The following is a 144179-nucleotide window of genomic DNA, read 5'->3' on the forward strand; positions in this document are numbered from 1 at the left end:
GCCTTCGTAGCGAGAGGATTCGAGTACAGGAACAAGGATGTCTTGCTGCAGTTGTACAGGGCCTTGGTGAGACCACACCTTTGAGTATTGTGTGCAGTTTTGGTCGCCTTATCTGAGGAAGGATGTTCTTGCCATGGAGGGAGTGCAGTGAAGGTTCACCAGACTGATACCTGGGATGGCAGGAATGACCTATGAAGAGAGATTGGGTCGATTGGGCTTGTATTTGCTAGAGTTTAGAAGAATGAGAGGGGAATCTCATTGAAACTTATAAAATTCTAACAGGACTAGACAGACTAGATGCAGGAAGGATGTTCCCAATGGCAGGGGACTCCAGAACCAGGGGTTACAGTCTAAAGATAAGGGGTAAGCCATTTAGGACTGAGATGAGGAGGAATTCCTTCACCCAGAGAGTAGTGAATCTGTGGAATTCTCTACCACAAAAAGCAGTTGAGGCCAATTCATTAAATATATTCAAGGAGTTAGATATATTTCTTAAGGCTAAAGGGCTATGGGGAGAAAGCAGGGACAGGCTACTGAATTTGGATGATCAGCCATGATCTCATTAAATGGTGGAGCAGGCTCGAGGGGCCGAATGGCCTACTCCTGCTCCTATCTTCTATGTTTCTATCTATGTTTCTATGAGATGATGGTTTTTTTTTTGGAAAATGATGAGAGTAGCATAAATGAGGCAAGGCTTGCTCAAGATTTGACCCCCGCCCCCGACAGTGTGGTAATCAAACATGGAAGAAATGGGCAGGTCTACTGATCGAGGGTGTCTAGTACTGGACATTTACTTGTAAAATGATGCAAATTATTTGTTCCCCGTTCTATTTATTGATTGATCTTGTTCCAGAGTCTAACCTAACCTGTAGACCAGGGTTTAAATTATACTCAAATAAGGTCCTCTTCACCTCATCCATTGATCCTCCATCCAAATGGGACACAAAGGAAGAATTTATACCATATCTCTGACATCCCAAAGGCCTTCACAGCCAATCAATTGCCATTATCTCAATCCTGTTTTTTATGAAGCCAATAAAAGTATCTCACTTTGCCACTCTCACTGGGGGACTGGTGAAAGAGGAAGTGAATACAGCATAAAGACAGGATATGTCAGCACTCCTTACCGTGTCTTTTACTGTCCCTCTCTTTATCTGTTTTTCCGTTCCTCTAGTACTCTTGTGTATTTCGCTCTCCTTTCTGTTACTGTTCTGATATTCTGTCTTTCATGGTTCTTCATTTCTTTGGTGAGCTCGAGGCTCTCCTAACTTTGTCCCTCTGCCCCCATGTTGTCTTCCAACACTACTTCTTTCAGTGCACACATTATATTAGCTACTCCCATCCTTCCACTCCCCAGACCCCTGGAAACACCTGTACGATAGCAAAATACTGCAGATGCTGGAAATCCAAAATTTTCTGTTCGATGCCACCTTCCACACCAGTGCTTCCGACATGTCTTCCTTTTTCCTCAACCGAGGATTCCCCTCTACCGTGGTTGACACGGCCCTCGACAGTGTCCGTTCTATCTCCCGCACTTCTGCCCTCACCCCTGGCCCTCCCTCCCCGGAACCACGATAGGGTTCCCCTTGTCCTCACCTTTCACCCCACCAGCCTCCACATTCAACGGATCATCCTCCACCATTTCCGCCACCTCAAGTGATCCCACCACCAAATGCATCTTCCCCTCCCCTCCCAGCATTCCGTAGGGACCGCTCCCTCCGAGACACCCTAGTCCACTCTATCACCCCCAACACCCCTTCCCCTTCGCCTGGCACCTTCCCGTGCAAGCGCAGGAGATGTAACCCCTGTCCTTACACCTTCCCCCCCCCCCCCCCCCTTTCCCACTGTCCAGGGCCCCAAACACCCCTTCCAGGTGAAACAGCGAGTTATTTGTACTTCTTGCAATCTAGTATACTGTATTCGCTGCTCACGATGCGGTCTCCTCTACATTGGGGAGACCAAACGCAGATTGGGTGACAGCTTTGCAGAACACCTCCGTTCAGTCTGTAAGGGTGACCCCGAGCTTCCGGTCGCCTGTCACTTTAATTCACCGCCCCATTCCCACTCGGACCTCACCGTCCTTGGCCTCTTGCATTGTTCCACGGAAGCTCAACGTAAACTTGAGGAACAGCACCTCATCTTCCGATTAGGCACTTTACAGCCTTCCGGACTCAATATCGAGTTCAACAATTTCAGATCATAACCTCGGCCCCTATTACATTTTTATTTATATATTTTATCCACACCTTTGTTTTGGCCTTCCCCCCCCCCCCCCCCTTTTTTTCTCTCTTCCCACATGGCAGCTGTCTCCCATTCTGCCAGCGCATTTCACACCTAATCTAGAGCTGTCTTTTGTCTCCACTAGTCCCATCACCATCTCGTCTTGTTTCGAATACCTCTTAATGTCTCTTCTCTTTTGTTCTCTCCCAGCCCTGCCTCTTAATCTATTTCATTCCCTGTGCCTCTTTAGTCTTGATAAAGGGTTTTGATCCAAAATGTTGACTCTAATTTCTCTCCACGGATGTTGCCTGGCCTGCTGAGTTTTTCCAGCATTTTCTGTTGTTATCCCTGGAAACACCTGCTCAATGCACTGTATAAAGTGCTCTTCCACTCCCTTGACCCTCAAATTTGCTTAGAAACTTGGTAAGGTTGAGAAAATAAATAAGACCTGTTGTAAGACTAACTAAATTAAGCATAATCCCCCCCCCCCCCGCCTTGACTGAGATTCATGTGTGCTTTGAACATAGGTTAGGTAGAGAAGCTTAAAAAGGGTTGAGAATTGGAGACTGAAGTGAGCAGAACTGATGTGTATATAAAATTATTTTGAGTTAAGATTGTGCTTATTTTAGTTTGAAGTTTAAAATAACAGTAGTAAAGCTATTCCTGAGAGTTAAGTTAACTTAATTGCTGTTTTAGCACAAGTACAGGAACTGAAAACTTGAAAAACCAGTTGGCCCATGGAAACAGGAATTTTCCTTGTCCAGCTGTCACTAACGACATATTTAGTTCTCGTCACAGTCATAAAAGAGCAATGTGCTCCCCAACATATACTGGAATTTGCTTTAACTCTTCCTGTCAATTGTCTTTTTTAAACCAAGAGGAAGGGTGCTGGACATCACCAAGAATTTATTTTTAACAAAAGCAGATGATTGGAGAAGGTTTTTGGAGCCCTTAAGATTGTATGAGAAGTAGGAGATTAAGGAGTTTAACAGTTGGGAGTTCCTGAGCAAGTACGAGTTAGACAGTGAAGTGAGCACTTGGCATAAGAAATAGGAGCAGGAATAGGCCACTTGGCCCCTCGTGATCTAAATGATGAATGTAGAGTGCCATTATTCAACAGTAAGGTGAGATTATCGGTGCTAGAATGGAAAGGCGTGGACAGGGCCACTGATGTGGAGAAGGAACAGAGTGAGGGGTCAGGACAGAGGCCTGTGTTAATGGGGAGGGGGATGAGACATCAGCTGCAGCATAGATAGAAACTAGATAGCCATGAACCTAGCTGGGGGTGTAGAGGTACATGTATGCCAGACTGTTGGAGGTCAATTCAGAGAATGGAGAAGTGTGAGTATACCAACCTCATTTTGTAGACTGAATTTAAAAAAAAAAAGGTTTAATGTGAGCGATTAGTGGCGAAAGATTAACTTGATTCCATCTATTAAAAAATTCCCCAAGAGGCTGCAGGGAAACATTCTTTCAGTTGCTGTTAGATTATGATTCTGGGAGCAGGTAACTTCAAAGTACTACTTCGCAGACCAATCACTTTGACTTCAAGGTAAGTCTAGGTGTTGATGCGGAGCCTGTTCCGTGCGTCCACGTCATGATGTGAAATCCTATCGTGACCCAAGCGCAAAGATGTGCAGATTTGACTCTACCTGTTCAGCGGGCAAGGCACAGCGGTATTAAATTCAATGGTGGAGATTGCAAGCCCCTTTTATATTGGTGCTGGTTTCCCCAGTGTAGGTTCTCGGGCACAGCCAGTAGCAACCCCGGTGTAAACTGCCGGATTCACTGAATCCAACCACCAGAAAGACCCATAATCCTCTTGGTAAGTGGATGGAGCAAATGAAGCAGATTTACACTGGGATTGTTGCTAGTTATCCTAGGGCTGGGCTTCAGGAACTGGCAGGATGAACACCTCACTTGACTTCCATACAGGATTTGTTCTGTGTCTTTCCTTATTCACATAATTTTCAATCTTAATCAGATTTTTATTGCTTTTAACCCATCCCAGTACTTGATCATTTGAAATTTCAACAAATGGTTAAATTTCTCTGCACCCTTTTCTGCTCTACCTAATGGACAGCCATTCACTGCATGTCCATGATTAAATGTGCAGGACCAAAATAATACTTTTATCCGCATTATGACTGACTGGTCTGTGGAAGACATTACGTTGTTTAGCTTCATCTGCCATTCTTTCGCCTATCCACTTATTGCTCCGGTAACCTTTAAATACAATTGGTCATCTGTCTATGGGCTCTCTCCTCACTCTTGGTGAATTGTAAATTGATGTGCCCTCTTCTCAGTAAATCACTCTGCTATTCTTGTTCGCTAGAGTGGGCACTGTACTTCTCCTGATCTAAAGTTGATTTATGCTTGGTTTGTGTTTTGTCCTAGCCTGACCCAGTACTTATAAATATTCATTCTTCTTCTTAGGCAGTCCCTCGGAACCGAGGATGACCTGCCCCCACGTCAAAAATGAGTTCGCAGGTGACTGAGTCCAATGCGGGACCTACAGTCTCTGTCACCGGTGGGGCAGACGGTGGTTGAAGGGGCGGGTGGGTGGGGTGCATGGGTTGATGTGCGCTGCCTGCGCTTGGCTTCTGCTTGCTCCCGGCAAAGAGACTCGGTGTTCGGCGCCTTCCCGGATGCTTCTCCTCCACTTTGTGCGGTCTTGGGCCAGGGATTCCCAGGTGTCGGTGGGGATGTTGCACTTTTTCAAGGAGGCCTTGAGGGTGTCCTTGAAGTGTTTCCTCTGCCCGCCTGGGGCTCTCCTGCCGTGCCGGAGCTCCGAGTAGAGCGCTTGCCTTGGGAGTCTTGTATCGGGCATGTGGATAATGTGACCCATCCATCGGAGCTGATTGAGCGTGGTCAGAGCTTTGATGCTGGGGATGTTGGCCTGAGCAAGAACACTGATGTTGGTGCGCCTATCCTGCCAATGGATTTGCAGGATCTTGCGGAGGCAGTGTTGGTGGTACCTCTCCAGTGCTTTGAGGTGCCTGCTGTACATGGTCCATGTCTCTGAGGCATGCAGCAGGGCAGGTATCACTGCTGCCCTGTAGACCATGAGCTTAGTGCCGGGTTTGAGGTCCTGGTCTTCAAACACTCTCTTCCTCAGGTGACCGAAGGCTGCACTGGCACACTGAAGGCGGTGTTGGACTTCGTCGTCGACGTCTGCCCTTGTTGACAGTAGGCTCCCGAGGTATGGAAAGTGGTCCACGTTGTCCAAGGCCTTGTCGTGGATTTTGATAATCGGAGGGCAGCACTGTGTGGTGGGGGCAGGTTGGTAGAGGACCTTTGTTTTACGGATGTTTAGTGTAAGGCCCATGCTCTCGTATGCTTCGGTGAAGGTGTTTACGATGGTTTGGAGTTCAACCTCCGAGTGAGCGCAGACGCAAGCATCATCTGCATACAGTAATTCGATGACAGAGGATGGGACGACCATGGATCTGGACTGGAGGCGACGGAGGTTGAACAGTTTCCTGTTTGTTCTGTAAATTAGCTCCACTCCAGTGGGGAGCTTACTGAGGGTGAGATGGAGCATTGCAGCAAGGAAGATTGAGAAGAGCATTGGTGCGATGACACAGCCTTGCTTGACCCCGGTTCGTACATGAATTGGGTCTGTGGTGGAACCGTTGGTCAGGATCACGGCTTGCATGTTGTCATGAAGCAGGCGGAGGATAGTGACAAACTTTTGAGGGCAGCCGAATTTGAGGACAACACTCCATAATCCCTCACGGTTGACCGTGTCGAAGGCCTTTGTGAGATCAAAGGCCATGTACAGCGGTTGGTGCTGTTCCCTGCATTTCTCTTGTAATTGACGTGCGGTGAAGATAATGTCCATTGTGCCCCTTAATGGGTGGAATCCGCATTGCGACTCTGGAAGGAGCTCTTCGGCCACTGGGAGGAGGATTCTTGCGATGACTTTCCCTGTGGCAGATAGCAGGGAAACTTCTCTAATTACCGCAATCGGACTTGTCACCTTTCTTGAACTAATGAGGCGCAAGGCATTTCTGATCTGGAAACAGCAACAGAACTCGAGAGCAAGAAAGCAGCTCTACAGAAGCCTGAAGGCCGAGGTCCAACAAAAAACTCGCGACCTAAAGAACAGATGGTGGGTGGAGAAAGCGCAGGAGATCCAGCAGCTAGCCGACAACCACGACGTGCGTGGATTCTTTAGCGCAGTCAAGACCATCTACGGCCCAAGCACCAAAGGCCCTTCCCCACTGCGGGCCAAGAACGGAGAGGTACTCATCAAGGACAGGGAAGCAGTCAGTGCCCGCTGGAAGGAGCACTTCGAAGATCTCCTTAACCACGACTCTGTCTCTGACACGAGTGTCCTCAACTCCATCCCACAGCATGCTACCCGCCACCATCTCAGCACAACCCCAGCCCGGCATGAGGTTGAAAAGGCCATCCGACAACTGAAGAACAAGAAGGCCTCGGGAGCAGATGGAATCCCCACCAAGGCACTAAAGCATAGCGGAGAAGCACTACTGGCGCAAATTCATGAACTCATTTATCTGGAAGGAGGAGAGCATGCCAGGGGATCTCAGACGCCGTAAATGTTCATTACTACCCCAGTCTCTGTAGAAAGAACGAATATTATGCTGCTCTCTTAAAGTGCCTTTCAACAGCATATGTCTAGATACATTTGCTGTGTGGGTTTTAAAGGTTAGCATGTTCTAACTTGGGAAGGGATGCAAGGGAGAGAAAAACCTCCTGATACCATAAAATAAACTTTCAGTATGTTTCATGTTCATTTGGTATGGTGACACACAGCAGTGTCGAGCATTTCTGGATCACCATCTGTATTGCACTAAGTTCTCTTACAAGCATTGACTTCAACTTTTGGTTAAACAATGGCAGCTTGTCTTAGTCACCAAACTATTAAGTGATGCTTGGTTATCATCCTCAGTATATCTGTGTAAATCGAAAGCGGTATCCAGCCAGTTCGATTGTGGAATGTGAGATCCAGGTCATCTTGCTCCAAAGTAAAAGGCGCTCTATTATTTATTGAACTATGGGTGTGAATTGGTTTCAATTCTACAGAGCAAGCATTGAAATTTAATGAGGTGAATGGGTGTGTTGAGTGGATCAGGCGGAAGTCTCAGTAAATAGGTAACCAAAGTTGGTTGAGATGTGATGAGCTCTAAGATGATCAGAGTATACTTTTAATCTGATCTGTTAATTAGAAACATAGAAAAATAGGAGCAGGAGTAGGCCCTTCGAGCATAGCTGATCCTCTATCTCAATACCATATACCTGCTCTCTCCCCATACCCCTTGATGATGGCATTTGTGTCTAGAAATCTATCTATCATCTCCTTAAATATATTCAGTACTTACTTCTACTCCATCTGTGCCACACTAGTTTATACAGTATATTGATTTAAATATTAGTTTCAAATCCTCCCTCAGAAGTTTTATGACGTAAAGACAAGATTTGCATAGACGGCACCTGTGACAGTGCAGTACTGAGGGAGTGCTGGCACTGAAGTGTCGACCTGGATTATGTGCTCAAATCTCTGGAGTGGCATTTGAACCCACAATCTTCTACCACTGAGCCAAGGCTGACACCATGGACTGAGTTAATTTGATAGATTGTCAGCTGATTGACCCCACGCTGAAGGTTGTATAAGGTCAAGCAGTGCAAGCTGACTCACAGCTTAAGACAATAGGTATGTTCAGGTACCAGGAAGGACTATTGATTCAACAATGAAGTTTGACATAAGCCATTGCTAAGCAACCAGCAGAGTTCCTTCAGGTATGTTATAAGTAGCCTATGGCCAGGGGTGTAGCACTCCTATGATTGTCGATTATCCCCATCTGTCGGTGGCTACACTTCAAATCGCGATGGGCCATGTAGTTCAGAGTGAGGCTTGAGGGCCAGGGAATCAAACCTTCCGGCTGGGAAATTTGCATTCCCTAGCATAGTTGCCCCCCCAGGGTTAGTTGGCATTGGAGAGGTCCTCTGGTTGGTCTGAAGTGGTGGCCCATTCCTGTTTGCAGTGATAATGCTCTGGGATGCTGCCCGTAGAGAGGCCTAGGTAGGCAGGAGGCTCCACTCGGGGGTCTCCACGGTGTGTGAAAACTGAGTGTTTTCTTGCAATTTGATTCCGCAAGAAAACCAAAAAGTACTCCATCTACACTTTCTCTTTTAAGACTTGGCATTGCCACCTGCCTCTAGTTGTATTTTCAAATTTGGGAGAAGGTTTTGGTTCAATTTTAATTTCAGATAAACCATAGCCCAATACTCATTTATGTAAACGGTAAGACTAAATGCCAAAGCTTCTCCACCACCAGGGGCGTGGAGACATACTCGGCACAAGGCCACAAGTCGTCTTTGTCGCCTCATTAATCTTTTTTAAATGCAAGCTTTTGTTGTAATTATATTAAATTTGGATTGTATTTCATTGCGGCTCTTGGAATGGGAGGTGATGAATGGAGTTCACCTATGAAATGTATCATGGATGTAGTGATGGACAGTTGTCACTCCTCTTGCATTTAATGGAATAACTGTTAATACTGTGATGGTTGGTTAAGTATATCCACAGGCTGAGTGCTGAGAGGCACTGACTGGTCAGATGTGTAATGTATGTAATGTGTATATATACCTTAAGGGAGAGAACTACTTTTTACAGCTCCTGTATACTGTAGTACCGGCAGTGACCACACCTGTATATAAACCCTGAGTAGTGATCTGTAAATTTAGTTCTAGAGTAACCCTCATTCAGTAAACACCTGTTGAATCGTTCCCTGCAGTCTGTTGTCTGATTATTGAAGGACACAACATTAAGATACACAGACATAACAAGATGCTGTAGGGTTTTCTAATGTTTATGGTAGTGCGCCTGTTACGTGGCTGTCGGGATGTCTGCTCTCTCTTTCTGTAAGGAGCCATTAATGGTTTTATTGGATGTGTGCCTTTTGAGGCGGTGATCCTTTGGAGTTGCGGCTACCTTTACATTGCACTCCCACCCATAAAGGTGCAGTGTTAAGTTTCCAAATTTCCAGAATGCTTGTATGAGACAAAGAGTAGGGATACGGGAACATTCCCTGATTGGCAGGATGTGACAAGTGTTCCCAGGGATCTGTACTGGGGCCGCAGCTTTTAACCAAATGTAATTAATGACTTGGATAAAGGAATAGAGAGTTGTATATCCAACTTTGCAGATGACATTAAGTTAGGAGGCACACTAAGTTGTGTAGATGGGAGCAGGAAGTTACAGAGACATTGATAGATTAAGTGAATTGGCAAATCTATGACAGATGGAATTCAATGTGGGGAAATGTAAAGTCACCCACTTTGGATCTGAGAAAGACAAATCTGAATATTTTCTTAATGGTGAGAGACTAGGCGGGAAAAATTTGGTTGCTTTGCGTAGGGCGCTAACGGGGCGCAAAGCAACGAGCACCCAGGCGCTGTGCCACCAACACCTTCAGCGGGAGTTTAGCGGTGGTGGAAATCGTTACCGCCCCTTGGCGCTGCGCCACCGGTGATGATGTCATCGCTGTGCGCAGCACCCCGGCCTCGCTCTTCGGTAGCGCCCCCTGACTTACCACCGGACGCTATGTCCGACGGGGTAAGGGGGGCCTACCTGCAGCCGGGGTGGCGCTATTTAAAGGAGAGGTGCCGGGTGGCCATTTTTGTTGCTGGCCGCCTGTCAGCACCTGCCTTCGCTGCCGTCCCTGGCTTCCTGAGCAACCCCACCCCGCAGAGTGCCGGCTGTGCTCCATGAGCCCGGCACTTCTTTTGAGGGCCGGGCTCTTTCGCCGGCACTCTGATCCGGTGGCCCAGCTGGGCCCCAGGTCGCGCTGTGAAAGGTCCCTCCTCTTTAAGAAGGGGAGGAAGGCCTGCGATACCACGGCACATAGCGCCGCGATATTCCCTCGCAGCGCCCCAAGAGGGAGGCGGGGCGCTTCCAGTAGCACCCCGTTTCTCTCTCGGTGTGCTACCACTCAGTTTCGGCCGCGGGGGCACTAATTTTTTCGGGGCGCTAAATGTAGTTGTAGTAGATCTAATTGATGTGCTTGAGATGATAAAGGGATTCAGTGGGGTAGATACAGAGAAACTATTTCCTCTGATGGGGGAAGTTCAGAACAAGGAGGCATCATTTTAAAATTAAAGCTGGACCATTTAGGAGTGGAACCAGGAAGCACCTTTTCACACAAAGTAAATATTTTGAAAAATATGTGTCACAAAGGAAGCTGCACAGCCCTGTGAACCTACCCCAAAATGTGTAGAGTCACAATATTTTGATGAGTTTTTTGACATGTTTAAAGAGAAGTTTTATGACCTAAAGACAAGATTTGCATTTAATAGCCAATGTAGTACATTCTGAATTACAGTTACTGTTGTAGGCAAACAAGACAGCTAATTTGTGCACAGCAAGATTCCACAAACAGCAAATGAGATAATTGACCTGATCATTTGTTTTATAGTGATGTTGGTTGAGGGACAAATATTGGCCAGGACATCTCTGCTCTTCTACCTCATCTCCCTGCTCCTCTCTGACGAGTGCTGTGAGATCTTTCACATCTACCCGAACAGGCAGACTCTGTCAACTCATCCAAAAGATAGCACCTCCGGCAATACAGCACTGTCGTACTGCATTGAAGTGTTGGCAGATATTGGGGGCTGAATTTTAATATGGAGGTGTACGTGGGATTGGGGGGGTTAAAGCTGATGAAATTGACAGTGCTCTATTGACACAGATTTTTCAGTTTAATGTGATCCACGGGCTTCGGGGCTTCCTGAAATGAGCGGAGAACACGCTAGCAATTGGGGGGTGTCAATCAATCTCGGAAATATAGCACTACATCCTCGCTACTCTCAGAACATAAATAGGAGCAGCAGTAGGCCTCTGAGCCTGCTCTACCATTCAATATAATGGCTGATCTTCTACCTTATCTCTACTTTCCTGCACTATCCTTATATCCCTTGATTCCCTTAATATTCAAAAATCTATCAATCTCTGGCTTGAATATACTGACGACTGAGCCTCCACAGCCCGCGGGGGTAGAGAATTCCAAAGATTTATCGCCCTGAGTGAAGAAATTTCTGCTCATCTCAGTTCTAAATGACTGACCCCTTATGCTGAGACTGTGACCCCTGGTTCTAGACCCCCCAGCCAGGGGAAACATCCTCCCTGCATCTACCCGGTCGAGCCCTGTAAGAATTTTGTATGTTTCAATGAGATCACCTCTCATTCTTCTAAACTCCAGAGATTATAGGCCTATACTGTCTACTCCATGGGAACAGTAGCATAGTGATAATGTTACTGGGCTAATAATCCAGAGGCCTAGACTAATGATCCAGAGATGTGAGTTCAAATCCCAGCAGGGCAGCTGGGAAATTTAAATTTGGAATAAAAAGCTAGTATCAGTAATGGTAACCATGAAACTATCGGATTGTTGTTAAAAACCCATCTGGTTCACTAATGTCCTTTAGGGAAGGAAATCTGCTGTCCTTACCTGGTCTGGCCTATATGTGACTCCACCCCCACAGCAATGTGGTTGACTGCCCTCTGAAATGGCCTAGCAAGCCACTCAGTTGTAACAAACTGCTACGAAACACAGTAAGAATAAAACTGGATATCGACCTTGGCACCGGCTATGGACTCAACACCGGCACACAAAGTCCTCCTCACCAACATCTGGGGACTTGTGCCAAAATTGGGAGAGATATCCCACAGAGCAAAAGCCTGACATAGTTATACTCACAGAATCAGACCGTTCACCCAATGTCTCAAACTCCTCCATCACGGGCAGAATAGACCCACCAAGGATTGCAGCACAGTGGCATGACTCCGGACCCCATGAAGTCTCATGGCTTCAGGTCAAGCATAGGCAAGGAAACCTCCTGCTGATTACCACCGAGCGCCCTCACTCAGCTGATGAATCAGTACTCCTCCATGTTGAACACCACTTGGAAGAAGCACTGAGCGAGTACTCTGGGTGGGGGACTTCAGTTTCCATCACCAAGATGGCACCACTACTCACTGAGTTGGCTGAGTCCTGAAGGACATAGCTGACTGCGATAGGTGGTGAGAGAACGAACACTAGCAAAAAACCTACTTGACCTCGTCCTCACCCAGTCATTGTAGAGACGAAGTCCCATCTTCACACTGAGAACACCCTCCATCGTGTGTGGCACTACCACCGTGCTAAATGGGATAAATTCAGAACAGATCTAGCAGCTCAAAACTGGGCATCCATGAGGCACTGTAGGTCATCAGCAGCAGCAGAATTGTATTCCACCACAATCTGTAACCTCATGGCCCAGCATATCCCTCACTCTACCATTACCATCAAGCCAGGTGACCAACCCTGGTTAAATAAGGAGTGTAGAAGAGCATGCCAGGAGCAGCACCAGGCGTACCTAAAACTGAGATGCCAACCTGGGGAAGCTGCAACACAGGACTACATGCATGCTAAAAAGCGGAAGCAGCATGCTATAGACAGGGGTAAGCGATCCCACAATCAATGGATCAGATCAAAGCTCTGCAGTCCTACCACATCCAGTCTTGAATGGTGGTGGATCATTAAACAACTAACTGGAGGAGGAGGCTCCAAGAATATCCCCATCCTCAATGATGGTGGAGCCCAGCACGTGAGTGCAAAAGACAAGGCTGAAGCCATCTTCAGCCAGAAGTGCTGAGTGGATGATCCTTATCGGCCTCCTCCTGAGGTCCCCACCATCACAGAAGCCAGTCTTCAGCCAATTCGATTCACTCCACGTGATATCAAGAAACGGTTCAGCGCACTGGATACAGCAAAGGCTATGGGCCCTGACAACAACCCGGCTATCGTGCTGAAGACTTTTGCTACAGAACTAGCCGCGCCTCTAGCCAAGCTGTTCCAGTACAGCTACGACACTGGCATCTACCAGACAATGTGGAAAACTGCCCAAATATGTCCTGCCCACAAAAAGCAGGACAAATTCAACCTGGCCAATTCCTGCCCCATCAGTCTACTGTCAATCATCAGCAAACTAATGGAAAGTGTCTTCAACAGTGCTATCAAGCTGCACTTACTCACTAATAACCTGCTCACTAATGCCCAGTTTGGGTTCTGCCAGGGCCACTCATCTCCAGACCTCATTACAGCCTTGGTCTAAACTTGGACAAAGGAGCTAAATTCCAGAGGTGAGGTGAGAGTGACTGCCCTTGACATCAAGGCAGCATTTGACCGAGTGTGGCATCAAGGAGCCCGAGTAAAACTGAAGTCAGTGGGAATCGGGGGGGAAACTCTCCACTGGCTGGAGTCATACCTAGCACAAAGGAAGATGGTTGTGGTGGTTGGTGGTCAATCATCACAGCCCCAGGACATCGCTGCAGGAGTTCCTCAGGGCAGTGTCCTAGGTCCAACCATCTTCAGCTGCTTCATCAATGACATTCCCTCCAACATAAGGTCAGAAGTGGGGATGTTCGCTGATGATTACACAGTGTTCAATGCCAATCACAACTCCTCAGATAATGAAGCAGTCCATGCCCACATGCAACAAGACCTGGATGATGTTCAGGCTTGGGCTGATAAGTGGCAGGTAACATTCGCACCACACAAGTGCCAGGCAACGACTATCTCCAACAAGCGAGTGTCTAACCACCTCCCCTTGACTTTCAATGGCACTGCCATTGCCGAATCCCCCACCATCAACATCCTGGGGGTCACCATTGTCCAGAAACTTAATTGGACCAGCCACATAAATACTGTTGCTACAAGAGCAGGTCAAAGGCTGGGTATTCTGCGGCGAGTGTCTCACCTCCTGACTCCCCAAAGCCTTTCCACCATCTACAAGGCACTAGTAAGGAGTGTGATGGAATACTCTCCACTTGCCTGGATGAGTGCAACTCCAACAACACTCGAGGAGCTCGACACCATCCAGGACAAAGCAGCCTGCTTGATTGGCACCCCATCCACCACCTTAAACATTCACTCCCTCCACCACCGGTGTACCGTGGCTACAATGTGTACCATCTACAAGATGCACTGCAACAACTCACCAAGGCTCCTTCGGCAGCACCTCCCAAACCCACGACCTCTACCACTTAGAAGGACAAGGGCAGCAGGTGCATGGGAACACCACCACCTCCAAGTTCCCCTCCAAGTCACACATCATCCTTACTTGGAAGTATATTGTCGTTCCTTCATCATCGCTGGGTCAAAATCCTGGAACTCACTCCCTAACAGCACTGTGGGAGTACCTTCAATGTACGGACTGCAGTGGTTCAAGAAGGCGGCTCACCACCACTTTCTCAAGGGCAATTAGGGATGGGCAATAAATGCAGGCCTTGCCAGCGATGCCCACATCCCAGGAATGAATTTTTTTTTTAAATCTCTCCTCATCGGACAATACCCCATCCCAGGAACCAGTCTGGTGAACCTTCTTTGCATTCCCTCTATGGCAAGTACATCCTTCCTTAGGTAAGGAGACCAAAACTGTACACAGTTGTGGTCTCACCAGGGCCCTATATAATTGCAGTAAGGGCTCTTACCTTAATCAGCTGCTTTCTTACCTGCTAGTGGGAAAGGGTGTTCACATTACGTTTGCTGAGAGCTGCCTTTCTACACTTTGGAGGTTTGATCTATCAGAGCAGAATGGGTGCCGCTTATGCTGCCTTAGATTGGACCTCAGATGAGGACTAAGATGACCAGCAGCAGCAGCCTGCTGGTCACAGACCTGCAGCTGCACAGGACAAAGGGGATCAGCAGGGCAGGGAGCTGCAGCTCGCCGGAGGCCATACCCGCTGCACAGGGTGTACAAGCAGAGGATCAGCTTCATCGCCATTTCTGAACACCGGTGTCTCCGGAGGCTCAGGGTATCATGTCAGTTGTTGGCAGACAATGTTCCTGTTAATTTTTTTTGGGTGCACAGCCCCATTATGATGCCGTTGAGCAGCCTGCGCTGGACCTGCATATCGCTGCGTGGTCACACAGCTTAACAGGAACACTGGTGGCAGAAATCTGCAGCCTGCTGGAAGAAGAACCTGCTGCCTGGTGGCCATGCTGTACCAGTGGCTGTCAAAGTCCCCACTGCCCTCAACTTTTTTGCCTCTGGATCCTTCGAGGGCTCTGCTGGAGACATTTGCAGGATCTCCCAGTCAGCGGCCTAGAAACGCATAAGACAGGTGACTGGTGGCTTGTTCACCAGAGCCGGCAATTATGTCAACTTTGTCTGCGATGGCCCCAGTCAGAATGAGCGGACACTCTGCTTTGCAGCTCTAGCTGGTTTCCCACAGGGGCAGGGCGTCATCGACTGCACAGACATGGCAATCCAGGCACCTCCAGACTAACCAGGTGTATTCGTCAACCGCAAGGGCTTCCACTCCATCAATGTGCAGCTGGTGTGCAACCACAAAAAGATCTTTATGCAGATGTGCACAAGATTCCCGGGCGGCTGCCATGATGTTTTTGTCCTGCCGCAGTCCAACCTCTGACGTCTTCACACCTGGAATTAGAGTTACCAGCTGGCTGCTCAGAGACGAGGGATACCCACTTGAAATGTGGCTGATGACACCTCTCAGAAACCCGAGGAATGAGGCCCAGGAGCGTTATAATCCGTGCCATTATCACCACCAAATGTGTCATCGAGCAAGCCATTGGCATGCTGAAGATGCGCTTCAGGTGCCTTGGCAGATATGGAGACGCCCTTCAGTACGCACCAGCCAGGGTCTCCAGCATGGTCGTGCTGTGCTGCGCTCTGCACAACATTGCACCGTAGCGAGGTTTGATCCTGCAGGAGGAACAAGCCGCAGAGCTCAGAGTTTCTTCAGAGGAAGACAAGGGGGTGGAAGGTGATGAGAGCAATGCACCACCAGCTGCGCACATTGCTGCCTGGGATGCCCTGATTACTGAGGCTCACTTAGGTTCCACCAGTGTACCCATCTCACAACCACATGCAACAGCCACTTTTCCGCCCCCCCTCCCCGCACCCCGCTCCACCAATGCCACTAACACAAAGCAGTCCTGCAAACAACCAAGCATCCCTTTCACTTCCACCGCCCCCCACCATTGGTCGCCATCAATTCATGTCTTCCCATTCATCATCAAACAACTTAAAAGGCCACTTGCCAGCCAGCAACCAAGAGTCGGCAACACAGGAAAGTAGAGCAAAATAATATTTATGTGCTTCAGGTACAGAACGGGAACTTAACAATAAAACAACATCTAAGACACCCATGTGTATACCCTTGTGCAACTACAAATCTTTAATCTTCCTTTTCCTAGCGCTTCTACGTGGTGCAATCCCTGTGGCTTGAGCAGAGGTAGAGGCAGGCTGCTCGGATCCCTGCTCTGACTGTTGAGATGCTCTTGGCCGACGTCCTCTGGGTTTTGGAGCCCCTGAGGGCCCCGGCAAAACTGCTCCACCTGCACCTGTGCAGGGGCAGACTCGGCCATCGGGACTCGAGGTAACATGTCTGGTGCTGACTGGGGGGTGGGGCAATGGGTCAGAAGTGGAAGCGCTTTGAGTGGAATCCCCACTTCCATGTCCCCTTTCTCCATCATCCCTCTCATTGCCCAGCTGCACTTCACTGCTACCACTGTGCTGGAGACCACTTTGCTGCAGATCAGTGGGGCACTGCAAGACCAAGGCTAGGGAATCTGCCATCCTATTTAAGGTGGCATCCAGAGTCTGCATGCCTTTGCTCAAGGCCTGCATAGGCTTGTGCGATTACTGCATCTGATGTTCTATGCACTTCTCTATCCATGGAAGAAGACAGCATCGCGATGCTCTGCAACATCAACCCACTCATGCTTGAGGCAGACTCCTCCAATCTCTCTGCAATTATTGACAGTGTGCTTGGAAGGCCTGTCAGTACATCACACATTCTCTGCTGCTGCACAATGATTATCCTCTTCATCGACGGCCCCCAGAATACAGCATCTGAGTCCAGCTGAGCAGAGCTTGGAGAGGGCTGTGCCTTCTGATGCGGATTCTCCACTGCTGTCCCTGTCTTCACCATCTGCCCCTTGCACATAGAAATCATAGAAATGCACAGCACAGAAGGAGGCCATTTGGCTCATCATGTCTGTGCCAGCCAGAAAAGAGTTATCTAGCTAATCCCACTTTCCAGCTCTTGGTCCGTAGCCTTGCAGGTTACAGCACTTCAAGTGCATATCCAAGTACTTTTTAAATGTGATGAGGGTTTCTGCCTCTACCACCCTTTCAGGTAATGAGTTCCAGACCCCCCACCACCCTCTGGGTGAAAAAAGTTCTCCTCAACTCCCCTCTAATCCTTCTACCAATTACTTTAAACCTATGCCCCTGGTTATTGACCTCTCTGTTATCCACTCTATCTAGGCCCCTCATAATTTTATACACCTCAATCAAGTCTCCACTCCGTCTCTGCGGTTCCAAAGAAAGAAAACCCAGCCTATCCAATCTTTCCTCATAGCTAAAATTTTCCAGTCCTGGCAACATCCTCATAAATCTCCTCTCTACCCCCTCCAGTGCAATCACATCTTTCCTGTAATATGGTGACCAGAACAGTACACAGTATTCTAGCTGTGGTCTAACTAGTGTTTTATACAGTTCAAGCATAACCTCCTTGCTCTTATATTCTAAGCCTCTGCTAATAAAGGAAAGTATCCCGTATGCCTTCTGAACCAACTTATCTACCTGTCCTGCTACCTTTTAAGGATCTGTGGACATTCACTCCAAGGTCCCTCTGATCCTCTACACTTCTCAGTATCCAACCATTTATTGTGTATTCCCTTGTCTTGTTAGCCCTCCCCAAATGCATTAACTCGCACTTCTCCAGATTGAATGCCATTTGCCATTTTTCTGCCCACCTGACTAGTCCATTGATATCTTCCTGCAGTCTACAGCTTTCTTCCTCACTAACAAGCACACGGCCAATTTTTGTATCATCTTCAAACTTCTTAATCATGCCCCCTACATTGAAGTCTAAATCATTGATGTATACCACAAAAAGCAAGAGACCTAGTACTGAGCCTGTGGAACCCCACTGGAAACAGCCTTCCAGTGACAAAAACATCTGTCGACCATTACCCTTTGCTTCCTGCCACTGAGCCAATTTTGGATCCAACTTGCCACTTTTCCTTGGATCCCAAGGGCTTTTACTTTTCTGACCAGTCTACCATGTGGGACCTTGTCAAAAGCCTTGCTAAAATCCACGTAGACTACATCAAACGCACTACCCTCATCAACCCTCCTTGTTACCTCCACAAAAAATTCAATCAAGTTAGTCAGACACGAACTGCCATTAACAAATCCATGCTGACTGTCCTTGATTAATCCGTGCCTTTCTAAATGATGAGTAATACTTGTGAAGTGTGAAGCACCAGTTGAAAACCCAACTATCTCTCTTACTGGTCCCACCAGAGTGCGACTATCTGAGCTGGCGCATGGCCTGCATGAGTCCTGTGATGGCGCACCCTCAGAAGGACTCAGCTCCTCTGAGGAATCGTCATCCGTGACCTCCACCGACTGCTGCTGCACACAATGAAGGCCCTGTGGGAGGTAAAAGACATGAATGAGTACTGGCAAGGTAAGAATGTTGGAAGTTATCATTATGAACATGATCATATTTCACTCGCTGTTGACATTAAGTCAACATGACAAATTGCCGTCTGACATATGGCTGGTTAATATTTAATTGTGTTGCCAGGTACTGAGAGGTCCCCATCTCCGACGTCCAGGCATGCCAAGACTCCGCTGATCTCCAGAGCCTCTTCCTCTGCAGCTGTCAGTATCAAGATGGCTGGAGGGCCACCTCCGGTTCTCTGCCTCTCCCTGCTGTTCTGTGCTCTTTCTCCTGCAAGGAGGGAAAGAACAGACCTATGAGTGAGTGTAATGGCATGTGTTCATCCGATGGAGGGAGAGCATTTGTTGAGGGTGAGTATCAGGGAGAGGCATGACCTTGCATAAGGGTCAGGGTGAGTGCCAGTGGTGGATGGATAGATAGGGATGTGAGCAAGTACATAGACAAAGGGGTATGGGTGCACCTGCAAGGTAAGTGGGTATGAGGACTGATGTGCTGGAGTAGCTTGAGAAGGCAGAGTGAGGGGGTGGGGTGATGCGCACAGCAGGGTGTAGGTAAATGTGCCACTGTACTCAACCTTTCTAGACCTGGTTAGATCATTAAACCACTTCCTGCACTGCATCCAGAAGCGTGGCACTACGCTGCTGCTGACCTCAGCAACCTACAACCATGCCTCCTTGTTCTCTGCCGCAGGTTTCTTCCTCCCATTGCTGTGGAATAGTATCTCCCGCTGGATCCTCACTGCCCCCAACAGCACATCCAGGGAGGCATCATTGAAACTGGGTGCAGCCTTTGAACATCTCTCTTCCATTCCTCCTCTCTTCTTCCCAACTCCAACCCCTTCAACTTGCATCTTTGGATTGTCCCTTTAAATACTGGAGTTGAGATCGCATCATGCGGGTCCACATCACGCCCTCTGCCACTGAGAATGAGGTGGCTGTGTTAAAAAGACACCGACAGACGCCTTTAACGTACTTCCAGGTTTTCCAAACGATATTGGACCCCAGCCTCATCCCAGCGCCCCCCACCCTCCAACCCTGGTTCCCAAGCGCTTCTCCCAGATAAGATCGGGGCCCTTGCATTTACTTAATGGTTTTTTTTCTGTAGATTTGTCCTGGAAAAAATGCAACTAGAAAAATTACACTTTTTAAAAAATTCATTCTCGGGATGTGGGCAATGCTGTTAGGGCCGCATTTACTGCCCATCCCTAGTTGCCCTGAGATAGTGCTGGTGGGCTTTCTCCTTGAACTGCTCCAATTCTTGTGCCAAAGCCATCCCAGTTCTCAATACACCAACTTCTAATACTCAGTGCAGACATACAAAGGTAGGTTAAACAGATCCAGTGTAAGTTGCTTTGAAGCATGCTCATGTATATAAACCCTTATTCAGTGCACATGGTTAGAAAGTTACTTTAATGGTTAAAATAATGCTTGTCTCTTGGTTTATTCTGGTTAGTAATCAAGTACTGCACCAGTAGACTCTACTGCACCAGAAGGCGCTGGATTGTACTAGATCTGGACTTGGAAGGAGTCGGCAGCAGAGGCGGCAGAGAATAGAGAGCGGTACCCAAGGACAGCGGGGAGCTGGAAGGAGTCAGCAGCCCCGGAGGCGGTACAAATCTGGCGAATTTCAAAAGAACAGCAAAAAACAAGGAGTGACATCACAGGACAGCAGGTAGGTGATTGCTGGGTGAATATTAGTGTTTTTCTTTTCTCTCTAGCTTAACCAGATAAACTAATTAATATAACAATAAATAATCGTTTGAATTAAGACATTAAATAAGAAAGCAAGAGAAGGGGCTGGAGATAAAGGTAGGCCCAACTTTTAAGACTTATTAGGGGAGAAATTCGGTGACGCCCCGTTTGGGGTGCTAACTTTTAAAAGTTGAAAAAATTAGCACCAGGCGCAAATGTCTTTCAACTTTTAAAAATGTAGATTTGTGCTCCAGGAAGGAAGTGGAGCGCTAAATCAAGCACTCCACTTCCTTCCTGGAGTGCAGCAGGAGGGGTGGTAGGTGTGCATCCTCTGTTGTCGAATTACAGTATGCGGACGACGCTTGCGTCTACGCACACTCGGAGGTCGAACTCCAAACCACCGTCGACACCTTCAGCGAAGCGTACGAGAACATGGGCCTTACACTAAACATCCGTAAGACAAAAGTCCTCTACCAACCTGCCCCCGCCTCACAGTACTGCCCCCCCGATTATCAAAATCCACGAGGAGGCCTTGGACAACGTGGACCACTTTCCATACCTCGGGAGCCTACTGTCAACAGGGGTAGACATCGATGACAAAGCCCAACACTGCCTTCAGTGTGCCAGTGCAGCCTTCGGTCGCCTGAGGAAGAGAGAGTTTGAAGACCAGGACCTCAAACCCGGCACCAAGCTCATGGTCTACAGAGCAGTAGTGATACCCGCCCTCCTGTATGCCTCAGAGACATGGATCATGTACAGCAGGCAACTCAAAGCACTGGAGAGGTACCACCAACGCTGCCTCCGCAAGATCCTGCAAATCCATTGGCAGGATAGACGCACCAATGTCTGTTCTCGCTCAGGCCAACATCCCCAGCATCGAAGCTTTGACCACGCTCGATCAGCTCCGATGGACGGGTCACATCGTCCGCATGCCCGATACGAGACTCCCAAAACAAGCGCTCTACTCGGAACTCCGACACGGCAAGGGAGCCCCAGGTGGGCAGAGGAAACACTTCAAGGACACTGTCAAAGCCTCCTTGAAAAAGTGCAACATCCCCACCGACACCTTGGAATCCCTGGCCCAAGACCGCACAAAGTGGAGGAGAAGCATCCAGGAAGGCGCCGAACACCTCGCGTCTCTTCACCGCGAGCAAGCGGAAGCCAAGCGCAAGCAGCGCACGTCAACCCAAGCACCCCACCCACCCGCCCCTTCAACCACCGTCTGCCCCACCTGTGACAGAGACTGTAAGTCCCACATTGGACTCATCAGTCACCTGAGAACTCATTTTTAATGTGGAAGCAAGTCATCCTCCGTTCCAAGGGACTGCCTAAGAAGAAGAAGAAGCTGTGCAGTACTGCACGATGGGCAGTGCAGCATTGCCGTGTTGGAAGGTTACTTCCCTCCCTTAATGGGAAGGGCCATCACTGCTGACCATTTGAGATTTTTTTCCACTTACCTCAGTCACTTCGCCTTTAAGTATCACCCCTGAAGTGCCCGGCCTCCCGATGAATGCCTCCTGCAGCTGCCGGTGTTTTCACCTGGCGATGCTGCAGGGGGCGGAACCGAAGTTCGAGTCCGGGGCACTACCGGGGCGATGCGCATGGCAATGACGTCACGATCTCCGGGCAAAAGAGAATGGGGCGCAACGCTATAACACCGCCACAAGCCTCCCGCCGAATATAGCGGAAAATGATCTTCTCACCACGCCCGGTCAGTAAATGATAGCGCCCTGTTATCGCCCCCACCGGAGGCGATAACTGGAGGTGCTAAGGTACTCAATTTCTCCCCCTTAGTCTTAAGTTTATTTCTGTAAGTTAGTTAATAGTCGAATAAATAGAGGCATGGCAGGGCACCTCGGTCCCGTGGAATGCACATCTTGTGCCATGTGGGAACTCTATGACGCTTTCAGTGTCCTGAATAGTCACACGTGCAGGAAGTGTGTTTGGCTGGAGGAGCTCCGGGTTTAATGCTGGAGAGAGAGGATGTCCAGGAGGGGTCAAGGACAGAATCTATTTGGTTAGAGTTAAGAAACAATAGAGGTGTCATTACACTACTAGGTGTATTCAATAGGCCACCCACTAGTGGGAAGGAAGCAGGGAAGTCTTGCTTCAGTTATAAAGGGTACTGGTGAGGCCACACCTGGAATACTGCGTGCAGTTTTGGTTTCCATATTTAAGAAAAGATATACTTGCTCTCGAGGCAGTTCAGAGAAGGTTCACTCGGTTGATTCCGGAGATGAGGGGGTTGACTTATGAGGAAAGGTTGAGCCTCTACTCATTGGAATTCAGAAGAATGAGAGGCGATCTTATCAAAACATATAAGATTGTGAGGGGGCTTGATCGGGTGGATGCGGTGAGGATGTTTCCACTGATGGGTGAGACGAGAACTAGGGGGCATAATCTTAGAATAAGGTGCTGCCCTGCTGAGATGAGGAGAAACTTCTTCACTCAGAGGGTAGTAAATCGATGAAATTTGCTACCTCAGAGAGCTGTGGAAGCTGCGACATTAAATAAATTTAAAATGGAGATAGACAGTTTCCTAGCTAATAAGGGAATTGGGGGTTACGGGAAGCGGGCAGGGAAGTAGACGTGAGTCTAGGTTCGGATCAGCCATGATCCTATTGAATGGCGGAGCAGGCCCGAGGGGCCGTATGGCCTACTCCTGCTCCTACTTCTTATGTTCTTATATAGAGGAGCAAATTTGCAGCGAAATTACAGAAAGGTGCAAGAACTATAGAGTCGTGATAATGGGGGACTTCAACTATCCTAATATAGACTGGGATCGTAATAGTGTAAAGGGCAGGGGGGAAGAATTTCTGAAGTGTGTTCAGGAGAACTTGCTTGATCGGTACATTTCCAGGCCAACGAGGAAGGAGGCATTGCTGGATCTGGTTCTAGGGAATGAGGTGGGGCAAGTGGAGCAAGTGTCAGTAGGGGAACTTTTAGGGAACAGTGATCATAGTATCATAAGGTTTAGATTAGCTACAGAAAAAGACAGGGAGCAATCTAGAGTAAAAATACTTAATTGGAGGAAGGCCAATTTCAGTGGGTTGAAAATGGATCTGGCCCAGGTAAATTGGAATCAAAAATTGGCAGGCAAAACTGTAATTGAACAATGGGCTGCCTTTAAAGAGGAGATGGTTCGGGTACGGTCGAGGTACATTCCCACGTGCGGGAATGGTAGGGCAACCAAAGTCAGAGCTCCCTGGATGACGAAAGAGATAGAGAGTAAGATGAAGCAGAAAAAGGGGGCGTATGACAGATGTCACATTGAGAATACAAGTGTAAACCAGGCTGAATATAGAAAGTTCAGAGGGGAAGTTAAAAAGGAAATAAGAGGGGCAAAGAGAAAGTATGAGAATAGATTGGCAGTTAACATAAAAGGGAATCCAAAAGTCTTCTATAGGCATATAAATAGTAAATGGGTAATAAGAGGAGGGGTGGGGCCGATTAGGGACCAAAATGGAGATCTACGCATGGAGGCAGAGGGCATGGCTAAGGTATTAAATGAGTACTTTGCATCTGACTTTACCAAGAAAGAAAATGCTGCCAAAGTCGTTGAGATAATGGAGGGGATAAAAATTGATAAAGAGGAGGTACTAGAAAGGCTGGCTGTAAGTAAAGTGGATAAGTTACCAGGACCAGAAGGGCTGCATCCTAGGATGCTGAGGGAAGTAAAGGTGGAAATTGCGTAGGTACTGGCCATAATCTTCCAATCCTCCTTAGATATGGGGGTGGTGCCAGAGGACTGGAGAATTGCAAGTGTAAGGATAAACCCAGCAGCTACAGGCCAGTCAGTTTAACCTCGGTAGTGGGGAAGCTTTTAGAAACAATAATCCGGGACAAAATTAACAGTCACTTGGACAAGTGTGGGTTAATTAAGGAAAGCCAGCACGGATCTGTTAAAAGCAAATCATGTTTAACTAACTTGATTGAGTTTTTTTATGAGGTAACAGAGAGGGTTTGTGAGGGCAATGCGGTTGATGTAGTGTACATGAACGTCCAAAAGGGTCTTTTATGATCACCCAAGAGGTCAAATGGAGCCTCGGCTTAATGTCAAATCTCCAGTATGGGACTTGAACCCACGACCTTCTGACTCAGAGGCAAGACTGCTACCACTGCAGCCCTTTGTGGCATCTTTATCAGAAGAACATGCTATCATGCACTAATTCATTCTACAGTGTTTCATTAATAGAAAAGATTAAGAACAAACAGCCTCTCTATGGTAACAACTAGGGTTGCAAAGGGGTGGAAAGTTTCCGGTAAATTTCCGGAAATTTTCCACTGGAAGTTTAGCTTGGGAATTTTGGGAATTTTGCCCAAAAAAGCACATGCTAGCATAATATTGTTTTTTTTGTATTTATTTCTTTTTTCCCCACAGGTCCTCTCTTAAAATTACTAACAGAGATGGAATCTTAATTATTAAGGAATTTCTTAATCAATATATGTTTATCTTCTTACTTGGCTTGTTTTAATAATTACAAGTTTTGTGTGTGACTGTGAACAAATGTGTCCTGATTGGTTGGATGAGCGATTAGCTCCCTCTATTTGTAATATTTGCATATCGAATTGTGATTGGCCTGCAGGCATCTGTAAGACTGCTATAGTTTTTTTAAGATCCAGGTTAGGGGTCCTGAGGGAAGTCATTTTGTTTTCTGCTGATGTTGTGATGATGCAGTAAGTAAATCAGACTTTATACCAAATAAACCAGTTACTTGTTGAACTCTGTTGTCCTTCAATTTAAAATATACAAAATAATACACTATTGGTGATGTAGCGTCGTGTGTGTACAGGTCATGCTTCCATCACATGAAGCATCAGCAAAAATGTACTCACCCTGTTGCAATCGTGCTGATCGACCGCAGTTCGACACAGATGAATGCCCTTTATTTCTCTGCATAGAACAATGCCACGTTTACCGTCGGATGTGTGGAAGCATTTTACCCCAGGCATTAAAGATGGAAAGACTGTGTACTTGTGCAAACACTGTACAAAGCCATATGTAAAGAATGCCACAAAGATGCAGCAGCATTTATCCAAATGCAACAACTTCACTCAAAGCTCACAGCAGTCAGCCCAGAGTTCCTCTGCTTCCATTCAAGAAGATGATGGTTCTCATTCAGCATCAGGCTCCTTATCATCAGCAACTCCTGGCCCACTTTGAAGGTTCTTTGATACAATGGATAACCATAGCCAGAAGAATGCAGATGAGTGCCTTGCTCGAGCTGTATATGCAACAGGCTCACCCCTCATGCTCACAGCCAATGTGTACTGGAAGAGATTTTTCAATGTTATTTGCCCTGCATACTGTCCTCCCACCAGACATGCTTTGTCTACTTATTTGCTGGAGGCTGAGTATAACATAGTCCAAGGAAAGCTCAAAGAAACAATAGCGAGCACAGACACGAAGGACAACAGACACACAGGCACATACATTGCTGATGAGCAAAAGGTCTTTGCAGTAGTTACTGACAATGCTGCGAATATGAAGGCTGCTTGGGCTCAAGTGGAGGAGGCCTACCCTCATATTACCTGCTCCTCAAGGACATCATGGGTTTGAGAACCATGGAAGCACTGTACAAGAGAGCCAAGCAAGTTGTTAAGTATGTCAGGGGAAAACAGGTAGTTGCAGCAACCTACAACTCCAAGCAAATGACAAAGAACAAGAACACCACACTGAAGCTGCCCAACAACACTAGATGGGGTGGTGGTGTCATAATGTACAACAGCCTTCTGGAGGGTAAGGAGTTGCTGCAAGAAATGGCAATATCCCAGTCTGGGGATATGGAAACCACCAGCAAGAAAATACTGCTGGATGATGTGTTTTGGGAGAGAGTGGTTAGCAGCCTTAAACTACTCTCACCAGTAGCATCTGCAATTGCTCAGATTGAAGGAGATGACGCTGTCTTGTCAGATGTTCTCAGGCTTTTTACTGATTTCACACACAGAATTAAAAGAACAAATCAGCATTGCCCTACCCACATCCCTGCTGCTCAAAGCAGAGGAGAAGGCAATTGTTCAATTCATACAGACGCGTCAAGAATTTTGTGTCAAGCCGATTCATGCTGCAGCATACATGCTGGACCCAAAGCATGTTGGGAGACCAATACTTTCTGGAGAACAGATCAACAGCGCTTACAGTGTGATTTCTACCCTCTCACACCATCTCAATCTGGATGTGGGCAAAGTTCTCTACCAAGCAAGGCCTTTGGAATGGGGATGGGATATGGGAATCATGCAAGCATATCAGTGCACATACCTGGTGGAAGGGACTTTGTGCATCTGAGGCCCTGTCACCTATTGCATCAGTGATACTCCAAATCCCACCTTCATCAGCGGCCTCTGAACGAAACTGGTCACTTTTTGGGAATACGCATACAAAGGTGCGCAACAGGCTGACTAACAAGAGAGTGGAGAAACTGGTGGCTATCCGGGCGAACCTACAACTTATTGAGCCAGATACAGAAAACATAGAAACATAGAGATAGGAACAGGAGTAGGCCATTCGGCCCTTCGAGCCTGCTCCGCCATTCAATGAGATCATGGCTGATCTTCGTCTGAGATCATAGCTGATCTTACCAGTTCAGTACCCCGTCCCCGCCTTTTCTCCGTAACCCTTAATCCCCTTAGCCTTCAGAAATATATCCAATTCTCTCTTGAAAATATTTATTGAATTAGCCTTCACAGCCCTCTGTGGCAGGGAATTCCACAGGCTCACCACTCTTTGAGTGAAGAAATTCTTCCTCATCTCTGTTTTAAATGATTTGCCCGCTATTTTTAGACTGTGGCCCCTGGTTCTGTGCTCCCCGGCCATTGGAAACATTCTCTCTGAATTCAGCCTGTCCAGGCCTGCCATAATTTTATATGTTTCGATGAGATCCCCTCTCAATCTTCTAAACTCCAGTGAGTACAAGCCCAAACTATTTAATCTCTCTTCGTAGGTCATTCCCGCCATTCCAGGTATCAGCCTGGTGAATCGCCGTTGCACTCTTTCCATGGCAAGAACATCCTTCCGCAGATGGGGCGACCAAAACTGTACACAATACTCCAGATGCGGTCTCACCAGCACCTTGTACAGCTGTAGTAAGGTATCCCTATTCCTATACTCGAACCCCCTTGATATGAAGGCCAACATACCATTTGCCTTCTTGATCGCCTGTTGCACCTGCATGCTCTCCTTCAGTGACTGGTGCACAAGAACACCCAGGTCCCTCTGCACTTCCCCATCTCCCAATCTATTGCCATTTAGATAATAATCTACCCTCCTGTTTTTACCCCCAAAGTGGATAACCTCGCATTTATCCACATTATAGTGCATCTGCCACGTATCCGCCCATTCCCCCAACCTGTCCAAATCGCACTGTAGCCTCCTGACATCCTCATCAGAGCCCACCCCTCCTCCTAGTTTAGTGTCGTCAGCGAATTTGGAAATATTGCATCCAATTCCCTGATCCAGATCATTTATATATATTGTGAACAGCTGGGGTCCCAGGACAGATCCTTGCGGCACCCCGCTGGTCACTGCCTGCCACTCCGAAAACGAGCCGTTTATTCCAACTCTCTGTTTTCTATCCGCCAGCCAGTTCTCTATCCACGTTAATACTTTGCCCCCAATCCCATGAGCCTTAATTTTGCATGATAATCTTTTGTGTGGAACCTTATCGAAGGCTTTCTGGAAGTCAAGGTACACCACATCCACTGGCTCTCCCCCATCTATTTTACCAGTTACTTCCTCAAAAAATTCCAGCAGATTAGTCAAACACGATTTACCCTTTGTAAATCCATGTTGACTCTGTCCGATCCTTTCCCCATTTGTCAAGTGCTCCGCTATTTTATCCTTAATAATGGACTCTAGCATTTTGCCCACAACCGATGTAAGGCTTACTGGTCTATAATTCCCTGCTTTCTCTCTACCCCCCTTTTTAAATATTGGGGTAACATTAGCTACCCTCCAATCCACGGGTACTGTTCCCGAGTCAATGGAGTTCCGGAAGATGATCCTTAGAGCATCTGCTATCTCCAGGGCCACCTCCTTAAGTACCCTAGGATGTAGTTTATCAGGCCCCGGGGATTTGTCGGCCTTCAGTCCCCTCAACTTACCCAACACCATATCCCTAGAGATACTAATTTCTGTCAGCTCCTCCCTCTCATTAGTCCCTATGTTTGCCGATATTCCTGGGAGGTTATTTGTGTCCTCCTTTGTGAATACAGAACCAAAGTATGAGTTTAATTGGTCTGCCATTTCCTTATTCTCCATTATATATTCTCCCGAATCGGACTGCAAGGGACCGACTTGGGATTTTACCAGTCTTTTCCTCCTGATATACCGATAAAAGCTTTTGCAGTCTGTCTTTATGTTTGCTGCAAGTTTACTTTCGTATTCTATTTTCCCCTTCCTGATTAATCCCTTTGTCCTCTTTTGCTGTATCCTGTACTGCCCCCAATCTTCCGGTCTGGTGCTTTTTTTTGCCAGTTGATATGCCCTTTTTTTTGATTTTATGCTGTCCCTAATTTCCCTCGTTATCCACGGTTGAGTCACCTTTTTAGGTTTATTTTTATGCCAAACCGGTATAAACATGTTCTGGAATTCTTCCATTCTATCTTTGAATGCTTGCCATTGTCTCTCCACTGTCAATCCCCCCAGAAACACCACCCAATCAATCTTACCCAATTCCCGTCTCATACCCTCGTAATTCCCTTTATTTAAGTTCTGGACCTTAGTCTCTGATTCAATTTCCTCACTCTCCATCTCGACTGAGAGCTCGATCATATTATGATCGCTCTGACCCAAGGGGCCTCGTACAAGAAGATTGCTGATAAGTCCCTTCTCATTGCACAATACCCAGTCTAAAATGGCCTGATCTCGAGTCGGCTCCTCGACATATTGGTCCAGATAACCGTCCCGAAAACATTCCAGGAATTCCTCCTCCTCAGAATTTTTACTAATTTGGGTAGTCCAATCAATATGTAAATTAAAGTCACCCATGATGACAGCTGTGCTCTTATCGCACGCTTCTCTAATTTCCCTTTTTATGCCTTCCCTCACCTCCATATTACTATTTGGAGGCCTATATATCACACCCACTAACGTTTTCCTCCCCTTGCTATTTCTCATTTCTACCCATACAGATTCCGTTTCATCCGAGTTAATATCCTTCCTTTCCATTGCATTAATCCCCTCCTTTACCAGCAATGCTACCCCACCTCCCCTACCTTTTTGCCGATCCTTCCTAAATATTGTATATCCCTGGATGTTAAGTTCCCAGCCTTGCCCACCCTGCAGCCACGTTTCTGTAATCCCAATCAAATCATACTTGTTTACCTCTATTTCCACAACTAATTCATCCACCTTGTTCCTAATGCTTCTAGCATTAAGATACAAAGCCTTCAGGCTTGCTTTTTTCACACTCTCATTATGAATTAGTTTGGCCCTTTGTGTTTCTCTCCTTTGCTTATTGCTTCTCACCTTTCTACCATCTATTTCTGACTTCATATGACTTCCCTCTTTTCCACTACCTAGGTTCCCATCCCCCTGCCAAATTAGTTTAAATCCTCCCGAACCGCCCTAGAAAATATTACCCCGAGGACATCGGCTCCCTCACAGTTCAGGTGTAGACCGTCCCCTTGGTACAGGTCACTCCTCCCCAAGAACTGGTTCCAATGCCTCAAGAATTTAAATCCCTCTCCCTTGCACCACTGCTCAAGCCACGTATTTAGCTTATCTATCTTACTCTCTCTAAACTTATTAGCTCGTGGCACTGGTAGCAATCCAGAGATTACTACCTTTGAGGTCCTACTTTTCAATTTAGCTCCTAACTCCCTAAATTCAGCTTGTAGGACCTCCTCCCTCTTTTTACCTACATCGTTGGTACCTACATGTACCACGACAACTGGCTGATCCCCCTCCCCCTTCAGAATGCTCTGCACCCGCTCCGAGACATCCTTGACCCGTGCACCAGGGAGGCAACATACCATCTTGGAGTCTCGGTCTCGGCCACAGAAACTCCTATCTATCCCCCTTACAATTGAATCCCCTATCACTATAGCCCTATCCCTCTTTTTCCCGCCCTTCTGTGCAGCAGAGCCAGTCATGGTGCCCTGAACCTGGCTGCTGGTGCCTTCCCCTGATAAGTCATCTCCCCCAACAGTACCCAAAACGGTAAACCTGTTTTGGAGGGAGATGACCGCAGGTGACTCCTGCACTACCTTCCTGCCTTTACCCTGCCTTTTGGTCACCCATTTACTGTCTGAGCTAGCCTTTACCTGCGGTGTGACCAACTCACTGAATGTGCTATCCACAACATCCTCAGCATCGCGTATGCTCCAGAGTGAGTCCATTCGCAGCTCCAGCGCCGCCATGCGGTCCGCTAGGAGCTGCAGCTGGACACACTTCCTGCACACATAGTTGTCAGGGACAGTGTCCCTGATTTCCCACATGGCACAGGAGGAGCATGACACGGGTCCGAGCTGCCCTTCCATGACTTAACCCTTACAATACCTTTTTATTTACTACGAATTAGCTTAATTATTGAATTCTACTTCGAATAAGTTTGTGAAAGTACTCACCAACCAGTCACCTACCTGTTTTCTGGTGTTGTATTTTCACTGCCGCCTCCTGTCCTGGAACCTTTTCCACCTAGGTTAGGCTCCTGAAATAAAATAAATTGAACCTACCTTTTCAACTTCCCCTAACCCCTAAAAGGTTAGAGGAGGTGGAAGGGTGGGAGACACTACACTGTAGTGTTTCGGGTTTAGCAACAGCTCCACCTATATAAGAGTTACTGGCCTCCTGCTCTCCCGACTGCACCAGCTGCTCCCTGGTGACGTCACACACTGATTACTATTTACCCCTCTCCTCTGCTGTTGATTTGGTACGCCTCGCAGCTGCCGCCGGTTTTTAAGCCGGCCTCCTCCTCGCTGCTCTCTGCTGCTCCGAGTGGTCGGGCCTCGCAACTGCCGCCGGTTTTTTAAGCCGGCCTCCTCCTCGCTGCTCTCTGCAGGCCTCGGTGCTCGCGCCGGTTTTTATACCGGGCTCCTCCTCGCCTCACTGCTCCCTGGAACTGGTCGGGCCTCGGTGCTCGCGCCGGTTTTTATACCGGGCTCCTCCTCGCCTCACTGCTCCCTGGAACTGGTCGGGCCTCGGTGCTCGCGCCGGTTTTTATACCGGGCTCCTCCTCGCCTCACTGCTCCCTGGAACTGGTCGGGCCTCGGTGCTCGCGCCGGTTTTTATACCGGGCTCCTCCTCGCCTCACTGCTCCCTGGAACTGGTCGGGCCTCGGTGCTCGCGCCGGTTTTTATACCGGGCTCCTCCTCGCCTCACTGCTCCCTGGAACTGGTCGGGCCTCGGTGCTCGCGCCGGTTTTTATACCGGGCTCCTCCTCGCCTCACTGCTCCCTGGAACTGGTCGGGCCTCGGTGCTCGCGCCGGTTTTTATACCGGGCTCCTCCTCGCCTCACTGCTCCCTGGAACTGGTCGGGCCTCGGTGCTCGCGCCGGTTTTTATACCGGGCTCCTCCTCGCCTCACTGCTCCCTGGAACTGGTCGGGCCTCGGTGCTCGCGCCGGTTTTTATACCGGGCTCCTCCTCGCCTCACTGCTCCCTGGAACTGGAAGTGTCCACCACACAGCTAGACACTGACACAGAGGAGGAAATGGACACGTCAGAGCAAGAGTCAGAGAATCAGGAGGAGCAATGATGAGTAGAAGACTCAAAGGGACAAAATAAGGACAAATTACAGGCTAAATAAGCTGACGCTCTTTTTATTTTATTTTAGATGGGTCTTTTTTGTGGGGGTTCAATAAAGTTCAAAATTATAACCTAAATAAAGTTTTGAAAGCCTATTTTTATTTGTATGGAACAGTATGTCTATTTTGACGACAAAGATAATATAAGGGTCAGAGACAAAAACCATCTGTGCAAAAAAACTCTAAATTCCCGAAAATTCCCATGGAAAGTTTCCTCTTTTTAAAAATTCCCAGAATTTTGCAACCCTAGTAACAACAGAAGATGCTGGAAAAACTCAGCAGGCCAGGCAACATCCATGGAGAGAGAAATAGAGTCAGCATTTCAGGTCGAAACCCTTCTTCAAAGTCTCTCTATGGTGCCTGATCTGTGCAATGCTTGTGACTCTAAGAACTTGTAACAGGGTAGGTGGCTGCAAACACTTTGCAGTAAAGCCTATGATGAACTGCTAGCCTCCAGTGCTGTTTATATATAGAAGAGATGCTCTCTACTGTAGTTTTCTCGTACCAGCTGGTTATACAAATCACTGGTTAGACGACAGTTAGAAAGTTAGAATAGACTGTCACTGACCTCACCTCTTCTGGAGACCTTCCCTCCACGGCCGCCAACCTCATAGTCCCCCAACCACGCACAGCCCGCTTCTACCTCCTTTCCAAGATCCACAAACAGGATTGCCCTGGTAGGCCCATTGTTTCAGCCTGTTCTTGCCGCATGGAACTGATTTCTTCCTATCTCAATTCTATTTTTTCACCCCTTGTCCAGTCTCTTCCCACCTAAATCCACAACTTTTCCAACGCCCTCTGCCACTTTAACAGTTTACAGTTTCCTGGCCTTAACCATCTCCTTTTCACTATGGACGTCCAATCCCTCTACACCTCCACCCCCCACCAGGATGGTCTGAGGGCGCTCTGCTTCTTCCTTGAACAGAGACCCAACCAGTCACCATCCACCACCACCCTCCTCCACCTGGCTGAACTTGTTCTCATATTAAACAACAACTCCTTTGACTCCACTCACTTCCTCCAAACTAAAGGTGTTGCTATGGGAACCCGCATGGGTCCTAGCTATGCCTGCCTTTTCGTGGGATATCTGGAACACACTTTGTTCCAGTCCTACTCAGGTCCTCTCCCTCACCTCTATTTCCGGTACATTGATGACTGTATTGGTGCCATTTCCTGCTCTCGCCCTGAACTAGAAAATTCCATTCACTTTGCTTCCAATTTCCACCCTTCCCTCACCTTCACATGGTCTATCTCCGACTCTTCCCTTCCCTTCCTCGACTTCTCTATCTCCATTTCTGGCGATAGGCTATCTACAAACATCCACTATAAGCCCACTGACTCCCACTCCCACAGCTACCGGGACTACACTTCCTCCCACCTTGCTTCCTGTAAGGACTCTATTCCATTCTCCCAGTTTCTCCGTCTCCGTCGCATCTGTTCTGACGATGCCACCTTCCATAATAGTGTCTTCCTTTTTTCTCAACCAAGGATTCCCCTCTACCATGGTTGACATGGCACTCGACCGTGTCTGTTCCATTTCCCACACTTTTGCTCTCATCCCTACCCCGTCCCCTCCCTCCCAGAACCACAATAGGATTCCTCTTGCCCTCACCTTTCACCCTACCAGCCTCTAGTCAACGGATCATCCTCCGCCATTTCCGCCACCTCCAGCGTGATCCCACCACTAAACACATCTTCCCTTCCCCTCCCCTTTCAGCATTCCAAAGGGACTGCTCCCTCTGCAACATCCTGGTCCACTCCTCAATCACCCCCAACAACCCTTCCCCTTCCCACAGCACCTTCCCGTGCAAGCGCAGGAGATGCAACACCTGCCCTTTTACCTCCTCCCTTCCCACTGTCCAGGGCCCCAAACATTCCTTCCAGGTGAAACAGTGACTTACTTGTACTTCTTCCAATTTAGTGTATTGTATTCGCTGCTCATGATGCGGTCTCCTCTACATTGAGGAGACCAAACGCAGATTGGGTGACTGCTTTGCAGAATACCTCCGTTCAGTCCGTAGGCATGACACCAAGCTTCCGGTCACCTGTCACTTTAATTCTCCACTCCACTCTGACCTCTCTGTCCTCGGCCTCTTGCACTGTTCCAACGAAGTTCAATGTAAGCGCGAGGAACAGCACCTCATCTTTTGATTAGGCACTTGACAGCCTTCTGGACTCAACATCGAGTTCAATAATTTCAGATCATAACCTCTGCCCCTAATTATTCGGATGGCAACTGTTGATGGTTCTGCCATTCTCATTTACTCCTCTTCCAGGCTCATCTTTTGTTTCTTTACTTGTCCCATTACCATCTCCTTTTGCTTTGTACAATCATACCTGTTGTCATTGTAATCTCTCCTGCCTTCCACCCTATCACAGACCCTCCCTTTGTTCTTTCCTCCCCTCACCCTTTCCCTGCCCCTGCACTTGCTTAAAATCTGTTACATCTCTAACTTTTTCCAGTTCTGACGAAAGGTCATTGACCTGAAATGTTAACTGTTTCTCTCTCCACAGATGCTGCCTGACCGGCTGAGTATTTCCAGCATTTTTTGTTTTTATTTTAGTTAGAATATGTCCTGTTTTGGGTGCCTTATACTAAGAAGGATGCCAAGGCCATGGATGATTGCAGAAGAGATTTACTGAGATGATACTAGGGATGAGAGGCCTTAGTTATGAGGCAAGATTAGAGAAAATGGGGATTCTTTGATTAGAACAAAGAAAATTAACAGGAGATTGGATAGAGGCGTTCAACAATTGAGGGGTTTTGAGGAGATAAATGAGAAAAAAATATTTCTACTGGTCAGTGAGAAAACATAAATTTAAGATCATCAAAAGAACAAATTGCGAGGGTAAAGGATTTTTTTTTCACTCAGAGGGTTGTTAAGACATGGAATGCCTTACCAGAAACAGTGGTGGAAACAGAATCTATAATTGCTTTTTAAAAGGGAAGTGGATAAATATTTGAAAAAGAAGAAATTAAAAGGACAGGGGAATGGTACAAAGTGGAGAGCTTTCAGTTAATGGCCCAGCATGATAGGCTGAATGGCCTCTTTCTGTGCTGTGAAATTCTGGGGCTGATAATCCACGGTCCTTGCCGCACACTCCTACCGAAGGGAGTGGAACAAAAGGATCGCAAATAATTAGGTCCTGATCTGCGCAATGTGGGGGCAGATCCTCTGCTCATCCCAACCTGGCTACTGAGGCAGGAGGCTGTGGGATGTGGGGGAAGGACTCACGAGGTCAAGTGTTCCCGTGAACCCAGTCTCTCAAAGTTCTGGTGGGGTAGCGGAAGGAAGGCCTATTTTATGGCATTGTCATTTTTAGCTGGCCTACTTGCCAAGGAGGCCTGGGGGAAGCTGTAATATTTCTGGGGAGGGGAGTTGGTAATGGACACTCCTTCCCTGACTCACCAGTCTTGTTCTGGACTTTCCAGCATTGAGGGCACTCTAAAAATTTTCCTTAGTGACGTGGGTGCCCACTACGGGCATGATAACGAGGAAAACTTCCCCTGAACCCAGAAGGTCCGCTAGTGTCACTGATGGAGGTCCTAGTGTAAGTGCTGCGAACACTGCCTCGCAGATTGTTGGCCCCTCTATCCCTGCTCCAAGACCTCCTTTCAAAGCCATGCTGCTTGGAAAAGATAGTGGACCAGAATTTGCTGTCATGGGACATCTAATGGCGTCTGCTGTTAATTAGCTCAAAAAAGTTTTGCTCACAATGTTGCTGAAAGTGCGAGCTGATAACGGCGCAGCAAGGGAAACAGGGCATCTGAGGCCTGAGTGAACAGGGCAACCAAGGATTTGGAAATAAACAGCAGAGGGACTGAGAAGGGGGGTAAATTGAAGTGGGTGAATTCAATGTCAAATCAGCTACAGAAAGAGAAATAAAGAGAGGGAAAGAAAGATTGGAGTAAGAGAGAAAAAAGAAACAAAGGAAAAGTAAGAAACAAATGTTTTCATTTAAATTTGACATTTTTAAAATCTCTGAAAAATTCAAAACCTGAAGGAATGAGACTCCACACTTGTAATAGTTAATTTTCAGTGCCAGAGAGGTTGATTGGCAGCAATTAACAACTATCACGTCAGCAAAAGGGTATTTATACTCAATGTTCCCTTTATGCTGTGCAGCTGCGCAGCTCTCTGGACTTCCCGCGCAGCCGGCTCACCATCTTTTCAATGCGAAAAACCGCACACACACGGTATTTTGAATGGGCAGCGCAGCTGCACCCGAAAAATTAACGAGAACATTGCTTACGCCACTAATTACTAGCCCTAAATATCTACAGCAAGTTTAATTCATATCAACCGTGCAAACAGAGCAACCTCATGACATTCAATGCAGGTCAATGGTGAGGCAGATAGCGAAATGCCTTTTCTGCAAAGCAACTTTTGGATATCTGCATTTAACCATGCATCTGCTCCTCGCCTGAAGTTGCTGTACCAATAACGTATGAATAACAGCAAGTGCCATTAGCCTCACCGCAGATTCTGGCCCAGTGCCTCTATGCTACAGGACCACCAGACGTCTCAAAGCGCTTTACAGCCAATGAAGCACTTTTGGAGTCACTGTTGTAATGTGGCAGCCAATTTGCACACAGCAAGCTCCCACAAACAGCAATGTGATAATGACCAGATAATCTGTTTTTGTTATGTTGATTGAGGGATAAATATTGGCCAGGACACCGGGGATAACTCCCCTGCTCTTCTTCGAAATAGTGACACGGGATCTTTTACGTCCACCTGCGAGAGCAGACGGGGCCTCAGTTTAATGTCTCATCCAAAAGATGGCACCAGCACTCCGTCAGCACTGTACTGGAGTGTCAGCCTAGATGTGCTCAAGTCCCTGGAGTGGGACTTGAACCCATAACCTTCTGACTCAAGAGGCAAGTGTGCAATTGAGCCACAGCTGCCATCTACGTGAAATTTACCACAGTCCACCAATAGTGGGGCGTGCCAGTGTATTTCCTCTGATTCTATTTATGTTGGTTGTTTAGTAGGCGGAGAGGGAGGTAGAGAGACAGAGAGGTTTAGGGAAGGAATTCCAGAGCTTGGGGCGTAGACGGCTGAAGGCACGACCGCCAATGGTGGGGAGTGGGGATGCACAAAAGGCTAGAGGAACAGAGTTCTTGGAGGGTTGTAGGACTGGAGGAGGTTAGAGATAGGAAGTGTTTCCACCAATTTTTATTCTTGAGTCAAAACGTTTTGTCGCTGTGTCGTTTGCACCTAGGTTGGCCGAGAAGATGACACTGAATAAAATCCCATACGATGTAGTGTTCATTCGATTTTTATTTAATGCTATTATCACATTGTAACAATGCAAATCATAGATGTAAGAATAGATATACTAGGTAGAATAGCCACACACACACACATATATATATATATAAAAATGAACTAACTATGTTGTATTGTAAGAGTTAATGAGAAGGATACAGTCTGAGTGCTGAGACAAGCAGGATCAATACCAGACTGGGCAGGGGGGGGAGGTGCAAGAAAGAAATATTAACGAGCAGGAATGTTGCCAGATAGTCTGGGTTAAGAAGGGGAGTGTCAGGGATGAATAGATTTCTCTGTTATAAAAAAGGAAAGGAGATAAGTAAATGAAGGGGATGCCTGATAGCCGTGGTCACTCGTGTAGTGAATAATGAACAGAGAATAGTAGCTATACGTATGCGCGCTTGGGGGGAACGTGGAAACATCACTTGGTGAGATGACGTATGAGGCAAACACACCACGCATTAACTGCAAGTAGAAGGAACGTGCTTACATAGTAACATCACGCTAGTGAGACGTAGTTAACCCTATAAAGTACAGCACACCGGAGCCCCTTAGATACATTTACCTAGTCTGCTTAGATGAACGTAAGCAGTCAAGATGACACATTTACTGAATCCGAAGAGTCCGTTGCTCAGGAGTATTTATCGGTACCAATCTCATGGGCACTGCATGTAATGGGTTGTATCAACGTAATGATCAATAAAAGGTATTAATCAGACATCTTAATGTTTCCTGGTCCTTGAACTGGTATTAGGGAAATGATGAATGACTGTCCTTTAAACCCAACAATAGAAATGACAACACAGAAGGCCATTCGTCCCATCACAGCACTCTTCAACTGCAGCAATCAACCCCTGTCCCATTTCACTGCCATTTCCTCAGAAACATAGAAGATAGGAGCAGGAGTAGGCCATTCGACCCCTCGAGCCTGCTCCGCTATTTATTAAGATCATGGCTGATCATCCAAATTCAGTACCCGGTCCCTGCTTTCTCCCCATATCCCTTGATCCCCTTAGCCTTAAGAAATATATCTAACTCCTTTATGAATTGGCCTCCACTGCCTTCTGTGGTAGAGAATTCCACAGATTCACCACTCTCTGGGTGAAGAAATTCCTCCTCTTCTCAGTCCTAAATGGCTTACCCCTTATCTTTAGACTGTGACCCCTGGTTCTGGACTCCCCGCCATCGGAAATATCCTTCCTGCATCTAGTCTGTCTAGTCCTGTTAGAATTTTATAAGTTTCAAAGAGATCCCCTCTCATTCTTCTAAACTCTAGCTAATACAAGCCTAATCGACCCAATCTCTCTTCATACGTCATTCCTGCCATCCCAGGTATCACTCTGGTGAATCTTCACTGCACTCCCTCCATGGCAAGAACATCCTTCCTCAGATAAGGCGACCAAAACTGCACACAATACTCAAGGTGTGGTCTCACCAAGGCCCTGTACAACTGCAGCAAGACATCCTTGCTCCTGTACTCGAATCCTCTCGCTATGAAGGCCAACATACCATTTGCCTTCTTAACCGCCTGCTGCACCTGCATGCTTACCTTCAGCGACTGGTGCACAAGGACACCCAGGTCTTGTTGCACTTCCCCTTTTCCCAATCTATTGCCATTCAGATAATAATCTGCCTTCCTGTTTTTGCCACCAAAGTGGATAACCTCGTAGCTATCCACATTATACTGCATCTGCTATGCATCTGCCCAATCACCCAACCTGTCCAAATCATACTGGAGTTTCTCGGCATCCTCCTCACAGCACACACGCCCACCCAGCTTTGTGTCGTCTGCAAACTTGGAGATATTACGTCTAGTTCCCTCGTCTAGATCATTAATATATATTATGAATAGCTGGGGTCCTAGCACCAATCGCTGCGGTATCCCACTTGTCATTGCCTGCCACTCGGAAAAAGACCCGTTTATTCCAACTCTTTGCTTCCTGTCTGCCAACCAGTTCTCTATCCAAGTCAGTACCTTCCCCCAATCCCATGTGCTTTAACTTTGCACGCTAATCTCTTATGCGGGACCTTATCGAAAGCCTTCTGAAAGTCCAAATACACCACATCCACTGGTTCTCCCTTATCTATTCTACCAGTTACATCCTCAAAAAATTCCAGTAGATTAGTCAAGCACGATTTACCTTTTGTAAATCCATGTTGACTTTGTCCGATCCTGTCACTGTTTTCCAAGTGCCTTCAATAGCTCTCCTTTTCAAATAATTATCCAGTTCCATTATAAATGATAGTGTAGTGGTACCACCGAGTGTCCCTTACTTACCGTACATAATTCCCTTTAACGTAACGATGTAGCCGGTGTGGGGCTTTCCTCCTTTGGGAGTGCGGGCAAACGCGGTGTCACGTCGCACATCACGTGACCGTCCCAAGCGCGGGCAAACGCGATGACATCATCACACAAGTCACGTGACTACCCAAGCACGGGAAGACGCGATGACATCATCACGCAATCCATGGGACTGCCTACTCGGTCCTCGTGGCGTCTCCGTCTGGTGAAGACCTATTTTATGGCTCTCCTGTACCTAGCTCTACAACCTGTTAGAATTCCTCTGTTCCTGCATTAAAAACCTTTTTGATTGTTCTCCTGGAGTCGGACTCGATTAAGTAGGAATTCGTCCAATACCTAAATCGGTGAACCCGAATACCTACAATAGTCTCTTCTTCAAAAGTTGCTTGTGGTAAGGCAATCCATGTTCTAATAACCCTCCGAGTGAATACTTTTCTTCTAAATTTCCCTTGTTCCTCTAGTGATAATCCTGAGTCTCTGCTCCCTTGTTATCGATTTCCCAACTGGAGACAATGTTTTTCACTATTTATCTTCTCAAAATCTCCCATAATCTTGAATATCGTGTTTGATCCCACTTAAACTTTTCTGTTCCAGTGAATAAATTGCTGAATTTTCAAGCCTTTCTCCAAAATTAAAACCTGTCTGCTAATGTCTTCCCAACGGAACTATATTGGAGTTTAGAGATTGCAATCTTTGAAGAATTAGTACAGAATTATCAATACATGTGCCCACTCCAGAGATTTGAGGACATAATTTAGGCTGACAATTCATTGCAGTACTGAGGGAGTACTGCACTGTCGGAGGTGCTGTCTTTCAGTTGAGACGTTAAACCAATACCCCATCTGTTCTCTCAGGTGGACATAAAAGACCCCATGGCACTATTTGAAAAAGAGCAAGGGAGTTTGCCCAGTATTCTGGTCAATATTTATCCGTCAACCAACGCCTAAAAACAGATTATATGGTCACTATCTCATTGCTGTTTGTGGGAGCATTCCCTGCGCAAATTGGCTGTAGCATTTCCGACAAGTGACTATACTTCCAAAGTACTTCATTGACTGTAAAGTGTTTTGGGACGTCCGGAGGTCATGAAAGGGGCTGTATAAATACAAGCTTTTCTTTCTTGTTTTTAAAAAAAAGTGGGTTGTACATAATCATTACCCCATAAAGCACATACATGATCCAAACCCTAATCTTCCATTTTGGACAGAACAGATTGATAATTTTTGTAATTTCTGATTTTAATAACCCACAAAATGAAAGGTATTGGTGTATGAAAACTCCAGTACAGATATAGTTAAGATTTGGCAGATCAGCTTGAAGTCACATCGCTGTGATTTAATCTCTTGGAAAAGTGCAAAATGCGAATTTATCTAAAAATCCGTATCTCTGATTTTGTAAAGGAGTATGTATAATGATGCGAGTGTTATGTCAGCACGGTATCACCTGTAATCCTTCAGTCTTGTGAATTCATGTGGTGTGTCTCTGATATGATTTCATACATGCATTCCTTTTGCTCCTCTGCCTGAGTTGGATCCAATTAGTTGGCTATTGTAGGGTGCTACTGGAATAGTAGTTAGCGAAACTATAGTTAAATGGACAATGTCACTTGAGGGTGGGGATGGGCTGGTGTTGTAGGCTGTCTACAGACTCTGCCCGGTTTCTGCCCCTTCCTCTCCAGACTCTGCCACTACCCACATACTCTGCTGATCTCTGCCCCTTCCACTCCAGACTCTGCCACTACCCATATACTCTGCTGATCTCTGCCCCTTCCTCTCCAGACTCTGCCACTACCCATATACTCTGCTGATCTCTGCCCCTTCCACTCCAGACTCTGCCACTACCCATATACTCTGCTGATCTCTGCCCCTTCCTCTCCAGACTCTGCCACTACCCATATACTCTGCTGATCTCTGCCCCTTCCTCTCCAGACTCTGCCACTACCCACATACTCTGCTGATCTCTGCCCCTTCCACTCCAGACTCTGCCACTACCCACATACTCTGCTGATCTCTGCCCCTTCCTCTCCAGACTCTGCCACTACCCATATACTCTGCTGATCTCTGCCCCTTCCACTCCAGACTCTGCCACTACCCATATACTCTGCTGATCTCTGCCCCTTCCACTCCAGACTCTGCCACTACCCATATACTCTGCTGATCTCTGCCCCTTCCTCTCCAGACTCTGCCACTACCCATATACTCTGCTGATCTCTGCCCCTTCCACTCCAGACTCTGCCACTACCCATATACTCTGCTGATCTCTGCCCCTTCCACTCCAGACTCTGCCACTACCCATATACTCTGCTGATCTCTGCCCCTTCCACTCCAGACTCTGCCACTACCCATATACTCTGCTGATCTCTGCCCCTTCCACTCCAGACTCTGCCACTACCCATATACTCTGCTGATCTCTGCCCCTTCCACTCCAGACTCTGCCACTACCCATATACTCTGCTGATCTCTGCCCCTTCCTCTCCAGACTCTGCCACTACCCATATACTCTGCTGATCTCTGCCCCTTCCTCTCCAGACTCTGCCACTACCCATATACTCTGCTGATCTCTGCCCCTTCCTCTCCAGACTCTGCCACTACCCATATACTCTGCTGATCTCTGCCCCTTCCTCTCCAGAATCTGCTCGATTTCTGCCCCTCCCTTAGACTCTCCTAAACTTTCATTTCCCCCCCTCCAGACTCTGCCCTGTCTCTTCCCCTCCCTCTCCTGCTCCAGACTATTATGTCTCTGCCCCTCCTCCTTCAGGTTCCGAATCTGACCCTTCTCCTTCAGAACCTCCCAAACAAATATAACTCCATTATTTAAGAAAGGTGAGAGAGAAACAAGGAAATTATAGATGTTAGTCTAACATCTGCTGTGGCAAAGTTATTGGAATCTATAATTAAGGACAAACTCACTGAGCACTTGGGAGATATTTGAGATTAGAGAGCGCGAACATGAATTCTCTGCCTATGCCTCCCCCTCTAGACTCTGACCCTCCCCACCCAGACTGCCAATATTTTCCACTGCACTGTCTGCCCCTCCCCATCCAGGCTGTGGCATCTCTGCCTCTCCTTTTCCAGATTCTCTCAATCTGTATAGATTCTGCCTCCAGTATCTCCCACATGTTGTTGTACCTTCCCATCTCCTCTTGTCCCCTGTAGAATCTGCCCCTCTCCCTTAGTTGCACCCAATCTCCACCCCTTCTCCAAACACCTCCTCTCCCAATCTGCCCCTCCCTCTCCAGACACTCTCAATCTCTCCAGCCTGTCACTCTCTGCCCCTCCCTCTCTCCAGCCTCTCACTTTCTGCCCTGCTTTCTCCACTCTCATTCTCTACCTCCCTCTCCAGACTCTCTCAATCTCCCCCCTCTCCAGATTCTCTCGATATCTCCCCCTCTCGCAATCTCTCTCCAGATTCTCGCAATCTCTCTCCAGATTCTCGCAATCTCTCCACTCTCTCGCAATCTCTCCACTCTCTCGCAATCTCTCCAGACTTTCTCGCAATCTCTCTCCAGACTCTCTCAATCTCTCCCTCAATCTCTCCCTCTCTCTCAATCTCTCCCTCTCTCCAGACTCTCTCGCAATCTCTCCACTCTCTCGCAATCTCTCCACTCTCTCGCAATCTCTCTCCAGACTCTCGCAATCTCTCCCTCTCTCTCAATCTCTCCTCCTCTCCCTCTCTCTCTCAATCTCTCCCTCTCTCTCAATCTCTCCAGACTCTCTCAATCTCTCCCTCTCTCTCAATCTCTCCCTCTCTCTCAATCTCTCCCTCTCTCTCCCTCTCTCTCAATCTCTCCCTCTCGCTCAATCTCTCCCTCTCGCTCAATCTCTCCCTCTCGCTCAATCTCTCCCTCTCTCCAGATTCTCTCAATCTCTCCCTCTCTCTCAATCTCTCCCTCTCTCAATCTCCCCCTCTCTCCAGACTCTCTCAATCTCTCCAGACTCTCTCAATCTCTCCAGACTCTCTCCCTCTCTCCCCAGACTCTCCCAATCTCTCCCTCTCTCCAGACTCTCTCAATCTCTCCAGACTCTCTCCAGACTCTCTCAATCTCTCCAGACTCTCTCAATCTCTCCAGACTCTCTCCCTCTCCCCAGACTCTCCCTCTCTCCCCAGACTCTCTCAATCTCTCCCTCTCCCCAGACTCTCTCTCCCTCTCCCCAGAATCTCTCCCTCTCCCCAGACTCTTTCCCCCTCTCTCCAGATTCTCTCAATCTCTCCCCCTCTCTCGACACTCCATTACCGGTCTGTCTTCCGATTGTTGCCCCGGCTCTGAAAGTTCTCAGTGCGCAGACTCCGCTGTGCTCGCCTCCTGTCCTCGAGGCGCAGACCGGAAGTGAGGTCAGAGAATCTTTCCCGCGGATTTGCGTTTGTTGTTGTGGGGAAGCGGAAATGACGAGGTTCGTTGAGCGGAGATGGAGGAGGAACAGAAGGAGAATGTCCCGCGCCTCGCTCACAGTGGCCTGGGGCCCGGCTCGGGTCCGGCGCAGGGCCAGGATCAGGTGAGACAGTGGCGTCACTCCATCGGCCTGGAGCGGGCCGAGCGGCAGAGCGTGGGCCCGGGCGGGGAAAGGGGAGGGAATAGTGGAGACATCCCCCCCATCAAATGTGGAGACATCCCCCCCATCAAATGTGGAGACATCCCCCCCATCAAATGCGGAGACATCCCCCCCATCAAATGTGGAGACATCCCCCCCCATCAAATGTGGAGACATCCCCCCATCAAATGTGGAGACATCCCCCCCCATCAAATGTGGAGACATCCCCCCCATCAAATGTGGAGACATCCCCCCCCCATCAAATGTGGAGACATCCCCCCCCCATCAAATGTGGAGACATCCCCCCATCAAATGCGGAGACATCCCCCCATCAAATGCGGAGACATCCCCCCATCAAATGCGGAGACATCCCCCCCCCATCAAATGCGGAGACATCCCCCCATCAAATGCGGAGACATCCCCCCATCAAATGCGGAGACATCCCCCCATCAAATGCGGAGACATCCCCCCCCCATCAAATGCGGAGACATCCCCCCATCAAATGTGGAGACATCCCCCCCATCAAATGTGGAGACATCCCCCCCATCAAATGCGGAGACATCCCCCCATCAAATGCGGAGACATCCCCCCCCCATCAAATGCGGAGACATCCCCCCATCAAATGTGGAGACATCCCCCCCATCAAATGTGGAGACATCCCCCCCATCAAATGTGGAGACATCCCCCCCCATCAAATGTGGAGACATCCCCCCCCATCAAATGTGGAGACATCCCCCCATCAAATGTGGAGACATCCCCCCCCATCAAATGTGGAGACATCCCCCCCCATCAAATGTGGAGACATCCCCCCCCATCAAATGCGGAGACATCCCCCCCCATCAAATGCGGAGACATCCCCCCCATCATGCGGAGACATCCCCCCCATCAAATGCGGAGACATCCCCCCCATCAAATGCGGAGACATCCCCCCCATCAAATGCGGAGACATCCCCCCCCATCAAATGCGGAGACATCCCCCCCCATCAAATGCGGAGACATCCCCCCCATCAAATGCGGAAACATCCCCCCCATCAAATGCGGAGACATCCCCCCCATCAAATGCGGAGACATCCCCCCCATCAAATGCGGAGACATCCCCCCCATCAAATGCGGAGACATCCCCCCCATCAAATGCGGAGACATCCCCCCCCCATCAAATGCGGAGACATCCCCCCCCCATCAAATGCGGAGACATCCCCCCCATCAAATGCGGAGACATCCCCCCCATCATGCGGAGACATCCCCCCCATCAAATGCGGAGACATCCCCCCCATCAAATGCGGAGACATCCCCCCATCAAATGCGGAGACATCCCCCCCCCATCAAATGCGGAGACATCCCCCCATCAAATGTGGAGACATCCCCCCCCATCAAATGTGGAGACATCCCCCCCCATCAAATGTGGAGACATCCCCCCCCATCAAATGTGGAGACATCCCCCCATCAAATGTGGAGACATCCCCCCCCATCAAATGTGGAGACATCCCCCCCCATCAAATGTGGAGACATCCCCCCCCATCAAATGCGGAGACATCCCCCCCCATCAAATGTGGAGACATCCCCCCCATCATGCGGAGACATCCCCCCCATCAAATGCGGAGACATCCCCCCCATCAAATGCGGAGACATCCCCCCCATCAAATGCGGAGACATCCCCCCCATCAAATGCGGAGACATCCCCCCCATCAAATGCGGAGACATCCCCCCCATCAAATGCGGAGACATCCCCCCCATCAAATGCGGAGACATCCCCCCATCAAATGTGGAGACATCCCCCCCCATCAAATGCGGAGACATCCCCCCCATCAAATGCGGAGACATCCCCCCCATCATGCGGAGACATCCCCCCCATCAAATGCGGAGACATCCCCCCCATCAAATGCGGAGACATCCCCCCCATCAAATGCGGAGACATCCCCCCCATCAAATGCGGAGACATCCCCCCATCAAATGCGGAGACATCCCCCCCATCAAATGCGGAGACATCCCCCCCATCAAATGAGGAGACATCCCCCCCATCAAATGTGGAGACATCCCCCCCCATCAAATGTGGAGACATCCCCCCCCATCAAATGCGGAGACATCCCCCCCCATCAAATGCGGAGACATCCCCCCCCCATCAAATGCGGAGACATCCCCCCCCCATCAAATGCGGAGACATCCCCCCCATCAAATGCGGAGACATCCCCCCCATCAAATGCGGAGACATCCCCCCCATCAAATGCGGAGACATCCCCCCCCATCAAATGCGGAGACATCCCCCCCATCAAATGCGGAGACATCCCCCCCCATCAAATGCGGAGACATCCCCCCCCATCAAATGTGGAGACATCCCCCCCCATCAAATGCGGAGACATCCCCCCCCATCAAATGCGGAGACATCCCCCCCATCAAATGCGGAGACATCCCCCCATCAAATGCGGAGACATCCCCCCCATCAAATGCGGAGACATCCCCCCATCAAATGCGGAGACATCCCCCCCCATCAAATGCGGAGACATCCCCCCCCATCAAATGCGGAGACATCCCCCCCCATCAAATGCGGAAACATCCCCCCCATCAAATGCGGAGACATCCCCCCATCAAATGCGGAGACATCCCCCCCCATCAAATGCGGAAACATCCCCCCCATCAAATGCGGAGACATCCCCCCATCAAATGCGGAGACATCCCCCCCATCAAATGCGGAGACATCCCCCCCATCAAATGCGGAGACATCCCCCCCATCAAATGCGGAGACATCCCCCCCATCAAATGCGGAGACACCCCCCCATCAAATGCGGAGACATCCCCCCCATCAAATGCGGAGACATCCCCCCATCAAATGCGGAGACATCCCCCCCATCAAATGCGGAGACATCCCCCCCCCATCAAATGTGGAGACATCCCCCCCCCATCAAATGCGGAGACATCCCCCCCCCATCAAATGCGGAGACATCCCGCCCATCAAATGCGGAGACATCCCCCCCCCATCAAATGCGGAGACATCCCCCCCATCAAATGCGGAGACATCCCCCCCCATCAAATGCGGAGACATCCCCCCCCCATCAAATGCGGAGACATCCCGCCCATCAAATGCGGAGACATCCCCCCCATCAAATGCGGAGACATCCCCCCCATCATGCGGAGACATCCCCCCCAATCAAATGCGGAGACATCCCCCCCATCAAATGCGGAGACATCCCCCCCATCAAATGCGGAGACATCCCCCCCATCAAATGCGGAGACATCCCCCCCATCAAATGCGGAGACATCCCCCCCATCAAATGCGGATACATCCCCCCATCAAATGCGGAGACATCCCCCCCATTAAATGCGGAGACATCCCCCCCATCAAATGCGGAGACATCCCCCCCATCAAATGCGGAGACATCCCCCCCATCAAATGTAGAGACAGCCCCCCCCCCTCCTTTAAATGTGGAGACCTCCACCCCACCCCCCCCCCCCCCCATTAAATTATAATTCCAGTCCCACTCTAGAGACTCCAGTGCATAATCCAGGCAGCACTCCCTCAGTACTGCACTGTCTGAGCTGCCGACTTTCGGATGAAACATTAAACAGAGACCCCTGTCTGCCCTCTCTGGCAGACACAAAAGACCTCACGTCACCAGTTGAAGAAGAGCAGCGGAGTTCTCCCCAGTGTCCTGGCCAATGTTTATCCCTCAACCAACACCTAAAACAGATTATCTAGTAATTTATCTCATTGCTGTTTTGTGGGACATTGCTGTGCGTAAATTGGCTGCCGTGTTTCCTACATTACAACAATGGCACTTCAAAAGTACTTCATTAGTTGTAAAGTGCTTTGTGACGTCCTGATGTTGTGAAATATGCTATATAAATGCGAGTTCTTTCTTTTTAATTAGCACCTAATTTCTTACATCATAATGGGGAGTTTGTTATTAAAGAAGAAAGAACTTGCAGTACTGCACTGGTGTGTCAGCCTGGATTATGTGCTCAAGTCCCTGAAGTGGGACTTTAACCCACAATCTTCTGATGTAGAGGCAAGAGTGCTATCGTTAAGCCACAACTGATACTGTCCATTTATGATGCGTCCACAGTTTTTAAAGTGGGGGGAGGGGAACTCTGGTAGCCAGGTTAGTACATTTCAAAGATATTTCAACCCTTTTACTTTCCCTGTCAGTGTAAACAACTTTTCAGGTGTGGAGCACTGTAACTTTAAATGTGTAATACATAACTTGGCCCACTGAGCAGGTGTTAAATTAAAAACAGATAATGCTGGAAATACTCAGCAGGTCAGGCAGCATCTGTGGCGAGAGAAACAGAGTTAGCATTTCAGGTCGATGACCTTTCATCAGAACTGGAAAACGTTAGAGATGTACCAAGTTTTAAACAAGTACAGAGGCAGGGGATGGGGTGGGTGGGTGGGTGGAAGAGAGGAAAGAACAAAAGCGAAGGTGCTGAATTAAGTTTATTTCACAATTGCAAGTTACCTGCTAATTGGATCTATGACTTGTTTGAAGGCAAGTGGCCAGGGTTCAGAGTTGCTGAAACTTGCCCATTGAGTGTATGTACTTGAAGCCACGTCACTTAACTTTCTTGAACCAGTGACTATGTTAGAACGTTTTGCAATGTCGTGGCATAGAACACGATCAGTCTATTACCTGGATTGACCTCTCTAAACACAGATGTTACATAAAAACAGATGACAGCTGTAAAATAAGACGATTTTGTACAGTACATAATTTCCTGAAAGTGTGTTTCACAGCATGAAGACAATGGTGCACGTATTTACAAATCATCTTCTTGGAAGGATTCATTTTCACTGATATTAAATGATTCAATCTGTTTTTTACACTCATTATAAAACCCCTTACACTGAAGAAGATGCAAAATGTATGGTTATTTGTGTTTTCAGTTATTGGTGGCCTGGAGTCATGTGTAATTGGTTTGTGGCTTAATGACGCACTCGGATGGCTAGATCCCCAAATATGTTGGATGTCTGTCTAAATTCTGAAGCTGGCTTCTATTTTGAGGGAAATAACAACAGAAAATGCTGGAAAAACTCCGCAGGCCAGGCAACATCCGTGGAGAGAGAAACAGAGTTAACGTTTCGGGTCAAACCCTTCGTCAGGGCTGAAAAAACACAGGAAATGAAACCGATTAAAAGGCCAGTTTGGGGGCTGGGAAATGGGGGTGAAAGAACAAAAGAGAAGTGAAGAGACATTAAGAGGTATTCAAAACGAGACGAGATGGTGATAGGACTAGTGGAGACAAAAGACGGCTCTAGATTAGGTGTGAAATGCGCTGGCAGAATGAGAGACAGCTGCCATGTGGGAGAGAAAAGAAAGGGGGAAGGGTGTGGATAAAAAATATATGTAAAAATGTAATGGGGGCAGAGGTGGCACGGTGGCATAGTGGTTAGCACTGTTGCCTCACAGCGCCAGGGACCCGGGTTCAAATCCGGCCTCGGGTGACTGTGTGGAGTTTGCACATTCTCCCCGTGTTTGCGTGGGTTTCCTCCGGGTGCTCCGGTTTCCTCCCACAGTCCAAAGATGTGCGGGTTAGGTTGATTGGCCATGATAAAAATTGGCCCTTAGTGTTAGGGGGGATTAAATACGTGGGGTTACGGGGATAGGGCTTGGGTGGGATGGCTGTCGGTGTAGGGACCGGGTGCTAGGGTTTGGATGATCAGCCATGATCTCGTTGAATGGCGGAGCAGGCTCGAAGGGCCGAATGGCCTACTCCTGCTCCTATCTTCTATGTTACGATCTGAAATTGTTGAACTCGATATCGAGTCCGGAAGGCTGTAAAGTGCCTAATTGGAAGATGAGGTGCTGTTCCTCGAGCTTACGCTGGGTTTCCGTGGAACAATGCAAGAGCCCGAGTACAGTGAGGTCCGAGTGGGAATGGGGCGGTGAATTAAAATGACAGGCGACCGGAAGCTCAGGGTCACCCTTACGGACTGAACGGAGGTGTTCCCCAAAGCAGTCACCCAATCAGCGTTTGGTCTCCCCAAATTAGAGAAGCGTGCAATAAGAGCACAGCTGTCATCATAGGTGACTTTAACTTACATATAGATTGGACTAGCCTAATCAGTAAAAATAATGAGGAGGAGGAATTCCTTGAGTGTTTGAGGGATGGTTATCTGGATCAATATGTCGAGGAACCAACTCGGGAACAGGCTATATTGGACTGGGTACTGTGCAATGAGAAGGGACTAATCAGTAATCTTGTTGTACGGGGACCCTTGGGTCAGAGCGATCATAACATGATCGATTTCTCACTCGAAATGGAGAGCGAAGAAATTGACTCAGAGACTAAGGTCCTGAATTTAAACAAGGGGAATTATGATGCCATGAGACGGGAACTGAGTAGGTCTGAGTGGACAACGTTCCTGGGAGGACTGGAGGTAGATAAACAATGGCAAACATTTAAAGATAGAATGACAAAATTGCAAAAATTGTTTATACCAATCTGGCATAAAAGGAAATCTAAAAAGGTGACTCAACCGTGGATAACAGGGGAAATTAGAGACAGCATAAAATCCAAAGATAGGGCGTATAAAATAGCCAAAAAAAGCGCCAGAGCGGAAGATTGGGAACAGTTTAAGATAGAGCAAAGGAGGGCAAAGGGCATAATCAAGAGGGGCAAAATAGCTTACGAAAACAAGCTGGCGGAAAATATAAAAACTAACTCCAAAAGCTTTTATAAGTATATCAAAAGGAAAAGACTGGTGAAAACCAAAGTTGGTCCATTGCAGTCAGATACGGGGGAATATATAATGGGAAATAAGGAAATGGCAGATCAACTAAATGCATACTTTGGGTCAGTCTTTACGAAGGAAGACACAAAAAACCTCCCTGGGATATCGGGAAAAATAGGGACATTGGCAAAGGAGGAACTGACGCAAATCAATATCTCTAAGGATATGGTGTTAAGGAAGCTAAAGGGATTGAAGGTGGACAAATCCCCAGGGCCTGATAACATGCATCCTAGGGTACTGAAGGAGGTGGCCCTAGAGATAGCGGATGCACTAAGGATGATTTTTCAGAATTCATTAGACTCGGGAACAGTACCGATGGATTGGAGGGTAGCTAACGTTACCCCACTATTCAAAAAGGGGGGTAGGGAAAAAGCAGGTAATTACAGACCTGTAAGCCTTACATCAGTTGTGGGCAAAATGCTGGAGTCCATCATTAAGGATGAAATAGCGGAGCACTTAGCAAATGGGGACAGGATAGGACAGAGTCAACATGGATTTACAAAGGGTAAATCGTGCTTGACTAATCTATTGGAATTTTTTGAGGGAGTAACTGGTAGAATAGATGGGGGAGAGCCAGTAGATGTGGTGTACCTGGACTTCCAAAAGGCCTTCGATAAGGTCCCACATAAAAGATTAGCATGGAAAATTGAGGCTCATGGGATAAAGGGGAAAGTTTTGGCGTGGATAGGGAACTGGCTGTCAGATAGAAAACAGAGAGTTGGAATAAACGGCTCATTTTCTGAATGGCAGGCAGTAACAAGTGGGGTACCACAGGGATCTGTCCTGGGCCCCCAGCTGTTCACAATTTACATTAATGACCTGGATCAGGGAGTCGGATGCAGCATTTCCAAATTTGCAGACGACACTAAACTAGGAGGGGGGGTGGGCTCAGAGGAAGAGACCAGGAAGCTCCAGAGCGATTTGGACAGACTGGGCGATTGGGCGGATAAATGGCAGATGCACTATAATGTGGACAAGTGCGAAGTTATCCACCTTGGGTGCAGGAACGGGAGGGCAAATTATTATTTAAATGGCAATAGATTGGGAGAGGGGGAAGTACAGAGAGACCTGGGTGTTCTTGTACACCAGTCACTGAAGGCGAGCATGCAGGTGCAACAGGCGGTCAAGAAGGCAAACGGTATGCTGGCCTTCATAGCAAAAGGGTTAGAATACAGGAACAGGGATACCTTGCTGCAGCTGTACAGGGCACTGGTGAGACCACACCTCGAGTACTGTGTACAGTTTTGGTCGCCTCATCTGAGGAAGGATGTTCTTGCCATGGAGGGGGTGCAGCGGCGATTCACCAGGCTCATACCAGGAATGGCGGGAATGACCTATGAGGAGAGACTATGTAGTTTAGGGATGTACACACTGGAGTTTAGAAGATTGAGAGGGGACCTCATAGAAGTGTATAAAATTCTGACAGGTCTAGACAGACTGGATGCAGAAGGAATGTTTCCCTTGGCGGGTGAGAACAGAAATAGAGGACATAATTTAAGGATAAGGGCTAAACCATTTAGGACAGAGATGAGGGGGAATTTCTTCACTCAGAGAGTGGTGAACCTGTGGAACTCATTGCCACAGAGGGCAGTGTACGCCAGCTCATTAAATATATTTAAGAGGGAATTAGATATATTTCTACGGGCAAAAGGGGTTAAGGGTTACGGAGAGAAGGCGGGGACGGGATACTGAATTAAAGGATCAGCCATGATCTCATCGAATGGCGGAGCAGGCACGAAGGGCCGAATGGCCTACTCCTGCTCCTATCTTCTATGTATCTATGTATCTATGTAGAGGAGACCGCATCGTGAGCAGCGAATACAGTACACTAGATTGCAAGAAGTACAAGTAAATCGCTGTTTCACCTGGAAGGGGTGTTTGGGGTCCTGGACAGTGGGAAGGGGGGAGGTATAAGGGCATGTGTTACATCTCCTGCGCTTGCACGGGAAGGTGCCAGGGGAAGGGATGCTGGGGGTGATAGAGCAGTGGACTAGGGTGTCTCGGAGGGAGCGGTCCCTACGGAATGCTGAAAGGGGAGGGGAAGATGGGTTTGGTGGTGGGATCACATTGGAAATGGCGGAGGATGATCCGTTGAATGTGGAGGCTGGTGGGGTGAAAGGTGAGGACAAGGGGAACCCTATCGTGGTTCCGGGAGGGAGGGGCAGGGGTGAGGGCAGAAGTGCGGGAGATAGAATGGACACGGTTGAGGGCCGTGTCAGCCACGGTAGAGGGGAATCCTCGGTTGAGGAAAAAGGAAGACATGTCGGAAGCACTGGTGTGGAAGGTGGCATCGTTGGCGCAGATGCGGCGGAGACGGAGAAACTGGGAGAATGGAATAGAGTCCTTACAGGAGGCGGGGTGGGAGGAAGTGTAGTCCAGGTAGCTGTGGGAGTCAGTGGGCTTGTCGTGAATGTTGGTCAATAACATATCCCCAGAGATGGAGACGGAGAAGTCGAGGAAGGGAAGGGAAGAGTCGGAGATGGACCATGTGAAGGTGAGGGAAGGGTGGAAATTGGAGGCAAAGTGAATGAAATTGTCTAGTTCAGGGTGAGAGCAGGAAACGGCACCGATACAGTCATCAATGTACCAGAAAAAGAGGTGAGGGAGGGGACCCGAGTAGGACTGGAACAAAGAGTGTTCCACATATCCCACGAAAAGACAGGCATAGCTAGGGCCCATGCGGGTACCCATAGCAACACCTTTGATTTGGAGGAAATAAGTGGAGTCAAAGGAGAAGTTGTTCAATGTGAGAACAAGTTCAGCCAGGCGGAGGAGGGTGGTGGTGGATGGGGACTGGTCGGGCCTCTGTTCAAGGAAGAAGCGGAGCGCCCTCAGGCCGTCCTGGTGGGGGATGGAGGTGTAGAGGGATTGGACGTCCTTAGTGAAAAGGATGCGGTTGGGGCCAAGAAACTGGAAACTGTTAAAGTGGCAGAGGGCGTCAGAAGAGTCGCGGATGGGAAGAGACTGGACAAGGGGAGAATAGTGGCTTGGTTGAGGCATTAAATTGGGTGACAGATGTTGGTCGAGTCCCTTGTGTATCTCACTGAGTCTGGTTCAAGTGGAAGCTGGTGCTGTAGCAATTCATTATTCTACCACTAGCCTTTCTGAGCTGTCGGTGCCCTGTAACCTCAGCAGGTAGGTCAGGGGGGAAATCTTATGTATCTTTAGAATCTCTACAGGTGAAATATAATACAGCATCTTATTTTTGATCATTGGTAATACAGGTTGAGCGTCCCAAATCCGGAGTTCTGGAATCCGGATTCCAGGACGATTGGTGGCAGGGGTCCGGAATCCGTAAAATGTTCCGGAATCCGGACACCCTGAGGGAGGCTTACCAAAAACCGGAACCTGGGCCCAGGCATTTCCGGACTCGGCAGGTGTTTCTGATGTCCGAAGTCCGGAAATATCGCAACCTGGGCTCGGGCGTTTCCGGACATCGGACATCAGAAACACGTTCCGAAGTCCGGAAAAACCCAAAAACCGGCTCAACCTCGGTCCCGATGCTGCCGGATTCAGTACGTTCTACCTGTACTGTTTATATTTTGATTTGGCACTGAAGTCGGAGCCTCATCATTAATGCCCTTTTATAAATGTAAGTTTCAGTGAACCTTAATTTAATTTGTATTGCTGCAGCTTTAAACGGAAATATTTAACGTTAAAATATTACCAAAGGCTAATTATTATTATTCCTAACTGCAAGAAGTGACCTGACCCAACGGTGTGAGGGGCAGAACTTCTCTCTCATTCACTCGCACTCTACCTCTTCTCCCTCTCTCCTCTCTCTCTGTCTCTTTTTCTATCTTCTCTTTCTCTTTTTTCTTTCTTCTCTCTTTCTCCTTTTTCCTCTCCCCTCTCTCTCCTCTTTCTCTCTCTCTCTCGCGCCTCTCTTTCTCTTTCCCTCTTGCTTTCAACCCCCCCGCCCCCCCTTCGGCCCTCTCCCGCCCTTCAGCCCTTGGCCCCCGGCTCCCCTCTCCTCTCTCTTCCCCCCCTCCCCCCTCGCTGCCGCCCCCTCTCCCTCGCCCCTCCGCCCCTTTCTCGCCCTTCCGCCCCTCTCCCTCGCCCCTCTCCCCCCCTCCCTCGCCCCTCCGCCCCTCTCCCCCCCTCTCCCTCCGCCCCTCTTCCCCCCCCCCCCTTGCCGCCGCCTCTCTCCTCCCCCCCTCGCCCCCTCTCCTCTTTCTTTCCCCCCCCCCCCTCCTCGCCCCCTCTCCCCCCCCCCTGGTATTATCTGTCCTTTAGCACCTTCTGTTAAAGCAGCTGTTGTCCATGCTGCCTTTTATTCTGGTTGTTCAGGGTCTTTGTTAATTCTTGTTCTGGCGCCAAGCTAACATCTTACAAGATATTATGATGTAGCAAGTCGGAGTTAGTTGTTGATAAGTAAAATGGCAAGCACATTCTCGTTAATGGTGCAGTAAAGATTGGAGGGAAAGAGATTCATGCACAAATCAAACTTTAAAATGGAATACTCTGCATCAACAATTGAGCAATGCTGGTACTTCAAACTTCAAGACTGACTAAAAGGAATCATAAAGACCTCTGTTGGTCTTTATGATTCCTTTTAGCCAGTCTTGAGCTTGTTTTGGCACTGAGAATCCTTCCTGTGACCTTGTGGCGAGTGAGAAAGTAGACCTCAGCCAGAATGGATGCAGGGAGCAGGGTGAATCCTGACCTGGTGAATATGTAAAGCTGAAAAATGTAAAGTATTCTTTCTGCTATTTGACCTTAACCATTGCCGAATTTAGCAGAATATCGTGCTCTGATGCCATGCCTATCAGCAACCAAGATGGGACTCATTTCATATACAACCCTTCATAGCCAGTGGAGAGAAGAGGCTTTCATCTGGCAGCCTGGGCCCCGATTTGAACCTGGTTCAAACATTACCCAGTACCCTCTGTCTGAAGACCTGTGCTTTCACTAGAGTTCCTAGCCTCTACAGTACAGTCACAGGGAGGAATAGAGGCAAAGTGTGGTTCTACAGAGCAGGAACATTTAGAGCACTACAACCTGTCATTTTGTGCATGTACCAGCTGGGAGAATGATAGTATTGAAGGAGGAGCAAAATTAACCCAATATTTTTTTGGGGGGCTTGCGGGGTGGGAGAGAATGAAGTGCCTGACAATTAAGATTTAATTGTGAGGCTGTTTTATCGTATTGAAAAATGACCAAACAGGTAACTTGTGCGAAAGCAGTGGAAATGTGGAAGTGTTAATTTTCTTGCTCGACTGCTGCCTGGCGGGGAGAAAAAGGTCACTTTGCAACCATCTCCTACCAGCCTTTTTGTTCCTATTTCTGAGTAATGCTTGTGTAATTGGTATCACAGTTTGCATGTACTGTGCAGTTTGGGCTATTCTTTGCTGTATAAGCTGTCTGTGTATTGTGTGAATGAAGCTGGCCTGAAGTCTGTTAAGGAAGCAGTACTGCACCTGTCACGTAGCGTAAGCTGTTGGCACATGTCACTGATTTGTTCTGACGTCCGTTTGCCTTTATTTCAGGTGAAGCAGCGCAGCAGACTTGATGGTCAAGAGCAGCCGATGAAAGCTACCCCTGCTGCCTACGTTAAAGACTTCAGTGACCCAGTCTACAAAGAAATTGCTGTCACAAATGGCCATATCAACAGGATGACTCGCGATGAGCTCCGCACAAAGCTAGCGGAGCTCCATCTGGAAACCAGGTGGGCGTCATTCTGGCCAGCGATGAATGAAGGAAGAAATAAAACACAAGCGAGTAAAGCCCTGAAGAGAACTATTACAGCCTGGCCCCATTCGAATCGTGCTCCTGTGAAATTATTAAAATTCTACTATGTTAAAGGAAGTTTTACTATGTTGAAGGTGCTATATAAATGCAAGCTGTTATTGTTGCAAGTTAACCTGCTAGCGGGGGGGCAGGTCTGAAATCCAAAATTGGTGCTTTTGAAAATAAGCAAGTGAACATTTGCTGTTGTGCCCAGACTAAATCCATGCACGGATTTTCCTTGCTTGTTTCTATAGCAGCAAATTACTAACAATAGTAAACTGTGGCTCCTATAAGTCTCCTTCGCCTCTCCTTTTTCAGTCCAGTCCAATGTATCTAGGATTGGCTAAGATTTTTAGCTAGTATATTTTACTTGTAGAAAATTACAGTCCATAATCTAAGGGTGGCCATGCATTTTGTTCTTGTGTCACAGATCCTCAGGGCTCATGTATTGTTTAATCTTGTTCCCATTCATTTAATATTTCTCCTACTTGCCTATATCATACTGATTTTGGTTGAATTATGCATATTAAATACTTGTGCAAATACATTATATTAACTGTTTGGGAGAAAATGATGTACAAAGAAAAATATTTAAATTGATATTGATGCAATGTATAGGTGTGAATAGATGATGCACATTATTAATTAAATGTAATTGTTTTGTCTTCCTCTTTGTCTTTCTCTAATTCTGTGTGTCACTCTCTCCTTGTGCTTGACAATCTTTCACTTCTTCCGTCTGTCTCATACTCACACCCCATCTGTCGCTCTCTCACTGCCTCTGTCTCACTCACTTTCTGTGTTTGTCTCTCGCTTTCTCTGTGTTTCTTACTCACTTTTGCTCTGTCTCTCGCCCACATTCTCTCTTTGCCTCGCTCTCTTGTTGATATACTTTAGGGGAGTGAAGGATGTGCTGAGAAAGCGATTAAAAAATTACTACAAGAAGCAGAAATTGACTCAGACATCGCTAATCAAGCCAGAGTGTTCAGACACGTACTACGACTACATCTGTGTCATTGACTTTGAAGCGACGTGTGAAGAAAACAATCCACCGGAATACTTGCACGAAATTATTGAATTCCCCATTGCCCTCGTGAATACTCGCACGCTGGAAATTGTGAGTAATTGTGTGCTTTATACACCTTGCATGAGAATTAAGTATAGTACTCGCATCTTATCCCAAACCAAAGTGGTCCATAGCCAGTGAAATGCAGTCAAAGTTATGTAGGAAAATTTGGCAGCAAGATTCCACAAATGAAAGACAGTACCTCTGATGCAACACTCCCTCAGTACTGGAGAGAAGCCTAGATAATATGCTCAATTTCTTGGGCTTGAACTATCAATCTTCTGACTAAACATAGAAGATAGGAGCAGGAGTAGGCCTTTCGGCCCCTCGAGCCTGCTCCACCATTCAATGTGATCATGGCTGATCATCCAAATTCAGTACCCTGTCCCTGCCTTCTCCCCATATCCCTTGATCCCTTTAGCCTTAAGAAATATATCCAACTCCTTCTTGAATATATTTAATGAATTGGCCTCTACTGCCTTCTGTGGTAGAGAATTCCACAGGTTCACCACTCTCTGGGTGAAGAAATTCCTCCTCATCTCTGTCCTAAATGGCTTACCGCTTATCCTTAGACTGTGACCCCTGGTTCTGGACTCCCCGACCATCGGGAACATCCTTCCTGCATCTAGTCTGTCCAGTCCTGTCAGAATTTTATAAGTTTCAATGAGATCCCCTCTCATTCTTCTAAACTCCAACAAGTATAAACCCAATCTCTCCTCATACGTCATTCCTGCCATCCCAGGTATCAGCCTGGTGAATCTTCGCTGCACTCCTTCCATGGCAAGAACATCCTTCCTCAGATAAGGCGACCAAAACTGCACACAATACTCAAGATGTGGTCTCACCAAGGCCCTGCACAACTGCAGCAAGACATCCTTGTTCCTCTACTCAAACCCTCTCGCTACGAAGGCCAACATACCATTTGCCTTCTTAACTGCCTGCTGCACCTGCATGCTTACCTTCAGCGACTGGTGCACAAGGACACCCAGGTCTCTTTGCACTTCCCCTTCTCCCAATCTATTGCCATTCAGATAATAATCTGCCTTCCTGTTTTTGACACCAAAGTGGATAACCTCGCATTTATCCACATTATATTGCATCTGCCATGCTTCTGCCCAATCACCCAACCTGTCCAAATCATACTGGACTAAAGAGGCAAGAGTGTTACCAAACAAGCCAAGGTGACGCTTAACCTGTTTAAAGAAATTGAGATCTTACTGCATGTTCGTTTTATTTTTCCTGGCAGTTTCCAATGCATAGTACTGTATTACTTTTCTATAAGGTGTGCCTGGTTAATACCATGTTTAGTTTACTGAAAATGCAGCTGCTTTCCAGCTGGATCTGCTTAATGACAGCTTGCCAGTGAAATCTCCTTTTTTAATCAGTGTAGAAAATGGAGCCGAATCACTGTAGAGTTAACAGCAGCATTGAAAGCTGTAGCCACAGCCTTTTGGGGACGAGTTCCAGATTTCCACTACCCTTTATTTGAAAAGGTTCTTCCTGATTTCACACCTAAATGGCCCAGCTCTAATTTTAAGATGATTCCCTCTTGTTTCTCATCATTGTTCTCATTTGTTCTTTGTGGGATCTTTGCTGTGCATAAATTAGCTGCTGTGTTTGTCTACATCACAACAAAAAATAACTCGGCAGCTGTGAAATGCTTTGGGACATCCTGAGATGCAAAAGGTGCTATATAAATACAAATGTTTCTTTCTCTTAACGATCAGGCTGTGGGAGGAAAGATTTCCCAGGGCCACAGAACTGGGAAAAGTACTAACGAAAAATAACTTTCTGTGCTGTTTTCAAGGAGGATACATTCCAGGAATATGTCAAACCAGAACTGAAGCCCAAGCTTACAGAATTTTGCACCAAACTCACAGGCATCACACAGGTAATCTTATTCATTTAAGTGCAGTTTTAATTTGCTCAGGTAGGATTTGAAATTGTGATTTTTTTTAAAAAGTAGAAATCCCAAGTGTCAGATTTTCGCTTCAACATTTTCCCCCGTGTGTCGGGATCGGACGGATATTGAGTGTAGCCAATTGAGATTTGAAACTGCAGTAATTAAACAGAATGAAAACCACGGCTTTTAAATTGCCGTTGTGTAGTCTGCAACAATTCCCTTTAATTTCAATGTACAGTAGTATATTAAATTAAAACATACGCTTGCCGGAGCGCACAACCTAAGTGATAGTCTGAACAATTCCCTTTAATTTCAACGTAGTATATTAAATTAAAACATACGCTTGCCGGAGCTCACAGCCTAAGTGATAGTCTCAGCCTTATAAACTAAGATATTGAGTAGTGCATTTCTCAAAGGCTTACTACATTGTTTAGTGTTGGCAAAATTCTTCTATTGCACATTGGTAGATTAACAAAATTGGGCTATATTTTATTTTTAAAAAGCCTTAAATCTACACCTACTTCCTGTCTACTAAATCATACTTCCAGTTGTCAAGTTTCTGTCACACTTGTGTAATTTTTTCCCCCATTATATATTCCTATGGCCACAATTATAATAGAAATTGCCTATGTAAACGTGTCATGATGTCATTATACTCTTCCCACCCACTGGTGGCACTGTAGCACCTTGGGTTGATGTCTCCCTGCTTTTCAGCATAGGAATTGCTATGCTCCAAGCAACTGTCTTTCCTGCTTTTGAAATTGCTATAAGTTTTTCTATCTAACTATAATAATATATAAAATCAAAACATTGTATAAAATAACCATAGATTGTATAACTTTCAAATGGGGACTGAAATATGAGTGCATGCCCTGTTCAATTAGAGGGTAGGGTAGCATAGTGGTTATGTTACTGGACTAGTAATCCAGAGGCCTGGACTAATGATACGGAGACGTGAGTTCAAATCCCACTATAATAATGGCCCAGAAATTCGGGTCTCCATGGGTGCAGTTTTAATTTGCTCAGGTAGGATTTGAAATTGTGATTTTTTTTTAAAAGTAGAAATCCCAAGTGTCAGATTTTCGCTTCAACATTTTCCCCCGTGTGTCAGGAGATCGGACGGATATTGAGTGTAGCCAATTGAGATTTGAAACTGCAGTAATTAAACAGAATGAAAACCACGGCTTTTAAATTGCCGTTGTGTAGTCTGCAACAATTCCCTTTAATTTCAATGTACAGTAATATATTAAATTAAAACATACGCATGGGGTACTCACCCGTAAGCCCGATGGAAGTGCCGGTTTCTTGCATGATCTGCGCATGCGCGGGAAACCGGCACTTCCGTTCCTCTGAACGAAGGGGTTCAGAGGTCGAACGCGTGCGCAGGGGAGTCTGCGCGTGCACTTTGAACTTACGTTTTTTTTTTACGGATTTTCCCTGTAATAGTTTTTTTTTACAGGTTTTCCCTGTAATTTATAGTTTATTTAAAAAATGTGATGTTTTTTAAAAATGTATTTGAAGGTTTACTGCTATTTTGGGGCCGTAGTATTTATAAGCCTTGACAGGTCTTCCTGTCAAGACTTATGAATGGGCTTTTCCCTCCTCCGATTGGCTGCCCATGGCCCACGTGATCCCAGGGGACGCATCAAACTAACTGCGCCCCTGGGACACGCAAGCACTGCGCACCGGCAGCTGGGCCAGGCCCCGGATCGGAATTCCACGGGGCCCTACAGCTCAACTGCCGGCGCGTAAGGTAAGTGCAGGTCGGGGGCTTGCACTCGCGGGAAGCCCCCGACCCGAATTTCTGGGCCAATATATAAAATCAATATATTATATAAAAATAACCATAGATTGTATAACTTTCAAATGGGGACTGAAATTTAAAATTTAACTAATTAAATAAGTTAAATATATTAGGCTAATTAAATAAATCTGGAATAAAGTGCCATTAATGGTGACTATGAAACTATCGGATTGTCGTAAAAACCCATCTGGTTCACTGATGTCCTTTAGGGAAGGAAATCTGCTGTCCTTACCCGGTCTGACCTATATGTGACTCCAGACCCACAGCAATGTGGTTGACTCTTAACTGCCCTCTGAAATGGCCAAGCAAGCCACCACCAAGGTGGCTCACTACCGCCTTCTCATCCTAATTAGGGATGGGCAATAAATGCTTGCCGGTGACATCCACATCCTGTGAATGAATTTTAAAAAAAATCACCCCACACACCCTCTGACCCCAATTCACCTGAAAACTGTACTTGGCCTTGACTTCCTGTGTATAGCACTACAAAAGATTGAATACTAATATATTAAACGTCTTGCATGTAGCGTGCACTTTTGTAGGTGTCACACTTTGTTGATTTCCCCCCCCCCCCCCCTTCCAATTGTTGGAAAACAGTGTGTCCTCTGACTTAACATGAACAACACCATGGGAAATCTGTTAGCATTAACTAAACGTATAAGGGAGAGACTAAACAAATAATGGGAGCTGCGGAGACTAGAGTGACAAGATTTTGTTTAGTAGGCGAAGGTAATTCTTTCACCCCGCTTAAGTGTGCATGTTATGTTTATTCTAGGATATGGTTGATAAGGCAGGGAGTTTCCCAGATGTTCTTCAACGAGTAGTTGACTGGATGAGAGAGAAGGAACTCGGAACCAAGTGCAGATATGCAGTGCTAACTGACGGGTATGTAGTACACCCTCATAAAACATATAAAACAAACAATCGTGCTGATTTTCATCATGGAAGAAACGGAATGGATAAATGTGAGGAATGCAAGATTAAGTTAGCTTGACTAGCTTGTAATTTTGGCATGGCATAGAAATTGTGCTTTAAAGAAGAAACTTCAACTAGCAGTGCCAGCTAATGTACAATACAGTGCCGCTCAGTCGGTTACCCTGTGTACACTGTTCCTGTACTAGGTATACAAATTCACCTCCAACCGAACACCATATCGACCTTTGATATTATCAGAGCTTCACCAGAATCACATCTTTTTCAATATTGAATAAATACCCGATCATGGATTTTATTAATGCACAACTAATGGTGTACAATTTCTGTCAGCATATGTAAAGGGTAAAGACAACTCATGCCTTTGAGTATGGACCCTTCATCAGAACACTTCTGCTGGTCTGAGATCCAGAGCTGTGGCGGTGACATCTTACTTTGATATGCATCTTAAATTCATAATTGAGTTTCAGAAATCCATTTAGATATGGTTTTTAAGTTGCATGCTCTGTCTTGCATCTGTTCAGTGTGAAGCATTTGAGTTCTGCCTTTCTCTCTGTGTGGCTGTGACTAATTCAATATAGAAACTTATTTTTTCCCCCAATCTTAGCTCCTGGGACATGTGTAAGTTCCTGAATGTTCAGTGCCACCTTAGCAGCATCGAATATCCACGGTTTGCAAAGAAATGGATTAACATCCGAAAAAGTTATGGCAACTTCTACAAGGTTTGTGATTTGTTTTGCCTGGTGTTACAGTGCAGTAGAAAAATAAAGAGTCCAAATTTTCATTATATTGTACATCAGGCGTGTCCAAAATGTAACCTATGGACTACATGTGGCCCCCGAGCCCTGACGTTCCAGCCTTCGAAGCCCAGGCAGCTCAGCCCTATTTACGCTTGTATTTCCTACTCGCTGGTTTGACTTTTTTTTAATTTGTAGGCCTGGAGGTTTGGTAAGGGCTGTGCTTATTATCTCATTGGTAGATAAATCCTAAAGCAGAACCCCGAGATCTGTTGATATCAGCAACTGGATAGATCTGCAAGTTAACGGGAACAGGTATTTACACTTGATGCTCCATGGTAGTGCATACCTGTGAGACCATTGACATTGAACACTTGGGCACTCCTGCTGTATATTATTTGGGTATGCTGAAAATGGATGCTGATACTGAACTAATCCATTGTCACTAATTTAAAGCATGTTGTCAGAACTAGTTGTTGGAAGACAAAACTTTGGATGGAATGAGATTAATTTTGCGATGACCTCACTGTATATTTTACACTCTTTGAACATTCATCATTAAACGGTGAGCACTTAAAGCAAATGGGAAGGACAAATGTATTGGAAGAGAATTGCCAAGAGTCCACTTTGTGTGCTTAAACCAAGTACAATAGGAACTTTGTACTCAATATTGGGAAAGATACTGAATCTGAGCCATGCAATCATTGGCCTGAATCACAGGTGTGTTGCGCGGAGCAATGTGCTGACCGCTACTCTGTATTTATGCTGCCGGTTTTGCTGGGGACCATCAGTAAGTTTCCATATACCAGGATGCTCTGTAAACTATAATGATCCAATCTAAAGACACTAACCTAGAAATTCGGGCATGCCCAGTTTTGGGTATGCAGGACTACGCAGAGACCAATCCCTGTGTCTGAATAACGAGGCCTGAGGTGCCCCTGATATTGCACCTCGGACCTCATTTATGTGGAGCTGGTGAGAGCGACCGGGTTGGGAGGTAGTGGTGGCCATCAGGGTGAAGGGAGCGGCGACGGTGGGGTGCATTGGTGTCCATCGGGGGGGGTGGGGGGGGGTGAGTGGCAGCGATCCACGGGATGAGCACTCCTGCTCTTGCCGGCTCCACATTCAGCTAAGTATATATATTTTTTAAACTAAACTTTGTTGGTTGCGGCCTGCAGAGGTTCCTTTAAGGACAGATCTTTTTGTTCTTTACCAATATGTTGGGTGACGCACTTTTGGAGGCTCAGAGGCAGTTTGGCACCTGAAAAACAAATTTCTAGGCCATAAATCCTACTGAGAGAACAAGTATCACCAACCCGATTGGAAGACAAAGAACATGTGCATACAGGCTATCCAGCTCTGCTCTTTCTCTTTCCCTCCAAAACAACACCCGCTGCACCGTGCAGCCTCGACTGGCTGCCCATTGTAGAGAAAGTTGTCGCATTTCAAACAATTCTTCTGGTGGACTGGCTTTCCCAAGGGTTGCTTACATTTCCAGTTCTGTGCTGAAATGCCATGAATCCTGACTGGATTGATGGAATGTGGTGTGTGGATCTGGAAAAGTTTGGGCCTGTGATTCAACAGCAATGGTATCTGTGGTCTACAGTGATGGGCCTAATGATTCTGTGTGGACACAACTGGACTAACCTTGATCAGTTAGTTCATATTTGAGCTGTAATTACAAATACAACAGTGAATTATTTTCACTTCTGTAATTGGTTGATGTTCAAGTCTTTCTTACTGTTACTTTTTAATACTCTAAAATGTGAAGAAATAGTTTAATAAAATTAATTCTGCAGTACATGGAAAGGGCTGATTGTTGAGAAACTGCAGTGAAACCTAAATTACTGTGCACTGCTGATTGCTGGGCCGCTCCCCACCCTCAAAAACACAGGAGCGTCTTTAAGCATTAAGGCTCCGTATTGATCTTAAGGTTTACAGCTTTGCTGAGATCAGTACTGTTGATGGGATCACTGGCGTTAAGTGTTTACTGCTTATAATGCTCACCTGTGTAGCTGGAAGGGCCATTGTTATCCAGCTGTCTCGAGTCTGTAGGAGCAGGAGTAAACCATTCAGTCCCTCGAGCCTGTTCCGATCAGATCAGGGCTGATCTGTACCTCCACTCCATTTACCAGCCTTTGATCCATGTCCTTTGATACCCTTACCCAACAAGCTCAGTCTTGAATATTTCAATTGACCCAGCATCCACAGCCCTTTATTTTCATTCTCGGCTGTGAGCATCGCTGGCAAGGTCAGCATTTATTGACCATCCCTAGTGGCCCTGATGACCGAGTGGCTCGCCAGACCATTTCGGAAGGCAGTTAAGAGTCGACCACGTCGGTGTGGGACTGGAGTCACGTGTAGGCCAAGGGTAAGTGCGACAGATTTCCCTTCCAAAAGGATATTAGTGAACCAGTTGGATTTTTATGACAATCTGACAGCTTCATGGTCACTTTTACTGATTTTATTTTAACTGAATTCAAATTCTCACTGCCATGATGGGATTTGAGCTTGTGTTTCTGGATTATTAGGCCAGCAATCTCTATACTGTACTACTGTCCTTTTTTTTATTCGTTCATGGGATGTGGACGTCACTGGCAAGGTCAGCATTTATTGCCCATCCCCAATTGCCCTTGAGAAGGTGGCGGTGAGCCGCCGCCTTGAATTGCTGCAGTCCGTGTGGTGAAGGTCCTCCCACAGTGCTGTTAGGTAGGGAGTTCCAGGATTTTGACCCAGCGACGATGAAGGAACGGTGATATATTTCCAAGTCAGGATGGTGTGTAACTTGGAGGAGAACTTGCAGGTGATGGTGTTCCCATGCGCCTGCTGCCCTTGTCCTTCTAGGTGGTAGAGGTCGTAGGTTTGGGAGGTGCTGTCGAAGAAGCCTTGGCGAGTTGCTGCAGTGCATCTTGTAGATGGTACACACTGCAGCCACGGTGCGCTGGTGGTGGAGGGAGTGAATGTTTAAGGTGGTGGATGAGGTGCCAATCAAGTGGGCAGCTTTGTCCTGGATGGTGTCGAGCTTCTTGAGTATTGTTGGAGCTGCACTCATCCAGACAAGTGGAGAGTAATCCATCACACTCCTTACTTGTGCCTTGAAGATGGTAGAAAGGCTTTGGGGAATCAGGAGGTGAGACACTCGCCGCAGAAAACCCAGTATTTATGTGGATGGTCCAGTTAAGTTTCTGGTCAATGGTTACCCCCAGGATGTTAATGGTGGGGGATTCGGCGTTGAATGTCAAGGGGCGGTGGTTAGACTCTCGCTTGTTGGAGATAGTCATTGCCTGGCACTTAAGTGGCAAGTAACATTTGCGCCAAACATCAGCCCAACCCCAAATGTCATTCAGGTCTTGCTGCATGCGGGCATGGACTGCTTCACTATCTGAGGAGTTGTGAATAGAATTGAACACTGTGCAATCATCAGCGAATATCCCCACTTCTGACCTTATGATGGAGGGAAGGACATTGATGAAACAGCTGAAGATGGTTGGGCCTTGGACACTGCCCTGAGGAACTCCTGCAGCGATGTCCCAGGGCTGAGATGATTGACCTCCAACAACCACAACCATCTTCCTTTGTGCGAGGTATGACTCCAGCCAGTGGAGAGTTTTCCCCCTGATTCCCATTGACTTCATAAGAACAGAAGAACTTAAGATTTAGGAGCAGGAGTAGGCCATGCGGCACCTCGAGCCTGCTCTGCCATTCAATAAGATCATGGCTGATCTTCAACCTCAACTCCACTTTCCCGCCCGATCTCCATATCTCTTGATTTCCCCTAGAGTCCAAAAACCTATCTATCTCAGCCTTGAATATACTCAAGGACTGAGCAGCCACAGCCCTTTGGGTAGAGAATTCCAAAGATTCACAACCCTCTTCAGCTAAGACATTCTTCCTCATCTCAGTCCTAAATGGCTGACCCCTTAACCTGAGACTATGCCCTCTAGTTATAGACTCTTCAGCCAGGGGATACAACCTCTTAGCATCTACCCTGTTAATCCCCCTCAGAATTTTATATGTTTCAATGAGATCACCTCTTATTCTTCCAAATTCCAGAGAGTATAGGCCCAATCTGCTCAATCTCTCCTCATTGGACAACCCTCTCATCCCAGGAATCAATGAGGCAAAGTCCTTCAGAAAAAAGGCGTGCACAGAATAGGAGAAAATTCTGTTACTGAAAGTGCTGGTGTTTTAGCAGTTGGATTGTAAGGAGAGTTTAAGAGGAGTTTTCTTGACACACGACACCAAAGGCTGTTTTGATGAAAGGGCAGCAGTTTTCCTGAAAATCTCAAGCTCAATTTTATTAGGACTCCTTGATGCCATACTCGGTCAAGTGCTGCCTTGATGTCAAGGGCAGTCACACTCACCTCACTCTGGAATTCATCTCTTTTGTCCATGTTTGGACCAAAGCTGTAATGAGGTCTGGAGCCGACTGGTCCTGGCGGAAATCAAACTGAGCATCGGTGAGAAGGTTGTTGGTGAGTAAGTACTGCTTGATAGCTCTGTCAACAACACCTTCCATCACTTTGCTGATGATTGAGAGTAGACTGATGGGGGCAGTAATTGGCCGGAATGGATTTGTCCTGCATTTTGTGGATAGGACATGCCTGGGCAGTTTTCCACATTGGTAGATGCCAGTGTTAATAGCTGTACTGGAACAGCTTGGCTAGAGGCACGGCTAGTTCTGGAGCACATGTCTTCAGCACCACAGCTGGATGTTGTCGGGGTTAGCCTTTGCTATATCCAGTGCGCGCAACCGTTTCTTGATATCATGTAGAGTAAATCGAATTGGCTGAAGACTGGCTTCTGTAATGGCGGGGACCTCCGGAGGAGGCCGATATGGATCACCCACTTGGTAATTCTGGCTGAAGATGGTTGCAAATGCTTCAGCCTTGTCTGTTGCACTCGCGTGCTGGGCTCTGCCATCATTGAGGATAGGGATATTCATGGAGCCTCCTCCCATTAGTTTAATTGTCTGTCACGATTCACGACTGGATGTGGCAGGACTGCAGAGCTTTGATCTGATCCGTTGATTGTGGGATTGCCTAGCCCTGTCTATAGCATGCTGCTTCCGCTGTTTAGCATGCATGTAGTCCTGTGTTGCAGCTTCCCCAGGTTGCCACCTCATTTTTAGGTATGCCTGGTGCTGCTCCTGGCATGCTCTTCTGCACTCCTCATTGAACCAGGGTTGGTTCCCTGGCTTGATGGTAATGGTAGAGTGAGGGATATGCTGGGCCACGAGGTTACAGATTCTGCTGCTGCTGATGGCCCACAGCGCCTCATGGATGCCCAGTTTAGAGCTGCTAGATCTGTCCTGAATCTATCCCATGGTGCTAGTGCCACACAACATGATGGAGGGTGTCCTCAGTGTAAAGACGGAACTCAACTCCACAAGGACTGTGTGGTGGTCACTGCTACCAATGCTGTCATGAATAGATGCATCTGCGACCGGTAAATTGGTGAGGATGAGGTCATGTATGTTTTTCCTGCGTGTTGGTTCTCTCACTACCTGCCACAGGCCCAGTGTGGCAGCTAATCCTTCAGGGCTCGGCCAGTAGTGGTGCTACCGAGCCACTCTTGGTGATGGACATTGAAGTTCCCCACCCAGAGTGCCCCTTCAGTGCTTCTTCAACATAGTACTGATTCATCAGCTGAGGGAGGGTGGTAATCAGCAGGAGGTTTCCTTACCCATGCTTGACCTGAAGCCATGAGACTTCATGGGGTCCGGAGTCAATGTTGAGTGCCAACACCTCTGGTGGGTCTGTCATGCCGGTGGGACAGGACATACCTAGGGATGATGATGGAGGTGTCTGGGACTTTGGCTGAAAGATATAATTCTGTGAGTGTGACTATGTCAGGCTGTTGGGACAACTTCGGCACACGTCCCCAGATATTAGTTTAGAGGACTTTGCAGGGTCGACTGGGCTGGTTGTGCCATTTACCTGTTTGAAGCCGGTGCCTAGTGGTCTCTCCGGTTTTATTCTTATTATTGCTTTTTGTAGCAGTTTGTTACAACTGACATTGTTACGACATTTTAGAGGCTAACCACATTGTTGTGGGCCACATATAGCCCAGACCAGGTGAGAATGGCAGATTTCCTTCCCTAAAGGACATCAGTGAACCAGATGGGTTTTTACGACAATCCGATAGTTTCATGGTCACCATTAATGACACTAGCTATTTAATTCCAGATTTATTTAACTGAATGAATTTAAATTCTCCAGCTGATGTGATGGGATTTGAACACATGTCTCCGGATCATTAGTCCAGGCCTCTGGATTACTAGTCCAATAACATAACCACTATCCTACCGTTCCCTTCTAGTTTTGGGGATGGGAATTTCAGATTTTCACTACCCTTTGTGTTAAAATAGTGCTTCCTGATTTCACTTGTGAATGGCCTAGAGCTCTAATTTTAAGATTGTGCCCCCTTGTTCTCTATTTCCCCCACCAAAGGAAATAGTTTCTCTGTATCTACCCTGTAGAATCCCTTTATCATTTTAAAAACCTTGATTAGATCACCTTGTAGCCCTTGTATTATTCTGGTGAATCTACACTGTACCCCCTCCAAGGCCAATCGATGTTCCATGAGGTTCGGTGTGTGGGTCCAGTGGTTTTCTCACCACTTCCCTCTCTCTCTCTCTCACCCACAGCTATGTAGGAAGTAGTGAGAAAGCATGTCGTCTGATCTTGTTGGCAGGAGTGCTGCTCTGAAACAGAATAGAATTCTGTCAGTCCCATATTATTGTGGGTCACTTATTACCAGCAAGATGTTTTATTACAGATAAGCTATATAGTTGACACATTTTGAAAATGCCACAATAGTCGGGTTGTTGCTGTCGCCGCAATGTTTGTTGAAATCTAGCAACTATCCGTGGGTTTTAATCAACTTTTTGAAGCATTGCACAAGCTTCCAGCAAACAAATTACAGACTTTAACATACCTCAGTGCTGTTTGTGCATAAAGTGCTACTGTCACATTACACTGATTTGAGCTGATTGTTGCTACGCAGCTCATTTGCGGGTTACATTTTTCAAGAATTTGGTTTGATTCCAAAAAAACAATTCTATTTGACCTCAATTGCATCATTTCCCCCTACAGACGCTTGGTCAAGTTTGAACGACCCTGGTCTGGGTTTCATTTTGTACAAATTTGTTTTTGGCCGTTTAACTTGTCCTGGTTTTGACAGCCGCTGTGACTATCTGCCCGCAGGTTCCCAGGACTCAGACCAAACTCACTTCCATGCTGGAAAAGCTCGGAATGAAGTACGAAGGCCGACCTCACTCCGGGCTGGATGATTCCCGAAATATTGCTCGGATTGCTATACGGATGCTCCAGGATGGATGTGAGCTGCGAGTCAACGAGCGGTTGCATGCAGGGCAGCTGATGAACGTGCCCAATACCTCCCCGCTGGAGAGTGCTCCTCCTCCCTATTCACCGTGGCAGAAAATCTAGGCGCCAACAGAATCCTGTGGGCGAACTGGACTCCAGTGAGCCCCAGTTGGTTTGAGGGAGCACCGCATTCTGACTATTTGCTGGCAGCTGCAAAGAACTTTGTTGTTTTTTTAGAAATTGTCTCGTTCAGGAGCACCAGCAGGATTTTGTGCTGTATTTTTCAATTCTGGGTCACAAGATTGCCTGTTATCTTCCAACTTGTGCTATAATGCTTACTACAGTATACAGTGTTAAATACTGGAAGGTGGGGGAAGGTGAGAATTGGCCAAGTTCAGCTTAATCCTTTTGAACCACACATCTGTGGGGTTTTTTGGTTTAAAAAAAAACCTACAAAAGCATTGTTATAGAATAGCCCAGCTTTGTCTTTTTGCATCTCTGGAGTTGTTGAAAATAATGTGAAGCTGGGACCTTTAATCAAATGCTTATGTGATTTTTTCTAAAGAAAAACACTTTGTGTCCCTTAGTGAACAGTTTGACTCGCGCATCCTTATGCCACAAGAAGTCTCTATAACCTAAAGGAAGTCAGGTACCAGTTTTATGCAGTATTGAGTTTTATGCAGTATTGAGTTTTATTTTGAACAGGGGTATTCTTGTTCGCCTCGCATTGGGCAGATGACCCCAGCATAATTGTGGCCAATTTACCGAAATACTATATGGTCCAACCTTGTGGGATTTGGTCAATTTAATGGGACAGAAAGCTTCACTGTGGTAAGCACCTCTATCAAAGATGTGACAGCAACCTGCACATTGCATGGTCATTTTGCTTACTCCCCGCCACAAAGGAACATACTCTCTTCTCTCCCACACCTGTAATACATTTTGTTTGCTACAAATTGAATGCTTCTGGTATAAGTTATATCCTAAAACCTTTGATACAATTTTATGCCAATTGTTTGAACATGTACACCTGACTGGCACATTAATACTGGAGAGATTTAGACTAAAGATGCTTTAGATATTAGTTTAAATTTTTTATTACTCGCACACTTAATATTTATTTTTCCTTCACACATCCTTTGCCACATTTTAATATTTTACCCAACTTCTATATATCTCCACTGACTTGACTGAAAAAGCGAGCAAATTTCCTGTGACAAAGCACTTGCACAAGAGCAATGTAGGTTGACACGCCTTTCGACCTTTCCCGTCCTTCACTTATCGTGTCTGAGAGCAGAAGCTCACAGGAGAGAGTCTGCACTGTGCTGCAAATGCGAATCACTGCACTTGTGCCTGCATTAGCTGCATTAACTATAAAGGTAAATTCAGCTATTCCTCATTCTCAAAGAGAACCGTACACAAAGGGAGCAGGGCCAGAGATAAGGGGCACAACAACACTGTAGCACTGTTTCTCCAATCCACACTCTAAGCATGGCTCCCTGTTGGGAGTGCAGAATTTACCCTTTAATGTTGACTCATTTCTCCATGTGAAAGTTTGAATAGATTAGAACTTGTTACACCTGTTCAGTGCCTTTGTTTGGTTTTGTTAATTAAAGGCTCATTTTTAAAACAACACTTTTTTTTAAAAACTCACTGCATGTACTTTGGTGAACACTTTTCATATTCGGTAGTTATAAAGAACCAGATAGCTGATCTAAAATGGTGGTTCTCATCTGCCGTTAGCTCTTCTGGTGTGACTGGCTGGAGCTTAACCTTGTAACATCGTACTGTTGTCAGAATTTTTTGTCGGGACAATCCAAGCAGAACTGAGCTCCTCTCATTGCCTACTAGTGTTTCATGGAATGTCATTTTTGGACCAATGCAAACCGGCAAAATAATCCATGGTGCTTATGTATATTTTTGCACAGTTCAGAGACACTGCAGATTTGCAGCGTTATAAGAGATCAATTTGGAGGGTGCGGGGGTGGAATTTGCAGTTCTTCATGGTCCAGTAGGAACAATATCCATGAGTACTTTTCCTTTTATGGGCTTAATTTTGGTCAGCTGCTATTGTTCACTATCTCCCTTTTTTTTGGTCAGCTGGGTACCTGATACACACGAAGCTACTGAGAAACCTGCACTGGTAGAATTTGTTTGCCCAATACAGAGTGCTCACTCTCTCCCTGTGGAAACACAGTCCACCTACCCAAATCCAGAGAGCTTAGGTTGCAGGCTGGCTGAGTCCCAAGTACGCACAGGGTTCCTGCTGAAGTTTAACCATGCAGCTCACCAATGCAAAGCTCTGGTAAGCTTCCTGTTGCTTGTCCTGCTAGGAACACCTTACCTCATAGGGCGTTGACTCGGAGGGCAACCAAGAGCTGAATAGGAAGAATCTCAGCACCCTGTGATAGTCCTACCCCTCCATGTTCTACTAGTGAGCTAGGCTGGTCGCCCAGTGCTCTACTATGAACTTGCCTGGGTCATGTATCAAATTACTGAATCTACCATAGAGTGTTGGATAGGTTTTGAACTGCCCCTGCCAGAATTGTTGTCTTGGAGTCACCTCAACTCCAAAGTGACTGCCCCAAGGAGGAGATGCCCCTTGTCAAATACCAAGCCCCATCCTGACCCTATTTAAATTTTTCTCATGTCAGTACTTGTTATAACTACCTTTTCATAACCAAACCACAACAGATTGGCTAAGGATAAAATCGTCCCGCATTGACGTAGCATATTTCCCCTGAAGGATGAATTTTCAAGCATTGCCCCTCCCTTGCAAGCTGAGGTAATAAATGCCCTTTCTATTGATGTATATTATCTGACGGTCTGCCAGTGCCTGTTTATAAGTTGAGGGTAAGTTGACCACTCCCGGTACTTTGGGAATGAATAGTGGATAAACTTGTGGCCCTCCATTCAGGGCACCAGTCACCCGTATGTTCGAATGTGTGATGCTGCTATAATCTACTTTCAACAACAGACCAATCACATCTGCAACGTGGGTTTACATGGAGCCTTTAATGTAGCAAAAAGGCCCACGTTGCGTCACGCTTCAGGAGAAAAGACTGGAGTAGTAGGGGAACTGGTGAGATTCCTGAAGTTGGACTTGGTAGGTTTTAGTGAGGCACGATGAAGCAAAGTGGAGGGTTTTAGGAAGGTAGTTCCACAATGTAGGCGTGCGATAGGGGAGCACACAGTGGACTAGAGTTGAAAGGTGCGAGCAGGGGTGGGTTCAGAGATGAGAGGAACAAAGCCATGGAGAGATTTACAAATAAAAGTGAGGATTGTGAAATTGCTCTGAGAAATGGAAAAACATTGGAAGTTGGTAAGGAGAGGGTGATACTGAAGTGTGACTGTGCAGAATATGATGCAGGTATTGGAGTTCTGGATGAGTTGCAGTTTCTGTAGGGTGGAGCTCAGGAGGAGCGTATAGGGAAAGTGTCCGCAGGTGATCAAGATATGAATGAAGGTTTCAGCAGTCGTAGAGGTGAATTGGGGATGGAGACACAATATTTTGGAGGTAGAAGTAAGTAGTCTTTGTGATGGATTAAATGTGGAGTTTGAAGTTAATCATGGGGACATTGAGGTTGCGAGCTCAGGTTAGTGCTTAAGTGGGAATACAAGCAGGGATTGGAATCAGGTGGGGGGGCTGAATACGATGGCTTCTGTCCTAACAGTGATGCATTGCAGAATTTTGTGACTCCTCCATGACTTGATTTCAGACAACAAAACTAGCCAAGGTTGGTGCTGGTGAACTAAAGCTGGTTATTTTCAATACGCATATAGAAGCTGACTCCTATACTCACGGATAATGTTGCTGGGGGGCCATTGAGGTTAGCATATAGAGGAAGAATTGGAGGGGTCAAAGAGACATGGGAGGAGAAGCCATTGCAGGAGATGTGCTGGCTCCAGTAGGGATGGAACTGTGTAAGGGTAATAACTAAGAGGTGGAACAAAGAGGAGAGGTGCCAGATGAGGATGGTGTGGTCAACCATGTCAATAAAAGAGAGTGGTTGAGGAGGAATAAGGCATCCACTGCAGTCACAGTAACACAACGTTGTTGGAAGCCAGACTGAATGGATTTGAACAGAGAGAAGTGGGCATAGCTATGAATTTGGATTATGGTGACATAATTCCAGAGCCTGAGCGAGATTTGAGATAGTACAGTAGTTGCAGAGTATGAAGGATTCAAAGGCAAGCTTTTTAAGGAATGAGGTGATTTTTCAAGAGGGAGTAATTGAAGATATAAGCAAGCATTGGGCTGATGGAAGGGGGATGCAATTGAATAGTGTAAGGGGTGGTGTTGTGGGTTGTTTGTCAGCTTCACCTCTGACTCCTTTGAGCGGTTCGAATCGCTCCCACTCCCTTTTGTTCTAGACTTTGGACTTATTTGGGGGTTGTAATAAACTTGCAACAGACACCTGGGTTAGTCAAAATAATTCAGATCTTTATTTTGAGACAGGAAAATATACAATACAATAAAACTTATATTTTAAAAGGGTGGGGAACACTCGGAATAAGCGAGGGAGAATTACAATATACAAAATCCCTTACCCTCCCAACCCCACTACACTAGCTAGGCTGGAATCCAGAGGACCAGGAAATGCTCACCAAAACGACTTCCTTGACAGACTGTAGAGGTTCTCGATTTCGGGGTTCTCTTTAGTTGTGGTGGTTGGGGCCTGCCGTACCTCGGACGTGGTAGAAGACTGCACCTGCGTTGGGTCTTCAGTTTGGGTTTGTCCGCAGATGCGGTTAGTCGCGCTGTTGGATGTATCAGGTGAGTACCCGATTTTCTTTGGTTAGGGCTAGTTATAGGGTCTTTTGTGTCCAAATCTTACCATGGGGTAAGTCAGACTAGCCTGTAGAGTGGAAACAAGTCTTTGGTTCGTGAGTTTTTCGGCGGTTGGTTCCTTGTTGGTCACGGTGGCCCAATATTACCTGGTCGGTGGTAATATTGGTAGTTGTTGGTTTCTGTAGGCCTTTGGTTGCCGCGATCTCTGTTTCTTCTTTCTTCCTTCAAGTCTCCGATCTGGTCTTGGTGGTCCGTTGAACTGTACAGTGCTGTTTCTCGAACTTGAACTCTGAGCTGAACTCGAACTGACCGACTTCTGAGCTGACTGATGAACTGAAAAAGCAGGCCTCAATTATACTAATTTGGGGCCTGGCTTATCTGACCGCCAAATCTTGGGTTTCTTTGTTAAATTTGGCGGGCTCGTTATTTTTAATAGGTTTTAAAACTTTAACGAGCTTCGGGGATGGCCCATCTAAACTTAATCGGCCTTTAACTGGTTTCGGGATTGCCTTGAAACTAGTTTAAAAATGCAAAATGTTTGTCAATCTCTTTAATTGGTTTTGGACTGCTGTTTTAATTGTTGTATCCTGTAGGGCTATGTTCTTTCCTTTGTGTTGCTGGGGACATGTCCTGTTTATTCATGTACCTGGCTCTGCGAATTCTCAGCGGGAACAGGTTTCATTGTCTTTATGTAAAACTGGGGTGGCCCAGGACATTCCTAGACAGTCCAATATCCAAACTCGGGGGCCCGCCCCACCTCCCCTGTGTCCCAGCCTTTTGCAAGCCTGAACATGTCTTTTTAAACCAGCCAAATCTTCCTGGGATTTTTATTTTAAATCCCTTTGGCCCAGTAACTCCTTAAAACAGTCAAAATTTCTTCCTCCCTTACACTTAGGAAAAATGTGTAATTTAAAACTTTGAATTCTTCTGTTAGGCCCAACCATACATTTATCCTTTTTTACAGATTTCTTCTGTGATGTTCCAAAATTGTTTTAAAATAAGGTTATTCTTCTGTTTTGGGGTTGTGCAGAAATTTTCGAACCTTACGCACCCCCCTGTGATACTTTATAACACTATATAGTATCATGCAGGTGTGAGCAAAATTTCTGATCCTCGGGAGCCAACCTTCCCCTGTATTACCTAAACTAATACCCATTCAAAACACTCTCCCATTCCCTTTAGGTGTAGTGTTTATCAAAATACACAAAGTAAAAAAAACTTTTATTACATTCACATCCAAGCACGGAGGGGGTCCAACACCCCTGCACCACTTGGAAAAAAACACACACATAGGGAAAATAAATTGACACACACACTCATCCAACTTTATTTTTAATAACGTTCAAGGTTGGTTTTATACCTGGTCATAGACTTTATTTTTGTTTTTGTCCCATGCTCCCTCATGCTGAGAGTGGAACATTTGGTCCCTTCCTTTGCACTTTGCACACAACAAATAGAAAACTATTCCCAGCTGGCAAACCACTAAAATGTGCGAAGCCAGCCTAATCCAAGAGGGGACTTCTATATTTTCAAAAATGTCCCACCAGGGTGGAACCAGAATATCCAATATCTTGGCCCATATCTCAACTGTCTTCTGCTGTAACGTATAGAAATGTTTCTGTGAGATGACCACTGTTTTTAATAGGGCGGTAAGATGTTCTGGTAGAGGGGGAATCTCAGCCAAAATGTGTTACATAACTTTGCAGGTTGGTGATGTTTTCCCTGACAGTGAGGTGAACAGTTGAGGGTTCAGGGATGGGTACAATCCGTTCCTGGGCCACTTGAACTTCTGCCTCGGGTTTAAAACAAAAACTGCTGTCACTCACCGGACATCAGATGTACTGTTCATGCCGGCAGTGGGGCGCACTTGTGGTGACACAATGGCCTAGAAATTCAGTATAGCCACTTTTGGGGCGGAAAAGTCGGGCGGCCGCTAAAGTTTGCGCCCGGCGCAAAGTCGAGGCCACTTCGCCGATATTCAGTAGCTTCGCCCTAAGAGTTTGCTCGAGCGCTAAAACTGGCGTTACACAACTATCTTTAGGCGCAAAGCCGGCGTTGCTGAGCTAAACCGCCGAGGCCGGGCGCAGCGCAGGTGCGGTCATTTCTTGATTGACAGCAGACACCCTGGCGCCGGCCAGCTCTTAAAGGGGGAAGGGTCGTGTTCGTCTGCTGCCACGCCCTGGACACTGCAGCCCTCCAGCTAGGCCTAAACACTGCTGCTGAACAGAAATAGCGCCGGGAAAGATGCAGAAGGCCCGTGAACGAGCGCAGCGCTTCACTGGACATGATTTGAGGGTGCTGGTTAGGGCTTTGGAGAGGAGAGGCAAACACCTGTTCCCGGACAGTGGGAAGAAGCCTGCGACCAGCGTCTACAGGAAAGCCTGGAGGGAGGTCGCCATCAGGGTGTCAGCCAACAGCGAGGTCCCCAGGAACTGTATCCAATGCAGAAAAAAGTTCAATGACCTCACGAGGATTGTCAGGGTGAGTAGCCTTTCCAGTGTCCTCCTCATCCTTGCATGTGCACCTCACATTATGGGCAAAGGGACCTGAAAGCCCTAATGGCCAGCCCTCATCCAGCAGCTATGGGACTGGCATGAACATCAATTGCACATTCTGCACTTGACACACTGGCCAAGCTATTCGACCGTGGGAGGCAGTGCACACCAGATCAGGGCTCCACACTGGCCAAGCTATTCGACCATGGGAGGCAGTGCACACCAGATCAGGGCTCCACACTGGCCAAGCTATTCGACCATGGGAGGCAGTGCACACCAGATCAGGGCTCCACACTGGCCAAGCTATTCGACCATGGGAGGCAGTGCACACCAGATCAGGGCTCCACACTGGCCAAGCTATTCGACCATGGGAGGCAGTGCACACCAGATCAGGGCTCCACACTGGCCAAGCTATTCGACCATGGGAGGCAGTGCACACCAGATCAGGGCTACACACTGTACTTAGAGGCCGTCCTTTCTCTTGCAGGCCAAGCTGGCCCACAATCAGAAGAGCCGGACTGAGACTGGGGGAGGCGGTCCCCAGATCCAGCAGCTCACTGACCTGGAAGAGCGCGTGGGTCGCCTCATGGGAGCCCGGGTGATTGGCCCCGTTGCCAGTGGAGATGCCGACCCTGTTCTGGGCACCAATGGTAAGGACATCACCTTTTGGACCTCTCTCGTCCCACTTGCGCATCAGATCTACATCCTTTGCCACTGTCCGACCAATGCGCTGAATGCCACCACTCATGCCTCCCTCGCTGACGCCCTCTCCTCAATCTAAAGCTACTCTTGTCCCTTCCTGCTTTCAGATGGTGAGGAGGAGGTCCCTGAAGCTGCCACTGACAGCCCCTCGGAAGAGGAGGAGGAGGAAGAGGAAGGCGGCCCATCAGGGGAACCCTCACCCACGCAAGGGGATGCCAATGTAGGGGACACGTCTTCCCTGGAGGAGAGCGTGGGGGAAGTGTCGGAGGGGAGTGTCGCTCCTGGGACCAGTGGCGTGCAGCAACGCAGGGGGTGTGCGGTTGCTCAGCGGCCTTCTTCCCAGAGGGGTGTAGTTGCTGGGCCCAGTGGCACTCAGCAACGCGGGAAGGGTCGGCCAGCTCGGCGGCCGCCTCCCCAGAGGGAGATTCCGGCCTCCAGTCCGCTGATGGTCAACTCCGAGGAGCTGCGCCTCCTCGATCAAATGTCCGTGGACTCGGAGCGCCGGCACACCGAGCTCATGGGGGTTGTGGCACGGATGCCTGAGGCCATCGAGTCCCTGGCTCATAGTGTGGCCGAGTTCGGGGCCTCACAGGCCAGGAGTTTGGAGCTATTCGGGGCAGCACAGGACGCGAGTCGTGCCGAATTCGTGGCAGCACAGGCAGCGAGTGGGCAGCTGATCAGTGGTGCCGTGCAGTCACTGGCTGGTCTGATGCGGTCACAGACCAGGGCAGCACGGGCACTCACTGCTGCCACACTCGCTGCGTCAGCCAGGCATCGCCAGGACACCCGCCGCGCTGTAGCAGCACAGCGGTCTGTCGTTCGGCACATGGCAGCGCATGCTGCAGGGCGGGCCCGGGCGAGTGCCAGTGAGTCACTTGACCAGCGGCGGCCTGCCATACGCCAGCTTGCCCCCATTCCTCCAGCCGCCACTGTCACTCCCCCAGTGGAGCTGCCACGAGATGCTGGCCAGCCACAGCTGCAGCATTCACCAGCCGGCCCCTCGAGGCCCAGACCTCGTCTAGGCCGACCCCCAAGGGCATCTGCCGTTACGACATGTGCCCCTCAGGAGCCTTCCCCCAGCCTTGCTGCAGCCACTGGCCATGGTTTGAGGAGGAGCAGCAGGGCGGCCAGGGGCCGCCAAAGGCTGGACAAGGAATCGCCCTCGTGGGCCACAAAGTAGAGGGTGTGGACAAATGTTTGTTTATATTGGGATGGTTGTCTTGTTTCTGGGGATGGTTGTCTTGTTTCTGGGGATGGTTGTTTTGTTTCTGGGGATGGTTGTTCTGTTAAGGTCGAGGATGAAGGCCATTTTTGTTCAAATGTTTTGTTATTCCTCCCCAGGTTGTGGGAGTCAGTCATGTGTGTGACTGTTTTTTGGGGGGTGTTGTCTGTTTTTGGGTTTCATGTGGGAAGGGCCCTGAGTTTGTTCAATAAAGCATTTTATTTATTCATATTGTCCATGTTTGATCTTTGAAGTGTTTGTTGCCTTAAGCGGCTGAGGGCTTGCGGAGCGGCTGCATTCATGTTCTTTCATTGGCACAAGCCATGCCCTGACAGGGGGCCTAGAAGTGAAGTTCAATAAGCCGCCGACGGGCGGCCCTTGGACCTTGTGCCTCCCTCCTGGCCTGGTACTCCTCCTCCTCCTCCTCATGCTCCTCCTGCTCCTCCTCCTGAGGTGGTGCTCCAGTGTGAGGTGGCAGTGCCTGAGTCCTGCGGATAGCCAGGTTGTGCAGCATGCAGCAAACGACCACGAACTGGGAGACTCGCTCCGGCGAATACTGCAGAGATCCGCCGGAACGATTCAGGCAGCGAAAACGTTGCTTGAGGACGCCAATTGTTTGTTCTATGATGTTCCTAGTCGCTTGATGGCTCTCGTTGTATGCCTCTTCAGCAGGGGTCCTGGGCGCGCGGAGCGGGGTCATGAGCCAGGTACACAAAGGATAGCCTTTGTCCCCGATAAGCCATCCTCTTGGGTGAGGCTGTGCCTGGAAGATATCAGCCACAGTAGTCTGTCGCAGGATAAAGGCATCGTGGCTGCTGCCTGGAAAGCGGGCATTGACAGCTAGGATGTGCTGCCTGTGGTCACACACCAGCTGTACGTTGAGGGAATGGTAGCCCTTCCGTTTGCGGTAATCCTCGGGTTGGTCCACAGGTGCCCGCAAAGCCACATGCGTGCAGTCAATGGCGCCCTGCACCATGGGGAAGTCCGCGATTCTTGCAAATCCCACTGCACGCTGCTGCTGCCTCTCCAGGGTCATGGGGAAGGAGATGAATTGGCGTCTCCTTCTGAAAAGGGCATTGGTGACCTGGTGGATGCAGCAATGGACGGCGAACTGGGATATGTTAGCAATGTCCCCAGCAGCTGATTGGAAGGAGCCGGTGGCATAGAAGTTCAGAGCCACCTTCACTTCCACCGACAGAGACGTCCTGCAACTCAGCTGTGGACGCAGATCTCTGTGAAGCAGATGGCAGATCTCTGCAACCACCTCCCTTCTGAATCGCAGCCTCCTAACACATCGTGCGCCAGTCATGTTGAGATACGAGACCTGCTGGCGGTATTGCCTGAGTGGGTAAGGCCCACGTTGCCGATGCCTGTTGCCCCCTCTGCGTCTAACCAGGGCTGCCCCTCTAACCCAGTGTCTGCGAGCCCTTCCGACATAATCCTGAAACTCAGCATTGGCACCCCATGCAGCCCCCATAATATGCTGGCAAACAATGAGATATCAGTGAAGGCGAATTGCCAAGCTCTGGCCTGAAGCCAAAAATACCTGTCCTAGTGTTGTCCCAAAGCAGTAAGCTCCCTTCCTTGGTTTTTTTCAAAAAATCCGTTGCACAGGAGTGATTGCTGCAAAATGGCAGCCCTTTATAGTGCAGGGTAAGTGCCCTTTAATTTGCGCTCGCCGCGGCCCGCTTCGGCTGTGTACCGTTCCACTCCACAGTCGTTAGGACCGTCCGGCGCACAATGGGCCGGCGCAACTGAAGTTCCGGTTTGGGGCGCACAAAGGGCGTTGCACGAGGAAATGACGTCATAATCTGCGCGTGCAGCAGGGCGCGCGCAAAGACTTCGCGCCGGGGCTAAATGTCTACTGAAGTTGGGGCGAGGCGCAGATCGCGCTGCGCCCGGGCACTAAGCGCCTAGCGCTCGAGATCTACTCCTCCTAAGGCACTAACGGCTGGCGCACGCTACTGAATTTCTAGGCCAATATGTCCCACCCCCTATGAATGCTACCTGAGGGGAAACATGGTCTTTTGCCATTACCTCCATGGTACAGTTCACAGGTCGTGCACCAGCAGCTTTAAACCCGCACTGTGGTCTCGAATAGGCATTCAAGTGCTGGGGACACAATATTATCTGTGCACCCTGGCTCCGACACCTGGAGAGGTCTGTACCTGTCATATGACATAAGGTGGGACCTCTGCAAAACGGACGTGTGCACCCCCTTGAATGATCCCAATGATCTCCACCCTGTATACCGGTGCGGGTCGGGCTGTCCCACCCATGACCGGCATCCTCACTACTAACCCCATGATAGTGTGATTGGAACGTCCACAATCCACTGGGACAGGTTAGGCTTCAGAAGCTAGACGGAGTTGACACGGGCTCAGCGAATTACTAAATGGGTGGAGGGCAGCGAGGTGCTTGTTGCTAATCCAGGAGGGGACTAAACCTCGTTTTAAATTCTCCAGGTTGCTGCGGCCCTCGCCCAGCAACCATGCCCCGTATAGCACGCACACCTCATTCTGTGCAGCTTGATCCGAAGCATTCCTGTCCTCCCGTATAAGTGCATTTACTGTTTTGGCGTGTCTCTCCAGCTCAGCTATCATCTCCTTTAAATGGACCATCATAGCCTGGTCCTCATGTAGCTTTGAGCCCACCACTGTGTTCTCCTCTGTTAGGAGTTTTCTTAACTGGGTCTTTAAACCATTTATCTGGGTTTGCAGCTCGATATCATCTAGGCTGTTTATCACTGATGACCCTGTACTATAAGCTGTGAAAATATCATTCCAGGTCCCCCTTCTTTGTCTCCCCGCGCCCATATTATGCTCAGGATGTAAACTGTACAGTTTCGCTTTGTCTACATTGGCAAAGTCGAACTCATATAACTTTCTAAACATTTCCTTCAACAGGGCTTGGTACAACCGTTCTGTCTCTTTAGGGCACCACTCAGGTAAGTGCACCTCGGTCAGGTTCAGGATCACTGAGGCCACTGCATAGTGTACCCCCTGGTACAGCAGCTCATCTGTTGGTACTAGGACTAAACCATTCCCTGGTCCCTTGGTGGTGGTAGGACACCACTGGACTATAGCGGGGGCGGGTCACAAGTTCAGTGGCATTCACTGGGATCGGGGAGTGTGGGACTGCGCATGCATGCAGGCTGGAATCCCACTCCACCCCCTCCCCGGCATCTTGCCATTGCCGGTGGAAAATGATGAATACGCCTGTGGGGCAGGCCTTCTCTGAACCCCACATACAGACATAAATCCCCTGATCTGGTTCCCACCACTTGTCCCAGCACACACACAATGCCCCTCGGGTCCCTGTAATCATCCGATGGGTATTGTTCCCCAATCATTCCCAATCGACTGCAGGGTTTCCTATATCCTTGCTCAGCTTTCTGAGCCACCACCACCTATCCAAAGGAATCTGTCAAACACACACATTTCCCCACGGGGACAGTGACCCTTGTAGCAACGACCTGTACCCTGGGGCACGGGATGGAGGCCTCCCCGTACGTGAACCCGGTCTGGCTGGAGTACTGGGTCGAGTTGGACCCCAACCACCCTGGCCGCCTTCCCTCGTGAAAGTAAATGGCGAGCTCCTGCACACCCCGTTCGCCACCCCCTGCGGTAATGATCGGTGCTCTCTCCTGAACACCCAGAGATATGGGAGTTCTCCACGTCTCCTCGATCACTGATGCTCACCCCTACCAGGGCGAGCAGGAGCAGAACCTTCCTCATCCCGACTTCCTTTCTGTAGGGACACACAAACAAAATAGCCATGTCCCGAGAAAGTTCTCTGGCCTGACACAGTTATCAAAATTCAAAACTTAAACTTATCACAACTAAAATTAAATCACTAAAATTCCAAACTGTAAAAACACACTTAAAATACTTCATAACGATGGGCCGAAGGGCCTCTTTCTGTGCTGTAAAACTCTATAAAGCTATATACATCCGCTGCCCGTCTCCGGACGGCCAGGCTAATTCCTGATTGGCCTGTACCTTTTGTGGAATCTGGGCAGCTTGTACACCTGGGCGTAAGGTGACCTGTGCCACCGGACCCGAAGAGTCCTTCTTAAAACAACTGGGAGTTTTCCTGACTCCCAGTTAACCAGGGGAGTGTGTCCTCTGGTGCCGCAACACACTACCCCCTTCTTTGTGGCTGCCGAGTGGATCTTTTACGTCCACCTGAGAGCAGACGGGGCCTCTGTTTAACGTCTCATCCGAAAGACAGTGCAGCACTCCCTCAGTATTGGATTTTGTGCTCAAGTCAATTATGGGGATTAGAGACCATTTGAATAAGCCAATTTTTTTTACAATTTCTAATCTGCAAAATGGTGGAACTGATTTGGAGCAGGTTTGATGTAGCTGTGGCCAGGCCACTGCTCTACAAGCAAAGGATAACTTTCTTGAGCTGTGTCCACAATGGGCTCTCCCCACCTGAGAGGCAGTAACTGTAATCTGTAATATGCGTTCTCCAGATTTAGAGCCAGCACTGGTTCCACTGCCTGCTCTGCCACTGACCATTAACAGTCAACAGTTTAATCTGATTCTGCTCGTGAGAAGCTCGTGGATTTCAAAATCAGTTGCCCGAGTCATAAGGTTGTGGGTCAAGTCCCACTCCAGAGACTTGAGCATAACATCTCAACAAGACATCTACAACAGTGACAATTTCAAAAGTACTTCATTGGCTATAAAGTGCTTTGGAGTGTCTTGAGGTTGTGAATGGCACTATATGAATGCAAGTCTGAATGTTTAGTATGCAGTAATCCATCATCACTGGCAACGGTCCATTTTCCACTCGACAGCAAGCATTCACGTTGTAAGAAAGGACACCGTGTAACCATTGATGTGTTATCATTTATGCAGCAGTTCAAAAGAAAGCCTCAAGCAACATGTTTGCCTCCCTCAAGAATTCATCCAGCTTTCCTTTGAATGCTTCCAGCAAATCCCCACTCATTGCACATGCCACCACTTATTATCTATATTCTTTCACCATCTTAAGATCACTTGTCCATAATTTACTATATACTGATTAAAAACAATGAGCCAATTACTGGGACTAATGATATTTGAATACGCCAATTAAACTTATTTTTGCTGGGGGAAAGGCTGAGAAGAAGATTTGAGCCAGCTCAGTATGCTGTGAACCAGTGATGTACACTAAAGCTACTTCTAAACAAGCTGCAGTGTCCCTGCCAAGACATCACTGGTGATGAGATTGCAGTAAGTTAGAATTGGGAGTATTTATCTTAACATCTTTTATGTTAATTGCATAGGCAAGAAATTAAAATGATTCTGGCCTTTGCTATATGTTTGGGAAATGCAGTCTTTTTCTATGTTGATCATTGAGTGTCAGTTTGGTTTATTTGGTAGCACCCACCTCTGAGGCAGATGGTGGTGGGGACAAATCTCACTCTAGGACTTGAGCTCATAATATGGGTTGACACACCAGTGCCGTACTCGGGGGGGGGGGGGGGGGCGGGAGGGGGCTGCACTGTTAGAGGTGCTGTCTGTTGGGTGAGACGTCAAACCGAAACCGAGACCCTGTCTACCTGTTCGGGTGGAAAACGAGATCCTGTGGTGCAATTTTGAAATAAAATAGGGGGTTCACGCAGTGTCCTGGCTAACATTCTTCCCTTAACCAGCATCAAGAAAAACAGAATAGAGGGGTATACATCTCATTTGCTACTTGTAGATCTTCCTCTTTGACTGCTGCATTTGTTGACATAACAACAGTGATTGAACTTCAGAAGTAATTCATTAGCTGTGAAGCACTTTGGAATGTTTCTCAGAGATGTGATAAGGTGCTATATAAATACAAGTCTGTCTTTAAAAGTTTATAGTAGAATGAGCATGTATAGTATTGTACAGCATGCATTCTGCAGAATTTCTCAATTCTAAATTGCATTTTTATTTCACCACACTCCCCACATTCTGTGGGTTGGAGGTGCACTGGTCCTAAGCCTTCGCCGTTGCTGCTTTGTAATCGTCTGATGGGAAATGCTTGAGTGAGAGTCGCTGTATTTTGTTCTTATTGGAGGTAGTGCACCTCCCCCATTAGTCTTGTATCTGCCCCATTGGCCTGGCCTGCCCTGGCACCTATCCCAGTGGTGTGGCTGCCACTTGTTATGGTGTTGTGGCACCTATCCCGGTGATTTGGCACCTATCCCAGTGGTGTGGCTGGCACCTGTTCCAATAGTTTTGCACCTATTACGGTGGTGTGGCATCTATCCTGGTGGTGTAACACCTGTTCCGCTAGACTGGCACCTATTTCAGTTGACTGGCATTTATCCCGGTGATCTGGCACCTGTTCCACTAGACTGACACCTACCTGGTGGTCTGGCAACTGTTCCGGTGATCTGGCAGCTGGAATCTGCCCTGGTGATCTGGCCTCTGTCCTGTTGCTCTGCCTCACTAAGATCAGGAACATGCCAGTGTAGCAAAAATTTAAAAATACTTTTCAATATCGGTGTATATTTTTATTACTGTACAGAAAGTCTGTATTGGGGTTTGGTGTTATGAGTCCAGTGCATATGCAGAGAAATGCGCTCACATCCTACAATGAATTACATAGAATTTTATAGCACAGAAACAGGTCATTTGGCCCAACAGGCCTATGCCGATGTTTATTCTCCACTCGAGCCTTCTCCCACCTTGGTCTCACCCTACCAACATAACCTTCTATTCCTTTCCCCCTCATGTACTTATTTACCCTCTCCTTAATGCATCCCCACTGGAGTGCAGCTAATTTACAGAACAAACAGGAAACTATTCAACCTCTGTCGCCTCCAGTCCAGATCCCATTCTCTGTCGTCGAATTACAGTATGCAGACGACACTTGCGCCTGCGCTCACTCGGAGGCCGAACTCCAAACCATCGTCAACACCTTCACCGAAGCGTACGAGAGCATAGGCCTTACACTAAACATCCGTAAGACAAAGGTCCTCTACCGACCTGCCCCTGCCACACAGTACTGCCCCCCGATTATCAAAATCCACGACAAGGCCTTGGACAACGTGGACCACTTTCCATATATCAGGAGCCTACTGTCAACAAGGGCAGACGTCGACGACGAAGTCCAACACCGCCTTCAGTGTGCCAGTGCAGCCTTCGGTCACCTGAGGAAGAGAGTGTTTGAAGACCAGGACCTCAAACCCGGCAGTAAGCTCATGGTCTACAGAGCAGCAGTGATACCCGCCCTGCTGTATGCCTCAGAGACATGGACCATGTACTGCAGGCACCTCAAAAGCACTGGAGAGGTACCACCAACGCTGCCTCCGCAAGATCCTGCAAATCCATTGGCAGGATAGGTGCACCAACGTCAGTGTACTTGCTCAGGCCAACATCCCCAGCATCGAAGCTTTGACCACGCTCAATCAGCTCCGATGGACGGGTCACATTGCCCGCATGCCCGATAAGAGACTCCCAAAACAAGCGCTCTACTCGGAGCTCCGGCACGGCAAGAGAGCCCCAGGTGGGAAGAGGAAACGCTTCAAGGACACCCTCAAAGCCTCCTTGAAAAAGTGTAACATCCCCACCGACACCTGGGAATCCCTGGCCCAAGACTGCACAAAGTGGAGGAGAAGCATCCGGGAAGGCACCGAACACCTCGAGTCTCTTCGCCGGGAGCAAGCGGAAGGCAAGCACAAGAAGCACACGTCAACCCAAGCACCCCACCCACCCGCCCCTTCAACCACCATCTGCCCCACCTGTGACAGAGACTGCAAACTTATTTTTAATGTGGAAGCAAGTCATCCTCGGTTCCGAGGGACTGCCTAAGAAAGAGGAAATGCATCTATGCTATTCGCCTCAACTACTCCATGTGGTAATGCGCTCCACATTCTCACCACTCTGAGTAAAGAAGTTTCTCCTAAATTCCTGATTAGATTTATTAGTGACTATCTTGTATTTATGGCTCTATGTAAAGCATTAATACTCCAGTAATGGCCTCACACTCTGCTCTATGTAAAGCATTAATACTGCAGAGTAATAGGTTCACATTTCTGCTCTGTGTAATGCATCAATACCGCTCCTGGCAGGGTGTTGTGAATCAGGCTAATGACCTGTCCACGTTAAAAAAGTTTTTTGTTACAGAAACAACCCAGAGCACAACCTGCTGGATGTAAAGCAGTGGAAGAAATGGGTTGCCTCAAGTGCCATTAGGCACGAAAGAGAGGAGGAGGATAAATCAGAATACATTTTTGCATGTAAGTACAGTAGTAACATTCTAGAGGACAAGGATTGCCTAGTACGTAATTATAAAATATAGCTCACATTGTTTAAAATCCTTCAGCTGAAGCCTAGGTCTTGTGTGATGGTCAGAAGAGGCCAGTATGATACCAGGAATAAAAAAACCTATGTTAATGAGGATGAGACATGAGATAGTGGGACTATTTCCACTGGAAAGGAGAAGTCCAAGAAAAGATTTAATGGAGATTTAAAAATTTATCCAAGGTTTTGATCGGGTGAACAGAGAAGGACTATTCCTCTAGTTGAGTCAGTGATGGGGATCATCAATCTAAAATTGTCAGAGTGAGGAGAGAGATTCAGGGAAATTTCTTTACGCAGAGGGTTGTTGGATCATGGAATGATTTTTCACAGGGAGTGGTTGAGGCAGAAACCATTGCTTTTAATGTAAGAGTAGATTAATATTTGGACCAGAGGAAATACAGGGCTACAGGGTAGAGAACAGGGCAGTGGGATTAGGTTTGGATTGTTCTAGCAAAGAGTCAACACAGACACAATGGGCCAAATAGCCTCTTTCTGTGCTGTAAACTTTTTTGGTTCTACCTATTAAACCAGTCCAGGTTTATGATTTTTCTATTGATCCCAGTTTATTTCCAAGTAGTCCAACGTGCACATATGAATATGCAAAGAAAGGACTCTGTTAATTCTCAACCAAAACAAAACCATTACTTCTTGTCATGAAAGTTGTACATTAAGTGGTTCTGTATGTTCAATCTATTTCTTAGACCTTGGGAATATGCAGCTGACCCTAATATCACTGAAGCAGGTAGTTTCCCCTTCAAGCAGACTCACTTTTTCTGGCTTATCTTCCTCCTATGCTGCTCCCTAGATATGGCTCCCTGCCACCTCCATCTCTTGAAGGATCTGCTGCGTTTAGAGACAGCTCTGGGGCTAATCCTTTGCTTTTTAATTTCCAGACTGTAGTGTATGTACCTTTTAAGGGGAGAACTACTTTTTACAGCTCCTGTATACTGTAGTACTGGCAGTGACTACACCTGTATATAAACCCTGAGTAGGGATCTGTACATTTAGTTTTAGAGTAACCCTCATCCAGTAAATACCTGTTGATTGTTCCTGCAGTCTCGTGTCTAGTTACTAAAGGACACACTACATCAAAAATACACAGATCTAACAGTGGTGACGAGGCAGATTCGAACCTACCTGCAACTCTGCATTACCTCCCAGGGATTCGCTCCTGGAGAACAGTGGAAGAAAGTTGAGGCCAGAAGCACGGGCGTCGACCATGAGCAACCGCCCAGTCATCCAGCAGAGATTGAGCATCGCAGGGGAGGCTGTTGAGAGCTGGGCTTGGTTCTCCAGTCACGGTGGTCCAGCGAAACGGGCTGGCAACAGGTACGGCGCAGACCCTTCCCGGACAGCGGCGGCTAGAGCCGACCGACGGCACAAAAAAGGCCGAGCAGCGTCGACGGGAGAAGAGAGAGGGTAGAGCACACAGGGCGCAGCCAGTGTTCAGGACCGAGCGGCATCGACGGGAGAAGAGAGCGGGTAGAGCGCACAGGGCACAGCCAGTGTTCAGGACCGAACGGCATCTGTGGTGTATGTGCCTTTAAGAGCCCCTGTGTACTGAAATGCCGGTAGTGGCCACTCGGGCTATATAAGCCTGTATAGTGTCTTGTATCTTTTAGTTCACCTCCAGACTTTGTTCAGTAAACACCTGTTAAACCAACTCCTGCATTCCGTGTCTCCATTAACACATGGATACAACAGTGGCGATGAATTGGAAACGGACTTACCTGCAATTCGGCAGCACCTCAAGAAGATCGATTCCTCAGACGAAGGTCGAAGAAAAAAAAAGAAAAAACGCTGGTTTCACCAGCTAGCCGGGCTGGTGGCAGGTACTGCAATAATCCTTCCTGGGCGGCGGGCTGGGGCTCGATCGGCTGGCTCTGCAGCGGGGCCGAGCAGCGAAGGCGGAGGCAAACAGAGACGGAGGGTAGAGCACTCGGGAGACGGCCAGTGCTGCAAAGCAGGTCGGCGTTCGGACCAAGCAGAGGGAGGGAAAAGTCCCAGAGAGTCCGGCGGGAACGAGTCTCCAACTATTAAAAATATCTGTATAAATAAAAACCGCAGAGAACAGCGTTGGCGGCAGCGGCGGGAAAGCGTGGGAGGCGCCATTTTTTCTCGTCAGGGAAGAAAGGAAAGCGCGGGAGGCGCCATTTTTTTTCAGGATGCCTAAGACTGGCAATATTACTGCTTTTGATAGTGATGTAGAGGATTGGACCACATATGTGGAAAGAGTGGAGGTATATTGCACAGCGAATGAAATAGAGGATGATAAAAAGGCATCAGTACTTCTAAATCTAATGGGCGCAAGGACATACGGGCTGTTACGAAGCTTAATCACTCCAGCCAAACCGATGGACAAGAATTTTAAAGAGATTGTTGATACCCTACAGGAGCACTTAAACCCAACACCGCTGCTGATAGCGGAACGATTCAAATTCTTCAGGAGGAATCAGCACAAGAATGAAAGTAATGCTGATTACCTCACCGAATTAAGAAAGCTGTCAAAGCGCTGCCAATTCGGGGCAGGACTGGCAGATTCTCTTCGAGACAAATTTGTCTGCGGTCTCCTAAGTGAAGGAACACAGAAAAGGCTACTTTCTGAGAAAGATTTAACACTGGACAAGGCGTTCAGTGTGGCTGTATCATACGAAGCAGCAGCAAGAGGAGCTGCAGAGATACAGCAAAAGCCACAGGACTTCGGCACCCATGAAATGACACAGGGCTTCGAGAGATGTTATCGCTGTGGCAGATCCACCCATGACCAGAGGGACTGCTGGTTCAAGGACAGGCAATGCAGAAAGATGGGACACATTGCACGTGTATGCCGATCTGGAAACAAAAAATCCACTGACAGAAAAAAAATCAATAAGGAAAAGTACAGAAAGGTACAAATGATGACGGACAGTAGCTCCGAAGACCAGAAGAGTGATAGCGACTCCGGAAACAAGAGACTAAGCTGTCTCAAATTACATAATGTAATTGCCAAAGAAGATTACCAGACCATTTGGGTTACCCTCACGATAGCGGGGTCCCCAGTTAAAATGGAGCTAGATACAGGATCAGCTCTGACCGTCATAAGTCGACGGGATTACGAGCGGCTATTTCCGCATATACCTTTGAAAGACACATCCATTATCTTGAAAACATATACGGGGCAGAAAGTATACCCCAGAGGGAAAATAAGGGTGCCTGTTGTATACAACGGCAAGGAAATACAGAAGTTGTATTTATACGTTCTGCAAGATGGTGGTCCACCGCTGTTGGGACGTGAATGGATCAGGAAGATACGTTTAGACTGGTACTCCATTCAGCCACTGACGGTGACCAGTAAGAGAAAAAATGATGATGACGTCATACCTGAACGATTAAAAGACATCTTGGCCAACGCCAAAGAAGTGTTTCAACAGGAACTAGGAACCTTGAAAGGCGTCACCGCCTCAATAAAAGTGGAAGATGCGGCAATTCCCAAGTTTTTTAAGGCAAGGCCGGTGCCATACGCAATTCGTCCTGCAGTCGAGGCAGAGCTGGAGAATTTGGAAAAGGCAGGCGTGTTATCCAAGATAGATTGGAGCAAGTGGGCAACACCCATCATCCCGGTCATGAAGAAAACGTTGAATAATGATAAAGCTGAATAATGATAAAGCTGAAGAACAGAGAAAAGTTTCCATCTGTGGAGACTTCAAGGTGACTGTAAACCTGATCCTTCACACGGTACAGTATCCTCTTCCGAGGATAGAAGATATTTTCGCCTCACTATCAGGAGGGAAACGTTTCACAAAAATTGACTTGGCACAGGCATATCTACAGATGGAGGTTGAGGAGGCCTCTAAAAAGTATCTCACGATAAACACACACAAAGGCCTGTACCAGTACAATCGACTGGTTTTCGGAGTAGCATCAGCTCCAGCTATCTGGCAAAGAGCTATGGAGCAAGTCCTGCAAGGGATTCCGGGGACTCAATGCTACCTAGATGCATTACATCCTTGTAACAGGAGAAAACTACAATGAGCACCTTGCCAATTTGGAGCAGGTGCTCACTAGTCTGAGAGAACGGGGCCTACGAGCAAATCGCCCCAAGTGCGAATTTTTCCAGAAACAAATATCATATTGTGGCCACATAATTAACGAAGAAGGGTTGCATAAGTCACCTGAAAAAATTGAAGCGGTCATAAACGCCCCTGCACCTGAAAATGTCTCACAATTAAGGTCGTTCCTGAGATTGATAAATTACTATCATAAATTTTTACCGAACTTGTCAACTGTTCTGCACCCTCTTAACGAACTGCTACAAAAGGGAGTAAATTGGAAATGGAGCGAAGACTGTAAACGTGCCTTCCATAAATGCAAAGGCTTGATCACGTCCAAGGAAGTTTTGGCTCATTACAACCCATCACTGCCAATCAGACTGGCGTGCGATGCATCCCCTTACAGCGTAGGAGCGGTATTATCGCATAGATTCCCTGATGGCTCGGAGCGGCCAATAGCTTTTACGTCACGCTCATTGAACTCAGCTGAGCGTAACTATGCCCAGATCGACAGGGAAGCACTCGGCCTGGTATGGGGAGTGAAGAAATTCAACCATTACCTACACGGACAAAAATTTACCTTGTTGACTGACCATCAACCCCTCGTCTCCATATTCAACCATAAAAAGGGCGTTCCCATTATGACAGTGCAAAGGCTACAGAGGTGGTCCCTTTTCCTAGGGGCACACCAATATGACATAGAATACAAAGGATCAAAACAGCATGGAAATGCTGACGGTTTATCGCGTCTACCGTTGCCAACGGTAGAAGAGGCACCTACAGTTGACCCAGTGGAGATGTTCCACTCAACCATAGTGGAATGTCTACCAGTAACAAATTCTACCATTGAAAAGGAAAGGAGAAATGACCCGACTCACGAGTCTACGATTTAACGGTGAAGGGATGGCCAGCACATGGCGAACCACTGTTGCCAGCATTCTCGCAAAGAAGAGAACAGCTGTCAGTGTGCCGAGGAACCTTGATGTGTGGATCCAGAGTGGTGATTCCACCCAAACTCCAGGATAAAGTGCTAAAGGAGCTTTACGAGGGGCATCTGGGTGGAGTGTAAATGAAGAACCTAGCCAGAGCATTTGTGTGGTGGCCAGGTATCGATGGAGACATCGAAGAAATGACCAAGGGCTGTCTAGGATGCCAGAAGGTCCAAAACGCCCCACCACAAGCCCCTCTACATCCATGGGAGTGGCCCTCATCTCCATGGCAAAGGGTACACATCGACTTTGCTGGTCTATTTATGGACTCAATGTTCTTAATCGCGGTTGATGCACACTCCAAGTGGCCGGAGGTAATAAAGATGTCCTCCACCACCACGGAAAAAACCATCACAGTATTAAGGACCATATTTGCCAGGAATGGGCTGCCTGAACAGATCTGTTCTGATAATGGACCGCAATTTGTGTCCGAAGAATTCAGGAAGTTCTTAAATAACAATGGGGTTAAGCACTACACATCCACCCCATACCATCCCGCCACCAATGGATTGCCTGAAAGGTTTGTCCAGACCTTCAAGAAGGCCATAAAGGCCATGGGTAATGAAGACATAAATCTACAGCATAAGGTAGATAACTTCTTGTTTGCATACAGGAATGCAACACGTGGTTACAAACCAAACTCCCGCCATGATGTTTTTCAATAGAAGACTAAGATGCCGGCTGGATTTGATCAAGCCAAACATCAGAAGGGACGTAGAGAACCGGCAATTTCAAGGCATGAATGAAAGGCCAACTAGAACCTTCCAGATAGGTCAACAAGTTTTGGCCCGGGACTACCGTACCGAGAAATGGCAGCCTGGAACTAATTGCACACGACTAGGACCGCTGATGTATACCGTGGACATTGGAGAAAGCATAATAAGGCGCCATGCTGACCAGATCATAGAGTCATCCGAAAAGGGACAACCTACACCACAACTCTATACGCCTAATGATGAAGCAGAGATACCCATAGTATCTACCTCCGATCCGGTGATACTGGAACCAGATGAACCCGACACTGGCATTCAAGCCGAATCGACCTTGCCAAAAGAACCTACTACACCACCGAAAACTGCTACACCACCGAGGCGTTATCCGGACCGAGTCAGGAAGCCTCCAGAGAGACTGACTTATAATTGATTAACTGCAGCAAATGTGTAGATTATTGTTCTTGTAAACATGTTAATTAATGATTACTTAAAATGTTATGTACTGGTTGTCTAAAAGGGGAGGAATTGTGGTGTATGTGCCTTTAAGAGCCCCTGTGTACTGTAATGCCCGTAGTGGCCACTCGGGCTATATAAGCCTGTATAGTGTCTTGTATCTTTTAGTTCACCTCCAGACTTTGTTCAGTAAACACCTGTTAAACCAACTCCTGCATTCCGTGTCTCCATTAACACACGGATACAACAGCGTCGACGGGAGAAGAGAGAGAGGCGCGAAAGAAAACGCACAGAGCGCAGCCGGTGTTCAAGGGACGAACAGCGTCAGCGGGGAAGAAAGGGAAACGCGCAGAGCACAGCCGGTGTTCAAGGGCCGAGCAGCCGCAGCGGAGAAGAAGGGAGAGCGCGGGAAACGCCATTTTGAGCCGCAGTGGAGAAGAAGGGAGAGCGCGGGAAAACGCCATTTTGAGCCGCAGCGGAGAAGAAGGGAAGCGTGGGAAAATGCCATTTTGAGCCAGTCTAACCACACCCAGGGATGCCGAAGAGTGGCAGTATCACAGCGTTCGACAATAAAGTCGAAGATTGGACGACATATGTCGAATGCATAGAAGTGTACTGCAAGGCGAATGAAGTGGCAGATGAGAGGAAAGCGCTGGTATTGTTGAATTCCATGGGTGCAAAAACGTATGGCTTACTGCGAAACGTAGTAACCCCAGAGAAGCCAGTGGACAAGGATTTTGGAAACATAGTGTCAACCCTACAGAACCACTTAAACCCCACACCGCTGCTGATAGCAGAAAGATTTAAGTTTCACAAAAGGAACCAGCATAAAGCTGAAAGTAATGCTGAGTATTTAACGGAACTGCGTAAGCTATCGAAACACTGCCAGTTTGGAGCGGGACTGGCAGATACCTTAAGGGACTACAAGAGGCTGTTCTCACATATACCCTTGAGAGATACAGAGATTGTCTTGAAGACGTACACGGGGCAAAAAGTCTACCCCAAAGGAAAAATAAGGGTGAACGTTGTATATAACGGTAAGGAAACACCAAAAATGGACCTATATGTATTGCCAGATGGAGGACCACCACTACTAGGACGTGAATGGATCCGGAAGATACAGCTAGATTGGCATTCCATACAAGCACTGACTGTAGATGCCAAAAAGGATGATGACGCCACACCTGGACGACTGTCAAAAATGCTAACTGATGCACAAGAAGTGTTCCAGGAGGGACTTGGAACACTAAAAGGCATAACAGCGATGTTTAAAATAGAGGAAAATGCAAGCCCAAAGTTTTTTAAGGCCTGACCGGTGCCTTATGCAATCCGCCCAGCCGTCGAAGCAGAGCTGGAAGGTTTGGAACGTTCAGGAGTACTGTCCAAAGTGCACTGGAGCGAGTGGGCCACACCCATCATTCCTGTAATGAAGAGGTCGTTGAGCAATACGCCTGGGGAACCAAAGAAGGTTCGCACCTGTGGGGACTTTAAGGTGACAGTGAACCCAGTCCTTCACACGGTACAATATCTGCTTCCGCGGATTGAAGATATTTTCGCCTCACTATCTGGAGGGAAACGCTTCACTAAGATTGATCTGGCCCAGGCGTACCTGCAAATGGAGGTAGAAGAAGCCTCGAAACAGTACCTCACGATCAACACTAATAAATGTCTCTACCAATACAACCGGCTGGTGTTCGTGGTAGCATCAGCTTCGGCTATTTGGCAAAGGGCAATGGATCAAGTCCTGCAAGGGATTCCAGGGACCCAGTGTTATTTGGACGACATCCTGGTCACGGGCGAAAATGACAGTGCTCACCTTGCCAACCTGGAGCAGGTGCTCACTAGATTGAAGGAATATGGGCTCCGAGCAAATCGCCACAAATGCGAGTTTTTCCAGAAGCAGATCTCGTATTGTGGCCACGTTATTGATGAAGAGGGGTTACATAAGTCCCCTGAAAAGATTGAGGCAGTAGTCAAGGCTCCAGCACCGGAAAATGTGTCACAACTGAGGTCGTTCCTCGGGCTGGTGAACTACAACCATACGTTCTTGCCGAATTTGTCTACAGTACTACACCCACTGAACACCCTACTGCAAACGGGGGTACCATGGAAGTGGAATGACTAATGTAAACGAGCTTTCCAGAAGTGCAAAGAATTGATCACATCAAAAGAGGTGTTGGCTCATTTCAACCCAGCACTACCAATTCGGTTGGCGTGTGATGCATCACCCTATGGCATTGGAGCGGTGCTGTCGCACAAGTTCCCGGACGGCTCGGAGAGGCCGGTAGCCTTTGCGTCTCGGCCACTAACCTCAGCCGAGCGTAACTACGCCCAGATTGACAGGGAGGCCCTCAGCCTAGTGTGGGGAGTGAAAAAGTTCAACCACTATCTGCACGGGCAGAAGTTCACCTTGCTGACGGACCACCAACCACTTGTCTCCATCTTTAATCCAAAGAAGGGCGTGCCGGTGATGACTGCGCAACGGCTACAAAGATGGTCACTTTTTCTAGGGGCGAACCAATATGAAATCGAGTATAAGGGCATGAAACAGCATGGAAACGCTGATGGGCTATCACGCCTGCCACTGCCTACTGCGGAGGAAGCACCAGCAGTGGACCCTGTCGAAATATTTCATTCGACCATAATTGAACGCTTGCCAGTAACTAACGCTGATATAGAGAAGGAGACCCGAAATGACCCGACACTGTCTCGGGTATATGACTTGATGGTGAAGGGATGGCCAACACATGGCGACTCACTGTTGCCAGCATTCTAATCCAGAAGAGAATAGCTGTCAGTATGCCAGGGGACCTTGATGTGTGGATCCCGAGTGGTAATTCCACCCAAGTTAAGGGAGAGAGTGCTCAATGAGCTTCACGAAGGCCATCTGGGAGGGGTAAAAATGAAAAGCCTTGCTAGGGCTTATGTGTGGTGGCCGGGGATCGATCAGCAAATCGAGGACCTGACAAAGAGCTGCTCAGGATGCCAGAAGGTCCAAAATGCACCACCACATGCCCCTCTACACCCATGGGAGTGGCCCTCATCTCCATGGCAACGGGTGCATATTGATTTTGCTGGTCCATTCATGGACTCAATGTTTCTAATAGCCGTGGATGCGCACTCGAAATGGCCTGAGGTGATCAAAATGTCGTCCACCACCACGGAGAAAACTATTGCAGTCCTACGGACCATATTTGCCAGGAACGGCTTGCCAGAGCAGATTTGCTCTGATAACGGACCACAGTTTGTGTCCGAAGAGTTTCGAAGATTTATGAAAAGGAATGGGGTAAGGCATTACACATCCGCCCCGTATCATCCAGCCACAAATGGATTGGCTGAGAGGTTCGTACAAACCTTTAAGAAAGCAATAAGGGCCATGTGCGATGACGACATTCCACTGCAGCATAAGGTGGACAATTTCCTGTTAGCCTACAGAAATGCGACACATGCAGTCACCAACCAGACCCCGGCCATGATGTTCTTTAACCGAAGGTTAAGATCTCGTCTGGATTTGCTCAGACCAAATATACGAAGAGCTGTTGAGAATAAGCAATTCCAGCACATCAATGAGAAGCCGACAAGGAGCTTCAATGTAGGGCAACCAGTCTTGGCCCGCGACTACCGAACAGAGAAATGGCAACCAGGAACGATATGCACACGGCAGGGGCCACTAATGTACACAGTGGATGTTGGGGAGAACATTGTGAGACGCCATGTCGACCAGATCCTCGAGTCACAGGAACGAGTCAACCCCATGTCTCGCGCACCTGGTGATGAACCCGACATACAGGTAGCATCTACCCCAGAAACAGTAGCATTGGAAGCTGATGAACCAACTGACGACAGGGGGCCTCTGCACCAAGAACAAGACACTCAGGAAAGGCGCTATCCAGAAAGGATCAGGAAGCCGCCCCAAAGACTGAATTTATAAATGGACTATTTTCAGTTAATGTGCATGTTAAAAGTGTTAATTGTTAAATGAATGTTATGGTACTGTCAATCTAAAAGGGGAGGAATTGTAGTGTATGTACCTTTAAGGGGAGAACTACTTTTTACAGCTCCTGTATACTGTAGTACCAGCAGTGACCACACCTGTATATAAACCCTGAGTAGGGATCTGTACGTTTAGTTTTAGAGTAATCCTCATCCAGTAAATACCTGTTGATTGTTCCTGCAGTCTCGTGTCTAGTTATTGAAGGACACACTACATCAAAAATACACTGATCTAATACAGACCTCACACTGAGGAGGCTGGGAAGCTCTGAGCTGTTAGCGCTTTCTCTGAGAGTGGGCAGGAGCAGGTGTTCTGACAAAAGGTCATGGACCTGAAACGTTAACTCTGTTTCTCTATCCACACATGTTGCCTGACCTGCTGAGTATTCCCAGCATTTTTTGTTTTTACTCCCATCAAAGGTGGGTGGGGATTTTTAGTTTGTAATAACTGTAAGCATTGTGTTACTGAATGATCAACGTTGTACAAGGCTGTTGGGGAAGTGTAGTGCTGTTATAAGTAAAGGTTTCAGAAATACTTGGGAACCTGCTACGTGAATACACTTACTTGTCTTCTAATATATCTGAAAAACTGTATCGTAGATGAATTATGGGCTGTTTGCAAAATTGTCTAATGGCCAAATACTTCCTGTCAGTAGAGATTTTTTATCTTTGCTTTAAATAGTATTGTTGTTTTTGTATCTCCACAATCTCCCCTTGGAGAATAGCGCAAAGTAGTGGAAGTCTTCACAGGCTGATTAACTGTCTGACAGGCCGTGCCGTGAGCACTCCTTCCATGGCCATAACCATCTTAATACTGGCCGATAGGGTGGTGAGCACCCAATCCCACCAGATGTGAGTATCCCACTGGATATAAATCACTTAGTGTATTATGTGCAGTTCTGGTCTCGATACTACAAAAAGGATATTTGAAGTACTGGAGAAAGTTCAGAAAAGATTTCTTCTTCTTCTTAGGCAGTCCCTTGGAACGGAGGATGACTTGCTTCCACATTAAAAATGAGTTCTCAGGTGACTGATGAGTCCAATGCAGGACCTACAGTCTCTGTCACAGGTGGGGCAGATGGTGGTTGAAGGGGCGGGTGGGTGGGGTGCTTGGGTTGAAGGAGTGGGTGGGTGCGGTGCTTGGGTTGAATGGGTGGGTGGGGTGCTTGGGTTGAATGGGTGGGGTGCTTGGGTTGAATGGGTGGGTGGGTGGGGTGCTTGGGTTGAAGGGGCGGGTGGGTGGGGTGCTTGGGTTGAAGGGGCGGGTGGGTGGGGTGCTTGGGTTGAATGGGTGGGGTGCTTGGGTTGAATGGGTGGGTGGGTGGGGTGCTTGGGTTGAAGGGGCGGGTGGGTGGGGTGCTTGGGTTGAAGGGGCGGGTGGGTGGGGTGCTTGGGTTGAAGGGGCGGGTGGGTGGGTGCTTGGGTTGAATGGGTGGGTGGGATGCTGTGGTTGAAGGGGCGGGTGGGTGGGGTGCTTGGGTTGACGTGCGCTCCTTGTGCTTGGCTTCCGCTTGCTCCCGGCGAAGAGACTCGAGATGTTTGGCGCCTTCCCGGATGCTTCTCCTCCACTTCGTGCGGTCTTGGGCCAAGGATTCCCAGGTGTCAGTGGGATGTTGCACTTTTTCAAGGAGGCTTTGAGGGTGTCCTTGAAGCGTTTCCTTTGCCCACCTGGGGCTCTTTTGCCATGTCGGAGCTCCGAGCAGAGCGCTTGTTTTGGGAGTCTCGTATCGGGCATGCGGACAATGTGACCCATCCATCGGAGCTGATCGAGCGTGGTCAAAGCTTCGATGCTGGGAATGTTGGCCTGAGTGAGAACACTGATGTTGGTGCGCCTATCCTGCCAATGGATTTGCAGGATCTTGCAGAGGCAGCGTTGGTGGTACCTCTCCAGTGCTTTGAGGTGCCTGCTGTACATGGTCCATGTCTCTGAGGCATACAGCAGGACGGGTATCACTGCTGCTCTGTAGACCATGAGCTTAGTGCCAGGTCTGAGGTCCTGGTCTTCAAACACACTTTTCCTCAGGCGACCGAAGGCTGCACTGGCACACTGAAGGCGGTGCTGGACTTTGTCATCGATGTCTGCCCTTGTTGTGACAGTAGGCTCCCGAGGTATGGAAAGTGGTCCAGAGAAAAGATTTACAAGGATGTTAATAATTGAGAGGAGGTAAATGTCAGGAAAGATTAAGCAAACTGGGGCTTTTTTCTCTGGAAAAGAGAAGACTAAGAGGAGACCTGATAGAGGTCTTTAAAATTATGAAGGGGTTCAATAGGGTGGATTAGGAGAAACTATTTCCACTTGTGGTTGAGTCCTGAACAAGGGGGCATTAATATAAAATAGCCACCAACAGAACAAATAAAGAATTTAGGAGGAATTTCTTTGCACAGAGTGGTGAGAATGTGGAACTCGCTGCCACATGGTTGAAGCAGATTGCATTTAAGGAGAGGCTCGATGCATACAAAAAAGAGAAGGGAATAGAGGGATATGGGGGCAGGGTGGGAAGAGATAGGGGGAGAAATTCAGTATAGCCCCGTTTGGTGCGCTAACTTAGCGCCCTGGAAAAATTAGCACACCTGCGCCGGAAATTGGTCGGTTGCGCCCCAAAGGGAAGCGGGCCTCCCTCTTGGGGCACTGCGAGTGAATATCGTGGCGCTAGGCGCTGCGGCACTTCGCGCTGCGGTATTGCAGGCCTTCCTCCCCTTCTTAAAGGGGAGGGGCCTTGTGCAGGGCGATCTGAGGCCCAGCTGGGCTCCCGGGAATCGGGAGTGCAGGCAAAAGAGCCCGGCACCCAAGAGAAGTACCGGGCTCTTGGAGCGCAGCCGGCACTCCGCGGTGGGGTGGGGGGGGCGGTGTTCCCGGAGGCCAGGGACGGGAGCGCAGGCAGGTGCTGGCAGGCGGCCAACAACAAAAATGGCCGCCCCGCACCTCCTTTAATTTGCGCCTCCCCGGCCGCAGGTACGTCACCCTGAACCTGTCGGACATAGCGTCCGGCGGTAAGTCAGGGGCGCTCCCGAAGATCGCGGCCGGGGCATGAGCGGGGTGCTGCGCACACCGATGACGTCATCGCCAGTGGTGCAGCGCTAATGGTTAGCGCCCACTAACCTCCCACTGAATTTGGCAGGAGGCGTGGGCAGTGCCGTGCCCGGGCGCTAGTTGGTTTGCGCCCCACTTAGCGCCCTCTTAAGGCGCTAATGGGTGGAGCAACCAACTGAATTTTTCCCCCATAGAGTGGGAGGAGGCTCATGTGGAGCATAAACACCAGCATAGTGTGAGCCAGTGGTTCAGTTGGTAGCACTCTTGCCTCTGAGTCAGAAGTTTGTGGGTTCAAGTCCCACTCCAGAGACTTGAGCACAAAAAATCTAGGCTGGCTCTCCAGTGCAGAATTGAGGGAATGCTGCACTGTCAGAGGGTGCCGTCTTTTGGATGAGACGTTAAACCGAGGCCCCGAATGCTCTCTCAGGTGGACGTAAAAGATCCCATGGCACTATTTCAAAGAAGAACAGGGGAGTTATCCCCGATGTACTGGCCAATATTTATCCCTCAATCAACATCACTAAAACAGATTATCTGGTCATTTATCTCATTGCTGTTTGTGGGGTCTTGCTGTGCACAAATTGGCTGCTGCGTTTCCTACATTACAACAGTGACTACACTTCAAAAGTACTTAACTGGCTATAAAGTGCCTTGGGATGTCCTGACTCCTGAGGTTGTGAAAGGCGCTAAATAAATGCAAGTTCTTTCTCCCTTTTATTGAACTTGCCACGAAGAGCATGTTGCAATAATGTCATCAGATGAGTATAAATAGAATCACTGCAGGTCTCTTTGATCTTTGAATGTTTTTATAACACCACCTGCTAGTACAACAGACCCAATAAATTACACGCAACTTCAGGTTCTGCATTCCATTGAGGTCTCGGTTCTAGTTGGACCTTTAGTTTCTCGAGAGTTTTTCACCAAAGGTATTTTACTCAATTGTTTATAAATAGATTTTCACATTCCACCCCCCCCCCGACAGACTGGTAACTTTTTCTTGTTTAAAGTACAATGAATATTGGATTTCATTCCTTAGTTGCTCAGTGGGTGAGTTAATTAACCCTAACTCTACCTCTAACCCTATCCCTAGATTCTAATTCTAATTCTAACCCTAACCCTAACCTTAATCCTAACTCCAGCCCTGTAGGCTCTAGTTCTAGTTCTAGTTCTAACCCTAACCCTAACTCTAACTCTAACTCTAACTCTAACTCTGTAGGCTCTAATTCTAGTTCTAACCCTTTCTGTGACCCCAACCTCACAGGTTCTAATTCTAATGCTAACCCTGTAGGTTCTTCTGTCATTTGGTTTGCTTTCACCCGCTGGGAAGCTACTTTTTTTTTATTTGTTCCTGGGATGTGGGCGCCGCTGGCAAGGCCAGCATTTATTGCCCCTCCCTAATGGTATGGTGACATGGCTATCCCAGTCTTAAAACTACGGGGTAGCAATTAGTTTCGGGCGGTAGCAGAAAACGGGTGATAGCGAGTCAGCAGCCCATTTTACGTCCCACCTGGTTTCCTTTTCCATTGAAAACGAATTGGTTGGCGTGTATAATGGGCTGCCGATTCGCAACTGCCCAAGGTGAATTTCTACCCCTTTAGGCCCAGTGAGGGAAAGCAGGAGAAAACTTCGGACCAGCTCTAAAGAGAGAAAAAGACAGGAAGATAGGCGAGGACAATATTACTAATGCCCCTTGGCTTGGCTGACCCCTGCAACGTAGACCATGTGCTGGATATAGTTTGCCGTTAGCTTATTCTTGGCATCTCAGACTCCATCGCCCTCAACTAAAAATCATTCGATCTAGGATTCATTCACTGTTGAATATTCCTATTGTGTGTGTTGTATTGTCCCGTTTGACGTGTACTACATAATTCTATTACTGCCTTTTGCTGATAAAATACTGCAATGGATTGAATACAGCTGTCATCCCAGGCGCCACGGTTCACTCAGTTCTCCGAGCTTCCGTTGTGTAGCATGTTAGTATAAGAACCACCATTTTAAAATCTGATCAACACGTATACATGCCAGCAGGTTTTTTTCTCTGGAGTGATTTGAAGTGAAAACCATTTAATGCTCGGCTCTTAACCCAAGAGGCTCCAACAGTCTACAGGACTGTACAGAGAGACGAGTGTTCGAGTCTGTTTTGGGAGCTGCTTTTGTTCACTGTTGTGGGCCAACTGACTGACCCAGTTTTATCCTGGACTTCAAGGCAATTGGAATTTTCACCTAAGTGAAAGAAAATAAAAGATCAACTATCTGTTAACAGATGTAAACACAGAAGTTAATATTAAACCCTTGTTGCACCCATTCAGTCAACGTAGGATCATCGTTATCAGCAGACATAGAAACTGCAGTCAATGTAATGACTCCTTTTTAGAAAGATTAGTTGTGTGAGACAGCAGTGACCTCGGGCATGCTTGCTTTGTTGGGTTAATCCAGAAATTGATAAAACCTTAAAGTGGTAGTGTAATATTCGGTCCCCAGTATATCAAGTTCATTTCATTTTAGAGTTTGCAGATTAACAAATGCTGATTCACAACAGACACCTTTTGTGATGAGCCAAAAACAAAGATATTTATGGTAAATTTAATGAGGCTGCAGTTCCGGAGCGGAGATTCGCTAATCAAGATCTATCTCCACCTCGTACTCCTGTCTAACATGACTCTTCTCCAGGAGCATAGCCTCACTGAATTTTCTCCTTATAACCTTGACTTGACCTTTGAATGGTTTCCATTATTTTATGTGGTACTGAAGATTTGTCACACTTTTCAAACATGTACACTGTGGAACTCCTCCAGTGAATGGTGATTGTAGTCATTGCCCTGACAATCTCTTTACTCATCTCCTTCAGCACCCTGGGATAATGTCATCTGGCCTAGGGGATTGGTTCATCTTCAGGTCCCTCATTTGTAGCACTCTCGCCTCCGAGTCAGTAGGTTATGGGATCAAGCTTTATTAAAGAGACTTGATCCCATAATCTAGGCTGACACTCCACTGCAGTACTGAGCAAGTGCGCAGTCTTTCAGATGAAACTTTAAACCAAGACCTTGCCTGCCCTTTTAGATACAAGATCCCACTGTACTGTAAAGGAATTGCAGGGGAGTTCTCTCCAGTGTCCTGGCCAATACTTACCTCTCAACCAACATCACTAAAAACAGATTCTCTGGTCATTTATCTCATTTGGATTTGTGGGATGTGCACTAATCGGATGCCACGTTTTCCTACATTACAACAGTAACTACACTTCCAACATACTTAATTGACCAAAGCACTTTGGGACATCCGGAGGTTGTGAAAGTTGCAATATGAATGCACATAAAAGATTCCATGACACATTTCTGAAGATCAGGAAGTAAACTAATCTCCAGGGGTCGTCACAGCCCATATGATATTCTCTACGATCCCATATGTGTGACTTTTATGATTAAATTCCTGAATAAAAGTCATAAAATAACGAGGCAGTGTACAGAAAACCAGAGACTGTGATAAACCAATGAGCACTGTGCAGCCCTCACAGAGTGACATTTAACGCACTGAGTCTCTGCCTCATACCTTCATTTATCTTTTGTTCGCTGCTGTTTGTGTTCCCTTTTATTTTAAATGCTGCTGCTGGGATGCTCGCAGATCCTGTTGCATATTTCTCTGGTGTTATTTTCTGTACCAAAAGGGAACAAGAAAGCCCACAGTTCTAAAGCAACAAGACTATTTACAATACAAGAAAATCCTAAATTATTGAGAGAACTCTAAATATGAATGATCAGCTATAAGAGTAGACACACTAGGTAAAATAGCTAATAAATATATATACAAAACTATCTCTAGTAGGTGTAGAGGTTAATAAGAGTGACCTCAGCCTCTGAGTGTTGAGACAATCAGGAAGCAGCAAAGGGCTGTGGGAAGATGTAAGAAAGGAATGGTGTCGGCTAGACTGGGTGTGGAAGGGATGATTAGCTCTCTCTCTAGTACTGTAATAAATATCGAAGTGAAGGCTACGTCAGAAAGACGCGGTCACTCATGTAGAGAGAACAATGACCAGAGAATAGCAGTAGTACGCATGCATACTTGAGGGAAGGGAGCAGTAACATCACTTGAGTTCCTAATCTCAGCCGAGTCGCCTAGGGAGGCATATCCTCATAGGGAGGAAGGAAAGGAAGCTGAGCTGAGTCAACCCACACCTCACACTTCTCTAATAGCTGGCACAACTGCAGCATAAGCAGAGATCAAAAAACAGATTACTCGCCCTTACTTGTGGTGTGGGAGGGAGCGAATAAAGATTGTGAACAATACAGTTAAATACTCAATAATCCTCCGCCATTTCCGCCACCTCCAACGTGATCCCACCACCAAAGACATCTTTCCCTCCCCTCCCCTTTCAGCATTCCATTGGGACCGCTCCCTCCGAGACACCCTAGTCCACTCCTCTATCACCCTGAGCACCCTTTCCCCTTCGCCCGGCACCTTCCCGTGCAAGTGCAGGAGATGCAATACCTGCCCTTATACCTCCCCACTTCCCACTGTCCAGGGCCCCAAACACCCCTTCCAGGTGAAACAGCAATTTACTTGTACTTCTTGCAATCTAGTATACTGTATTCGCTGCTCACGATGTGGTCTCCTCTACACTGGGGAGACCAAACGCAGATTGGGTGACTGCTTTGCGGAACACCTCCGTTCAGTCCGTAAGGGTGACCCCGAGCTTCCGGTCGCCTGTCATTTCAATTCACCGTTCCATTCCCACTCAGACCTCATCATCCGCGGCCTCTTGCATTGTTCCACGGAAGCTCAGCGTAAGCTCGAGGAACAGCACCTCATCTTCCGATTAGGCACTTTACAGCCTTCCGGACTCAATATCGAGTTCAACAATTTCAGATCATAACCTCGGCCCCTATTACATTTTTATATATTTTTTATCCACCCCTTTGTTTTGTGCCTTTTCCTTTTTTTCTCTCCCACATGGCAGCTGTCTCACTCTGCCAGCGCATTTCACACTTCATCTAGAGCCATCCTTTGTCTCTTTACCTGTTCTATTACCATCTCGTCTCGTCTTGAATATCTCTTAATGTCTCTTCACCTCTCAGACCTTCCCTTTTGTTCTTTCATCCCAGCCCCCCAAACTGGCCTTTTAATCTGTTTCATTTCCTGCTTTTTTCTCAGTTCTGAAGAAGGGTTTCGACCTGAAACGTTAACTCTGTTTCTCTCTTCATGGATGTTGCCTGGCCTGCTGAGTTTTTCCAGCATTTTCTGTTGTTATTTCAGATTTCCAGCATCCACAGTATTTTGCTATCGAGGTTGCTCAGGGCAATGATTAACAAAATAATCAGCCAAGGGACCAGAAAGGCCTTCCCCTCCCAGCTAACGATTGCTTTAGGTGGCCTAACCACAGAGCTACATTGAAAGTCTCTGTGTTGGCATCTCCAGGCTAGACCACCTTCCTGAGCAGGGGAAGACATTGTGAATGAGTGCAAATTACTTTAGAATTAAATAGGAATGCATTGTAAAAACAAATTGTATATAATTTTTTCAGAAGGGTCAGTTCTAATCAGGGTGACTGATAGCATCTAGCAAATCACTTACCAGCTCATTGCCAACAATCCATTTCCTTCTTGCGATCGGATGGGTGTCTAAATACCTAGTAAGGAAAGAAAGGGCCTGCTGAGTGTTTAGTATAAAGTGAGGTGTTGTCTTACCCATTGCTGTTTAATGTACATTTTAATATTTTCATTTATATAGAAGGTCTTCTGGAAAATGTAACCAATTGAGAATTTGAAAGCTCTCTTTTTTGGGACTCGACTACTAATGAAGCCACAGCCAATGCGTTGTAGATCAGCAATAATCATAGAATCTTAGAATTGTATAGCACAGCAGGAGGCCATTCGACCCATCGTGCTTGCACTGACTCTTTGAGCTATCCACTTAGTCCCACTCCCCTTCTCTTTCCCCATAGCCCTACAAATTTTCCTTTTCAAGTACATTTCCAATTCCCTTTTGAAAGTTATTATTGAATCTGCTTCTACCACTTTTTCAGGTAGTGCATTCCAGATCATAACTTGTGTAAAAAAAAAGTTGTCCTCATCTTCCCCCCCCACCCCCCCCCCCCGGATTTTTTTGCCAATCATCTTAATTATGTGTCCTCTGGTTACCAGCCCTCCTGCAAGTGGAAATATTTTCTCCTTATTTACTCAATCAAAACCCCTCTTAATTTTGAACACCTTTATTAAGTTTCCCCTTAACCTTCTCTGCTCTAAGGAGAACAATCCTAGATAATGTACTGTGTATAGACACTGTTCTCTGCAGCCAAAAGCGTGAGTCCCGAAGGCTGTGTTGCCCGCTCGGTGCCAGGGTAAAGGACATCTCCTCTGGGCTGGAGAGGAACTTGGAGTCGGAGGGGAAAGATCCAGTTGTCATGGTCCATGTATGTACCAACAACATAGGTAGGACAAAGAAAGAGGTTCTGCTGAGGGAGTATGAGCAGCTAGGGGCTAAATTAAAAAGAACCACAAAGGTAATAATCTCTGGATTACTGCCTGAGCCACGTGCAAATTGGCATAGGGTAAATAAGATCAGAGAGATGAACGAGTGGCTCAAAGATTGGCATGGGAGAAATGGGTTTCGATTCCTGGGGCACTGGAACCAGTACTGGGATAAGAAGGAGCTGTTCTGTCGGGACGGGCTTCATTCGAACCAGGCTGGGACCAGTGTCCTAGCGAATCGAATAACTAGGGCTGTAGATAGGGCTTTAAACTAAATAGTAGGGGGGAGGGATACGCTGAGTGGAAATTAAAAAAGTCAAAGAAAAATGAGAAGGCAAAAGTGCAGGGTAGCGATAGGGGTAATGATAACCAGAGTGTGACAGGAAGGGACAGAGCGTATACACATAAGAGTGCATCAGAAAGAGGGGTCAGAGTAGGGAAAAATGGTAAAAAGACAAAATTAAAAGCTTTATATCTGAATGCACGCAGCATTCATAACAAGATAGATGAGTTGACAGCACAAATAGAAATAAATGGGTATGATCTGATAGTCATTACAGAGACGTGGTTGCAAGGTGACCAAGGCTGGGAACTGAATATTCAGGGGTATTTGCCATTTTGTAAGGATAGGAAAAGGAGGTGGTGTAGCTCTGTTAATAAGGGATGAGATCAGTGCAATAATGAGAAATGATATTGGACTAGAAGATCAAGACGTAGAATCAATTTGGGTGGAGATAAGAAATAATAAGGGTAAAAAGTCACTGGTGGGAGTGGTCGACCGGCCCCCAAACAGTAGCCACACTGTAGGACAGAGAATAAATCAAGAAATAATAGAGGCTTGTAAGAAAGGTATGGCTATTATCATGGGAGATTTTAATCTTCATATTGATTGGACAAAGCAAATTGGCAAAGGTAGACTTGAGGAAGAGTTCTTAGAGTGTATACGGGATGGTTTCTTGGAACAATATGTTGTGGAACCAACCAGGGAGCAGACTATTTTAGATCTGGTAATGTGTAATGAGGCTGGATTAATTAATGATCTCGAAGTGAAGGATCCTCTTGGGAAGAGTGATCATAGCATGGTAGAATTTCAAATTCATTTTGAGGGTGAGAAAGCTAGGTCTCAAATTAGTGTCTTGAACTTAAACAAAGGTAATTACAAAGGTATGAAGGCAGACTTGGTTAAAGTGGACTGGGAAAATATATTACAGGATAAGACTATAGAAAAGCAGTGGCAAACATTTAAGGAGATATTTTATAACTCTCAGCAAAGATATTTTCCAGTGAGAAAGAAAGACTTTAAGAGAAGGATGAACCATCCGTGGCTAACTAAGGAAGTAAAGGATGGTATCAAATTGAAAACAGAAGCATACAATGCTGCGAAGAATCGTGAAAGGCCAGAGGATTGGGAAAATTTTAAAAACCAGCAAAGGATGACTAAAAAAATGATAGAGAGAAGATAGCTTATGAGAGTAAGCTAGCAAGAAATATAAAAACAGACAGTAAGAGCTTCTACAGGTATATAAAAAGGAAGAGAGTAGCTAAAGTAAATGTTGGTCCCCTAGAGGATGAGTCTGGGGAATTAATAATGGGAAACAGGGAAATGGCAGAGACTTTGAACAAATATTTTGTATCAGTCTTCACGATAGAAGACTCTAAAAGCATCCCAATGATGGATAATCAAGGGGCTATTGGGGTGGGGGGGAACTTAAAACAATCACTATCACTAGAGAAAAAGTACTAGGCAAACTAATGGGACTAAAGGTGCAAAGTCCCCTGGACCCGATGGCCTGCATCCTAGGATCTTAAAAGATGTAGCTGCAGAGATAGTGGATGCATTGGTTGTAATCTACCAAAATACTAAGGGGAAAAAAACATTAGTGGGAGTGGTATATAGACCTCCAAACAGTAAGGTGGAGGTTGGGGATGGCATTAAAAGGGAAATTAAAGAAGCGTGCAATAAGGGCACAGCAGTCATCATGGGTGACTTTAACCTACATATAGATTGGGCCAACCAAATTAGTAACAATACTGTGGAGGAGGAATTCCTGGAGTGTTTACGGGATGGTTTCCTGGACCAATATGTCGAGGAACCAACCAGAGATCAGGCCATCTTAGACTGGGTATTATGCAACGAGAAAGGATTAATTAGCAATCTTGTTGTACGAGGCCCCTTGGGTCGGAGCGATCATAATATGATCGAATTCTTCATTAAGATGGAGAATGAAATAGTTGACTCAGAGACAAGGGTCCTCCATTTAAATAAAGGAAACTACGATGGTCTGAGGAGTGAGTTGGGCAGGATTGAGTGGGGAATGGCGCTCAAAGGGTTGACGGTGGATAGGCAATGGCGAACATTCAAAGACCGAATGGATGAGCTACAGAATTTGTTCATCCCAGTTTGGCGCAAAAATAAAACAAAAAAGGTGACTCAACCGTGGCTAACAAGGGAAATTAGGGTAGCATAAGATCCAAGGAGAGGACATATAAATTGGCTACAAAAAGCAATAATCCTGAGGATTGGGAGCAGTTTAGGAATCAACAAAGGAGGACAAAGGGATTAATTAAGAAAGGGAAAATTGAATATGAGAGTAAGCTAGCAGAGAACATAAAAACTGACTGTAAAAGCTTTTATAGATATGTGAAGAGAAAAAGATTAGTGAAGTCAAGCGTAGGTCCCTTGCAGTCAGAATCGGGGGAATTTATAATGGGAAACAAGGAAATGACAGACCAACTAAATGCATACTTTGGTTCTGTCTTCACAAAGGAGGACACAAATAACCTCCCAGAGATGCCGGGGAACTTAGCGTCTGATGAAAGCGAGGAACTGAAAGAAATCAGTATTTGTAGGAAAATGGTGTTAGGAAAATTGATGGGACTGAAGGCCGATAAATCCCCAGGGCCTGATGGTCTACATCCCAGGGTACTTAAGGAAGTGGCCCTAGAGACAGTAGATGCACTGCTGATCATCTTCCAGAACTCGATAGACTCTGGAACGGTACCCATGGATTGGAGGGTAGCTAATGTTACCCCACTATTCAAAAAAGGTGGTAGAGAAAAAGCGGGGAATTATAGACCGGTAAGCCTGACATCGGTAGTGGGGAAAATGCTAGAGTCTATTATAAAAGATGTAATAGCAGAGCACTTGGAAAGCAGTGACAGGATCGGACAAAGTCAACATGGATTTACAAAAGGTAAATCATGCTTGACTAATCTACTGGAATTTTTTGAGGATGTAACTGGTAAAATAGATAAGGGAGAACCAGTGGATGTGGTGTATTTGGACTTTCAGAAGGCTTTCGATAAGGTCCCACACAAGAGATTAGCGTGCAAAATTAAGGCACATGGGATTGGGGGCAAGGTATTGACTTGGATAGAGAACTGGTTGGCGGACAGAAAGCAAAGAGTTGGAATAAACAGGTCGTTTTCCGAGTGGCAGGCAGTGACTAGTGGGGTACCGCAAGGATCGGTCCTAGGACCCCAGCTGTTCACAATATATATTAATGATCTGGATGAGGGAATTGGATGTAATATCTCCAAATTTGCAGACGACACAAAGCTGGGCGGGAGGGTAAGCTGCGAGGAGGATGTCGGGAAAATCCAGTGTGATTTGGACAGGTTGGGTGATTGGGCAGAAACATGGCAAATGCACTATAATGTGAATAAATGTGAGGTTATCCACTTTGGTGGCAAAAGCAGGAAGGCAGATTATTATTTGAATGGCAATAGATTGGGAGAAGGGGAAGTGCAAAGAGACCTGGGTGTCCTTGTGCACCAGTCGCTGAAGGTAAGCATGCAGGTGCAGCAGGCAGTTAAGAAGGCAGATGGTATGTTGGCCTTCGTAGCAAGAGGGTTCGAGTACAGGAACAAGGATGTCTTGCTACAGTTGTACAGGGCCTTGGTGAGACCGCACCTTGAGTATTGTGTGCAGTTTTGGTCACCATACCTGAGGAAGGACGTTCTTGCCATGGAGGGAGTGCAGCGAAGATTCACCAGGCTGATACCTGGGATGGCAGGAATGACGTATGAGGAGAGATTGTGTCGATTGGGCTTATACTCACTGGAGTTTAGAAGTTTGAGAGGGGATCTCATCGAGACCTATAAAATTCTGTTAGGTCTGGACAGACTAGATGCAGGAAGGATGTTTCTGATGGCCGGGGAGTCCAGAACCAGGGGTCATAGTCTAAGGATAAGGGGTAAGCCATTTAGGACTGAAATGAGGAGGAATTTCTTCACCCAGAGTGTGGTGAACCTGTGGAATTCTCTGCCACAGAGGGCGGTGGAGGCCAGTTCATTAAATATATTCAAGAAAGAGTTGGATATGTTTCTTGAGGCTGAAGGGATCAAGGGATATGGGGAAAAGGCGGGGACGGGGTACTGAGTTTGGATGATCAGCCATGATCACATTGAATGTCGGAGCAGGCTTGAAGGGCCGAATGGCCTACTCCTGCTCCTATCCTATCTTCTATGTAAAATTCCCTGGATTCTGGAGAGGTCTCAGCAGACTGGAAAACCACAAATGTAACACCCCTATTTAAGAAAGGAGGGAGACAGAAAGCAGGCAACTATAGACCAGTTAGCCTAACATCTGTCATTGGGAAAATGCTGGAGTCCATCATAAAGGAAGTGGTAGCAGGACATTTAGAAAATCATAATATAGTCAAGCAGAGTCAGCATGGTTTTATGAAAGGGAAATCAGGTTTGACAAATTTGCTGGAGTTCTTTGAGGATGTAACGAGCAGGGTGGATAAAGGGGAACCAGTAGATGTCGTGTATTTGGATTTCCAGAAGGCATTTGATAAGGTGCTACATAAAAGGTTACTACACAAGATAAGAGCTCACGGGGTTGGGGGTAATAGTTAGCCAATCCTCTATCCATGCTAATATAACAGAAAACAGAGAGTTGGGATAAATGGGTCATTTTCAGGTTGGCAAACTGTAACTAGTGGGGTGCCACAGGGATCAGTGCTGGGGCCTCAACTATTTACAATCTATATTAATGACTTGGATGAACGGACTGAGTGTAATGTAGCCAAATCTGCTGATGATACAAAGATAGGTGGGAAAGCAAATTGTGTGAAGGATGCAAAGAATCTCCAAAGAGATATAGATAGGAAATGGAATTGAGGCCAAGATCAGATCAGCCATGATCTTATTGAATCGCGGAGCAGGCTCAAGGGGCCAAATGACCGAGTCCTGTTCCTACGTCTTATGTTCTTATATGTATATAAAATGATACAGCACAGAAGCCCATTGAGCCCATCGTACCTGTGCCAGCTCATTGAAAGAGCGATACAATTCGTCCCACGCCCAGCTCTTCCCCAATAGGTCTGTAAATTATTGCTTTTCAAGTATTTATCCAATTCCCTTTTGTAAGTTATTATTGAATCTGCTTCCACCACCCATTCAGGCAGTGCATTCCAGATCCTACCAACTCACTGTGTAAATTTTTTTCTTCATGTCATCTCAGGTTCTTTTGCCAATTACCATAAATCTATGTCCTCTGGTTAACGACAATGTTCCTTGTAATTTTATTTTGGTACATGGTCCCTTTAACAGGCTGCATGGCCCATTCAAATTTTCGCGCATGTGTGGTTTCTTGCATTGAAAAGCTAGTGAGCGGCCTGTGCGGGACCTCCAGACTGCTACGGAGCTACGCAGCTTAGCGGGAACGTTGGTTACTGACCCTTCTGCCACTGGAAACAGTTTCTCCTTACTTACTCTTCAATATTTTGGAACATCTCTATCAAATCTCCCCTTAAACTTATCTGCTTTAAGGAGAAAAACCTCAGTTTCTCTAGTCTGTCCATGTAACTGAAGTCTTTCATCCCTGGTACCATTCTAGTAAATCTCCTCTGCACCGTCTCTAAGACCTTGACATCCTTCTAAAGTGTGGTGTCCAGAATTGGCCACAATACTCCAGCTGGGGCCTAACCAGGGTTTTATAACTTCCTTGCTCTCACCCTGGGATCATCTTAGTGAATCTCTCCTGCACCCTCTCCACAGCTGTGACATCCTTCCTAAAGTAAGGCGTCCAGAACTGGACTCCGTGTTCTGCGAATGTTCTTCTGATCGTCTGCAGTAACAGGCGGTAGAACTGCGGATATCTCAAACATGTTTTCACAATTTCTCCTGGATTTTCACAGTAATTCTGTTGAAGTTACGGCAGACGAGTAGAAATTCACCCTCAATATTCTAAATGTGCCCTAACTGGGTAACGGGAGGGGGGAAAGGGAGCGTAGTAACACAGGTAAGTTACGGTAGACGAGTAGAAATTCACCCTCAATATTCTAACTGTGCCCTAACCGGCATATCCCTCTCTCTACCATTACCATCAAGCCAGGGGACCAACCCTGGTTCAATAAGGAATGTAGAAGAGCATGCCATGAGCGGCACCAGGCTTACCTAAAAATTAGGTGCCAACCTGGGGAAGCTGCAACACAGGAGTACATGCATGCTAAAAAGCGGAAGCAGCATGCTATAGACAGGGCTAAGCGATCCCACAATCAAATGATCAGATCAATGCTCTGCAGTCCTGCCGCATCCAGTCGTGAATGGTGGTGGACTATTAAACAACTAACGGGAGGAGGAAGCTCCAAGAATATCCCCATCCTCAATGATGGTGGAGCCCAGCATGTGAGTGCAAAAGACAAGTCTGAAGCATATTGCAACCATCTTCAGCCAGAAGTGCCGAGTGGATGATCCATATCGGCCTACTCCTGAGGTCCCCACCATCACAGAATCTATTCTTCAGCCAATTTGATTCACTCCACATGATATCAAGAAATGGCTGAGCGCACTGGATACAGCCAAGGCTATGGGTCTCACCAACATCCGGGCTATCGTGCTGAAGACTTGTGCTCCAGAACTAGCCCCGCCCCTAGCCAAGCTGTTCCAATACAGCTACAACACTGGCATCTATCTGACAATGTGGAAAACTGCCCAGTTATGTCCTGTCCACAAAGGCAGGACAAATTCAACCCAGCCAAATACCGCCCCATCAGTCTACTCTCAATCATCAGCAAAGTGATGGAAGGTGTCATCAACTGTGCTATCAAGCGACACTTACTCACCAATAACCTGCTCACTGATGCCCAGTTTGGGTTCCGCCAAGACCACTCGGCTCCCGACCTCATTACAGCCTTGGTCCAAACATGGACAAAGGAGCTGAATTCCAGAGGTGAGTTGAGAGTGACTGCCCTTGACATCAAGGCAGCATTTGGCCCGAGTGTGGCATCAAGGAGCCCTAGTAAAACTGAAGTCAATGGGAATCGGGGGGAAACTCTCCATTGGCTGGAGTCATACCTAGCACAAAGGAAGATGGTTGTGGTGGTTGAAGGTCAATCATCACAGCTCCAGGACATCGCTGCAGGAGTTCCTCAGGGCAGTGTCCTAGGCCCAACCATCTTCAGCTGCTTCATCAATGACCTTCCCTCCAACATAAGGTCAGAAATGGGGATGTTCGCTGATGACTGCAGTGTTCAGCGCCATTCACAACTCCTCAGATAATGAAGCAGTCCATGCCCGCATGCAACAAGACCTGGACGACATTCCGGCTTGGGCAGATAAGTGGCAGGTAACATTCACGCCACAGAAATGCCAGGCAATGACTATCTCCAACAAGCGAGAATCTAACCACCTCCCCTTGACATTCAACGGCATTACCATCGCCGAATCCCCCACCATCAACATCCTGGGGGTCACCATTGACCAGAAACTTAACTGGACCAGCCACATAAATACAAGAGCAGGTCAGAGGCTAGGCATTCTGCGACGAGTGTCTCACCTCCTGACTCCCCAAAGCCTTTCCACCATCTACAAGGCACAAGTAAGGAGTGTGATGGAATACTCTCCACTTGCCTGGGTGAGTGAGGTCCAACAACACTCAAGAAGTTAGACACCATCCAGGACAAAGCAGCCCGCTTGATTGGCACCCCATCCACCACCTTAAACATTCACTCCCTCCACCACCGGCGTACCATGGCTGCAGTGTGCACCATCTACAAGATGCACTGCAGCAACTCGCCAAGGCTTCTTCGGTAGCACCTCCCAAACCCACGACCTCTTCCACCTAGAAGGACAAGGGCAGCAGGCGCATGGGAACATCACCACCTCCAAGTTCCCCTCCAAGTCACACACCATCCTGACTTAGAAGTATATATCCTTCATCGTCGCTGGGTCAAAATCCTGGAACTCCCTACCTAACAGCACTGTGGGAGTACCTTCACCACACGGACTGCAGCGGTTCAAGAAGGCGGCTCACCACCACCTTCTCGAGGGCAATTAGGGCTGGGCAATAAATGCTGGCCTTGCCAGCGATGCCCACAACCCATAAAACGAATTTAAAAAAAATATAGGTGTGGTGCCAGAGGACTGGAGAATTGCAAATGTTACACCCTTGTTCAAAAAGGGTGCAAGGATAAACCCAGCAACTACAGGCCAGCCAGTTTAACCTTGGTAGTCGGGAAGCTTTTTGAAATTAAGTGTGGATTAATTAAGGAAAGCCAGCATGGATTTGTTAAAGGCAAATCGCGTTTAACTAACTTGATCGAGTTTTTTGATGAGGTAACAAAGAGGGTTGATGAGGGCAATGCGGTTAGCGTGGTGTACATGGATTTACAAAAGGTGTTTGATAAAGTGCCACATATTAGGCTTGCCAACAAAATTGAAGCCCATGGAATAAAAGGAACAGTGGCAGCATGGATACAAAATTGGCTCAGTGACAGGAAACAGAGAGTAGTGGTGAGCGGTTGTTTATTGGACTGGAGGAAAGTATACAGTGGTGTTCCCCCAGGGGTCGGTTCTAGGACCACTGCTTTTCTTGATATATATTAATGACTTGGGCTTGGGTGTACTGGGCACAATTTCAAAATTTGCAGTTGACACAAAACTTGGAAGTATAGTGAACAGTGAGGAGGATAGTGATAGAGTTCAGGAAGACATAAACAGGCTGGTGGAATGGGCGGATATGTTTGCAAATTCATATTCATATACTGCAAGGGGAGATTTGATTGAGGTGTTCAAAATCATGACGGGCTATGGTAGAGTAAATAAGGAGAAACTGTTTCCAGTGGCAGAAGGGCCAGTAGCCAGAGGACACAGATTTACGGTAATTGGCAAAAGAACCAGAAACATTTTTTATGCAACGAGTTGTTATGATCTGGAATGCCTTCAAGGGTGGTGGAAGCAGATTCAATAGTAAATTTCAAAAGGGAATTGGATATATACACTTCAAAAGGAAAAAAATGACTGGGCTATGGGGGAAGAGCAGGGGAGAGCTCTTTCAAAGAGCTGGCACGGGCACAAAGAGTCGAATGGCTCCTTCCGTGCTGTATCATTCTATGATTCTATGATGCTGTCCTTTATCAATATATACTTATTTATTTCCTCAAATAAATTTGTCAGACACAACTTACCCGTGTCTAGCTGAGTATTAATTTTGTCCCAATATATGCCAATTAGTGGGAACATTGCATAACTTAATTATAGACCATTACAAACTTTATATAAGGTACTGTAGGCATTGTGGAATGTACTATACAGGCCACAGAAGCAAAAAGCTTGGATTCCCCTAAACTAAAGAGGACTGTGTGTCAATATATTCTGGGCTATTTAATTACTGGGCCTGCCTGTGCCCTCCAGTGATGGTCACCAATCGAGTGACTGATGATGACTTGGCATCAATAAAACTTTATCTTGCAATACTTGGGTTCAACTTGTAATAAAGTGTTGATAACTCCTATTTATAGGGCAGTAATGCTTAATAGCTTAAACAAAACATATAAAACTCATCAGTCATCCATTGGTTGGATTGTTAACGATCGTTGGAGGTGGAGTAAGTCCCCTTTGCTAAACTGTGCCTGAGTTCAGTTGTTAAGTAGCTGAGGCAGATGGCGCTGGATTATTTGAAGTCATCCTGTGAGTACTCAACCAAACCAGTAGGTGGGGCACGTTACTAACGGGAGAAGCTGCATTGGCTGCTGTCGCCAGTCTGATTGATGTTATCACTCGAATCTACAGAACCTGCAGTCGAATTCTAGCACACTGCATAGTTCGCTCATGTTTAAAGGAGCTGGATAGTTCCGCCAACTCTCTGAGGCATTTAAGTGGTTACTGGAACAGGCGTAGCGTTTAAAAAACACAAACAAAATCAGAAAAAGCCGGAAACACTCCACAGGTCAGGCAGCATCTTTGTTTTGGATATGGGTCCTTCTTCAAAACTGAAGCATGGGTCCACACTCGATACAATAACAGGTCTCATCTCTTCACAGCTACTGACTGACCTGCTAAGTGTTTCCGGCATCTTCTGTTTCAGATTTCCACCATTTGCAGGTTTTTTTTGTTCATTAAAAACTGCAAATTGCATTTTATATAACACAACCCATATGATGAAGGAGGGCCACCCACACCCACCAGACCCGAGTATCCTGCTGGTTATCACCTAGAATTCAGAGCCGGAGTTCCAGTTACTTGCTGGGAGTATCTGGAGTGAGGTTTGGAACCCAGCAACTTCTGACTCGAGTTAATGCTACCGTTAAGCGAAAGGCTCGTTCCATATTTTGTGGAGTTAAACAGACAATCTCTGTCGCTACTTTTCATTAAAGCTTCCTCTTACACCAGCATGGAGGTATACCTCTGCCTCTGTGCTGGGGTGTACCTTCATCTTAAAATGAATAAATTGCATCGATTACAGTGACAAATACTCCAGGTCCCAGTTGGATTCCAGTTTTAATTCTAATTCATTCTCGGGATGTGGGCGTTCCTGGTTAGGCCGGCATTTATTGCCCATTCCCAGTTGGCACAACTGAGTGACTTGCTAGGTCACTTCAGAGTGGTAGCTAAGAGTTAACCACGTTGTTGTGGGACTGGAGTCAGATATAGGCCAGACTGGGTAAGGGTGGCAGGTTTCCTACCCACCTGCAGCCTACAGTTAACCCTGAACAACTAGCAGCCAAGGTAAAAAAAAACTTTGAAAACTTCCTTCATGTAATTCACTTCAAATGCTAAAGTGTCTTCTTGCAGATCCACCCATAAAGACAAGGGCACCTCCTATGTTCACTGTTAATTTAAAACTCACTGCAGTTGACAATGGTAAGACCTTAAAGGACAAAGCTGGGATTATTTTTTTTTTAATTCTTTCATGAATTTTAATTACTAGTTTGAACAATAAGCCTCTGAGGACATTGCACTCATTTGTTATGAATGTTTAGATTCCCCCTATCCACGGGGGCAGCTTGCCCCCCCTCTGCAGAGTGAAAGAGACCCAGGAGCCCAAGGAAATGTGCCCCCCCCTGCAGAGTGAAAGAGACCCAGGAGCCCAAGGAAATGTGCCCCCCCCCTGCAGAGTGAAAGAGACCCAGGAGCCCAAGGAAACGTGCCCCCCCCCCTGCAGAGTGAAAGAGACCCAGGAGCCCAAGGAAACATGCCCCCCCCCCTGCAGAGTGAAAGAGACCCAGGAGCCCAAGGAAACGTGCCCCCCCCTGCAGAGCGAAAGAGACCCAGGAGCCCAAGGAAACGTGCCCCCCCCTGCAGAGTGAAAGAGACCCAGAAGCCCAAGGAAATGTGTCCCCCCCCTGCAGAGTGAAAGAGACCCAGGAGCCCAAGGAAATGTGCCCCCCCCTGCAGAGTGAAAGAGACCCAGGAGCCCAAGGAAACGTGCCCCCCCCCCTGCAGAGTGAAAGACCCAGGAGCCCAAGGAAACGTGCCCCCCCCCCTGCAGAGTGAAAGAGACCCAGGAGCCCAAGGAAACGTGCCCCCCCCCCTGCAGAGCGAAAGAGACCCAGGAGCCCAAGGAAACGTGCCCCCCTGCAGAGTGAAAGAGACCCAGGAGCCCAAGGAAACGTGCCCCCCCTGCAGAGTGAAAGAGACCCAGGAGCCCAAGGAAACGTGCCCCCCCTGCAGAGTGAAAGAGACCCAGGAGCCCAAGGAAACGTGCCCAACCAGTGCAGTGTGAGAGACCCAGGAGTCCAAGGAAACGTGCCCCCCCCCTCTGCAGAGTGAAAGAGACCCAGGAGCCCAAGGAAACGTGCCCACCCCCCTGCAGAGTGAAAGAGACCCAGGAGTCCAAGTAAACGTGCTCAACCAGTGCAGAGTGAGAGACCCAGGAGCCCAAGGAAACGTGCCCCCCCCTGCAGAGTGAAAGAGACCCAGGAGCCCAAGGAAAGGTGCCCCCCCCTGCAGAGTGAAAGAGACCCAGGAGTCCAAGGAAACGTGCCCCCCCCTGCAGAGTGAAAGAGACCCAGGAGCCCAAGGAAACGTGCCCCCCCCTGCAGAGTGAAAGAGACCCAGGAGTCCAAGGAAACGTGCCCCCCCCTGCAGAGTGAAAGAGACCCAGGAGCCCAAGGAAACGTGCCCCCCCCTGCAGAGTGAAAGAGACCCAGGAGCCCAAGGAAACGTGCCCCCCCCTGCAGAGTGAGAGACCCAGGAGTCCAAGGAAACGTGCCCCCCCTGCAGAGTGAAAGAGACCCAGGAGTCCAAGGAAACGTGCCCCCCCCTGCAGAGTGAAAGAGACCCAGGAGTCCAAGGAAACGTGCCCCCCCCCTGCAGAGTGAAAGAGACCCAGGAGTCCAAGGAAACGTGCCCCCCCTACAGAGTGAAAGAGACCCAGGAGTCCAAGGAAACGTGCCCCCCCCCCTGCAGAGTGAAAGAGACCCAGGAGTCCAAGGAAACGTGCCCAACCAGTACAGAGTGAAAGAGACCCAGGAGTCCAAGGAAACGTGCCCCCCCCCTGCAGAGTGAAAGAGACCCAGGAGTCCAAGGAAACGTGCCCAACCAGTGCAGAGTGAAAGAGACCCAGGAGTCCAAGGAAACATGCCCCCCCCCGCTGCAGAGTGAAAGAGACCCAGGAGTCCAAGGAAACGTGCCCAACCAGTGCAGAGCAGCAATCAACAAAGCCAATAGGATGCTGAACGACACTGTAAAACAGTAGAGTGCAAGTCAGAGGAGTTAGTGATCCAGAAAACGCTGGAAAAACTCAGCAGGCCAGGGCAGCATCCGTGGAGAGAGAAACAGAGTTAACGTTTCAGGTCGATGACCTTTCGTCAGAACTGGAAAAAAGCAGGAAAAGGTCATCGACCTGAAACATTAACTCTATTTCTCTCTCCATGGATGCTGCCCTGGCCTGCTGAGTTTTCTGTTGTTCTTTTGGATTTCCAGCATCTGCAGTATTTTGCTATCGAGTTAGTGATCCAACTGTACAGTGCTCTGGACAGACCGCACCTTGAGCACTGTGTCCGGTTCTGGTCACCAAGAAATGAGGGAGATGCTGGAGGCAGTGCAGTACAGAAAAAAAGCCATGAGGCCGATCCCCAGTGTCAGGGGAGAAAGACTGGAGATTCTCGGGCCTTTCAGCCTGGTTTAAGCTGAGAGAGGAGAAAGAGAAATCTGTTGAATTTGTGAGCCTAGTTTCGTGGAGTGCTTTAGTATTTGGTGAGGTTGTTGATCGAGTGAAGTTTGACACCTGGGGGCTGACAGTTGGTTGCCTAGATATTGTGACATCTTTGTTGCATTAAGGTACTGTGTGTAACAATTTTTGTTCGATGCGATACACGCCACCTAGAGTAAGGGAGAAGGTCCTGCATTTACAAACAGGAAATCCCTCTTCTAATCTCTGCCATGCCTTTGTAAGGAAAGGACTAGCCTTTACTTGGCGTTGTTCATAACCTCAGGACATCCAAAAGTGCTTCACAGCAAATGAAGTACTTCTGAAGTGCAGTCACTGTTGTAATGTAGGGAAATGCGGCAGACAATTTTCACACAGCAAACTCCCACAAACAGCAATGAAATAAACGACCAGGTCATCATTTTTTAGGTGATGTTGGTTGAGGGATAAATATTGGCCAGGACACTGGGACAATCACCTGCTCTTCTTTGAATACTGCCATAGGATCTTTTACAGCCAACTGAGAGGGCAGACAGGGCCTCAGTTTAACATTTCATCCCAAAGACGGCAATTCCGATAGTGCAGCACTCCCTCAGTACTGCACTGGAGTGTCAGCGTAGATTATGTGTTCAAGTCTCTGCAGCGGGGCTTTGAGGCGTCAGCCTTGGCTCAGTGATAGCGCTCTAGGTCGTAACCCAAATTCCCTGTGTGTGCAGTCACGTGTATTTGGCTGCCGCTCCGAACCCAAGCCCATTACATCCATCTCTTTTCTTTTGCTTAACACCACTTGAGACCTTTCCTGCCCATTCCCTTTCCTGTCACCCAGTTATGCCAACTTTAATTGCTCCCCTCTTCGGTACTTTGCTTGCCCCAATCTCTACCCCAGCCCATCACATCTTCTCTGCATTCCAACACTTCTGCCACTGTCACAAGTTTGAAGCCGCCTTGAATAAACCCACAGCTTCTGCGAGCAGCAACCCCCTTCCAACCCTACTTCATTCTACATCCACACCTACATAAGAACATAAGAACATAAGAAATAGGAGCAGGAGTAGGCCAATCGGCCCCTCGAGCCTGCTCCGCCATTCAATAAGATCATGGCTGATCTAATCCTAACCGCCAATCCACTATCACAGAACCATCTCCTGAATCTAACAGAACACACGAAATAGGAGCAGGATCAGGCTACACGGCCCCTGGGCCCACTCCGCTACCCACAGGGCCATGACCGATCCGAACCTAGACTCATGTCCAAATTCCTGCCCACTCCCCGTAACCTTTAATTCCCTTTACTTCTAGGAAACTGTCTATTTCTGTTTTAAATTTATGTAATGATGTAGCTTCTACAGCTTTTTGGGGCAGCATATTCCATGGACCTACCACCCTCTGAGTGAAGTAGTTCCTCCTCATCTCAGTTTTGAAAGAGCAGCCCCTTATTCTAAGACTATGCCCCCTAATTCTAGTTTCACCCATCATCGGGAACATCCTCCCCGCATCCACCCGATCCAACCCCTTCACAATCTTATATGTTTCAATAAGATCGCCTCTCATTCTTCTGAACTCCAATGAGTAGAGTCCCAATCTACTCAACCTCTCCTCATATGTCCATCCCCTCATCCCCGGGATTAACCGAGTGAACCTTCTTTGTACTGACTCGAGAGCAAGTATGTCCTTTCTTAAGTATGGACACCAAAACTGTACGCAGTATTCCAGGTGCGGCCTCACCAATACCTTGTACAACTGAAGCAATACCTCCCTATTTTTATATTCTATCCCCCTAGCAATGAAAGCCAACATTCCATTGGCCTTCTTAATCACTTGCTGCACCTGCATACTAATCTTTTGAGTTTTGTGCACCAGGACCCCCAGATCCCTTTGTACTTCAGTACTTTCCAGTTTCTTGCCATTAAGATAATAACTTGCTCTACGATTATTCCTGCCAAAGTGCATAACCTCACACTTTCCAGTATTATATTCCATCTGCCAAATCTCTGCCCACTTACTTAGCCTGTCTATGTCCTCTTGCAGGTTTTTTATGTCCTCCTCACTCACTACTTTCCCTCCCATCTTAGTATCATCTGCAAACTTTGATATGTTACACTCGGTCCCCTCATCCAAATCGTTAATATAGATTGTAAAGAGTTGGGGACCCAGCACTGACCCCTGCGGAACACCAGTAGTTACTGATTGCCAGTCTGAGAATGAACCATTTATCCCAACTCTCTGCCTTCTGTTAGATAGCCAATCCTCTATCCATGCCAGAATATCACCCCCAATCCCGCGATTTTTTATCTTAAGCAATAATCTTTTGTGTGGCACCTTGTCAAATGCCTTTTGGAAGTCTAAATACACTACGTCCACTGGTTCCCCTTTATCCACCCTATATGTTACTTCCTCAAAGAACTCCAGCAAATTTGTCAAACATGACTTCCCCTTCATAAAACCATGCTGACTTTGTCCTATTAAATTATGATTATCCAAATGTCCTGTTACTGTCTCCTTAATAATGGACTCCAAAATTTTACCTACCACAGATGTTAAGCTAACCGGTCTATAGTTTCCAGCCTTCTGTCTACTGCCCTTTTTAAATAAGGGACCCGGGTTCGAATCCGGCCTCAGGTGACTGTCTGTGTGGAGTTTGCACATTCTCCCCGTGTTTGCGTGGGTTTTCTCCGGGTGCTCCGGTTTCCTCCCACAGTCCAAAGATGTGCGGGGTTAGGTTGATTGGCTATGATAAAAATTGACCCTTAGTGTTAGGGGGATTAAATACGTGGGGTTATGGGGATAGGGTGGGATATGTGTAGGGGTTACGGGGATCGGGTGGGATATGTGTCGGTGCAGGCTCGATGGGCCGAAATGGCCTCTATCTGTACTGTGAGGTTTCTGTGATTTCTGTGATTAGCAGTTTTCCAGTCTGCCGGGACCTTTGCCGAGTCCAGGGAGTTTTGGAAAATTATTACCAATGCATCCACAATCCCTACCGCCACTTCCCTCAAGACCCTAGGATGTAAGCCATCAGGTCCAGGTGATTTATCCACCTTGAGTCCCATTATTTTACCGAGTACCACTTCCTTAGTGATTTTGATCGTGTTTAGCTCCTCCCCACCCCCCTTTAGCCCCCTGTTTGTCCAGTGTTGGGATATTCTTAGTGTCTTCTACTGTAAAGACTGATATAAAATATTCATTCAGTGTTTTTGCCATCTCCATATTTCCCACCATTAATTTCCCGGTCTCATCCTCTAAGGGACCAACATTTACTTTAGCCACCCTTTTTCTTTTTATATAACTATAAAAACTCTTACTATCTGTTTTTATATTTTTTGCTAATTTACTTTCATAATCTATCTTCCCTTTCTTAATCAATCTTTTTGTTATTTTTTGCTGTCTTTTAAAGTTTTCCCAGTCCTCTATCCTCCCACTAGATTTGGCTACCTTATATGCCCTTCTTTTTAGTCGAATACTATCCTTAATTTCTTTACTTAGCCACGGATGGCTGTCATTTCTTTTACACCCTTTTCTTCTCAGTGGAATATATATTTTTTGGAAGTTGTAAAATAACTCCTTAAATGTACACCACTGATCATGTATCGTCTTACCCTTTAATCTATTTTCCCAATCCACTCTACTCAATTCCGCTCTCATACCTTCATAGCCTCCTTTATTCAAGCTTAGCACGCTTGTTTGAGATCCAACCTTTTCACCCTCTAATTGAATATGGAATTCAACCATGTTATGGTCACTCATTCCAAGGGGATCCTTTACTAGGACATTTTTAATTAATCCTGTCTCGTTACACAGGACCAGATCTAAGGTTGCTTGCCCCCTGGTCGGTTCAGTTACATACTGCTCAAGAAACCCATCCCTAATACACTCAATTAACTCATCCTCAAGGCAGCCCAGCCCAATTTGATTTGTCCAATAAATATGATAGTTAAAATCCCCCATAATTATAGATATTCCCTTATTACAAGCCTCAACTATTTCCTGATTGATACTCCGTCCAACAGAGTTGCCACTGTTCGGAGGCCTATAGACTACGCCCACTAGTGTTTTTTTCCCCTTATTATTCCTTACCTCCACCCAAACTGTTTCATTATCCTGATCTTTTGACCCAATATCATTTCTCTGTATTACAGTGATTCCTTCCTTTATTAACATAGCCACCCCACCTCCCCTTCCTTCCTGCCTGTCCTTCCTGATCGTTAAATAACCTGGTATGTTTAATTCCCAGGCATTGTCACCCTGCAGCCATGTTTCTGTAATGGCCACAAGATCATACCCATATGTAGTTATTTGTGCCATTAACTCGTCTATTTTGTTATGAATGCTACGTGCATTCAGATAGAGAACTTTCAAATATGTTTTGTGACACTTAGTTCCTGCTTTTGCCCTTTTTATTACTTTACCTTTTACTCCATACCTTCTGCCCCTTCCTGACACGCTCTGGTTTTTAATTTCCCCACTGTTACCTAAGTCTATGACCTTCTCTGTTGTCATTTTTATTATTTGCTCTCTAGGAACCTCCCCCCCACTAGTTAGTTTAAAGCCCTCTCTACAGTCCTAGTTATATGATCCGCCAGGACTCTAGTCCCAGCACTGGCCAAGTGAAGCCTGTCCCAACGGAACAGCTCCCTCCTGCCCCAGTACTGGTGCCAGTGTCCCAGGAAGCAAAACCCATTTCTCCCACACCAGTCTCTGAGCCACGCATTTAACTCTCTAATTTTATTTGTCCTAGCCAAATTCGCTCGTGGCTCAGGTAATAATCCAGAGATTATTACCCTTGTGGTTCTGCTTTTTAATTTGGCCCCTAGCTGCTCAAACTCCCTCAGCAGAACCTCCTTCCTTGTCCTATCTATGTCGTTGGTACCAACATGGACCACGACAACTGGATCCTCCCCCTCCCACTCCAAGTTTCTCTCCAGTCCAGAGGAGATGTCCTTAACCCTGGCACCGGGCAGGCAACACAGCCTTCGGGACTCTCGCTCTCGGCTGCAAAGAACTCTATCTATCCCCCTAACGATACTATCCCCTACCACTACAACATTTCTTTTAACTCCCCCCCACTTGAATGGCCCCCCGCTCCACGGTGCTGTGGCCAGGTTGCTCATCCTCCCCGCAGTCCCTGTTCCCATCCTCACAGGGAGTAAAAGCCTCGAACCTGTTGACCTACTCTCAACTATACTTTCAGACTCCCAACTAGCCTTTGGTTCTCCATTAACCACAATACGTCTGCAGCTGTCGATTTTCTCAAAAACACCCTCATTACCACCTTTGATGCCCTGATCCCCAGTAAAACCTTTTCTCTCTCCCACCCAATCATTCCCCTTGGTATGACCCCATCTTTACTCCCTCAAATTCAAAGCGCACAGACTTAAGTGTATCTGGCACATAATTCGTTTACCCATCCATCACCAGATCTGGCTGGACCACATCAGGCACTATCGGGCTCTGCTCTCCTCTGTCACAGCTGCCCCCTACTTCAGGATCACCCTAAAAAGCAATGAAGACTCCCGGCTTCCCCCGGACCAGATGGTTTCCATCCCAGGGATTTAAAGGAAGTAGGTGAGCACATTGAAGATGCCCTAACTATAATCTTCCAACCTCTTGATTCAGGAACCGTTCCTTTAGATTGGAACATTGCGCATGTCACTCCGCGATTTAAGAATGAAGAGAGCAGGAAACCAGGGGATTATAGACCAGTTAGCCTAACATCTGTTGTTGGGAAATTAAGGGTAGGGTGACTGAACACCTCGAAAATTTTCAATTGATCAGAGAGAGCCAGCATGGATCTGTGAAAGCCTGACAAACCTGATTGAATTTTATGAGGAGGTGACTAAAGCAGTGGACAGGGGCATATCTATGGATATCATTTATATGGACTTCCAGAAGACAGTTGATAAAGTCCCACATAAGAGACTGTTAACTAAGGCAGAAGCCCATGGAATTGAAGGCAAATTATTGACCTGGTTAGGAAATTGGCTGAGTGGCAGGAGGCAGAGAGTAGGGATAATTGGTAGGTACTCTAATTGGCAGGATGTGACTAGTGGTGTCCCACAGGGATCTGGGTTGGGGCCTCAACTATTCACAGTGTTAACAACTTAGATGATGGCATAGAAAGTCATATATCCAAATTTGCCGATGACACAAAGATAAGCGGCATTGTAGGCTGTGTAGCTGGAAGCATAAAATTACAAAGGGATAGCAATAGATTCAGTGAATGGGCAAAACTGTGGCAAATGGATTTCAGTTTAGGCAAGGTTATCCACTATGGACCTAAAAAAGGATAGAACAGGGTACTTTCTAAACGGTGAAAAACTAAAAACAGTGAAGGTCCAAAAAGACCTGGGGGTCTAGGTACATAGATCATTAAAATGTCATGAACAGGTACAGAAAATAATCAAAACGGCTAATGGAATGCTGGCCTTTATATCTGGAGGACTAGAATACAAGGGGTAGAAGTTATGCTGCAGCTATACAAAACCCTGGTCAGACCACACCTGGAGTACTGTGAGCAGTTCTGGGCACCACACCGTAGGAAGGATATATTGGCCTTGGACGGAGTGCGGCGTAGGTTTACGAGAATGATACCCGGACTTCAAGGGTTAAGTTACGAGGAGAGATTACACAAGTTAGGGTTGTATTCCCTATAATTTAGAAGGTTAAGGGGTGATCTAATCGAAGTTTTCAGGATATTAAGGGGAACGGATAGGATAGAGAGAGAGAAACTATTTCTGCTGGTTGGGGATTCTAGGACTAGAGGCATAATCTAAAAATTAGAGCCAGACCTTTCAGGGGTGAAATTAGGAAACACTTCTACACACAAAGGGTGGTAGAAGTTTGGAACTCTCTTCTGCAGACAGCAATTAATGCTAGATCAATTGTTAATTTTAAATCCGAGATTGATAGCTTTTTGTTAACCAAAGGCATTAAAGAATATGGGCCAAAGGTGGGCATATGGAGTTAGGTCACAGATCGGCCATGATCTCATTGAATGGTGGAACAGGCTCGAGGGCCTCCTGTGTTTCTATGTTCTCCACTACAAGCCATCTCCTTAAACCCCTCTCCACCCTCACCTCCAACAAGTGCAAGGAACTCATGGACTTCGTCATTAAGATTGAGACCATCCATTCAGCTGCCTCTACTGCCTCCTCCCACCTCCTCTTGTGCACCGATAAACTACCACCCCGCCCTAGCCCTGATCCCTTTCTCTATTTTATCTCCTATCTCACCTCATTCCCTATGCACGCTCATCTTGTCCATGAGTGTGACACCAAGGAGCCCTAGTAAAATTGAAGCCAGTGGGAATCGGGGAAAGACTTTCCACTGGCTGGAGTCATACCTAGCACAAAGGAAGGTAGTTGTTGGAGGCCAATCATCTCAGCCCCAGGATGCAGGAGTTTCTCAGGGCAGCATCCTAGGCCCAACCATCTTCAGTTGCTTCATCAATGACCTTCACTCCATCATAAGGTCAAAAGTGGGGATGTTCGCTGATGATTGCACAGTGCTCAGTTACATTCACAACTCCTCTGATAATGAAGCAGTCTTTTCCCGCATGCAGCAAGCCCGGGACAACATTCAGGCTTGGGCTGATAAGTGGCAAGTAACATTCGCATCACACAAGTGCCAGGCAATGACTATCTCCAAAAAGAGAAAATCTAACCACCTCCCCATGACATTCAATGGCATTACCATCGTCGAATCCCCCACCATCAACATCCTGGGGTTCACCATTGACCAGAAACTTAACTGGACCAGCCACATAAATATTGTGGCTACAAGAGCAGGTCAAAGGCTGGTTATTCTGCGGCGATTGTCTCACCTCCTGACTCCCCAAAGCCTTTCCACCATCTACGAGGCACAAGTAAGGAGTGTGATGGAAAACTCTCCACTTGCCTGGATGAGTGCAGCTCCAACAACACTCAAAAAGCTCAACACCATCCAGGACAAAGCAACCCGCTTGATTGGCACCTTGTCTACCGTCTTGAACAATAATTCTCTCCACCGCCGGCCAATGTTCCTCCTAATTTTTTTTTGGGTGCATGGCCCATTCACAATTTCGCACATATGCGAAACTTAACATTGGAAAAGTCAGACCCGGGCTGCGCGGGACCAGGCAGAGAGCTGCGCAGACACGCAGCTTAGAGGGAACACTGCCACCAGCCCACCGTGCCTGCAGTGTATACCATCTACAAGATGAACTGCAGCAACTCACCAAGGCTTCTCAATAGCACCTTCCAAACCCCTGACCTCTACCACCTAGAAGGACAAGGGCAGCAGGCGCATGGGAACACCACCACCTCCAAGTTCCCTTCCATGTCACACACCATCCTGACTTGGAAATATATTAGCGTTCCTTCATCGTCGCTGGGTCAAAATCCCCATCAATGTTCCCTCTAAAATTTCGTTGTTGTGCACGCCCAGTTTTTTCAATACGCGGTACCTTTAAAGTTTTTGCGCGGCTACTGCCCACGCAGTATTTGAGAGCTTGTGAATGGCCTGCACGGTACCTTCAAGAGGGAACATTGCTCCCTCCCTAACAGCATTGTGGGAGAGCCTTCACCACACAGACTGCAGCGGTTCAAGAAGGCGGCTAACCACCACCTTCTCAAGGGTAATTAGGGATGGGCAATAAATGCTGGCCTTGCCAGCTACACCCACATCCCATGAATGACTTTAAAAAAAAGACCCATCTCCTGCTCCCATGACCCCATTCTCATTAAACTGTACCAAACTTCCTTTCCTGGCCCCCATGCTAGCTGACATTGTAATAGTTGCCTCTCCTCAGGTCCTGCCCCCCCTCCCTCTCAACGCTGTCATCATCATCAAAGAACCCACCCATGATCCCCCTGTCCTTGCAAATTACCACCCCATCTCCAATACCCCTTTCCTCTCCAAAGTCTTGAACATGCTGTTACTGCTAAAATCTTCACATGGTTCCATTCTTGCCTATCTGATTGTAGCCTGTGCATCTCCAGTAATGGCTTCTTTTCCCACCACTGCACGTCAACTCTGGAGTCCCCCAAGGACCTACCCTCTGATCCCTCCTCTTCCTCATATACATGCTGCCCCTTGTCAACATCATCCACAGACATTGCAGCGGGGGGTTTTAACCCCCATGAACAGGTGGGTCAGGGGTTAAAATTAAGGAATTCTTGATGGGGACAGCAACCCGGCTCCAATGCGTCCATTTCTGGGTATAACAGAGGAGCATTTGGATGCTGGCGTGAAACCTACTCGCCAAAGTTGGGGATTTAATCATTCAAGGTGAAAGGGTAGTTATTGGTGCAATTAACATTCTTTGGAGACGTTAATGTGTTCTGTGGAAATTGATGTCAACTTTGCTCTAAATTTAACATGTGCAGCACAGGTTTCCCGGAGCTTGGGAAACTGACCAGTGAAACAGAGGGGAGATTGAGCCGCAGTTCAAGTGGTATTTAAACTTATCATTGTCTTATCTGAATAAAAGCTCAATTATTGCAGCTGGTATCTCAGTTCCATCTGGCAGAGAGTACTTGTGTGGATACAGCTTTTTTCAACTTTGAAGGCTTTCAAACTGCCAAGAACAGGATGGAAGGTGTGTTGGAAATGTTTGACAGCACATTAGAAGAGGAAGACCATCACCATCCACCAGCGACAAAGTGCTGTGGTGGGATCAGCGCATTCACTGGAGAGAGGTGCACAGGGGAGAGGTGCACAGGGGAGAGGTGCACAGGGGAGAGGTGCACAGAGGAGAGGTGCACAGAGGAGAGGTGCTCAGGAGAGAGGTGCACAGAGGAGAGGTGCACAGAGGAGAGGTGCTCAGGAGAGAGGTGCACAGAGGAGAGGTGCACAGGGGAGAGGTGCACAGTGGAGAGGTGCACAGAGGAGAGGTGCACAGGGGAGAGGTGCACAGGGGAGAGGTGCACAGTGGAGAGGTGCACAGAGGAGAGGTGCTCAGGAGAGAGGTGCACAGGAGAGGGGCCGAGGTTGCAGGAGGCACTACCCATGTCACAGGATTTACAGACAGAGGCTCAGCTTCCTTGACTTCTTGGAAGAGCGATGCTTCCACAGACTGAGGTCACATCAAGTGGGGGCAGGTATCTGCAGCCTCCTAGAAGAAGACCTGTCCTGATAGTTCCTTCTGTGGCTCAGTGTCAAAATGTTTTTATCGAAAAAGCTCTTAAGCACCTTGGGATGTTTTGCAATGTTAAAGGTGCTATATAAATGCAAGTTGTTATTGTTGAAATTTCAGAAGAGATATCTGTCATGTATTGATTTCGAGTTTGACACCAGTCAATACGGTAATGTAATGTGCGAGTTTAACCAGTAAATACGGTAATGTAATGTGCATTGCATTATGGGAATTACCTGAAAAAGCAGCAGTCAGCCATTTTTAGAGAATAAAGAGAACATCGCAGTTAGAAGCCTGTCTGCCTGATTCTATGCTTGAATGCATTCAGACAACATTGGCGATGAGGATAACGAACGGAATCATTTTAAATAGTTGGTTGCCCAAGTTTTAGTTAGCTAGGATGGAGAAGACCGGCATTCAAAATTTTGCTTGCTTCGCCGAGCCAGCCATATTGGGTCCAAGATGGACGAGGTGTTTAACGTCTTTTGAGCTTTATGCCGACGGCAAAGGACTCATTATCGACGGTACCTCTACAGCTGCCACAAAGCAGAGGAGAAGAGCTCTACTTCTACACCTAGCAGGACCAGGTGTCCAGGATATCTTTTCAACTCTGCCGGACACAGGAGAGCCAGCAGACTACACGGCGGCGGTTAGCGCTTTGAATCACTACTTCGTGCCCCAGGTCAACGCAGCAGTTGCTAGACAGACTTTTCATAAGCTGTCCCAGAAGGCAGGTGAGACTGTGCAACAATTTGCTACTCGCTTGCAGCAAGCTGCTAAAGACTGTACTTTTGGGGGGGTTGCGGATAATCAAATAAGAGACACTATCCTGAGTAGGTGCACATCAGCCTATGTGCGGAGGAAATTGCTAGAGGAAGGGCATGGTCTAACGCTCGCCCGCACATTACAATTGGCCTCACAATGTGAAAACGTCGAGGAGCAGATGTCAGCCATGTCATGTACAGAGAAGGCGGAGACAGATACTGTTCGTCGTGTTACACAGAAAAGAGGGTATTATGCAAAAAGCTCGACAGATAAACCAAAGGGAAATGGCGATAGGAACGAAAGGAAATGTTACAGATGTGGACACACAGACCACATGGGCAGAGATCCGAAATGCCCAGTACACAGACAAACGTGTCATAAGTGCAAGGGAAAGGATCATTTCTCCAAAGTATGCTGCACAAAGGGTACAAAGAAACACAGTGTGAACAATGTAGAGGAACAAAATAACTGTGCATTTGCTGTTACTGGAAATAACATGACAGAGAGACTTACCTTTTGTGTGGGGGGAGTAAACCTGAGAATGTTAATTGATTCGGGTGCAGCTAATAATGTGATAGATGAGAATACATGGGAAGGATTAAAGTCAGAACACATTAAGTGTCAGTCACATGTCCCTAAGACAGAGAAAGTTATTCTCTTATGCTTCTAGCCGACAACTGTCAGTTAAAGGTGTATTCACATGTGGGATTACAATAGGTAAGAGAACTGAGCAGGCAGAGTTCATTGTGGTTAAAGGCCATGGAGAGCCGTTGCTAGGAAGGGAGAGAGCCATGAAACTGGGAGTTTTAAAAATAGGCGCAGATGTCTCAGCTGTGGCAGATGTAAGACAGCTACTAGAACAGCAGTATCCAAAGGTGTTCCAGGGAGTAGGAAGGCTGACGACAAAACAGATCAGTTTGTATATCGACCCACAAGTGAAGCCTGTGGCCCAGCCACTCAGGCGTATACCATTCAACTTAAGGGGGGCAGTGGAGGCCAAAATAAAACAATTGAGGGACATGGATATTATCGAACCTGTAACTGGTCCCACTCCATGGGTAAATCCTGTGGTTATTGTACCAAAAGCGGATAAGGATGTAAGATTATGCCTAGACATGAGATGAGCAAACCAGGCAATAGTGAGGGAACAATATCCAATCCCCACCGTTGATGAGATACTCCAAGGTATGAACGGCTCGACGGTGTTTAGTAAGCTAGACCTGAAATGGGGTTATCACCAGCTAGAACTGACCCCTGGGTCATGAGAAATCACAATGTTTGCAGTACATAACAGAGTATACAGGTACAAGAGGCTGATATTCGATGTATCTTCAGCTAGTGAGCAATATCAGCACGAGATAGCTAATGCCTTAGCTGGAATAGAGGGTGTTGAAAACATCTCAGACGACATTATCGTGCATGCACACGACCAGGAAACGCACGACAGACGCCTGCACACTGTCATGACCAGACTAATGGAAAGTGGACTGACACTAAACTCAGAGAAGTGCCAATTCAACATGGACCGATTGATTTTCATGGGAATCCTGTTGTCTGAAAAGGACATCGGACCAACAGCAGAGAGAGTGCGAGCGGTGGCAGAAGCTCGGGAACCAGAGAATGCTACAGAGGTGAGCAGTTTCTTGGGACTCGTTTGGTACAGTAGCAGATTCATCCCGCAGTTTGAAACGCTATCAGAGCCACTGCGACACCTGACGAGAAAGGACACACCATTTAAATTTGGATCACAACAGAGACAGTCATTCAGTGCACTGAAGGAAGAGTTGGCCAGAGCCGGCACTTTAGCATATTTTGATAAGAACGCACCAACCAAGGTGATAGCAGATGCCAGTCCTGTAGGTTTAGGCACAGTACTAGTTCAGGACCAACAGGGACAAGAGGTGCCAATATGCTATATAAGTCATAGTTTAACAGACTGTGAGAGGAAATACTCTCAAACAGAGAGAGAGGCCTTAGCTCTTGTATGGGCTTGTGAGAGGCTGCATCCATATGTGTATGGCCGAAAATTTAACTTGGTAACTGACCATAAGCCATTACAAGTGATATACGGCCCACACTCTAAACCCTGTGCCCGTATAGAGAGATGGGTACTTAGATTACAGCCGTACGATTTCAAGGTGATACACATTACAGGCAAGCAAAACATTGCAGACCCACTGTCACGATTGCTGGGGGAGACAGCAAAACAGGAGAGACATTCTCATGGCTCAGATGAATACGTGAGATTTGTAGCTGTGAGTGTGAAACCAAAAGCACTCACTACTAGAGAGGTGGAGGAAGCCTCTGCTACCAACCCAGAGCTGATTGAGGTACGGAAGGCAATCACAAACGGACATTTTGAGAACAGTAAAGCTTATGCAGCAATTGCAAACAAGCTGTGCGTAGTGGGGTACCTAGTTCTTCGGGGAACACGCATCGTACTACCCACAGTGTTACACGCACGAGCCCTGGTGTTAGCACATGAAGGACACTTGGGAATAGTTGGAACAAAGCAACATCTCAGAACCAAGGTTTGGTGGCCTGACATGGACAAGGCAGCTGAAAAACACTGTAAAGCGTGCCACGGCTGTCAGATAGTAGCCAGACCCGACCCACCTGAACCGTTGAGACCAACACCATTACCGGAGGGCCCCTGGCAGGATGTAGCTATAGACTTACTGGGACCCTTGCCATCCAACCACTCCATTCTTGTGGTAGTTGATTATTATAGTTGCTACTATGAATATGACATCATGACCTCCACAACAACAGAGAAGGTTATTGATAGTTTAGAGTCAATCTTCAGCCGTCATGGTTTGCCAATCACCTGCAAATCTGATAATGGTCCCCAATTCAGATCTGAATTATTCGAAGAATACTGTGAAAACAACGGGATCAAACACCTGAAAACGACAGCAAAATGGGCTCAGGCTAACGGAGAAGTCGAGCGCCAGAATGCATCGCTGATGAAGAGAATCAGAATTGCTCAGTCAGAAGGACTAGATTGGAAACGTGAACTTAGAAAATATGTGACTCTGTACAGGAGCATTGACCATGCCACAACAGGAAAGAGCCCGGCAGAGCTGCTCTTTAAACGGAAAATGAGAGGAAAGCTGCTAGACATCACAGAGTCACGTGTAGACATGGAAGTACGTGACTGGGACGCAGAACAAAAAGGCAAGTCCAAACTGTACGCAGATGAACAGCGGAGAACACAATACTCAGAGGTGGAAGTTGGCGACACGGTGCTGGTACGGCAGGACAAAGTGGACAAGTTCACCACTCCTTTTAATGCCACACCACACAAAGTTTTGAGTAAAACAGGGAGTCAAGTAGTAGTGGAATCTCCAGAAGGAGCACGCTACTCAAGAAACACTACGTTTGTGAAGAAATACAGAACCAATGGACCAAAGGAGACACTCCATGAGCAGGAGGAAACACAAGGGACTGAGGACAGTATAGTAGACCCTGACACACATACCACTGTGACACAGGCAATACCCACTGACACCAACATGTCAGACATACCCAATACAGCCAGACCTCAAAGGGTTAAAAGAAAACCCCAAAGACTGTCTGATTATGTCACAACATAAGCTGTGTGAGAACTGCATGGGTGATGTTAAATGTTTAAACCTGGGAATTATTTAGTTGTGTGGTAAGACACAAGTTTGTAAAAAGTTTATAAACCAAATAAGTTATGCAGTGTTATTGTAAGCAACTGTTTGTAAACTGCAAGTTTGTTTCCAAGGAAAAGGGGGATGTCGTGTATTGATTGCGAGTTTGACACCAGTCAATACGGTAATGTAATGTGCGAGTTTAACACCAGTAAATACGGTAATGTGCATTGCATTATGGGAATTACCCGAAAAAGCAGCAGTCAGCCATTTTAGAGAATAAAGAGAACATCGCAGTTAGAAGCCTGTCTGCCTGATTCTATGCTTGAATGCGTTCATACAACAATATCAGAACAGATGACCAAAAGCTTGGTCAAAGAGTTAGGTTTTAAGGAGCATCTTAAAGGAGGAGAGAGAGGTGGAGAGGTTTTGCGAGGGAACTCCAGAGCTTAGGGCCAAGGCAGCTGAAAGCACAGCTGCCAATGGTGGAGGGATTAAAATCAGGGATGTGCATGGTGCCAGAATTGGAGGAGCGCAGAGAACTCCGACCACTTCTATGTGATGCATCCTGTGTGGCTTGAACAGAGGTAGAGGCAGGCTACTCAGATCCCTGCTCTGACTGCTGAGATGCTTTTGGCCTATAACCTCTGGGTTTTGGAGCCCCTGACGACCCCTCCAAAGACTCCTCCACCTGCACCTGTGCAGGGGCAGGACTGGCTGAGGGGAGGGGGGAAAACGGGTGAGAAGTGGGACTGCTTTGAGTGGAATTCCCACTTCCATATTCCCTTTTGCCACCATCCCTCTCCTGGGCCAACGCCACACCACTCCTACCACTCTGCTGCAGCCCAGCTTGGTGAAGATCAGTGACGCATTGTAAGGCCATGGATATGGTATCTGTCATCCTGTTTAAGGCGGCAGTCATCTCCTGCACAGCTGTGATTGTGGCTTGCATGGACTCATTTGAGAGCCGTACTTGAAGCCCCATGGAGTTGGCCACTCTCTCCATGGCAGACATTCTCGCATTCCCTGCGCCACCAATCCACTAGCGATTGAGTTGGGCTCCTCCATCCTCTCCACTATTGTGGAGAATGTGCGTGGCACGTCCGTCAGTACCTGGCTAAGTCGCTGATGCACCTCTAGAATTCTCCTTCTCAGTGATAGTCCCTGGGGTTCAGCATCTGTGTCCTGCTGAGCAAAGCTTGGAGAGGATTGCACCCCCGACGTGGACTCTCCACAGCTGTCCCTGCCATCAGTGTCTGCTCGTGCTTACTTGTGAGGTGTGAATTACCAGGTGATAACCTAACTAACTCTCTAAGTGGACCCACCGAAGTGCAAATATCTGCGCTGGTGCATGGCTGTACGTCCTGCGACGGTGCACCCTCAGAAGGAATGAGGTCCTATGAGGAATTGTCCTCATGGATGTCCTGCAACACTTGCTGTACATATGAAGGCCTTGGAAGACAAAAGAAAGGGAGATGATTTAGTCGTGGCAAAATCACAGTCTTGACAATCACCATACTCAGTCTTCGCATAGTTCAGTGATTGATGAAATGAAGTCAGCGTGTGTGTCAGAGATATTTGTAATTTTGTCACCAGCTATCTGCGAGCCCCCTCTCTCTCCATCTCTGACTGAGAGGGACGCAGAGGCGCCACTTATCTCCAGGGGGTCCTGCTCTGTATCAATGAGCTGGACTATTTGTGGCGGCCCACCCCTAGTCCTGTCCCTCTCCCTTGCGTTTTGTGCTCTCTTCTACAAGGGGCGAAGAAACAGATTTGTGAGTAAGTGTAGGAGAGGTATTCGCCTGATGGATGCAGTGCATTTGGTGAGGGTGTCTATGCATCACATTGCATAAGGATTGGGGTGAGTGGCAAAGGTGGATGAATAAATGGGGAAGTGATGAAGTGCATAGAAAGTGAAGGCAGGGTGGTACTGAAAGTTGAGTGGGTGTGAGGAGTGATGTGATGGAGAACACTTAGCAAGACAGAGTGAAAGGTGGGGGCTTAAAGCGTGTAGTTGAATCAGCAAATGTACTCACTTTTCCTGACCTGGTTAGGTCATTAAATCGCTTTCTACATTGCAGTCATGACCAGGGAACAATGTTCCTGCTGCTCACCTCCTCAGCTACCTCCAACCATGCCTTCTTGGTGAGAGCCGCAGGTTTCTTCCTCCCATTGCTGGGGAAAAGTATGTCCCTCCTGCTCCTGACTGCACTCAGCAGTCATTCCAGCAATCCATCATTGAATCTGAGTGCTGCCCTTGCTCTATGTCCACCAGCTACCCTGAACACCTCCAATATCCATTTCTACATTGGCCCTTAAATGCAGCTGAGATCACGTCGTGCAGGTGTGCATCATGCCCGCTGCGCAGCCTGGAGACATGAAACCCGGAAGTCAAAATTAATTGGTTCAATTGAGTTGAGATTGCTGATTCCGACCCACTGAGTTTACTTCCGGGTTTCGCCCACACAATTCAACCCCCCCCGCTGCTCGGAAGCCACCTTCACATTAATATTGGGGGTCGGGGTCACCTTCCACCTGTATACTGACAACATCTAGCTCTACCTCTGCACCACCTCTTGACCCCTCCACTACCTCTGTGCTGTCAGACTGCTTGTCTGAAATCCAGTCTTGGACGAGCTACAATTCCCTCACGTTAAACATTGGGAAAGACAGAAATACTTGCATTTACATAGCACCTTTCACAACCTCAGGATGTCCCAAAGTGCTTTACAGCCAATGAAGTACATTTGAAGTGTAGTCACTGTTGTAATGTAGCAAGACTGAAGCCATCGTCTTCGACCCTTGTCACAAACTCTGTACCCTTGCGATCGATTCCATCTTCCTCCCCAGCTACTGTCTACTTCCACCTACTTCTACCTCTGTAACATCGCTCGACTCCGCCCCCGTCTCAGCTCATCTGCTGCCGAAAGCCTCATCAATGTCTTTGTCACCTCCAGACTTGACTATTTCAAACCTCCCATCCTTCACCCTGTGTAAACTTCAACTTATCCAAAACTCTACTGCCCATATCCTATCCTGCGCCAAGCCCTGTTCACCCTTCTTTCCTGTGCTTGCTGCATTAGCTCCCAGTCTTCCAACACCTCAAATTTAAAATTCTCATCCTTGTGTTTATCTTCCTTGGGCCTTGCCCCTCCTTATCTCTGTAACCTCCTCCAGCCCTACAACTCCCTCCCCCAACTGTCAGTTCCTCTGACTCTGGTCTCTTGGGCATCCCCTTTGCCCCACCATTGGCAGCTGTGCCTTCAGCCGCCTAAGCCCACACGCTCTGGAATTATCTCTTTAAACTTCTCTGCCTTTCCACCTCCCTCACCTCCTTTAAAACCCACCTTGTTGACCAAGCTTAATATCTCCTCCATTGGCTCAGCATCCATTTTTTTGATTACACCTCTGTGTAGCACCTTGGGACATTTTTCTCACTTTTATATAAATGCAAGTTGTTGTTGTTGAAAAGGGGTGTCTGTGAGGTAATCTTACTGGGGGATATAAGAATGTTAAGGGTATAGAAAAAGTTGACCCAGAATATTACTTTAAATTAAACTGTGGGAGTAGAACTAGAGGACACAGGTTCAAAGGTAATTTTTGGACTGATATCAGTAAATTCAATAGACTGATCCAATAGTAACTTTCTATCAGGACTTCCAGATAGTAACATACAGATAGAATAGTGGAGATAAAAACACTCGAGTCATTTAACAAGCCCGAAAACATTGCGAACCAGTGCACTTGCTCTTTGCTATTCCACTGCCGAATACGCCTGCCCTGCATGGGAAAGGTCTACTCATGCCAAGAAGATGGATGCCGTTCTGAATGCAAGCTGCCGATTTATCACAGGTTGCTTAAAACCAACAAACACCAACAGCCTATATATCCTGGCGGGTATCGCTCCCCCTGATATAAGAAGAACAGTAGCCAGCAAGAAAGAACGACTCCGTCAAACATCAGATGAGAGACACCCTCTGCATTGTCATACACCTACACCTAGCTGCCTAAAGTCAAGAAAGAGCTTCATGAACAGTGTTGTTCCATTACAATCAACCTCATCTGAAGCCCGCATCGCCTTGTGGAAAGACCGGCTCGCCAGTCTTGAACAACCCCCAGCGATGGAAATTTTACTTGATGAAAGCCTTCCCCCAGGAGCTAATTGCAACTGGGCAACCTGGAAGTGCCTTAACAGACTTAGGACCGGTGTAGGTTGCTCAAAGGTGTCACTAAGCAAATGGGGATATTCAACCAGCCCGACAACTTGTGAATGTGGAACTGAGGCACAGACTATGCAACATCTCCTGCAATGCCCATCGTTAGAGGAACCCTGCACTGTTGCAGATCTTGCCGAATTCAACAACAAGGCGCAAAAATGTGTCCAGTTCTGGCTGGGCTATGTATAGACTGTCCGTGGACACGATAAGAAGAAGATTTAAGAAGCAAGTGGATGATACACTGGAGGGACGTTAGAGTCTCTCTGGATGGATGAACTAAAATGGGCCATTCAGATCCCCTTCAGATTGGAGGGCTCTGGTTGTGCCATGTTATGACTCTATGGCACTCCATGTCGCAGCCCACTGAACCCCGATGAAAATCGACCAAAAACATTTGCGACAGGCAGACCTGGGGCACAGACCCACAACCTCCTGATCAGGCCTTGACCACTAAAGCTGTGAACTTGCTTTTATATTAGAATCATAAGCCAGAATTTTGCCAGTGCTCAGCGGACGGGATCAGTGGCAGGTCGGCAGTTAAATGTGAATTGATTGTGCACACTTGCCTTTCCCGATGTCTGGTCTGCCAGCGCTGAGCAGACCCAACAGGCAGTGGTGGGGGAGCCAATTTAATTGATTAGTGGCTTGTTTGCAGCCACTTAACAATGGTTTTTAACTTACCTTTTGAATTTGACAGCTCGCCCATGGATTTCACGCTGTTGCTAGAACACGTCTGTGAAGCTCAGGCAGGAGGTCAATGGCCATTGAATCAGCTGATGAGTTGACAGCTTCAAATGTCAAGTAAAAGCTCCCACCTTACAGAGTCATAACGGCACAGAAGGAGACCATTTGGCCCATCGAGGCAGTGCTGGCTGTCTGTAGAGCAATTCAGTCAGTCCCATTCCCCTGCTCGATCCCCGTAGTTTATTCCCCTCAAGTGCCTGTCCAGTCTCCCCTTGAAAACATCGAGTGTCTCTGCTTCCACCACTTCTGTCGGCAGCGAGTTCCAGGCCCTCACCACTCGCTGCGTAAAAAAGTTTTCCTCTCGTCCCCCCTGTATCTCTTGCCCCAAACCTTAAATCTGTGTCCCCTAGTCCTTGTACCATCAACTAGTGGGAACAGCCTTTCCCCGTCTAACCTATCCAAACCCGTCATAATCTTGTACACCTCTATCAAATCACCCCGCAACCTTCTTTGCTCTAATGAAAACAAATCCAGCTTCTGCAACCTGTCCTTGTAGATAAGATCCCTCATCCCTGGAACCATTCTGGTAAATCTCCTCTGCACCTTCTCAAGTGCCTTCACATCCTTCCTAAAGTGTGGTGACCAGAACTGGATGCAGTACTCCAGTTGTGACCTAACCAGCGCTTTATAAAGGCTCAGTATAACTTCTCTACCCTCAGATATCTTCCCTCAGCCACAAGTTCTTCCTCACTGCATTTCCACAACAGATTCACCATGCTGCAAGTCTTTACACAAGTCTCCATCCAGTCTGACCTCATTACCTCTCTCACCATTGACAGATCACGTCTGTCATCTCTACTTCACCTGCCATCTATTCCATCACCCCTTTATACTCTCTCACCTTGGTCCCCAGAATCCTACCACAATCAGCCCCAACACCAGCAGCACCGACAACAACACCAATCTTCTCCACAATCAACTGATGCTGCATAGGACAGAGGGCATCAGCACCCAACCACATTGCTGCCCGGGAGGCCAGGGTGGCCTCACCATGGCCAGATTTACTTCACTTGATGCTGTACACCCTGGCTGCCACATGATGTGCCAGATTGGCACTACCCCACACCAACACCATAAAGCATCCCTACAATGCCCAAGCCATTCCTTTCACACTCATCACCATTGCGGGGGGGGGGTACCATTATGTCTCACCATTCACTGCAACTCACTAAGCCACTTCCAAAGGTGCACACAAATCTGTCCAAGAATGCAAAGTGTTGAAAAATAAAGGTTTCAGTGTTTGACACCACATTCACAGAAACTTTACATGGACATTGCATAAAATACCCAAGTGCCTACCCTTGTGTGTTGTTAGTTGGTATGATTGCACTAGGATGAGGGTGAATGTGAGGGGTGGTTAGTGAGATGGGGATGTAATAATATAGATAGAGAGGGATGGGTGGAGGTCCAAGGTAAGTTGGTGTAAGTGAGGATGTGCAGGAGTAGGGTAGGGAAGGCAGAGTGATGGGGATGTGATGAGAGGCACAGCAGGATGAGGTTGAGTGTGGCTTTGTACTAATGTTTCGTGATCTATTGAGATCATTGAAACCTTTGTGGCACTGCACCCAGGTCCTCCTGACCACATCCCTGCTTGTGCCCTCCTGTGCAATGTGCAACCAGGCTGTGTTGATCTCCTGGGGAGGTCTCTTCCACCCATGGGAAGGAAAGAGGGCCTCCTTGCGCGCTATGGAGGGAGTCGTGGGAGAGCCTGGGTGCAGCCTTCTCTCTTAGGCAGTCCCTCGGAACCGAGTTTAGCCCCGTTAACAGGGTCCAATGCGGGACCTACTGCTCTGCACCTTTGTGCAGTCACTGTCAGTGTTTGCAGCACCTCAACGCTGTAGAACATGGACAGCACAAATGTCAAAATAAATTTGGACATGGTCCCTTTAAGAAAATCGGCTGATGACGCGTCATCAAATGACGGCCCCAGACCCGTTTCCACTAATTGGCTGGGAAACATACTGGACAGGGCTTAACAAGCCCCACCAACGGAAAGTAATTTCAGACAGCGGGATGGAGCCAGCAGCGGGGCCGGCACCCGCCACCGACATCGCCTACCACGGACTTGCCAAGGTCAGCAAAATTGCAGCCACAGAATCTTACAGTGCAGAAAGAGGCCATTTGGCCCATCGTGCCTGTGCCAGCTCTCCGCAAGAGCTATCCAATTAGTCCCACTCCCCCACTCTTTTCCCATAGCCCTGCAAATTTTTCCTTTTCAAGTATATATCCAATTCCCTTTTGAAAGTTACTATTGAATCTGCTTCCACCTCCCTTTCAGGCAGTGCAATCAATAAAATTGTTTGTTGCTATAGAAATAAGATAAGCTTCAAATGGTGATAAAACCTAAGCCAAACTTCTAATGCCTCATTAATTCAATTAAAAGCTGACACAGCGTTGGTAGTGATTTATTAGGGACAAGCCCAGAGTAAGGAGTTAAACGAAGGTCTAAGCAAAGGAGTTTTAAACGTCAATTTTTTTGTCTTATAACATTCCTGTGAAGCTCCTTGGGACATTTTACTACATTAAAGGAGCTATATATATATACAAGTTGTTGTTAAATGCTTTAAATGAGACGAAAGAGCCGGGGCTGAAATGGTAATTTACTGAACTGTAGTGACCAGTTTAGGACAGATTTTCCCAGAGCAACTGGTGGTTTCTATGACAATAGATGACACGGTTTGCTTATCCTTGCATTAACATACACAGAGCAACCCTGGTTTTCTATCCTTACCTCTGCAGGTATGAAGAGTTTCTTCTTCTGGGAAAGTAATCCACAACTTCGCCTGCATCAGGCAGCCATTTTATAGAAGTGTCAACCCCCACTCCAATGTGTCCTTCAGCTCCTGAAGAGATTGGCATCTCAAGCTAATTAAAATATATACATATATATGAAACTGCCAAATGCCTACATTTCAAGTCATACAATCGACGTACACAAACTCTCGTGTGCTACAGTATAGGCTCAGATTTCCTGGATATGCAGCCTGAGTCTGACAAGAGCATTCCTCCAAACTGTGCACTCATTCACAGTGTGTGGGACTTTCAGAAAGCATGATTCACGCCGGCCTTACTCTGGTTTGTTATGGTCGCCATGGCAGCAACTTTCTGAATCACTCGCTTGCTGCAACGTGTTACAATTGTGACAAGTCAACTCCAGCCAAAAACTCCATGACCCTTTTGACAAACATTAATTTAATTAAAAGTGAAGTGCACAATGAAGGCTTGTTTTATCAGTTATGACTGAGTTTACATTTTAAATGCTGTGGGATAATTTAGGAATGCACTTTACGTTGGTTACTGGGCATTCTGTCCATATTTGTGGGGGGGAGGGGGAATGGGGGAAGAGAAAAAAAGATGCACACATGCCAGGACAGAGTTCAAAGTCGTTCTAACTTGCAGGTTCAGTGCAATATAATCATTGTACAGATGAGAGGAGGCAGAGCAGGTCATATGGCCCCTTTGCTCTTTGATACCTTGGCCTAGAAATTCAGTATAGCCACGTTTGGGGCGCTACAGCCGGGCGGCCGCTAAAATTTGCGCCCGGCGCAACTTCGCGCCACCTTCGCCGATATTCAGTGGCATCGCCCCAAGAGGTTGCTGCTGCGCTAAAACAGGCGATGCACGACTATCATTAGGCGCTAAGCCGGCGGCCCGGGGCGATACCCCCGAGGGCGGGCGCAGCGCAGGTGTGGC

At 47.3% G+C, this 144179-nt stretch overlaps 2 protein-coding genes across 6 annotated transcripts; one reads left to right on the forward strand and one right to left on the reverse strand.

Annotated features, from left to right (window-relative positions):
- The first annotated feature begins 10678 nt into the window (after window positions 1–10678).
- On the forward strand, window positions 10679–72129 carry eri1 (exoribonuclease 1). 5 transcript variants are annotated; one of them, XM_085983260.1, is made up of 8 exons: window positions 16856–18736; window positions 18857–20404; window positions 56488–56666; window positions 57623–57842; window positions 59599–59682; window positions 62274–62383; window positions 63039–63153; window positions 70377–72129. In XM_085983260.1, the coding sequence occupies exons 3-8, from the start codon at window positions 56527–56529 to the stop codon at window positions 70617–70619; spliced, it is 912 nt and encodes a 303-aa protein (XP_085839386.1). In that variant the 5' UTR covers window positions 16856–18736; window positions 18857–20404; window positions 56488–56526; the 3' UTR covers window positions 70620–72129. The 5 variants fall into 5 exon arrangements, 2 of the variants coding, with proteins under 2 accessions (XP_085839386.1, XP_085839366.1); XM_085983240.1 differs by lacking the exons at window positions 16856–18736; window positions 18857–20404 and adding an exon at window positions 44123–44238; XR_015077720.1 differs by lacking the exons at window positions 56488–56666; window positions 57623–57842; window positions 59599–59682; ... (1 more) ...; window positions 63039–63153; window positions 70377–72129 and adding an exon at window positions 27366–27839 and having other exon boundaries at window positions 10679–18736; window positions 18857–19083; window positions 20186–20404.
- A 31102-nt stretch (window positions 72130–103231) lies between these two features.
- On the reverse strand, window positions 103232–143793 carry LOC147124172 (uncharacterized). Its single transcript, XM_085983330.1, has 4 exons — window positions 143218–143793; window positions 106756–106810; window positions 104737–104839; window positions 103232–103410 (listed from the first exon to the last, which is right to left on the reverse strand). Exons 1-4 carry the CDS (start codon window positions 143343–143345, stop codon window positions 103289–103291), a joined length of 408 nt encoding a protein of 135 aa, XP_085839456.1. The 5' UTR covers window positions 143346–143793; the 3' UTR covers window positions 103232–103288.
- Between the last annotated feature and the right edge of the window lie 386 nt (window positions 143794–144179).

Source organism: Somniosus microcephalus, chromosome 1 (assembly GCF_052327205.1).
Source record: "Somniosus microcephalus isolate GS21.2 chromosome 1, FLI_Smic_1.0, whole genome shotgun sequence".
In the NCBI taxonomy this organism is placed as follows: Eukaryota; Metazoa; Chordata; class Chondrichthyes; order Squaliformes; family Somniosidae; genus Somniosus; species Somniosus microcephalus.

What these genes read in the sequence shown, in the direction of transcription:
- eri1 (XM_085983240.1), top strand. Translation starts at nt 44,152, where the DNA reads ATGGAGGAGGAACAGAAGGAGAATGTCCCGCGCCTCGCTCACAGTGGC. An exon ending in ATACTCGCACGCTGGAAATT is followed by an intron (nt 57,843 to 59,598) that starts GTGAGTAATTGT and finishes GCTGTTTTCAAG; the next exon opens with GAGGATACATTCCAGGAATA. An exon ending in AACTCACAGGCATCACACAG is followed by an intron (nt 59,683 to 62,273) that starts GTAATCTTATTC and finishes TGTTTATTCTAG; the next exon opens with GATATGGTTGATAAGGCAGG.
- LOC147124172 (XM_085983330.1), bottom strand. Translation starts at nt 143,345, where the DNA reads ATGCCAATCTCTTCAGGAGCTGAAGGACACATTGGAGTGGGGGTTGAC. An exon ending in AACTCTTCATACCTGCAGAG is followed by an intron (nt 106,811 to 143,217) that starts GTAAGGATAGAA and finishes TTTCCTTACTAG; the next exon opens with GTATTTAGACACCCATCCGA. An exon ending in GGATTGTTGGCAATGAGCTG is followed by an intron (nt 104,840 to 106,755) that starts GTAAGTGATTTG and finishes CTTTTGGTACAG; the next exon opens with AAAATAACACCAGAGAAATA.